Source organism: Taudactylus pleione, unplaced genomic scaffold (assembly GCF_031769625.1).
Source record: "Taudactylus pleione unplaced genomic scaffold, aTauple2 ptg000571l, whole genome shotgun sequence".
NCBI classification, from domain to species: domain Eukaryota; kingdom Metazoa; phylum Chordata; class Amphibia; order Anura; family Myobatrachidae; genus Taudactylus; species Taudactylus pleione.
The window spans coordinates 9,702,002-9,846,180 of record NW_028284973.1 but is presented as its reverse complement, the minus strand read 5'-3'; positions in this window follow the sequence as shown (position 1 = coordinate 9,846,180).

The following is a 144,179-nucleotide window of genomic DNA, read 5'->3' as shown; positions in this document are numbered from 1 at the left end:
ATCCAACTTATCCAGGTGCCATATCCAGATATAACAGAGGGAAAGATCGGCACTCACAGGATCAAATCATCCAAAAGACAAGGTTTATTGCATATACATGATGCGGTCTACGTCACGTTTCAGGGCCTTAGCCCCTTCGTCAGGACCCACTCGCAATAAGACAGACAAACACAGACTAAACTTACCCACCATAAATACCCACTTCCAGCCTGACTGCTCACGCTGCTCACTTCCGGCCGCGGGTGCGCCAGCGTCTTCAGTCGCCTTACTTCTGGGATCTACAAGCCGTGTGGCTGCCTAGCAACCACACGGCTTGTGTTCCAGATAGATCGGGCAACAAACAGACGCCCCCACACCACATCAGCACGGGCGGACAGAGAGCCCAGTCAGAACATATATATGGGACAAAACAATCCCCACACATATTACATATAAAATGTGTATATATCTCTATATATCTCTATATATATATATATATATATATATATATATATGTTAAATCCATCATAGATAGAATCTCATGCATAAACACCGCACATTACGCACCGTTGCAATGCTAACATGACGCACAGTAGCGAATGCACAATATCCTGCATGCGAACGCTGTTTATTAGCTGCATGCGTGCATATCTACCCCAAATCAGATAAATCTAACTAGCGTCTTTTCCCATATCCCTAATACTTACATAATGCACACTTACACAAAAGGTTCCATAGCTATAAAGTAAAAGATCCAAGTTTTATTCATTTATTACAAATGCTGTGAAATAAAGTCTATTTTGGTATCTAAGGTTTAATACATGATAAGTAAGCCATGTTTGATATTATACTGATCTGCACTTTCTCAACAGCTTCCCGGTATCATCGGTGTGAAGATCGCAACATGCATTCTCAACTTATGGACCGTAGAGATATAAAGCACCAAAATGTATTTTGTGAAACAAACAGTCTAGATTTGCATGCAGGGGAAATAGAGGAGGCAACAAGCTGTTAGAGGCTGTTCTGTGTCCATTTGAACCAACCTGTTAAATGCCCTTTAACAAATGCACCCGCTTTGGGAACCAATGGGATCAGCAACAAACTCCTCTATTGTGTTGTCTATTTCTGGGGGGTATAAATATGTGTGGTCTTACCCTGGGTTTCTAGTCTATTCTGCTGATTGCTGATTGACAGAGGTCTCTTGCTGATGCCGGAATCTGGTCCCAGAGCGCTTGCGTATATATGACTGTATCTTGGGTCTGTATAATTTCTTTGCGCTAAATTGTACTTAGATCACAGTGTGTATTATCTGTACTTTGGTTGAATAATACTTTGTGCTTTGGAAACACATGTTCAAGGTCTAAGGTCTTTATTTTACTGTATATATATATATATATTAACAATGGTGTAACTGCAGTGAAGCAAATACTTTGGCCCAAAGCCTGGCAAACCATAAAGTTTTAAAGTTGAATGTAATAGTTATCCATTGGAGTATGCACAAATAGGCATCTGCACATATTTCAAAGATATTTTGTAATCTGGCCTAACTCCATTCCACACTGTCCTCAACGCAAGTCATCTTAATCTCCAAACGTACTGCTGCTGCCTCCCCTCTTCACCAGACCATGCACTCGCCTCCCCTTTCAATTCAATTCAAACTCCTCACACTTGCCTACAAAAACTTCAACTAATCCTCTCTGATGTCATTACCATCCACACTCCTGCCCGCCCACTTCTCACAACCAATGACTGCCGCCTTTCCTCCCTACTGATTACCTCCTTCCAGTCCCCCCTACTCCTTGCCATATTGATATTCTCATTTCAATTTTATGCATGCCGACATGATAACTGTTAACAAACATACCAGACCCTTTTGCACCATGGATAGTCTACAATTTCATGTGTATTGAATAAAATTGTGTCTATTTTCACAAACATACTGTATGTGCACATAACATTTGCCATACTAGAGGCGCTATATTAGTTTTGCATCTTAGTTTAGATATTCCCAAATGGTGTTGTGTACGAGCTGTGTCACCAAGGACTCTAAGGGCCTCATTCTGTGTCGAGCACAGAAGCGCAGCAACGTCTATTGGCTATCGCCCACCTGTGACTTTATGCAAACGAGGCTAAAAAGTCCTTCCCTTATATACATGTGGCCTAATGATGCCCACTTTCAGTGTCTATACATGTAGTAATACCGATTGGTGCATCCTTAGATGCCATCATTGGTCATAACATTTAAACTTGTGTCAGCCAGCTGCGTATCTATAATGGGGTGCACATCCTGCACCCATATTTTTAATACTTACCTCTATAGAGTACGCAGTTGGTGGTTGCAGCTCCGCACAAATCGGCTGGAAAATGGCCACCGCTGCCATTTTCCTGGTGTTTTTTGCACATCCACTGTAGGGAAATCACCGGAAACATGGCTGCCGCGCCATTATCCCGGTGATTTGCGTATGCGCAGTAGACTCTGGGCACAGGCTAGTGTCCAGAATCTACTGCTGCGCTCAGTGTGCTGCCGGCCGCCGGGAAGAGAGGAGGGGGCCCCGGATGGAGACAGCACACAGGGTCATAAAATGCCCCTGGTACCAGCCCTAAGGCAGGTGTGGCTCTGGTTGTGTGAATGCAGCCGGGTTCATTGACATACCCATAACATGCAAAGAGGTATAGATTTGGCAGAGGAGTATCCAGCCTCCAAACTTAAATCTAAATTGCTGTGTAAAAATAAAGCTGGACAGTATTTGTGGGTTACATGCAAAAGCAGCAAGTATTTACCCTGCATGCAATAAATAAATAAATTAATGTATTTGCACCCCTTGTATTGCACAGTTACTTGCTTTTTTTCGCTCTACGCCCAACATAGAATCTGGCCCTAACTCACCGCATGAGAGTCTAAATTGACCTTACCACTTATATTTTCCTTTAATACTGTATTGCATAATCTAGGAAGGAAATTATTGGATAGCCCATATGAAGCATCTGTTCCCTGAGTAATGTACTGATTTATCCTGTACATATTGACCCTGTGTGGCGAAACTCCAAGTAAAGGTTATTAGCTTGTGTTGTGTCCAGTAGTTTCTAATTCCTGCGACCACAAGTGCGGTTAGAGGTTACGCTGCCCTAAATGTAGAGATAGTGAGATCATGCACAGTTTGGAAGGGAGTATCCTGAGATGACAGTTCTAGGTATTGTGCAAGAAGGGAACTTGCAAAGTGTAATAGATTTCTAAAGCCAGGAACAGTTTAAATGACCAAATCCATAGGGCAACACCCTTAATGGGAATCCAACGTCAGATGTGACGGGATCGGAATATAAATAAACGTCAACCTATAATTGGATTAGTGGGGATTTGGTGGGATCATTGATGTTCATCACTGATAATATACATACGCCTATGGATCTACAGTACAAGCGGCCAGTGCCCAGATCTCAGTTTCTGGCCCCTAACATGTACAATGTACAATGTGTTTAGCAGATCTGTACAATACTACAGATAATGGACCTCATTCAGAGTCGGTCGTAAGCAGCCGCTCGGTCGTACGCCTAACGACCGAGAAACTGAAATATGAAGCAATTGCACGGCAGGTCGGTCGCAACCAAAGTGACGCCCATACGTGAAAAATGCACCTCCTCTAGCTAGCGAGTGAAAGTAGCTAGTGATCGAGTCAATTGTCAGTCATTGTCAGTCATTGTCAGTCATTGTCAGTCATTGACAGTCGCTGTATGTTAATTTTCTTCTGATGGTTGCGGCTGCTTGTGTTGTATTGTTCAAATGTCATTTAGTTGATGCTGATGTTTCACAGGTAGTGCGGATTTTGGAATAATAATGTTGTATTGTTGTTAAATGCATGTTAAAATCAACAAAAAAACGCATAGAATAAGCCATCCCCATGAAATATATTTATTCTCATTATTCGCTAATGCAAACGCAGCAGAATCAATTACAAGCCAATTAGCAGTGTTATTAGCTTCAACAAACGATTATTAGCTGCTTGCATTGTGTGGCTCAACATAGAAACATCAATCCTAACATCAATAACATTCGATAGTATCGATTATACTCTGGGGCTTGAGAGAGCACATACCCAACCTCAAGCTGTACGATCAGCCAGGCCTCTAACCTGCTTGCAGAGTGACGTTTTACTACTTCCGGCCTTCTATGTCGGTCGTAGCAGATAATTTATGTACGCCCCTAAAACGCCCTCAAAACGCTGAGGCACGCCTGCATTTTCAGACCACCACCCCCGTCAACACCCACAAACGGCCTTTCATGTCAATCAACTCTCGGAAGCCACTCCTGCTCGTAAGCTGTACGATCTACAGCATTTTGGATCGCAAAGCCTCGTACGCACATGCGCACAACCGTGCACATGTGTGGTTTGGAAACATCGGATGTGTACGACCGAGTGGCCGCTTACGACCAACTCTGAATGAGGTCCAAAGTCCCCAAGCCACGAAGGTAGAAAACGTTCTGCTTCCCTTAATTTAGCATTCCAAGAGCATTTGCTACTAATGTAAAAAAAAATGCACCAAGATAAGTGATATATCCTGCACACAATCATAGGAAGCAACAATCTTATATTTCAAAGAAAACAAAGCACAAATACAGTTTAAAGAGAAATAGGGCCTGATTCCCTACGGATCAGTATTATTATTATTATTATTATTACCAGTTATTTATATAGCGCACACATATTCCGCAGCGCTTTACAGAGAGAATATTTGCCCATTCACATCAGTCCCTGCCCCAGTGGAGCTTACAATCTATGGGCCTGATTCAGAGCCGTTCGCTATTTGTGGTCGTTCGTTCAAAAACAAGGGGTGGCTATTCAAATGATCCGTTCGCAAATTGCAGTCTGTTCCCACCTCTAAGTCTGAACGAGCGAGCAAAACATACGCTCGTTTATTTGATAAAAACGCCCTCTGGCCGCACGCACCATACGTCATGTCCGCTATTTATTAGATTAATCGAGTACATCGTACAGCGTATGAACTGCTCGCTATTCTTGTGGTTGGTGTTTTCAACCGCTATTTTGCGAGCAGTTCTGAGTTAAAAAAAACCAAGTGACGTGGTCAATGACGCTGCTGTATTAATTATGCACTCCCTTAAAACGCCCGTTTTGACCTTTAAGCACGCCTGCGTTCGGATCTCCACTCCCCGTTTTCAAGCACCTTCCCCTGTTACCACCCACATACGCCTCATTCTGTCACTCAAAATAGCAGGCCCTCGCTATATTGCGTACCAACGATTTTCGGCCGCACTGACTGGTTCGCGCATGCGTACTAAAAACCGTACGCATGCGCAGATGTGCGAACATCGCTCGGAACGAGCGTACTGCCGCTAGCGAGTGGCTCTGAATGAGGGCCTATGGGCCTGATTCAGAGCCGTTCGCTATTTGTGGTCGTTCGTTCAAAAACAAGGGGTGGCTATTCAAATGATCCGTTCGCAAATTGCAGTCTGTTCCCACCTCTAAGTCTGAACGAGCGAGCAAAACATACACTCGTTTTTTTGATAAAAACGCCCCCTGGCCGCACGCACCATACGTCATATCCGCTATTTATTAGATTAATCGAGTACATCGTACAGCGTATGAACTGCTCGCTATTCTTGTGGTTGGTGTTTTCAACCGCTATTTTGCGAGCAGTTCTGAGTTAAAAAAAACCAAGTGACGTGGTCAATGACGCTGCTGTATTAATTATGCACTCCCTTAAAACGCCCGTTTTGACCTTTAAGCACGCCTGCGTTCGGATCTCCACTCCCCGTTTTCAAGCACCTTCCCCTGTTACCACCCACATACGCCTCATTCTGTCACTCAAAATAGCAGGCCCTCGCTATATTGCGTACCAACGATTTTCAGCCGCACTGACTGGTTCGCGCATGCGTACTAAAAACCATATGCATGCGCAGATGTGCGAACATCGCTCGGAACGAGCGTACTGCCGCTAGCGAGTGGCTCTGAATGAAGGCCTATATTCCCTATCACATACACATACGTATTCTGCTTATACGCACACAACGCAGTTGCTAATATCAGCGGGGATATGCTAATGTTTGCATTTGCATTGCGATCACAGCCTAACATAAAGACGCCCACTTCCCTTTACTCACGTCAGTATACTTGGCGAACATAGCAAAATAATCGGTAACATCGAGTAACATCGGACCCATACGCACAGTTACGGCAGGTCAGACCTCACTCAGGAATTGCTAACATCAGCGCACGCTATGAGGCTTCAGGCTGCATATGGTACTGCAGTGGCTAATTTATGCACGCCCCTGCAACGCCGTCCCAATGCACTGGCACGCCTGCGTTCGTCCGACCACCCCTCCTGTCACCACCCAGAAACGGCACTTCCTGTCAATCACTCTGCCATGGGTCTGCGTATCCTCTGCGATCAAAGCCCCGGTCGCAGTGGCTCATTTGCGCACGCGCACTGCGATGCATAATCATGCGCAGAACGCAATGATTGCGCGCATATAAGCAACTATATTATGCAGTAGAGATGTTTTCTTCTCTCATGCCTGCTCTAACCACAACAGTGCACTTTGCCACATTCGCCCTTATTCAGAATCACACACTGAGAGGCACCATGGCAAGTATTTGCCTTGCCACGGTGGGGATACTTACCACCGGAGCAATTCATCATTCATCATTGCTCTGGTGTGGGGACAGCTACTCCGAAAAGAAACTGTCCCCGCGATTAGTAGCACTGCTACAGAAGTAGCGGATTTACTTACCTCCCCCTACGGTCGACTTCTGAGGTCACGCATGTGCAAAACCACCTGGGAGTCAGTGAGGAGGCAGGAAGGATCTGCTTTGATCCCTCTTCGCAACCCCGGAAATCCTTCCCATAGGAAGGAGAGGGACTCAGAGAACAAATGCCATCTGAAGATGGCGCTTTTTTCTCGCAAGCAAAACTCTGAAAACAGTCTTTTCTCACCGATGGCTACATGAGCGTTACTGGGGGGCACGTGAGAGAAATGTACACACAGCGCACGCCAGTTTCAGTCTCACCTTCTGCACCTAGCAAGGGATAGGTGTAAAGGGCTGTTGGCAGAGATGTTGGCTGCTATCGTATCCGGAGGGCTGGGGCGGTATGATCGCAAAGACTACGGATATATAGGCTGCTAACACTTTTGTCTATTATAATATATTGCCAGGAGTTACAAACATATTGTATGACCAAAAAAGATCTAATAGATGATGAAGAAGCCATCTCTATTAAAAACAAAGCCACCAATGCAGAAAAAAGTGCCTTTAAACTAGGGATGTGCAGGCTCGGATAGGTTCGAGTTTGCACGTGGAGTTCGGATTTTTCCCTCCAAAAAAACGGAACTCAGAACGAGGCAAAACGTCATCTTACATGGACGAACATCATCATTCCTGGTCTTTTGTCCAGGAATGATGATGTTCGTCCATGTAAGATGACGTTTTGCCTCGTTCTGAGTTCCGTTTTTTTGGAGGGAAAAATCCGAACTCCACGTGCAAACTCGAACCTATCCGAGCCTGCACATCCCTACTTTAAACTAGGGGTGTGCACCGGCCACTTTTCGTGTTTTGTGTTTTGGTTTTGGATCTGGATCTTTCTTCATGTTTTGGATCTGGATTGGTTTTGCCAAAACCACCCTTCCGTGTTTTGGGTTCTGGGTTTTGTGTTTTGGATCTGTATTTTTTTTTAAAAAAGTATAAAAACAGATAAAATCACAGAATGTGTTGGTTTTTCTGCTCCTATGCTATTATTAACCTCAATAACCTTAATTTCCACTCATTTCCAGTCTATTCTGAACACCTCACACCTCACAATAGGGTTTTTATGTCCAAAAGGTTGCACCGAGGTAGCTGGATGACTATGCTAAGCGACACGAGTTGGCGGCACAAACACATGGCCCATATAGGAGTGACACTGCAGTGGCAGACAGGATGGCAGTTTGAAAAACTAGGCCCCAAACAGTACATAATGCAAAGAAAAAAAAGAGGTGCAAGATGGAATTGTCCTTGGGCCCTCCCACCCACCCTTATGTTGTATAAACAGGACATGCACACTTTAACAAAGCAATCATTTCAGCGCCAGGGTCTGCCACATGACTGTGGCTGAAATGATTGGTTCGTTTGGGCCCCCACAAAACAAGCTGGCAATTAATCTGTCCCTGCACAAACTGGCTCTACGGAGGCAAGATATCGTCCTCATCCTCCTCATCCACCGATTCCTCACCCTCTTCAGTGTTGTGTACATCCTCATCCTCACAGAGTATTAACTCGTCCCCACTGGAATCCACCACCACAGGTCCCTCTGTACGTTCTGGAGGCTGGTCTCCCAGGAAGAGTTGATAATTCATTTTTATGAACATCATCTTCACCACATTTTGTGGAAGCAACCTCCTACGCCTTTCGCTGACAAGGTTCCCGGCTGCACTAAAAACTCTTTCGGAGTACACACTGGAGGGGAGGCAACTCAGGTAAAATAGAGCCAGTTTGTACAGGGGCCTCCAAATTGCCTCTTTCTCCTGCCAGTACGGGTATGGACTGTCTGACATGCCTACTTGGATGCTGTCACCGATGTAATCCTCCACCATTCTGTCAATGGTGACAGTATCATATGTAGTGACAGTAGACATGTCAGAAATTATTGCCAGGTCCTTCAGTCCGGACCAGATGTCCAAACTTGGTCCTGCCTGCCCTACATCACCGCCAGCGGGTTGCTTAGGATACCTAAGTTTTTTCCTGGCAGCCCCAGAAAATGAAGAAGGAGCTGTTGACGTGTCACGTTCCGCTTCAGCTGACAGTGTGTTCACCAGCAGGTCTTTGCACCTCTGCAGGCTTGTGTCGGCCGGAAAGAGAGACACCACATAGGCTTTAAACCTAGGATCGAGCACGGTGGCCAAAATGTAGTGATCTGATTTCAACAGATTGACCACCCTGGAATCCTGGCAAAGTGAATGAAGGGCTTCATCCACAAGTCCCACATGCCAAGCGGAATCGCTCCATCTTAGCTCCTCCTTCACTTTCTCCAGCTGCTTCTGCAAAAGCCTGATGAGGGGAATGACCTGACTCAAGCTGGCAGTGTCTGAACTGACTTCACGTGTGGCAAGTTCGAAGGGCTGGAGAACCTTGCACAACACGGAAATCATTCTCCACTGTGCTTGAGTCAGGTGCATACCCCCTCCTTTGCCTATGTCATGGGTGGATGTATAGGCTTGTATGGCCTTTTGCTGCTCCTCCATCCTCTGAAGCATATAGAGGGTTGAGTTCCACCGCGTCACAACCTCTTGCTTCAGGTGATGGCGGGGCAGGTTCAAGAGTGTTTGCTGGCGCTCCAGTCTTCGGCACGCAGTCGCTGAATGGCGAAAGTGGGCAGAAATTTTTCGGGCCACCCAAAGCGTCTCCTGCACCCCCCGGTCGCTTTTCAGAAAATTCTGCACCACCAAGTTTATTGTGTGAGCAAAACATGGGACGTGCTGGAATTTGCCCTGATGTAATGCCTGCACAGTATTGGTGGCGTTGTCAGATATCACAAATCCCCAGGAGAGTCTAAGTGGGGTAAGCCACTGGGCGATGATTTCCCTCAGTTTCTCTAGAGGTTGTCGGCGGTGTGTCTCTTACTGAAACCAGTTATACACAGCGTAGCCTGCCTTGGAACGAGCTGGCGTTTCTGAGATGCTGCTACTGGTGACGCTGCTGCTGTTGCTGCGTAAGGTGATACATCTACCCAGTGGGCTGTCACAGTCATATAGTCCTTAGTCTGCCCTGTTCCACTTGTCCACATGTCCGTGATTAAGTGGACATTGGGTACAACGGCATTTTTCAGGACACTGAGGACACTTTTTCTGACGTTTCTGTACAGTCTCGGTATCGCCTGCCTAGTGAAGTGGAATCTAGATGGGATTTGGAACCGGGGACACACTACCTCCATCAATTGTCTAAATCCCACTGCACTAATGGCGGATACCGGACGCACGTCTAACACCAACATAGCAGTCAAGGCCTCAGTTATATGTATTGCTTCAGGATGACTGCTGTCGTACTTCATCCTCCTCGCTAAGGACTGTTGGAGGGTCAATTGTTTAGTAAAAGTAGTGGTGTTCCTACTTCCTCTCTGGGATGATGAACGACTCCCAGCAGCAGCAACAGCAGCAGCGGCAGCAGTAGGCGCAGCAATGCAGGATCCTCCGGAGGAATCCCGGATAGGAGAGTCAGTCTTGGCAGTGACATGGCCTGCAGGACTACTTCCGATCCTGACTAAGGAGGAAATTGACGAGGAGGGAGTTGACGATGTGGTTTGCAGGCGCTTGGATACAACAGGACAACGGGATTTAGGTGTCCCTGGACTGCTTACGGTCTTAGCCAAAGTTTCTGAACTTGACAGTAACTTTTTATGAACGCGCTGCAGGTGCCGTATAAGGGAGGATGTTCCTAGGTGGTTGACGTCCCTACCCCTACTTATTTCACCTTTACATATGGTACATATGGCAAGACAGTTGTTGTCCAGATTTGGATAGAAATATTGCCAGACCAAAGAGGTGGAATGTTTGGTCTTCTGCCCAGGCATGACCGTGATGGGCTTTTTCATCCCACGGACAACAACTGTCTCCCCCAGAGCCTGATTTAAACAAACCACATCACCATCAGAATCCTCCTCGCCAACTTCCTCCTCAGCACCAGCTACACCAGTATCCTCATCCTGTTGTACTTCAACAGTGACATCTTCAATTTGCATATCAGCAAGTGCACTGTGGGTGCTCCTTTCAGCACTTGCAGGGGGCGTGCAAATGGTGGAAAGAGCCACCTCTTCCCGTCCAGTGCTGGGAAGGTCAGGCATCGCAACCACCACCACACTTGGACTCTCCTTGGGGATTTGTGATATCTTCTTAGAACGCACAGTTCTTTGCTGTGCTTTTGCCAGCTTAACTCGTTTGATTTTTTTAGTGGGAGGAGGGCTTCCATCGTCATGTGAAGCTGAACCACTAGTCATGAACATAGGGAAAGACCTTAGCCGTTCCTTGCCACTCCGTGTCGTAAATGGCATATTGGCAAGTTTACATTTCCCTTCAGATGATTTAAATGTTTTTTTCAAGGTAATTTTCCTGAACTTTGCCATTTGGGATTGTATGTGACCTCTACTATGACATTGGGCATCGGCCTTGGCAGACGACGTTGATGGCATGTTATCGTCTATGTCATGACTAGTGGCAGCAGCTTCAGCACTAGGAGGAAGTGGTTCTTGATCTTTCTCTATTTTATTTTTATCGGAGAAAGTTTGGTCCTCCATTTATGTTATATCGATTTGATATATACGTGCGGCTAAGGCGCACACAAACACAGAAAGTATTTTTTTATTTTTGCTGGAGAGTAGTTCACTTTGTGGGTTACACCACCCTTTAAGAAATGAGCCAGCCGGCTCTTTACTTATGGGACACAGGCGCACGCTTGGCGCTGCTCCTTTGTTGATGCACGTGTGGCTGCTGCGCACACAATTCACAAACACAGAAAAAAATGTTTTATTTGGTTTGGAGTGTACTTTGGGGGTTACAGCACCCTTTAACGGTCAAGCCAGCCGGCCCTTTACTTATGACACAGGCGCACGCTTGTCGCTGCTCCTTTGTTGATGCACGTGCGGCTACTGCGCACACAATTCTCAAACACAGAAAAAATATTTTGTTATTTGGTTTGGAGTGTACTTTGTGGGTTACAGCACCCTTTAACGGTCAAGCCAGCCGGCCCTTTACTTATGACACAGGCGCACGCTTGGCACTACTTTGTTGATGCACGTGCGGCAACTGCGCACACAATTCACAAACACAGAAAATATTTTTTTATTTGGTTTGGACTGGAGTGTACTTTGGGGGTTACAGCACCCTTTAACGGTCAAGCCTGCCGGCCCTTTACTTATGACACAGGCGCATGCTTGGCACTACTTTGTTGATGCACGTGCAGCTACTGCGCACACAATTCACAAACACAGAAAAAATATTATTTTTTTAGCACTTGGGGGGAGCACCCCTGATGGACAGAGCACCCCCTGGACAACACTACAGCACCCCTTTAGGACTGGGACACTGCACAGGACTTTGGAGTGGACACAGCCCCTATGTAGAACTGACTGCAGGTCAGCCAGCCCCTATGGACTTTGAAGTAGTGGACACAGCCCCTATTAACAACAGCAGCACAGCACAACACAGCCAGCCCCTATGGACTTTGAAGTAGTGGACACAGCCCCTATGGACAACAGCAGCACAGCACAGCACAGCACAACACTACTCTGCACTACACTACACTACACTACACAGCTCAGCCAGCCCTAACTACCACCCTCCCTCTTCACTGTCCACAGCCAAGTGAGAAAATGGCGCCGACGCGGGTAACTTATATAGGATCCAAAACCCGCGAGACCCGGAAGGCGGGATGATGACGTTTTGCCTCGATTTCAGATCCGAGTCAGGCGGACTCGGATCGGCCTCGGATCGGGGGTGGCTCGGGGGGGATCGGATTTCAGAAATCCGAACCCGCTCACCCCTACTTTAAACACTAAAAAAATATTACCATTTAATATTTAAACCGCGGATAAGGGAGGTGGTTTGGTGATTCAGAATAGTGATGACTATATGAAAGAAAAAATTAGACTCCTTAATGATGTCAGATCGTACAAACCACAACCTAATAATGACCCAACTGAAGATTGTGTTTTTAAGCTGAGGTTCATTCTAGTTCAAGGATTACATCATAACATCCTTATGAAGGAAGAATATCAGCGTCTTTTAAAAACTAAGACCATTATCCCTATATTTTACCATCTACCAAAGATTCATAAATGATTAGAAGCACCACCTGGTAGACCCATAAAAGCTGGAATTGATTCCCTGACAGCACATGCCTAAGAACATGTAGATGTAGGTATTGCTACATATGTGAAGGATCTTCCTTCCTATCTAAAGATACTGCAAGTATATCGAACCACATGGAAGACATCAAATCTAAAGATAACTTAATATGTGCTACAATGGACGTACAATCCTTATATGAGTCTACAGGACATGATAAAGTAATTCAGGCCTGCAGAGAAGCGCTTGAAAGAGATAGCAATCTACCAAACACTCCTAAAGAATGTATCTGTACCCTCATACACTTCATCCTAACCCACAATTATTTTACATTTTTGGACAAAGTTTACCTTCAATTTGTGGCACGGAAATGGGCACGGTTTTGGTGCCCAGCCATCTGAATATATTGATGGGCATAATCATTATGTAGATCATATCCATTTCTATAAACAGTACATAGATTATATTATTATTCTATGGGATGATGATGCCGACAGCGGGTGGAATTTTTAGACTTGGTTTTATCGAGTGAGTAAAAAAAGTTACCAAAAAAATAAATCAAATATGTTGACACCAATAGTTACTTACACTATAAAACTGGACATGACACCTATAGTTACTTACACTAGAAAACTGGACATGTCACAATTTTATAGAATTAAAAGCAATTGCATTAACCACACTCCATGTCAAGAACAGAAAGTTTATGCTCGATTCAGGGAAAGGAAATTTCCAAGAGGAAGTCATTTCCAACACATTCATCAAGAGCCACAGTCTGGCAAGGGAACACTTACACAAATACAATAATAAAAAGAGAAAAAGGATCTCCTTCATTTTATAACGCAATATAATTGTGGTGATAAAAGAATTAAATGTATCATTTCAAAACATTGGAGCATCTTCAAAATGGATCAAATTCTAAAATAAAAAATACACAAATATTTTCTGCTAATCCAGATATTATTTACAAAAACAAATAATCAAGAAATCTAAAGGAAATTTTAGCTCCAAGCCACCTGAAAGAAGTGTAGGCTCATACAAATGCAGACAATGCAATCTCTGCAAAAATGTTCGTCCGAATAGAAAGTTTTTTTCTAATCATAATGACTCAAAAGAATTCAAAATTAAACATTATAATGAATTGCAATGCAACCTCAGCGATATATTTGATTGAATGCAGCTGTGGCGAAACTAAAAGAAATTGCTGAAACTAAGAACACAAGAGCACACTCGTAATAATATCAAAAATATAATAGACATCCATTCTCTTTCCAGACATTTTCTCACCCACCTCTCACCCACCACATAATTTCCTTTAAAGCCATAGAACATGTCAAACTAGGCCCACAGGGGGGAGATTTAATGAAACTGTTCTTCCATCTAGAAATGTTGGATATATGTTGTATATACTATTAAATTGGACTCAGCAAATGGGTTGACAGTGATTCCTTATTTTTTCCAACCCCCATCTCAACCCATACAATTACCCCAGCGGAACCTTCCCTTTAGATTGTAAGCTCTCACAAGCAGGGCCCTCTTTCCTCATGTGCTTCTTATTTTCTTTTATTTACACTATCTTATAGTCCCTACAATGCCACCTAACCTCAGGTTGCTACTGCCTTGCAGCTTATTTGAGTGTTATGATTGTGGATGCAACAATTTTTATAAACCTTGTCCTTGTCCTGTATTGTTTTAAACTGTAAGTCATTGTTTTCTTGTTTTGCTAATTTATAAGGCACTGCGGAACCCTTATGGCAGCTTAAAATAAAGGATAATAATAAATATATATATTGTGACGACCTGGGGTAATTAGCTCAGTAAAGGGTTCGGTGGTGCACTGTCTAGGTGCACAATAAGGGTCCGTACAGTTTTCAGGTTCAATAAATAAAATAGAGCTTTAGTGTCAGCATTCAGGAACAAAAATAAGAAAAACCTAGCCCTCATTCAGGGCACTGACTCACTACTTGACCCCTAACTAACAGAGCAAGAAGTCTGCAAACGTAACACAGTCTCTTATAGTCCTGTCTTTCACAAGAATAGTCATGGCCTCCTGGCCTTTACATCTTCAAAGCCCACTGGCCTGGCTTGTATTCCACAACTTCACATAAACACTGTCAGAAATTTGTGGTCCTCCCTGCCTGACTGCAGGTCTGTACACTGGCCTCCAGGCACACTGGGCTCTATAGCTGCCACAGTCCCACTTAGACTGTCTCCTCTGGCAGCCTGATGGATCTGACTAAGTCCTCCTTGGACTGACTCTACTTGGCAGCCCTTTGGTGTAGTTATCCCTCTTTTTTCTGCCCTGTTTGGGGCAGAAATCCGTGGCTCACTATCTCCACCTAGCTTGATATTGCCAATATATATATATATATATATATATATATATATATATATGCACTTCAGTCCTGTTGAGGATCAAAAAGAAAACAGCACACCACCAATTTTATAAAGATGCAAGGAACTGTATCAGAAACTGGTACGAGGTAATAGCCAAAAAAAGGACATAGTAAGATCACATAATAGGAGCCATTGAAAATGGATAACTTATCATATGCCTGGTGACCGAACATCACATTTGAGCATGGCTATTACCTCGTACCAGTGTTATCGCTGCCGACACTTGAGACTCCTGGAAGGAGTTAGGCCTACTGGGCACTATAAACTGAGGTGGTTATTAGGAATTACCTTTTCATGGAATCTCAGTAACATGGAATAAAAGTAAATAGAATTTATTCACAGGCAAAATATATAAAGTCTCAACAACACAGAAGTTCAGATATGCAGTCGTCAATATAGGAGTAAACCCCTATATGTAAATAAAGTCTCTGATACTCATGTGGTAGGGAACCCCGAGTCCAATATGAGGCTAAGACCTCAGGATGGTATAATGGACCTTACTAGGGTTGAGCCATGTTGTGTGATGAAAATCTGGAACAGGGTTGAGCCCTGCAATGTAGTGAAGATCTGGAACAGGGTTGAGCCCTCAGACATGGTGAAAATCCAGGACAGGGTTGAGCCCTGTGATGTACTAAAGGTCGAAGCAGGGTTGAGCCCTGTGATGCAATGAAGATCCGTGACAGGGTTGAGCCCTGCAATGCAGTGAAGATCCGGAGCAGGGTTGAGCCCTGTGATGTAGTGAAGATCTGGAGCAGGGAGCCATGTGATGTAGTGAAGATCTGGGACAGGATTGAGTCCTGCGATGCGGTGAAGGTCCGGAGCAGGGTTGAGCCCTGCAGCGTGACGAGGATCCAGAGCGGGGTTGAGCCCCGCGATATAGTGAGGGTCCGGAGCAGGGTTGAGCCCCGCTATGTAGTGAGGGTCCGGAGCAGGGTTGAGCCCTGCGGCGTGACGGGGATCCGGAGCGGGGTTGAGCCCCATGATGCACGAAGGGCCCGGCGACGATAACTGTAACGGTGCAGTTGACAACTGTAGTAAAGGTAAGTTCAATGTCCACGGAAGTAGAAGACAACAGGCAAAGTAAATAATCCAGCAGGGGATGCAACCACAACAATGGAGCAGAATAACGATATTTAGGCAATGGCAATGCTGAACTCTGTAGTGCGGCTGGTAACCAGTATCAGAAGTTTAACTGGAACACAGGTAGGAATATAGCAAAGTCCACAGCAAACCACAGGCACACCAGGGATCTGGCAGGAGTCCAATAAAGATCTGAAAGTAACGTTGCACAGACACTAAGACACAGTTAGTAACAGGCTTTATACTATGTGTCTGTGATCCATAGGAAGTTCAGAACATGTGACCCAAATGGAATCAGGTTTGAAATAATGAGCAATCAGAAATCCCACAACCTGACAACACCTTGGAAACAGATGATCACTTTAACTCTCTATCCCCTGTATGTGGAGAACGCCAGCAACCAGGATAGCTCCTCCAACAACCACAATGGAACTTTGGCAAATGTAGTTTATCTGTACGTACTGAAATAGTCACAGTCCTGACAACCAGTTTCTAATACAGTTTTTTGCATCTCTATAAAATTGGTGGTGTGCTGGTTTCTTTTTGATCCTCAACAGGATTGAAGTGCCTTTATACAATATTTATGTGACTACAGCACCTACAAACCTCACCATTAAGTGTGTGCGATTTTCCCTCTGTCCAGCCCTATATATATGTATGTATATATATATATATATATATATATGTATTTGTATATATATATATATATATATATACATATATATATATACTGTACTGATATACTGTATATACAGTCAGGTGCATAAATATTGGGACATTGACAGAATTTTCATATTTTGGCCTCTATTCACCACCACAATGGCTTTGAAATGAAACAAACAAGATGTGCTTTAACTGAAGACTTTCAGATTTAATTTGAGGGTAATTCCATCCAAATCAGGTGAATGGTGTAGGAATTACAACTGTTTCTATATGGTGAATAGAGGCCAAAATATGAAAATTCTGTCAATGTCCCAATATTTATGCACCTGACTGTACGTTAAGTCATTGGTTTTACTTTTACTTGTTGGATAAATGTTAGTAAAACGCCACATCTAAATAATGCTCTGCTGACTCAACAATATGTTTAATCAGAAAGCAAATGAGAAATTATTTATATTGCAGAAATAATTGATTATAAAAAAATTCAGAATTATCACAATGCTGGGGTAACTGAAAATAAATAGGACTCTATGCCTGCATACATGCAAGGACTAAAACTTAAAATAAAGATAAGACAATAATATTAGATTTCCCATATACTATGAAAATACAATCTGCAAGTACAAATACAATTAACCTGGAAATCTAGAGATAACAGTATTCAGTGACTTTGGTAAACATAACTGTAATTAAGAGACTAAAGTTCACAGACATTGTATATATTATACCAGAGGTTCCCAAACTTTTTTGAACCGCGGCACCCTAGAGTATCAGCATTGTTTTCACAGCACCTCTAAGCCAAAAGTTTATTATTGAGAAATTCAGAAATAAATGTAATAAAGTGCAGTAAATTGTGCTGACCTGTCATCCTTAGGCTCAGTTATCTGGTGGTGGATCGGTTTGTGCTTCTCTTTGTCTGTGTATTTACTTTACATTGACAATAAATAATTTGATGTGGTGCTGGACCACCAACCTGAGGCACCCCTGCAAGTGTCCCGGGGTGCCACGGCGCACAGTTTGGGAACCACTGTATGGTATGCAGTTGGGAAGCCGATGGACCTAATCCCGACAGCCGGCTTCCCGACTGTCATATCACGGCAAGGGTCTAAAGACAGGTGGTGATATGCCGACGCCTGCCATTAGACATACTGGCTTGGAGCCCGACACCCGGCATCCCGATAGAAGGGACGCCGGGCGCCGCGGGGGGGGAGGGTTAGGTTTAGGGTTCCCAAGGGGGTCCTTAGGGTAAGGTTTAGGCGACGGGGATGGGGGGCTTAGGTTTAGGCACTTAGGTGGGGATTAGGGTTAGGCACTGGGGGGGGAAGGTTAGGGTTAGGCACCCCTAAGGGAGAGTTAGGGGGTAGAAATAGGTTGGTATATACTTACCTTGGACGATCTGGATTCCCTCCTCTGCCGGGATGCCACTGTTGGGATTCCAACCGCCGGGCATGGGTCCGGCGGTAAATCATACCGATTCCCACCGTACTATACAAATGTTTTTAAGATAAGAACCTCATATTACTTAAAACTCTCTAAAAATAATGTCCAGCAAACATGAGGACTTTTAGCACAGGACCTCAAATACAATTTTACTGTCCATCACCTTAATTTTAATATGCAGGTTTAGGCCCCTATATATCACAAATTAAATTTTTTATGCAGATTTGATCAATTATTTTTCACCTTAATTTGCAATGTGAATATGATAAAAGCCTGTCCTGGTGCAGAGCTTCCAGGTTCAGCATTGGCACGCAAACTGATCATGCGCATTCAGAGTGGCAGCAGGTGGTGGCACACCCTTCTCAACCACCCACCAATTTTACCCACAGGTGCGGCCCCAGCAACCTGACGTCAGGAAAGGCTCTCCAGAAATGACCTCCGCATTGTCTTTTGGTCTGAACTACTGACCTTTTCTCCGTCATGGAATTCTATGATGTGGCCCAGACATATGGCGCACATGATGTCATGACGTTCCGATGCAGTCGAGTACAATTTTTTGTTGGCCAAGTCCTTTACTTTGCCAGGGGCGCCTAGAATTCTAGGTATGCTACTGCCTTGCAATACCAAAGATTGATAGAAAATTAAACTTATAAAGCTGGCTTTCTTTTTTTCCATTAAATAACTCCCAATTAGAAATTTGCGCTGACCCACGTATTTCAATTCTGGATCTGGGTTTTTTTTTTTTTTAATGATAAAAAGTTTTTAAAAACAGCTAAAATCGTAATTTTTGCAATCCAAAACCCGACATTCAATTTAAAATCCGAAAAACCGAACAGCGGGAAGATCAGAACCGTAACTCGGATCTGACCGGATCTTCTCAGGAGATCAGAACCCCATATTTACACTCCCAATATAGGGACTATGTATACAAAAATGGCAACGTTTGCTCAGCATTATAGTGTAACAGAAAGTGAATTCTGAGAAACCAGATGGATTACTAAACATCACAGCGTTCGAGGCTTGGGAATTGTACATTGTACTTATTGCGTGCACGGTGCTCAAGGCTTATTAGGTCAGTGAATTCAGTGGAAAGGATTTATTGAGGTACAGCAGAAGATTCATCTCCTCTGACGTCACCCAGAAGATGTGTTGCAGATCTTTCTCAACACTTTATGTTATCAGATATCATGTGGTCAGATTTATTCTTACATCATGCATGTTGCTGGAAACACTTCTATGTAGTGCCCATGAAATGCGTAGATGGGAAGAAAGCTAATTGGGGTCAATGCTGCGTTCTTATCTAATGTTGAGCTGATCGGGCTCTTCACATCCGGAAAGGATAACAGTGCTGCTGTACTGTACAGATTACATAATCATCACCGTAGAAGCTGGGGGCGGGAGTGGGGGGAATGGTGGTCTGAATTTAATGGACTTGAAGACATCTTTCAGCTAGTAGCTACTAAACATCAATGTTTTCAGAAAAGCAGACTGATGTCCCGTGACCTCGGAATAGTGAGCAAAGAAATATTTGAGTCTTTACAGCGTGACAGCTCTATTCCTACTATTACGCTGGTCAAACGCGGCAGAGCAGAGAGAGACATCAACATGACTTTTGTTATCAAGTCCAAAAATCTTTACGGCCTTAAATAGACTTCTGATGAAACCTATTCCCGGAATGCTCCTATATTAATTTTTTAGTTTATTGGTAGAGTGTTTAAAAAGAAAATATAACTCGATTTTTCCTCAACGTGTGAGGTCCTCTGCTGTAATCACTTGGCATGTTATACTTGGGAACAAGCATGGATATGAGTAAAAATCAGGTCGACGTTGTGCAGTAGATACAAATAAAGAATTAGTTCCTGAGCAACCTGGGGAAATGTATGGAAACTGTAGGATAGCTGTATTTTCCATATACCCAATGGGAAAATCGGGGCAGGCGATAGTGTATACATACAAATGTGTCCTCACATGCTAAACATCTTTACGACATACGACGCAAGACGCTACAGACACTCCAAGATGAGAAGCGCACAGTATTTTTCAATTTTGTGTCATACGCTTTGCAGATGCTGCCAAAAGCTACTCACAGTCCAGAGACGCCGCGGTACGACTTTAAGCACACAGGAACTGGTTCTACAGATGTAAAAAGTCGGAGATGGAGTACAACTGAACAACTGGCATTGGAGCCCATTTTACATGGATTCAGACTCAGTCGCACACAGATGTACAAGTTATGCACATTCCAATAGTCATGGGCCTGATTCAGAGTTGGACGCAAACCCGATGGTTTACGTACAACTCCGATGTTTTGTGATTTGTGCAAGCGCCATATCTGTACTGCGCATGTGCAGATCAGAGCCGTAACTAGACTTTTTGGTGCCCTGTGCCAGAAAGGACATTGGTGCCCTCCCATTTATAAAACAGGGATAAAAAATAGTACACCCAAAAAAGGGCTATGGCCTCATGGGGAAGGGCCAGGGAAGAGATAGGGGCAGCCAGGAGATGCTGGGGATAAAAGAAGAAGCTACAAGTGAGAATGATAATAAACAGGAAAATTGACAGGCCCAAACAGCGCCCCCTGCCCTGCGGTGCCCTGTGCCATGGCACTGGTCTCACTACCCTAGTTACGGCCCTGGTGCAGATCGATGTCTATGACAATGGCCGCAGTGACTGTCATAATAGCTTACTGTCATTATTATTATTGTTTATTTATATGGCATCACAAGTGTTCTGCAACGCCTTACATAGTACATAAATAATTAAGTCAACAAGAAACCAGTGACATACAGTACAATACAATGCTGGACAAGGACATGGTTTATATACATTGCTGCATTAGCGATCATAACACTCAAATAAGCAGCAAAGCGTAAGCAACCAGGTGTTAGGTGCCCAAGTGGGGAGTAAAGAATAGATGAAAGTATAAGTAAGGAGAAGCACATGAGGGTTGAGGGCCCTGCTCGTGAGAGCTTACGTTCTAAAGGGGAAAGGTAGACAACCAGGCGTGACACACATGGGTTAGACAGGGGGAAAGGAGCATGTATTCCCGCAATGACGTTACCAGACAGTATTGTGTGCTGGCAAACATGGGCATTCAACAAACTACAGCCAATATAGCATGAAGCTTCATTTATAGTTGCAACATTATGGGGGTTATTAACGAATGTGGGGCAAAGAAGTAATGATAAATCCTAGCAACCATTCAGTTGTTACCACTGTATTGTAGCAAGAAGAAAAGTAAAGGCTGTGTGTGTATCCTCTGCGATCAGTGAGGGATGATGATTTGATGGATTTTTCCATTCTTTCATTGCAGGTAATCATATATTTGCACCAGGCATCTATTATAGAAAAACCAATGCTGTCAGCAATTCTCTGATTTGCTGGGTATACTGTCTTTAATTAATATCTGTAAACTCCAGAGTAACTTTAAATGTAATTATATAGTCAGATCTTATCTCCTAGCTTCATGGGATGCTGTTTTGGCTCTGCTTGTTTGTATTAGAATTTTATGACTTGTATCTGGTGTGGGTGAGGGTATTGAGGGTGGGTGTAATCAGTGACTACACATGTTATACTTAACTATATAATCAGTAGGTTACAAGGCTTTAGGCTTGTACAAGGCTGCTAGGTTTTATTTAAAAGTGGGTTTTTTTCTAAGTGGGACTACATGTACAGCATAACTTAAAGAGTTAGTCAGGAGTTAAACAGGAGGAAGACAGGAGGACGACATTTTAAAAAAGCTCTCTAAAACTTGGGGAAAAAACAAAGGATCTTCTGAGCTTCTGGAAACCCTGCTACTCAGCCACCAGCTTCCATTATAACCGGGACACTCTTTTTGCCAACACCCTGCTTCAGCATTGCAAGCAACTACCTGCTTACTGTACATTTAATACTTGTATGTTTGTGTTTCTTCTCTACAATGTTTAAATCATTCCAATACCACTGTCAATTTACCTTTATACCACTGTAGTATCTGCCATTGTTTCACACCTATACCTTTTATTTTATTTTTTTAATATATTCATACTTTATACTAATTCTCAAGTCTTGCAACTTGAACACCTCTAGACTCCTTTTTTGGTTATAATATACTATTGTAGTTGTGCCTTTACATCTTCCAGCACTGTTCTTCCTTTTATCTGATTTTGACCTTTGACCTGTACTGCTTTCTCATCTCACACTCATTACTACTACTGACTTCCCCCCCCCCAACTGCCTCATCTACACAATGTCTCTTTTCTTCTACTCCTCCCTCACTCAGCTGCTACATTATTTTCTCTTCTACCACCAGTTTTCACCTCATTTCTCCAACCATAGTCCCCTCTACGTTCTCCCCCTCCTTCCACTCCCCTGTCTCTCTTCATCACATATAAGTCTCTCCACTGCATCTCCCACAACTCCAGTATTATTAACTTCTCTTCCACCATGGTCCTGCTGCACCACCAGTAAACTCTGCACCCTCTCTTTTCTCCAAGTTACCTATCCTTCCCCCTCCCCACACCACACTAAACCTCCACCTTACCCACCACCTGCTGTCACCCTTCCTCATTCAGAAGCCAGCCACATAACCCCACACTCCTTATCCTCCTTCTCTAGATCAATATCACCTCCACACTACATCAACCCTAATAATCTCATTCTCTTCTCGCCTCTTAACTTTGTCCCTCTCTCCTATTCCCTCTGGAAAGCCAGTTTTGTCTATAATAAACTGGTCTCCGTGCATGAGCACTTCATCTGCAATGCCTTGATTCTCCTTGCCATCACCAAACCCTGGCTATACCCCTCTGACACCACTGCTCCTGCAAAATTCCTCTATCACTTGGCTTCCTGACTCTTAATCTTCAAATGGGCCCTCAAGACCCATTTCTTCCTCAATGCTCTCCAGCGCTCATCCTAACCCACTACTCTATGCTCCTTCCTCACTATCTAGCCCATCTGTGTAACCCCTGTTTGTCTGACCCTCCCCTCAGAATGTAAGCTCTCACGAGCAGGGCCCTCTTTCCTCACGTGCTTCTTCTTGCCTTTTACTTTCATTTACAATGGCACCTAAAACTGCTTACTGACACCCTGCTGCTTATTTAGGTGTTATACAGCATTGTTTATAAATCATGTACTTGTCCTGCATTGTCTATACTGTTAATAATTGTTGTCTTGTGTGCTCATTTGTTTTTGTACTTTGTAAGTCGCTGCGGAACCCTTGTGGCGCCATATAAATAAAGGATAATAATAATAATAATAATAACAGCCCATAATTGCCACTTGTATCACAATATTAGGTAACACCTGAGCGATGGCCATTGATGGCTCTACCATTTTAAACCATCAGTAGAAAAACACAGATGGTTTAGCCATAGGTGGCTTAGTGCCATGCATGCGCAGACTGCGACCATCGGATTGGCACTGCCAGTGTTTTCTCAATGTCTAGCGCCACCATCTATGGTCGACATAAGTATCCATGTCATTGTTGGGTGGTATCGGTGCCACACCATTGATGGCAAAAAACACATGCAACTGGCCATAGACCATCAATGGTTGCAAAACTTGCACTCTTTGGGGCAGTGTGATGTGCAGGGATGTGGTATCTAAGACCGACAATGTAAAGGTCGACAGTCAATAGGTGAACACCAGATGGTTGGCATGCAAAAGGTCGACAGGTACAAAGGGTCGATAGTGTAGAAGGTGGACTGGGTTAAAAGATCGACAGGTTCAAATGGTCTACAGACAAATGGCTGACACAAATATGGTCAACACATATTTTTTTATAATTCAACCCTAATCCTAACCCTAACCCTCCCTTAGTGCCTAACCCCAGGGCCATCTCTTCCATTGGGCTTGTTGGGCAGTTGTCGAAGTGTCCGAAGCTTGCAGGGGCCTGCCAACCCTCTCCCCTGCAGCTGCGGCCAGTTGGTAAATTTGTGATATTTTTATAAGCCGGCCACCGGTGCTCTATATTCTGATCTAACCTCCCCCCGGTGACGAGTACTCACCTCCCAGTTTAACTTCATCCGCCGGCTTCAGATCAGTCAAACAGAGTCTCTCTGCATGTGTGGGTGGTCTGATGGGCATGCAGGAGGGTTTAGTTTATTGACCATTTAAATTTTTTTCCTGTGAATGGGTGGGTAGGGACCCCAGTGTATTGCTTTGCCCAGGGCCCACATTGCTGTTAAGGTGACACTGCCTATCCCTAACACTCCCCCAGGTGCATAACCCTAACCCTCTCCTTAGTGCCTAACCCTCCTCAAGTGCCTAAACCTAACCCTAACCTAACACCCCCCAAGTGCCTAAACCTAACCCTAACCTAACCTACCCCAAGTGCCTAAACCTAACCCAACCTTCCCCAAGTGCCTAAACCTAACCCTAATCCAACCTTCCCCAAGTGCCTAACCCTAACCTAACCCTCCCTAAGTGCCTAAACCTAACCCTAAACCCTAACCTTAAAAAACTTTTAAAAAAACATTCAAAAAGCGTTCACCATTTATGTGTCGTCAATTTCTGTGTTGACCATTTGAACCTTTCAACCTTTTTTTTTAACCCTGTCGATCTTTTGTCTGTTGATATTTGTACCTGTTTACCTATTGCATGTCTACCATCTGTTGTCAACCTATTGACTGTCAACCTTTACGTTGTCGATCTTTTATCCGTATACCAATTTGCAGAGCAGTACAGAACTGGAAATAAGTATTAATAATTAAGAACATGAAAATGACCGTACTGTATATATAAAATAATAATGTTTTATCAAATTTCACCATTAAAGGACAATAGCACAGATACATATATGAAAAATCGCAGAACAATTTAGCTTCAGTCATGACTCTGGGGTCATACAAGGTTGACAGACATGATACATAGGGTAGAGAAAGCTTACATTCTACTGAGGGATTCAATACTATTTTATCTTATGACATACTGTATATATTATCCATGCTAAGGTGTTATAATAATTATCCATGTTAAATGACTCACGTGAAATAATAGACTTTCCTCTGTAAATAAAGGGGTATATAATTAGTTATTGCGTCTTAGACCGGATAATTATAATTTGTTATTACCGCTTATCATGGCAATAAGAAATTAAAGACCCCCGGAATGTACCTTTAAGCAAATCCAGGGATCAGAGATCACTTTAATTTCTGTTGTGGGTGCCGGTTGCGCTACTGCGCTTGCGCTGTCATCAGGTCGCGCATGCACGAGTGGCAATTATCTGTCAGGGAGGATTACCACACATCCCGCTCTCTGTAACTTTTATAGTAAGTAGCCTATAAGCTAAAATGACTATCACCAGCTAAATAATGCGTTAGCTACCGAGAAGAAGATCTGGAATGCTTCGCATTCCAGGGCGTGTAAAAACCTGTGGGGGCTCCTATTGTGGATATTTGCTGCCCCCCACCAAGTACATCAAAAGGATACTAAAATATTGGGGATATCCCCCAATGGAATGGGATTGAAATACCGGCGGCTGTTCAGCTGCCGGTTCAAATCCCGACATCGGATGCCCGACAGGATGAAGATTCTGACTGGGGCAGGCAAGTACCCTAACCCTCCTCTGTCCTTTCCCTAACCCTCCCTTAGTTGTGCATAACTCTAACCCCCCTCCCCTAGTGCCTAACCTCAACCCAAGGGTGCCTAACCCTAACTGCCTCTTACCGCTCCTTAAACTTAACCCTCCGGGGAGGGTGCTTAACCCTAACCCTCCCCCCTAGGGGTGCCTAGACGTAATCTCCCCCTCAAAACCTAACCCTGCTAGACTCCCTAATCCTAACCTGCCCCCACCCGCGGCTAACGCTAAGGGCGCCCCGGACTTACCTTTGGTCAGGCTGGCATCCTTGGCATTCTGGCGTCGAGATGAAGATGGGCGTCTGCATTTCCTTGTCGTGATTCCGATGTCGGGATTGAGACCGGCGGCCGCTAACTACATCCCCCAATACAGGTTTGTTTGTTTATTTGGGTGATTTCTCGCATATTTACTTTGGTAAATAGGCCCCAAAGTCTCTTGTTTGCGCAGGACAGTAAGAGGTTGAAATATAATCTTGTTTGAGCTTCTCCTTACTAGGATCCATTATTATCTTCTGGTGACCCCCAGTCCTTGTTCTGGGTGACAGGCCAAATGTCTCTTTATTAAAGTGGCCCAACACAATTCAGTGTTATTACACTTTTTGTTCCCATGTAAATGCTATTTCTGAATTTGCTCACCGATCGTACTTCCATAGATTCGCTTTTATCAAAATGTGCAAATCACCATAAGACTTTATCCGTGTTTTGAGAAAGGCATCAAATATATTTTGCTTAATGTGCCTGCGCTTGTTATGTACTGTACTCAGAAATAGGGCTCACACACAACGCGTCTCGTGAATAGTTTACAAAGTTTCGTATAACATCTTGCATCAGACAGCTACACATGAGAATCAACCAATGATATTTATACAGGTATGCTGTAGGTTTTTTTTGTGACCCATGGCATGTGAGTAATCTTTAAACCAGAAATTCCATTAAATAAAATAAATAATAATTTAACGTTGGCTTGTGTATGTATTGCCCGAAGATGGCTGGCTCCTGACACCCCTTCTTTTCCCTCGTGGGTGGCTTAAGCACAGCAGATACCACTACTCCACATGACAGTTTTATGTAGCAGAAGCGGAAATGTCAGCTGAAATTTGATAGGATTCCTGTTATGCTTTTGCTGTCCCTTCTCGTGATTAGTTTAATACAATTAGTTTATTTACTTATTATTGTGTTTTTTATTACTCCGCCAGTTCGCATTATATTTTATCCTGTATTAATATTACATTAATATTGTTTGATGGTATATTGTGTGACTTTACTTAATTTTAAATTATACTCTCCAATTTGGTTACTGTGTATATTTTTATTCAGATATACTTTAGGGAATCGGTATGGAATCTCGGCTTCCGCATGGCCAGCAGTTCGATTCCCGGCAGCGGCAGCCCGACAGATCAGCAGAGGCCAGCAGCGGAAGCCCGACAGCGCTGGAAATCCTGATCATCCCTAAGGTAAGTATAACCTAACCCCCTAACACTAACCCTCCTTAGGGGTGCCTAACCTCCCCCCCAAGTGCCTAACCCTAATCCCCCCTTCCTGCTGCCTAAACCTAAGTCCCCTGGGGGGGTGCCTAACCCTAACAACCCCCTGGGGGTGCCTAACCCTAACCCCCCTTCCCCTAGCCTAACCCTAACCCTCCCGGGGGGGTGCCTAACCCTAAGTCCCCCCTGGGTGCCCTAAACCTAACCCTCCCCCCCCACGGCTGTCCGCTCGCTGCGCCCGGAATCCCTTCGATCGGGATGCCGGTCGCGGGTCTCCCGGCGTTGGGTAAACGACAGGCATCTAGATATAGATGCCGGTCATTTATCCCATTTGGGATAAAGCAGCCGGGAACCCAGCTGTCGGTATTAAGGCAGCCGGTTTCCCAACTGCATACCGTTAGATATATATTTCTCAAATTAAAATGTTTTCATATTGTTATAATTTTCAATGTGATTTCCATTGATATTTGATATTAAAAATCTAAATAAAAATACTTGATATAAAGAAAAGAAATTCCATTCAATAATTTAACCAGACTGCTATTTTGACTTTTGCGTACATCGATGGCGACTATACCGCAAAAAGGGGGAACATTCAAAGCACGCTGGATTTTATGGACATGTACAGATGGGTTGAGATATTTCCTCTGGCCAAAGAGACTGACTGACAGTCATGATCTGTTTATCCTCAGTTGTGTTCTTCCTTAACATCTGTTCAGCATAGACAAGTGTTTACTGCAACTGTCACTGATATATAGTTCAAAAGAATGGTTCCCTTTTTTATTGTTTGGTGAACAGACTGTAACCTAGGTGATCCGTGCATACGTAGCGCTATGTTTAAAATTTTTGTTTTCTTTTTATTTAGTCTCCTTTTATAGATATTCAATAAAATAAAGTGGAGATTGCTTGAAAATACAGCAAAGCATCAAATCATACCAACCGAAATGCTAATATACATCCAGAAAAATGAAGCTAACTTCGAGTAGTTTTTGAATATACGGATCGTGGAAGTGCCCTGGACCCTTCCTGTAAGTTAGCAATCTCATCCAAACTGGCTTCCCCCCAACTGTGCTTAGCATTTAACGTAGGCTCATTTCATATTACTATCCTTTCTTTATGCTGACCGAATGTATCATGGATCGCTGTACATGTAGGGTTCGCGATACAAATAAATAACATACAATGGCAAGAAACAGAAGTCAGAGATGGCCCTGCCCAAATGATCTAATATCAATTTAATTAATTGAGTAACAATGTATCCATCCACAGTACTGATGATGATGATGATGATGAAACATGGTCCATCAGGTTTATGTGTGCATAGACGTGGGATTTCTCTGTAAGGGGATGAAGCCTATTTATACTATAAAGCAGTCATCAGCCCAATATGGTGGTTTTCAGAACAATTGTGTTAACTTAGAATGGTATGTGTTGTAATCTAGCTGATTTGTAGTATATGTGACAGTGTGCATGTTTGTTTGAAACACATTAATTTGCTCATTTGCCGATTTCCTGATTGGTTGTGATCCTTTTGCAAATTTCCATAATATTTTGATGTGTGTTGTAGGTTTGTGAGGGTCAGTGCATTCGTCAAATTAAATGGCCTAACGGTTAAGAAAGTTTTATTGGTTATTTGTTTAAAACTCTTTGCAGTAATCTAATTGGTTGGACTGACTTCTTTAGCAGACATGATCACTATAACTTTTGGGGTTCAGGGGCGAGGCACACCTCTGATGGAGTCTGGAGAATGAAACGCATAGGGTGACCTCGGGTAAGCCTTTCAAGTTTTTATGATGTGTACCTTATATTTGCTCAGCTTTTTATTAATAAAGTTCCAAATGTATTATACTATAGAAGTCTTCTGAGCTCTGACTCTCTTGCAGATGTGCTGGTGATAACATGGTGCACTTGGAGGACATTTACTATGAGCTGAAGTTGCAAAGAATATTTGAAGGGCGGAATTATTATATTTAATAAAAGTACAGGCATTATTTTTTTGGTCTAAAGTTAATTGAAATTTATTACACCATGTGGTAGATTATTTTTTATAAGGCGCAGTTCATCTGCGGTTGTGACCGATAATTTTAAAATGGCCATAAGAATAAATGTTAAACTAGACTTGATGATTTAAAACTATCAAATACACATAATACACACATGATCATGTATATAATCCACAATAATATTATTATATAGTATGACTATTGTGAATTATATTTATGATTTATGTATGTATTATGTGTATATGTATGCACTGATTTATTTTCACATGTGTATATATTAATGGATTAGTTTATTGTGAGAATTGTAATATATAGATTGTACAGGGGACATAGAATGCTGCGCACAGGTACTAAGAACATTGATAGACAAAAAAATCCTGATAAACTCTACAATTAACATGGAGTATAAGTGAGGGTCTTAGTACATGTTTGGCCACAAATGTTTGCCCATCCACCGCGTCAAGGTGAACCCCATAAGAATGGTCCCTAACATCTCTAATACTAACACATTTTATTAAATGTATCCAGGACTTACCTGTAATAGTGCCCATTCTAATATGTAGACAGAAATGCAGGAACCTGGGCTGGTGATTAAAAACACCTGAGGGCAGATGGGTGGGGTGCAAATTTCAAATAGAAGGCGGCTCAACCTCCAAGTGTACAAAATATACACAAATGTAATAGTAAGGGGGGTGGGGGGGGCTTGGACTGCACACCCTAATTTTAAACATAATAGGAGGTGCTGCCATGCTGAGACTTGTAGTACAATACAGGGGACATAGAATACAGGTGCACACTCTAGGTACTAAGAACAATAATAGACAAAAAAATCCTGATAAACTCTACAATTGACATTGAGTACAAGTGAGGTTCTTACTTCTTAGTACATGTTTGGGCAAAAATGTTTGCCCATCCACTGTGTCAAGGTGAACCCCATAAGATGGGTCCCTAACATCCCTAATACTAATACATTACATTAAATTTAGTATTAGGGATGTTAGCGACCCATCTTATGGGGTTCACCTTGACGCGGTGGATGGGCAAACATTTTTGGCCAAACATGTACTTAGAACCTCACTTATACTCCATGTCAATTGTAGAGTTTATCAGGATTTTTTTGTCTATCATTGTTCTTAGTACCTAGAGTGTGCGCTTGCATCCTATGTCCTCTGTAATATATATATTGTATCAGATCAGCTGATTTCCAGTTAGCAAAGTTCTGTGGGTATACAAAGGCATCATGAGAAGTCAGCAGCACCCACTGATGAAGTTTATGGTGGCAAATGCATTGGGTATGACCAGGAATGGACACATGTGCAGCTGGTCATGATGAGAGTAAAGCTTGGAGCCAGGACAGAGTCTGTAAGCATGCGAGTCCGCACTGTGACTAGTATGGCTGAGACATCCCTGACAGCGGCAAGTTTGCAAAGCTTTTATATACTGTATGTTTTAATGAATGTAATGAATGTACGAGTTTTAGATTAAAGTTATTGTGAGGGTATACGTTTAGGATGTTGGCGGTCGAAGGCCGCAATACCAACCGCCGGCTTCCCGACTCCTCAATCCCGGCTAGGGTTAAATGACAGGCGTCTAAAATCTAGACGCCTGTCATTACTCCTACGCCGGGAGACCGGCACCCGGCATCCCGATCGAAGGGATGCCGGGCGCCACGGGGGGGAGGGTTAGGTTTAGGGTTCCCGGGGGGACTTAGGGTTAGGCACCCCCAGGAAGGGTTAGGCTAGGGGAAGGGGGGGTTAGGGTTAGGCACCCCCCGGGGACTTAGGTTTAGGCAGCAGGAAGGAGGGGCTGGGTTTAGGCACTTAGAGGGGGGATTAGGGTTAGGCACTTGGGGGGAGATTAGGGTTAGGCACCCCTAAGGGAGGATTAGGGGGGTAGGTTAGGTTAGTTAGTGGGGACGATCAGGATTTCCAGTGCTGTCGGGCTGCCGATGCCGGGATCTCTTCCTCTGTCAGCCATGCGGCTGGCGGTATTACATACCGATTCCATTGTGAGAAAACATACTGTACTATTTTGTGCCCCTCATTATTCATATATATATTAGGGATGTGCAGGCTCGGATAGGTTCGAGTTTGCACGTGGAGTTCGGATTTTTCCCTCCAAAAAAACGGAACTCAGAACGAGGCAAAACGTCATCTTACATGGACGAACATCATCATTCCTGGACAAAAGACCAGGAATGATGATGTTCGTCCATGTAAGATGACGTTTTGCCTCGTTCTGAGTTCCGTTTTTTTGGAGGGAAAAATCCGAACTCCACGTGCAAACTCGAACCTATCCGAGCCTGCACATCCCTAATATATATATATATATATATATATATATGTATATATATATATATATAAAGGTGCACTCACCAGTTTTGTCGTTAATTCAGCAATCATGCTGATTTAACGACTAGACAAGACTGGTGAGTGCACCTTTATTCGGATATGTACTAAAGCTTATTAGCTTGCATAGGCTGCTACCCCAGCATTGAAAATTGGAAGACATGAGTGTGGACTCATGTGGATGTATATATAGAAATGCAACTAAAAATTTAAAAAAATGGGGATAAGAAATGAAGGGCTTATCTGGATCAAGGATAGGTAAGTTCATGTGAGGCTGGAACCAGCCCTTCATTTCTTATCCCCATTTTTTAAAATTTTTATTTGCATTTCTTTTTTTTTTTAAACTAAGTTTATTTTTTGTACTACCCTATGTGTTAGGGTCAGCTGTTACTTGTAATAAATACACTTTTAATTTTTACCTATAATTGTCATTTTTTTATTTTGACATATGCACTTTATAATACTTTGAATTTATATTTATATATTTATTTTATTTGCGTTCATTGCACATATTATCACAGTCTTGCATATTTGCACATTTATTAATTTATTTAAATGGTTCATTCAGCACTGCATCATAGTATGTATTAGCACATTGGTCGCTTTTTATCAGCTTCACTTTCCCCATTCCAATTTTTAACAAATCACCATTGTTATCATATTGCTGTAGAGCTGACACCTATATTATATGGGAGTGCTTTTATTTGTAGTGCATTGTTATTTATCTCCCTGTGATTTTATATGAATTTTCAATATTGATTTTATATATATACTTTTAGAAAGTAAAGTGCTCTTTTATTTTACTTGGCGCTGTAGTCTCTCATATATACTATATATATATATATATATATATATATATATATATAGGGCAAAAGAAAAGGGAGCGCACCATCGTGAACAAAGTAACAAAAAAATATTTATACCAATCTCATTGAGAACACTCACTTTGTATCCAAATATACAAGCATAACGGGTAGGGCTCAGGTAGAGATCGCACAGCTGGAGATCCTATGCTCCGCCTGACCGCTATAGATAGTTGTGGGAACCGGACTTTTTTCCTTCGTGCTGGCTGGAACAATAGATAGCGTCACCTCAGTTCCCATGGGTGTTCTCAATATTTTTTGTTACTTGGTTCACGATGGTGCGCTCCCTTTTCTTTTGCCCTATATCAGATACGGCTCAGGAGGTGAGCTAAGGAGGAGAACTGCAATCAGCACTAAAGAACCCATCTATAAAAGAGCTGGTTGGAAATAAGACTTTCTATTTTACAGAGGAACTTTTGCGCATTGGACATCTTGCTACTTCTATATATATACAGTATATATATATATATATATATATATATATATATATTAGAGATGAGCGGGTTCAGATTTCAGAGATCCGAACCCACCCGAACTTAGGAGATACGAGGCAGATCCGAGTTGGCTTGGATTTTCCTGTGCCGATATAGAGGCTGGCTGGCTGTTGTCCTGTCCACTCCATAGGGGCTGGCTTTTATCCATATAGGGGCTGTCCCTAGGGGCTGGCTATTGTCTCTAGGGGCTGGCTGGCTGTGCTGCTGTGTTGTCCAGGGGGTCCTCTGTCCATCAGGCTCTTCACCCCCAGTGTGAATAAAATATATATTTTTTCTGTGTGTGTACACCCATTAGCCACACTTAGCAGCAACGTAGGTACACAGGGGTGCTGCCTGTGTCATTTGTCAAGGGTCTGCTGCCTCTTTCAGGGGTGCTCTTGACTCCAGTGTGAAAAAATAAAAACAGTTTTTCTGTGTGTGTGTTTATGTTAGCCACACTTATCAGCAACATAGGTGTGCACGGTTGCTGCCTGTGTCATTTATCAAGGGGCCGCTGCCTTGTTCAGGGGTGCCTCCCCCCAGTGTGAAAAAAATAAAGTATTTTATTTCTGTGTGTGTGTGCGCATTAGCCACACTTATTAGCAATGTAGGTGCACAGGGGTGATGCCTATGTCATTTATCAAGGGGCTGCTGCCTCTTTCAGGGGTGCTCTTCACCCCCAGTGTGAAAAAAAACCAACTATTTTTTGTGTGTGTGCGCGTTAGCCACACTTACAGCAACAAAGGTGTGCAGGGATGCTGCCTGTGTAATTTATCAAGGGACTGCTGCCTCTTTCAGGGGTGCTCTTCACCCCCAGTGTGAAAAAAAAACAACAATTTTTTGTGTGTGTGCACATTAGCCACATTTATCAGCAACGTAGGTGCACAGGGGTTCTGTCTGTGTCATTTATCAAGGAACTGCTGCCTTGTTCAGGGGTGCTCTTCCATCCCTAGTGTGAAAATAAATATATATTTTTTTTCTGTGTGTGGTTGTGCGCGTTAGCAGCAACTTAGCTGCACTTTAATTGCTTGGTGACACTGCTGTAAAACCGCAGTGAGTATGGAGGACAGTCAGATAACAGGAGAGCAGGATCCACATACCAGTCTTGCAGCTGCCGGCAGCAGTCATGATGATGATGATGCAAGGCCGTCAACGTCATCTATGAAGGCTGATGCACCACGGCTTAAGTCAAGCCATGTAAAAAAATCAAATTTTACCCTGTTAAAGAAAAAAAAATCTAAAGCTAATTCAGGTTTAGAGAAATAAAAAATTGGCAATATGCCATTCACTACACGAAGTGGCAAGGAAAGGATAAGGCATTGGCCTTTATTTATGACTGGTGGTTCTAGTTGTGATGATTTAAGCCCTTCTGCTTGTAGAAGAGGTACAAAAAAAATTTAAATTGTCTCTGAAAAGTCACAGATCCCCGAGGAGAGTCCAAGTGTGTCCGCGGTTGCCATGTGTTAACCTGACCTTTCTAATACTGTACTTGAAGAGGATCCTACTTCCACCATTTGTGTGCCCTCTGCAAATGTGAGGATGAGCAGCACAAGTCAACATGCTGACGTAGAAATCGATGATGCTTCTGTGGAATTGCACCAGGAGGATGAGGAGGATATTTACGTAGTTGACGATAACAACAAGGATGATGATGTTGATGATGGTGAGGATGTTGATGCCGAGAATGTTTGTGGAAAAAAAACTGTAAATCAGGCAACAGTTGTTGCCCATGGTGGGAAAAATCCCATTGTTGCCATGCCTGGGCAAAGGACCAAAAATCCACTTCTCATATGTGGAATTATTTCCACCCAAATCCAGACAACCTTTGCCAAGCCATTTGTAACCATTGCCATGTAACAGTGAGCAGAGGTAAGGACCATAACCATCTAGGAACCCCCTCCCTGTTACGTCACTTGCAGCGCAGTCATCATATTGGAAAGAGTATTTCAAATTCTGAAACTTTGGGGACAAAAAAACGAACAACGATCAGTCCAGTGTCACCTAGCTGCTCCCTTCTATCTGGATCCAAGCGCCTGCAATCTTCATCACCAACACCTGCATCATCATCAGCATCCTCGGTCGTGATCGGAAGTAGTCCTGCATCCAATTCCATAAGAATAACTGACTCCTCTCCTATCCGTGGTTCCTCAGAAGGATCCTTGAGTGCTACGCCAGTTGCTGCTGCTGGGGGTGGATCTTCATCCCAGAAAGGGACCAAGAAGACTACTACTAGTAGTAATTTAAAAAAACAATTGACTATTAAACAGTACTTTGATAGAGGAAGTATAACAGCTGTCACCCAGTTTCACAGCGTATAACTGACGCCATGACGGCTGTGCTAGTATTAGATGGTGAAATAATAGAAAATGGGGATGATAGAGTGTGGGAAGTGCAAAAGGAGGATGAGGGGGAAATTTGTGTCCTATCTGATGCTAATGAGGATGTTGATGATGAGGATGTTATTTGTGTAAATCAGCCACCAGTGGCAGCAGTTCTTGCTCATGATAAAACGAAAGCCAGAATAGCCACGTCTTGGATGTGAAATTATTTTAATCTAAATTCTGACAACAGTTGTGAAGGCATCTGTTCTATTTGTAAAGCCAAAGTTAGCAGATGAAGAGACGTTAACTATCTAGGCACCTCCTCCCTGTTACATCATTTGCAGCGAGTTCATGCGATTTGTGTAACAAAATTATAATAACTTGTAAATTAATAACAAGCAGTCTAGTATCAGCTACCAGCAGTTTAGACAAGCACATGCAATCTCCACCACTAATTGAAGGTAGTCCTTCCAAAAAATGTTTTGTGGTGCCCATACAAACCAAGGAGTTCAGCCATAAAAGTGTCCGTCTTAGTTGCTAAAGTGCTTGGTTTGCTAAACTGTGCATGTCCTTTTTAATATCCCACATAAGAGTGGGTGGGAGGGACAATTCCATCTTCCACCTCTTTCCATTACATTTTGCACAATTCGGGGCATTGCCAACTGCCATCCTGTCTGCCACTGCTGTGTGGCAATGTTTCATAGATGTCCTATATTTCTATAAACTGCCGTGCGTTTGTGCCGCTGCTCTGTCGCTTACTTTAGCCAGCCAGCTCGCTGCAGACTTTGGCCTATATTGGTGAAAAATAGTGAAATCAATTATTGTGAGCTTGAGGTGGTTAAAAATGCCTAGAAATGCCTGAAAATGATTGTTAAGGTTAATAATACAAAAACAGGCCCAAATTATGTGGTTTTAGCTGTTTATATAATTTTTGGGTAAAAATACAGATCCAAAACCAAAACCTAAAAACAAAACACGGAGGAAAAAAAATCCAAAACCAGATTCAGATCCAAAACCAAAACACGGGTGTCGGCGCACATCTCTAATATATATATATATACACTCATATGCAGTAACAGAATTAGATTATTAACAGCTGCTAGAAACATTTTGGTTTTAATCCAAGAGAGACCAGGGGATCTTAGCATCATAACAGCGCTCACTGGCTGTAACTTATTTATTTCTTTGCCTCAATAATCAGAACGTTGGATGGACAATTTTTTTCTTTCTAATGCTGAGCACATCTAATAGAATTTCATATATGGCGTAATAAATTAGTGTATCTATAGGAACTAATGGCAAACAGAGCAGTTTTAGTTTTGTTTAGCATTACGTTTTATGTCTTCGGGGATGCAGCAACCTGCATGGAAGTAGTACAAAGCGTAGCTGGTTATGCAGTGGATTTAATCTATTTACATTCATTTTAATCATAATTGCATTTCCTAAATTTCTCTACGGTTATTCAATTCAAGCAGGGCAGATATTAAATATTGCCTGGAATATTTGAAAATGACGCCAATCATGTTCCTTGTAGGAGAGACTAGCGCACTGTGATTTACATGAGGAAAGCTGGGATTATACACACCGGAATATGCCTGTAAGGCTGACTTATTACATCACAGTCACTCTGGCAGGCTGCAGCTTGCTGGATAGAACCTCGCGAATAGTAATATGATACATATCTCACTCCTGCATCAGCGCTCCCTCTGCTTTGTGTCTCTGATGGGTTATGTTGTGCGTCAACATATGTGGCCCGGAGCCAAGACATACAGAATATACGGTGAGATGTACTTATGGGATACAGACTTTTAAAAAAAATATATAAAGAATAATGCATAAAAATTAAAAAGGACTATTAGGGATGTGCGCCGACCCCCCGTGTTTTGGTATTGCATCTGTATCTCCTTCGTGTTTTGGATCTGGATTTGGTTTTGCCAAAACCACCCTTACCTGTTTTGGTTTTGGGTGCCTTTTTTTCCTTCCAAAAAATCATAAAAACAGCTGAAATCGCATAATTTGGGCCTGTTTTTGTTCCTACAGAATTATTAACCTCAATAACATTTATTGTCAGCAATTTCCAGTCAATTTTGACCACCTCACAGCTCACAATACTGATTTCATCCTGTTTAGGCCAAAAGGTTGTACTGAGCTAGCTGGAAATGACACTGCGGTGCCACACCATTTATGTGAACGCAGTGGGATACAGCCTGCAGCGTCACAGTGCTTATATGGATACACTGGGGTACGGAAGCATATACTGGGGAAGGGGCGTTTTTAGAGAGGAGGGGGCCCATGTGCATCCCTGTCACGGGCCCCCTCCTCTTACTCTGGCGCCCGTCAGCCGACTGATGCGGTTGGCTGGCTACCGCAGAATTAATCAACTCTGGGCACTAGAGTGTGCCCGGAGTCTATTGTGCATGTGCAGATCACTGGGGAAATGGCACGGCGCCATTTTCCCGGTTATTTCCTCACAGTGCATGCACAAAATGCTGGTAAACTGGCTGCGGCGGCCATTTTCCGGCATTTGAGCAGCACTGGGAGACCCGATGCGAGACCTTGGAGAGGTAAGTTTTACACAATATGGGTGCAGGGTGTGCAGTGCGGGCCCCCCTGTACCCGGGGGCCCATGTGCCCTGCACACCCTGCACCCATTATAGATACGCCGCTGTACTGGGGCACGACCTGCAATGTCACAGTGCTTATATGGATAAACTGGGGTACGGCCTGCAGCATCACAGTTCTTATATGACTACACTGGGGTACGGCCTGCAGCATCACAGTGCTTATATGGATAAACTGGGGTACGGCCTGCAGCATCACAGTGCTTATATGAATACACTGGGGTACGGCCTGCAGCATCACAGTGCTTATATGAATACACTGCGGTATGGCCTGTCGCATCACAGTGCTTATATGGATACACTGGGGTACAGCCTACAGCATCACAGTGCTTATATATATACACTGGGGTACAGCCTGCAGCATCACAGTGCTTATATGGATAAACTGGGGTACAGCCTACAGCATCACAGTGCTTATATATATACACTGGGGTACAGCCTGCAGCATCACAGTGCTTATATGGATAAACTGGGGTACGGCCTGCAGCATCACAGTGCTTATATGGATACACTGGTGTATGGCCTGCAGCATCACAGTGCGTATATGTATACACTGGGGTACGGCCTGCAGCAACACAGTGCTTATATGGATACCCTGGGGTACGGCCTGCAGCATCACAGTGCTTATATGAATACACTGGGGTATGGCCTGCAGCATCACAGTGCTTATATGGATACACTGGTGTATGGCCTGCAGCATCACAGTGCTTTTATGAATACACTGGGGTACGGCCTGCAGCATCACAGTGCTTATATGGATACACTGCAGCATCACAGTGCTTAATATATACACTGGGATACAGCCTGCAGCATCACAGTGCTTATATGGATAAACTGGGGTACAGCCTGAGCATCACAGTGCTTATATGAATACACTGGGGTACGGCCGGCAGCATCACAGTGCTTATATGGATACACTGGTGTACGGCCTGCAGCATCACAGTGCTTATATGGATACACTGGTGTACGGCCTGCAGCATCACAGTGCTTATATGGATACACTGGTGTACGGCCTGCAGCATCACAGTGCTTATATGGATACACTGGTGTTTGGCCTGCAGCATCACAGTGCTTATATGAATACACTGGGGTACGGCCTGCAGCATCACAGTGCTTATATGGATACACTGGTGTTTGGCCTGCAGCATCACAGTGCTTATATGAATACACTGGGGTACGGCCTGCAGCATCACAGTGCTTATATGGATACACTGGGGTACAGCACACAAAAATTAAATTAACTTTTTAACTTTTTTTTTACTTATTTTTAAACTTTTCTTGACATTTTTTTTACAGCCCCTGGACGTACAGCACACTGGATAGACAGCACACTCCTGGATGAACTGCACACTCCTGGATGGAGAGCACACTGGATAGACAGCACACCCCTGGATGGACAGCACACTTGATGGACAGCGCACCCCTGAATGAACAGCAGACCTCTGGATGAACAGCACACAACACCCCTGGATGGACAGTACACTCCTGGATTGACAGCACACTGGAAGGTCAGCACACCCCTGGATGGACAGCACGCCCCTAGATGGACAGCACACCCCTGAATGGACAGCACACCCCTGGATGGACAACACACTGGATGGACAGCACACTCCTGGATGGACAGCATACCCCTGGATGGACAGCACACTCCTGGATGGACAGCACACTGGAAGGTCAGCACACCCCTGGATGGACAGCACGCCCCTGGATGGACAGCACACCCCTGAATGGACAGCACACCCCTGGATGGACAACACACTGGATGGACAGCACACTCCTGGATGGACAGCATACCCCTGGATGGACAGTACACTCCTGGATGGACAGCACACTGGAAGGTCAGCACACCCCTGGATGGACAGCACGCCCCTGGATGGACAACACACCCCTGAATGGACAGCACACCCCTGGATGGACAGCACACTGGATGGACTGCACACTCCTGGATGAACAGCACACCCTTGGATGGACAGTACACTCCTGGATGGACAGCACACTGGATGAACAGCACACTCCTGGATGAACAGCACACCCCTGGATGGACAGCACACTCCTGGATGGACAGCACATCCCTGGATGGACAGTACACTCCTGGATAGACAGCACACTGGATGGACAGCACACTCCTGGATGGACAGCACACTGGATGGACAGCACACCCGCATACCCCTGGATGGACAACACACCCCTGGGCACACCCCTGGATGGTCAGCACAGCACAAATAGCCCAGACAGCACAGCCCTCACTGCACGGAGACTCAGCAGCAAATGGCACTGATCACCACGGGGAGGGATTTATATGCAATCCAAAACCTGTGAGTATCCTACACGGGATTGATGACGTATTGCTTCATTTTGGATTCTGAGTCAGGCGGGAAAACCCGAGCCTGACTCGGATCCTGCTCGGAATCCCTATGTACGGGCGGGTCCATTGAACTGGACCCGCTCATCTCTACTATTAGTGGTAGCATAAATAATACTTATTTATAAAATGTAAAAGATAGGCTAACGTGCATAAATTTGTGTAAATATACAAGTTTTGAATTAAGAGACTATTTGGGGAGGGCAAGGCCAGTTCTATAGGAGGATTTGAAGTTTGCATGAGAGTATGGTGACTCGAGAACACTTTGTAGCTATCTGGTGCGGGTTGATGGCAAGTTAGGAAAAGTCATGATGCTCAAATACAACAAGAGCGAACGATATCTACATAGAATCAGATTGTTATTTCCCATATAAAGTAGCCATAATTCATAACTACGTACCATTGGTCAATAGGTTAGAAAGACAACAACTTGGCAATTTGATAGCATATTTTCATTTTTTATCTGTGCCGGATATGAGCTTTGTACAGAGATCAATCAAGCCAATCAATAAAGCCACATAAGGTATTAAATGTTCTGAATGTAGCAATAGACCCTAAGGATATGGTAACTCATCACTGAAGCCAATAAGCAGTAATGTAGACTATCACCAGTTCATTTCAGCTGTAACTGGTAGGAAAAACCTTATTGTAATGTGCAGTGTGATTTGTGGATGTAAGCTATAGACACAGTGGCTGGGTGGGTAAGTGCTTTTCAATTAGTGTAACATATGGTAGATTGATGATAAATTAGGTCAAATGGACTGCCTCACCACTTTTAACCTATATTTAATCGTCATTTGTTTTGAATAAATAATATAAATAGTTCAGAATGCATATCATGTCCACCTGCTATAGTCAATGCTAACACTACATTTTTGCCACCTCTGTTATCCCAGTATAATGAACAGGCCCCCCAATCTCTCATTCTCCCATTAACTAAGTAGAAGACAGAAGAAAACCTTTTCTCCCTTCATGATCTGACCAATTGTCTTGGCATGATGAACACTTTATGGTCAATCACAGCTAAATGATTAAGGCTGGGAGATTCTGTGGACTAGCCTTGGCTGGTTGGAATGATAACCTGCTGGTGTGTGACAATGATAATCGGCTGTCCGCAAATGATAATCGGCTGTCTGCTCCAACACACTGGAAAACAGGTGAAAACAGTTGATCCAACTAGCTGGAGAAACCTGATGTGTTTGAGTTCTCCCACGTTGTACACTTTCCCCTCAACTTAACGATTTTAACAGTAGTAGGTTTACTTCCGCCTCCAGTGCTGACCTCCCCAACTCGTGCATGCGCGGGGGTGACACGTTTCCTCCTCCCCAAAATGTGGATATTACCTGCATCTCAGCTTCGGGACAGAGGCTCTTTGAATTAGAGATAAGCGGTTTGATTTTACTGAAAACCGAACACACCCGAACTTTGGCGTTAAGTCGAATCGAGTCCCAGCTCGGAACACTTTGGGGTTCCGAGTAGAACCGACTCCTGACTCGGGTCTTCTAGCCAAGTTTGGTACTTGGATCTAAAAACCGGAAACTTGGATCAAAAAAACGGATCTTGCGTGTTTTAGATTGCATTTGAGTGCTGTGAAATAGAACGGGGTTAAAAATTAGGTCTGGTGCTATTGGTGCAAGGTAAAGTTATGCCCCGGGGCGCCACATGCTTTTTTGCAGGCTCAACTTCCTGTGGAAAACAGCCCTGGTAACAACTGGCCTGGGGCTGGTTGGAGTCATGGTAGTGGACCACCACTCTGCGAGGTCCCCCGCTATGGCTCCATCAGCCCCGACTGGCAAAGCCCAGTGCTAGTTACCCCGAAATCATTGGGGACCCATGTTAGGTCCCCCCTGATATGAGGTTAACCAGAAACCTGGCTGTAGGCAGCAGTGCTTTTTCAAAAGTGGGGGGACCCCAACACATTGTCTTTGTGGCACACTACATGTCCCAGCTGGCCCAGATGCCAGGGCAAGCTTGTACTTGTTATGGTTCTCCAGGTGCCAGTTAGCCTTGGTATTCACCGTAAAAGATAAAAACATTTTATGAAAAAATTACATAACTACACATATAATTTTTTTTTTTCGTGTAAATGTTTTTTTTATTTTTTAGAAGTTGACTTCTCTGATGAAAGTGTTAACTGGTCTGATGAAAAAGTTGGTTAGGTGTATGGAGTACCATTTTAATTGGACAAACAAGTTGGCAGTGGCATAACTAGGGTCTTTGTAGCCCAGGGCAAGATGAAAAATGGAGCCCTCTTTCAACGGGATGTAGTCCGGAAGCCGACGGTTTAAATGCCGACCGCCGGCTTCCAGACACTGTAATCCCGACTAGGGACGATTGACAGGCGTCTAAATCTAGACGCCTGTCATTTGACCGATGTCGGGAGACCGGCGCCCGGGTTTGCCCCTTATGCAGTGTCCCCTGTAGCAGTGCCACTTATGCAATGACCCTTATGCAGTGCCCCCTGTAGCAGTGCCTTCAGTAGTAGTTACCCTTATGCAGTGTTTCAATTAGTGCCCCTTACACAGTGCCCCAGTAGTGCCACTTATGCAATGCCTCCATTAGAGCCCCTTATACAGTGCCCCCAGTAGTGCCCATTATACAGTGCCTCCATTAGTGCCCCCAGTAGTGCCCATTATACAGTGCCCCCATTAGTATCCCCACTGGTGCCCATTATACAGTGCCTCAGTAGTGCCTTTTATACAGTGCCCCCAGTAGTTGTACCCCGTGCACCTAAAACAACACAGACACACATAATTTACTTACCCAAATCCCCGCTCCTGCATCCACTGCCGTCCTCTCCTCATGGCCATCATGACGTCTCTCCCTTCATCCACTGCGGGAGCCGTAAGGCTGAGCTAATGGGTGAGCTCCAGCTTTGGGTGCAGCAGCCAATAAGATTCTGTCTGACTCTTATTGGCTGCAGTGCTAAAACAAACACTGCTGACGGTGGTGTGTTTACTCTAGTGTCTAGTGCTGCGGACCACACTGCCCTGGACTGTGGCCGGTGGTGCCCCTTGTGATACCAGGTCCGACGGCGTCCAGGGCATGTGCCCCGCTAAACCCCCCAAGTTACGGCACTGCAAGTTGGACAGTTGGTTAGTTGGTGAAAGTTGGTCTAGTATATGGCCAGCATAAGAAGAGACTGCTTGTGGAACAATAGGTCCCAGCTTACAAGTCATGAACAAGCCCCGTTGAAACGTATGTCGAGTCCCCTGGGTGTACCTATGTGCGGCAAAGGATCCCCCTGTGCCACAAACCCTTATCACCTAGGAAATTTATAACATGTATCCAGAGGTGTAGGAAGGGCGGATCCGGTGGAGCATGAGCTCCGGTGCACCGGAAATGTCAGAGGGAACCGCGCCACTTCTCAGCTGTTGGCGGAGGTGCTGGAAGTTGCAGTGTCCCTTTGACAGGAGGAGCTCTGTTACTTCGGTCCTGTCACACAGCACTGCCACCTCACTTCCCAGCCACCGGTCACCTCAGGGACACAGGTCACCTCCGCTGCCTCATACATCCGGACCATTGGGGGAGAGCAGCTTTCTCTCCGCATGCTGGCAGCTTTTCTCGCTGGGATCATGCACTGCGATTGTCCCCTGGGAAGCCCTGGTGTCAGCTAGCTCACAGAGGGATCCCTCATGCTGGCCACTTAAGTGGGACTTTGACTACTAAGATAGCTCTGAAGTGAGAGCTCTGAGTTTTCCTTATGCGGTTCAGAGCCCCAATACAGTGACTAACAAGCTATGAATATTTACATCATATATTTACACACATATAATTTTTCTTTTACAGTATATGGACTCCTCCTCAGGGGTAGGTATCCAGGATCTGGGGTACCACAATTATTCTCAAACCAATTACACGACACCTCCCTGGAACACTTGGGGGGGGGGCACCATAGCACACACGTGCTCCGGGAGCACGCTACACCACTGCATGTCTTTACTGTCTTACGCTCTATTGTTTCAGTGGCAGTCTCATCAAAAGACCGTACACCCCTAATTCTATGGTGTTTATGGTGTTAGTGAGCCTTGACAGTTAGTGAGCCCTGAAAGCTGATACCACTCTACTCTCATATTCACTGTGCCTGTGTTGGTGACTCTCATTTCCTATTTCATTGCTCAGGCACAACAGTGTAGAATTTTACGAATTCTACGCCAATTGCCCTGTAATAACTATAGGTGATACTAAACTAATGTGAAAAGGGTGTGAAAACACCCTTTTTCACATTATTTTAGTAAAAATAATGTTGATAAATAGAGCCCTAACAGTGAGAAGTTTTAGCAAAATCATTTTCCTTCTATAATAACTACAGTATGATACATTCGAATATGACTGACTATAGTATAACAATAATTTAAAAAATTAAATAATCTACACTCGAAGGAATACAAAGTGTGTTTTTATTTATGGTTAGGATCTGAGATCTATTTATCACTTACTGCAACACACAGATACATAAGAGATTGCAGAATTAGCTTTTTTACAAATGCAGCCATTTACCATATTAATAACAGATAACACATATTGGGCTCTATTTATTAACATTATTTTTACTAAAATAAAGTGAAAAAGGGTGTTAAAGTGGTCCTGGAGAGGTGGTGGAACTCCTCTATCCTGCCGCCTACTCCCCACCCCCTGCCAAGCTAGTCTGACAAACCAAAACAAGTGTGAAAACTGTTCTTTGCACACACACACACACACACTGTTGTGTATAGGAAACGGTAAAGGCTTTGGGGGCTATGACCGTGTGAAATACATTTTTTTATGCTTTTTTTAGCACTCCTGCCATCAGCTGAAACTACAATGTTAGATCACTTTAAAAGAAAAAAAATATTCTATATCATCAGTGTTATTTTTGTGCAATGCCTATGAGTTTTTTTATGTGGTCCCCACAAACTAATTTATGGGGTCTATTTACTAAGCAGTGTTAGGAGACAGAGTGAAAAGTGATAAGGTACCAGCCAATCAGCTCCCAATTGTCATCTCACAGGCTGTGTTTGAAAAATGACAGTTGTAGCTGATTGGCTGGCACCTTATCACTTTTCACTCTGTCTCCTAACACTGCTTAGTAACTAGACCCCTTGGATTCCCAATGTGTTTTTGTAAACCCTATGTATTGCCTTTGCTTGATTCATTCCTTACCTATATGCTGGTTTCTCTGAAGAAATTGAGCCTCCCTAGGTAGACAGTGAGTGGCTCTCTGTCTGTGGGACATCTATGCAGGGACTTGTTGGAGGTGGATCTAGTTCCACCAACCATTAGAGGTGACAGAACTCAGTTCCACCCCGTTCCTGCCCACTTTAAACCCTGCCTATAGTTATTACAGGGCAATTGGAGTAGAATTCGTAAAATTCTACTCCTACCCCTAAATATCACTTATTTTTAGTAATCAGATAGCATTTCCCATAATTGTAATGGGAAATGTGATCCGACCAAAGTTACTAAAAATAAATTGTAAAAAAATACTGAGGAAAGCCCTGTGATAATAACGCCCCCTGGAGGTGGCGTTATCCAGGGTCTCCCCAGGTTACCGCACTCCTGCTCTGCTCTAACAGGGAGAGCAGAGCCCGGAGCCGGTCCCAGTGATCAGCTGTGTGGTCTAAACAGACCGCAAGCTGATCTCTGCTAAAAAAAAAAATTCACTTACATGACTCCAGGGACCGGTGATCGGGGCTCCGGTGATGTTCTCCCATGGTGCACTGCGGCCCGGTCATCAGGTGATTAGGTCCCAATGCAGTATGGGATATCAGCTGACCGGAGGCATAGAAGACATCACCGGAGCACCGATGACTGCATGTAAGTGCTATTAAGGGAGGGGGGGTCGCGGGGGGGCTGTGATCGCGGGGCCGGGACTTAATGATGTGGCGCGTCTTAGCGCCGGTGGGTAGCAATGGCGGCCGGTTGGCGCATGCACGGGCACTTTGTCACGTATTTTTTGCGAAAATGACTAGTGACTAGTGTGCGGAGGGGATTCGCAGGGACAGAGCTTTATTGCAAGCTCTGGTCCTGCAAGGGATTTGTAGTAAATCCCTTGTGATATTGCCTGAATTCGCAATGAGAATTCAGTCGATAATATCACACTACAATCTGCATTACAAATGCGGATTGTAGTAAATAGAGCCCATTCATGTAGATTAAAGTATATATGGACAATACTATCAAACACATCAGGCATGTTTTTAATTACTGTATTTCTTATATATAGAAACTGTCTGTGTTTTTTCTACTTATCTATCTTTTAATATTTAACTTATAATTTTATTAAAATGCATCTACAAAGCTATACAAGCTGTAAATAAAAATCAATCTAAAATATGTTAGGTCTTTATAAGTAAGAACTTTCTTTTTTTTCTATGCTATATGAAATAATAAATTAAATTAATGTTAATTGTTAAGGTTAACTGGATGTCTGTATTCATTCACTGGAGATTCAGGAAAGGGAAGAATTATTACTATTATTATTATTATTATCGTTTATTTATATGGCCCCACAAGTGTTCCGCAGCGCCTTACAAGGTACATAACCAAAAAGTGATTTACAGTAAAATACAATGAAGGACAAGGACATGGATAATATACATTGATACATAGGTGGCCATAACACCCACATAAGCAACAAAGCATAGGCACCAAGTGTTAGGTGTCCTAGTGGTGAGTAAGAAGTAGATGAACATAAAGTAAGGAGAAGCACAAGAGGGTAAGAATGTGATGTTTTATTTCAGCAAAAATTCACAATGGTGAGGAATAGTGGATCTCTCAGTCTTCAGGTGAAGCACAGCAAAAGCCAATATAGAGTTTGGTCCACAATACATTTAGGGGTAAAATGACTAAAGTGAGAGTATTTAGAAGTGAGTTTTAGAAGAGAAATACAAATAAATGAAAAAATACCAGCACTGATGTATATAATAAAAAATATATCAATGGACAGTTGATATCCTTGTAAAAAGCAATTTAATACACAATGATCATAAAAAAACATCATCTATATGTAGAAAAACATGTGCATGATTGATGTAGCCACAAAATATTAAAAATAAAAAATGAAAAAGTATTAGAACCAATAAGTTAGTCCTTAATGGGTACTCCCTCCAGATTATGACAAATCAAATGCTGGATATGATATGTTGAAATTATTTGTATCCCTTAGGCGATGTAATTACCGGTTAAGTTCACAAGTTGTCACAGTCCTTGGCAGCATGCAGCAGCCATAATGATAATTTTGCAGGGCTGTGGTAGTCCACCGGAAAATGTTGATAGTGCCAAAGTAAACAGGGATGAAGATTCCACAGCATACGTGGTACCAGCAAAGAATAGGGGTGTCTGTAAACTCAACGCGTTTCGCTGGCTCAAAATACCTCCAGCTTCCTCAGGAGCATATCCAAAAGTGACCCAGAGTGGTGTATTTATATGGTTCTTCATTAAAAGTTCAGTGGCACATGTGTAAATCAATTAAACACCATAACATCATTAGCATTGATCAAATTGATTAAAATCAACGTCCAATGTTTAATAAATATAAATATTATAAATCCTACATGTCACAAATCCCAATATTCAAATATATATATATATATATATATGTCAGTTTAATACTGATTTACCTCCAATACTCCGCATCTCGGAAGATACCCGTATCACGTGACAAGTCACGCGACCCGGAAGTGCGTCGGAACGCGGAAGTATACAAACAAAAGTAATAATAATAATAACATGGCTTGGTATGCAAACTCTTTAGTCAGATCTTTTGATGAGGATGAGGAATCCCGAATAATATAGAAAATTACATTGCCGCTGCTGTCTATTCTGTAACTAGGCAAAAAAACTACATATCCCATCATCCTCATGCATCCTATCATGTGACCGGAAGTCCTTAGATAAAGCAGCCAAAAAACACATTGCATACATAGAACTACATGTCCCAGAAGTCCCGGTAATGATTAACTCTATATGGCCTAAAAACCACAATTATCTATAATTTATCATATAACTGGCACTTCTAAATATATCGGACACGTATATTCAACACAATTAGTCTACATGGGACTACATATCCCCAAAGTACCAAACACTTTTCCTAAATGATCATAAGACTCTATATGGTCACATGATCAAGGTTTAACATTGCATACTAAACAGAAAACTCCAAATCCCATCACCCTCGTAAATTCTATCATGAGACCTGAATTCGTTGATGAAACAGCCACACTCTCAGAGATACATTATACATGGGACTACATGTCCCAGGCACCCCGATAATGATCGACTCCATGTGACCTGAAATACACAATTACCTACAACCTATCATGTACCGGCACTTCTAAATAGATCGAGCACATATATTCAGCATGATTAATCCACATGGGACTAAGGGCCTGATTCAGACCCGGACGCAAGTGGCCATTCGCACGTACGGCGTACGAGCGGGAAAATGTAAATTAAAACACTCGCTCGTATTTTCGTTCGCAGCTAATCTTCCGCCCTATAGTCTCCCAACCCCTCCTCTAGCTAGCAAACGTTCGAAATAGCGACCGTCCGTCTCCTCTTTGGTTGCAGCGAATGCTCGCACAAGTCAATTCCGTAAGTGGCATTGTCAGTTTTCGATTGCCTGCTATTTCATTCTGCCCACATACTTGAATCGATTAATAGCAATCAATATATTCATTAGCTTAATTGGTATTCACATCTTTGCAATCCGTTTTTTTTAACAATGTCAATAAACTTTATTATTGTTCGTGTGTGTCATTCCTTCCGCAGAATACGCACGTTTGTACCAAGGGGATGGTTTTTCAAATTTTAAAGTCTGTTTGAATGCTACTATTGCTGTGCGTTAGTTTATTTATATGCAGATTTTTCATCTTTATTAATATTATTTAAAATAGCTTACGCATGTCACTGCATCAAGCCTATCATAATTCACATTATATTTGTGAGGGTGTAGGTCACATGACTCATACAATAACCAATACAATGCGTTCTGTTATTTTTCAAAGTACATTAGCCAATCAAATTTTTTCTGGGACCTTTATTAAAACTGTTTTTTGGTGAAAAAATCATTGCCATCATGAGAGCCACAGCATTTACATGCAGAGAACTCCTGGTTCTCACAGATGTGATGGACCGGAGAATCACTGATCATCCGGCCCCCATCACAAACCTCCGCAAGCGGCTCGCCTATGCGGAGGTGCGGCGCTGGCTGCGTAATTTGGGCTTCCGCCGCAATATCGGCCAGCTTGAAAGGCGGTGGTCGGATCTCCACCGCAGGTCACCACGCCTTTTGGCCAATTTGCGTCTGCAAATAAGTGAAAGTAAGTGGGTTTTTTTTTACATTTTAAATGTTAGCATACCTGCGTGTGCATGTTTTCCATCTAGCCCTGTTTGTTTATTTAGGACATACCTGCGTGTGCATGTTTTCCATCTAGCCCTGTTTGTTTATTTAGGACATACCTGCGTGTGCATGTTTTCCATTTTTTGGGGGTTTTTTTTTTTTATTTTTTGGTGGTGTAAATTTTTAACAAAACCAAAAATAAAAAAATAAGCTTAAAATTTAATATCCATCATTTAGGGGCTGAGTGCAGACTCCAACGTCTAATATGACCACGACGTTGGCCTCGTCCCCTATCCCCCACTCCCACCCAAACCTCCGCTCCCCAACCTTCCCCAAATTCCCCCTCCACCCCAGACCGGCCAGTCCGTGAGGCCCCTCCCTCTCCTAATATTCCCATCCCTCAAAATTCACCCTCCCCTCCACCCCCCCTCTCTTTTCATCACCATCCCCTGCACCCACCACTCTCTTTTCCTCCCCTCCACACCTAGTCAAATATCCCCTCCTTCATCGGACCAGCACTGGCCCACCTCAGAGGAGGACGATGTCGGGGCTCCAGGTTCAGGCATCAATATGACCGGTATGTTTCCCTTTTAAACTATGGTGCTTTGGCATTTTTTTGTTTTTAGGTGATGTTGTTCTTTTGCCTGTGCATTTCCAATTTGTTAAGTATTTCTAATGTTTTGGATATATATCTTTGCAAAACAATGTCTAGGATGTTTTCCCCTTACACATATCACACATGTCCAAACACTCATACTTGTGTCTTTCTAGTTTACGGTACCAACAAATGTAGTGTTTTTGTGTACTTCGCCCTTTTTTTGGTTGTCTTTTTATGTGTAATTTTTATAGTTTGTATTTCTACAATCTTTGCGTTTGCCATTACTTTGTTTTTTTTTATCATTTTATATCTTTTTTTAAAGTATAGTCTGAATTTTAAGTTGTTTGGTAACATATAAATTAAGGTGTCAGTTTAGTAATCCACACTTTTTTTTTAACCCACAGAGGACCAGAGGCGGATGCAAGCAATGCAGGAAGGCTTGCACATGTTGAGGGGCCATGTCGTAGGGATGCTTGTGGTCCTGGATCACATGTTGGCGGTCCTGCGGCACTAATTTGTTTGTTTTTCCCCCCTAAAAATGTTGTTAAAAATAAAAGATATTTTGATTTATTAAAGTCTCATTCCTTGTCTGTAAATATTAGATTGTTTAACCTTACATAAGTCGACTATTGGAGCATGTTTTTTTAAGTAATGTAAATTTGATTGTAGAAATCTCAAGTAAGTATGTAAGCTGGCACATTAAACACCTAACAATACCAATAGGTTTGTAGAATTACCAGCATTTTTTTTTTTTTGGTGGGTAATGTAAATATTAAATCAAACCTGCTTAGGCCTAGATTAGAAAACATACTGATTCACCATAATACCTTTGGTGTTTGTTTTTAGCCACAAAGCATGGTAAAATACTTTACAATTTAACACATTACAGGATTAGCCATTAAGAAAGTTTGCCTTTTTTGGACCAGGTTACACTTGCTTGTAATTTACCAAGGAAAAGTCTTTTTAACGTAAACCAAAAATTTAATCCACACAAATAATAAACACAAAGTGAAATTGTGACAATCAATTCACACAGTGAAAACACACTCCAAAAAACAACCAACACCAAAAATAACAAAACAACAACAATCAAGAACTGTTTGAAGAAGTAGCAGGCCAACAAATGAGGTGAAGAAATAATTGTTCCAGAAGTTATATAAAAAATGTGGCCACATGAAGACAATTTTTTGGATCAGGTAGTAGGCATCGTTTTTTCGGGTAATTTTATGGAATAAAAGACAAAAAAAAACCCACAAATTAAAATTGGCCATTAAAATCTTACATGTCTACATTGTGTCAATTAAATACATTTTTTACAATAATTACCTAAAATATCTGGCCTCCACATCATCGTGTATGGCCCCCCCACATACCGACCTCCAGGCAACCTCGGGGGGGCCATCGTCAGGCAAGGCATCCTCTGGCTGCATTGGGACACCACTCCTTACGGTGATGTTGTGAAATATCCCACACAGGACCACAATTTTCGAAAACATATCTGGCAAATACATGAGCTCGCCACCAGAGCGGTGGAGGCATCTGAATTGGTCTTTTAAAAGGCCGATACAGCGCTCCACCACCTGCCTGGTGGCTGTAAGTGTGGAATTATACTCACTTTGTGGCCCTGGTGTGGGAGCCAAATAAGGAGTGAGCAGCCAGGGCGTGCAAGGGTAACCACTGTCTCCTGTGAAAAAACAAAAACAAACATCAGGACCATTGTGTAACAAGCTTTGCAGTGGTTGTAACAGAAGGTGTAAACTTACCCAGAAGCCATGCATCACAAGCTTGTAGGTTGTCTAATTTGTGCCAAATCCCTGATTGCCGGATGACGAAGGAATCATGTGCACTCCCGGGGAATTTGGCATTCAGGGACAGGATCTGGAGGGAGGCATCACATACCACCATTACATTCAGTGAATGAAAGTGATTGCGGTTCCTAAAAAAAGTGGTATGTGAGTGCCATCCACAACCCCTATGATGTGTGGGAAGCCAGCTATTTGGTAAAAATTGGCCTTCGCCACACTAAGGGAACCCATATCCACTGGCATTTTAATAAAATGATTTAGGTGTTTAAAAATGGCCTCCATCACTGCCCTCAGGATCCTTGAAAAGGAGGATTGGGAGATTCCGGCAACTATTCCCACAGTGGTTTGAAAGGATCCTGAGGCACAGAAATGTAACACCGACTTTAATTGCGTAAGTGGTGGTATTGCTGTAGGACTGTCAATTTGCCGTTCAAGATCACTCTCTATTAATGAGAGAGTGTCTAGGATGATTTGTGGATGAAGATGGTATTGTCTTAATACCTCATCATCTGGCATTCCAAAAAGGGTGACACATGTTCTATATATCTGGGGCCTTGCACGCCTACGAGGCCTATGCCTGGGACGAAGTTGAGGTTGGTCGGGTTCTTGAACCATGACCAATATAATACGACCAACATCAACCTGAAATGGTAAGCCAGGTAGTTATTGTTTTAGACAAATGTGTAAAGAAAAATATACTTATCTTTTTTAAGAAATCCAAAGATGCTTACAGGCCGGGGTCTTGTCATGAGTAGAACAACCTACATTTCAAAAGTAGAAAATATTTTTAGTTTTTTTGGGAAAACTTGGATTGTAAACACAAAAAGAAGGGCGCACACATTAGTTCGGAAAATCGCACGCTACATTTAGTGGTAAAACATGATTTTACACTGAAAAAATAAAAACACATTAGTGCGCGAAATAGTATGCTACTTTTACAGTTAAAACAAGACACATTAGTTCGCTAAATAGTACGCTACTTTTACAGTTAAAACAAGACACATTAGTTCGCTAAATAGTACGCTACTTTTACAGTTAAAACAAGACACATTAGTTCGCTAAATAGTACGCTACTTTTAGTGGTAAGACATGATTGTTACCAGAAAAAAAACAACATTACTTTGCAAAACATATGCTAAGAATAACACATCTAATTTGTAAAATCATGAAAACAAAAACACTTACCAAAAACAGACAAATATCCCAAAGTTCAAAAACTTCACTGGGGCAATGCCAAAATAACTAAAGCAAAATTAAAAAATATTACAAACATTTGTAAACTATTTACTTTTTTTTTAACGGGGTTTATTAAAATACTTACTCAAAAAATCACCAAAAAATAGCCAAAGAAAAAAAAAAAAACAACGGAAAATAAAGAAGCTAGAAATAAACCAAAAAAAAACAAAACAAAAATTTTCCTCCTTCTACTCAGTCAACCACAAAACCTCAAAAATACTCCTACACCAAACCTCCAACAAACAACATGCCACATCGACTCCAGTCACACCAAGCCATAAATAGTCTTTATTTTCCCGCTCAAATTAAGGACGGACAATAGGAGCGCACAGTCAATGATGCGGACGAATAATGCTGATGCATGTATAAAAACGTCACTGAAAAGCCAAATCGGTCTGCTGTAGTGAGACCTGAAAGTCCAAAATGACAACAGAGCAGCAAAGCACTGGCCAAGAGGTCCCAGGTAAGTATTTCTCTTTTTTGGGCTAAAGGATACTGTTTAACAATAATTTTGGCAAAATTTTACATTTAAAATTTTAATCCCATTTTTAAAAAAAGGTGTTGAGGATGCCATGGAAGAGGCTGTTGGGCCTAGTAGGCCAAATAAATAAAAAAAAAGGTAGCCACAATTCACAAGAAAGGAGATGGAGGTTTTGGTGCAAGTGTGCAATGACACAGGCACCAAAGAATATGGGTGCAAGCCAGAAATGGAAAATGTGGGATAACATAGCCAGTGGTGTCAATAGGGTGGGTAATTGTGAACGTTCAACCCGGGAGGTCAAATGCCGGTACGTAAAAACGACATTTTAGAAAAAACTATTTACAGGTCCAAATACTGCAGGAATAATGCCAACTTTTTAACCCACAGATGGACCGACTTCATATATCGTTTTAAGCAAAAACTGGCTGATAGGGCTAGGCATGCAGGGGGGACAGGTGGGGGTCCCACCCCTGTGTCACTGGAGCTCACAGATTTGGAGGAGCTAGCTCAGGGGTGTGTGCAGGATGAGGAGGTGTTTGGCGTGTCGAACATGGATACCGACATGCCAGACTTTGCGGCTCCTCATGTTGCCCCAGGTAAATGTTGTAATGTTAACAACTCAGAAATGTGTTTGGGACAATATCTAGATTATAATGTTACTCTCTTCTCTTTTTTCTCACAGAGACACAGGCGGATGAGTCTGCTCCAGAGGGGAGCTTTGGCCGCAGAATTTCTGCTGGCTCTGCAGGGGAGGAAGCAGTAGATCCGGCTGTGGACCCTGTGGCAGACAGTTCAGGGCATTCCCCCTCGCAGGCAGTGGGCCTCCTCACTGATCGCAATATTAAAACGGATCAGCAGACCGAGATTCTGCTGAGGATGGACACCAATCTGCTACGGGTGGCGGATGCCCTGGAGCAAAGTGCTGCGGCCAACGTGACCATTGCTAAGGCCCTGGCGGAAAATACTGGGGCCAATGTGCGAATAGCAAATGCCCTGGAGCAGCTCGTTCACCAGCACATGTTGGAGCCGGCCTCCCTTCCTGCCGGAACATCAGGACCCTCCACCCCTGCACAACAACAGCCATCCCTCCAAATGTGCCTAGCCCTATGCCTAGTCCAGAGGCCACAACATCTGCCTCTGGCCAGGCCAGCAAAAGGACATCCCGGACCCGTTCAGGCTCCCTCCCTACCCCGGCCAAACGGGCCAAAAGGCGATGACAGCACTGGCTAATTTTCCCACAATCCTACTCAGTGTTTGCCCCATATTCCTTAATGCCCAAAACCTCCCTCTCCTTTCTTGTGAATTTATTAATTGTGTTTGTTTGTGGATTTCAAATGCCACTTATTTTGTTTGTGTGTTTTTAAAATCATTTATTATTTGTTTTTACATTCTCAAGTTTTTATTATTTCCCCAAAATTGGTTGAGAAATAAACCAAAAAAAAAAAAAAATACTGTTGAAAATCTGCACAATTCTATTGTTAATTTATTCAAAAAATGGGTAAAAGGTAATCCCGCAAACAACATTACAAACAATACCACGGAAATCTAAACATTTTTTAGGGAAAAATAAACCAAGGGTTAAAAACAATTTATGAGTTTTAATTAACACTTAGCAAAAAACAAAAGGACGATTGTTTTCTTGGGCCCTAAAAAATGAAGAAAAATAACAAACCTGCGTACAATATTGTTGCCCGGAAAAAAAACAAAAACAAATTTAGCAAAAACACGCAAATGTAAAATAAGTTTGTAAGCTAATTGATTGTCTAACCCAGAAATTATCAGCTGAGTAGTTCACCTGCGTACGTTTTTTTTGCTACTAAAAAAAGGCTATTTGCTAAACACCTTACAAGCATTTTTGCAATTCTAAACTGATTGTTTTTGAGGCCTCAATTGATAAATCGGGAAACCATCGATGTGTCACAGGAAGAACGAAGAGACCATCGTCATTGCGGGAGAGAATACCAGACCACAAGCTGAGCGAGCAGTTCGAATGGAAAGTGGATCAGACAGTGACGTAACACTTGTTCCGTTCATATTGGCCGTTCGCATCAGATAATTTAAGTACGCCCCAAATATGCCTCGACACGCCTGCGTTTTCCCATCTCCACCCCGTCACCGCCCCAAAACGGACAGTTCTGTCAATCACATTTGACATGTCACTTCCTGTTCGCTATTCGATGAACGACTGAAAAAATGAACGCAATCAGCCGTACGCAGATGCGCACTGTTACACCGACGCATGTGTGGTTTAACAACATCGGATGACTACGAGCGTACGACCGCTTACGAGCATCTCTGAATGAGGGCCTAAAATCCCCAAAATACCAAAATAAAGGATATTTTATAGATGATCATAAGACTTTATGTAATCACATAATCAACGTTTAGCATTGACACGAAAATGTGTTTAAGCATCTACGGATCTCAGAGTGTTAATACATAATTAATCATTAAAATATAGTCTAGAGATCCAGATATTATGTTACCACATTTAATTCAATTGCCTCATTAAGGCCATCAGGAAAAAGTGAATTATATTTCAGCATCCAAAAAATTTCTCTGCAACAGAGCTTATTATATCTATTACCTCCCCGTTCTAAATAAGGGATATGTTCCAATCCTATAATCAATAATTGTGTGGGATTACTAGAGTGTTTATCTATAAAATGACGTGAGACACTGTGTATTGGATTCTTATTAACAAAATTTCTACGGTGCTCCATAAACCGGATTTTCAAAGATCTGGTTGTTCTGCCGATATAGTTTAACTTACATGGGCAAAACAACATGTAGATAATATAATTAGAATCACAATTTATAAATGAAGTAATTTTATATATCTCATCACTATTAGGTAAGGACACTTCTTTTGTATGTCTAGGGATGTGGGTACACATTGTACTGCGTGTTCTACCACATCTGAAGAAACCTAAAGGTTTAGTAATAAGCCACTCTGATCCCTTCAAATTCACATTTTTCTGTAACCTAAGGCGGCTAGATGCTAAAATAGTTTTCAAGGTTTTAGTTTTTCTAAAAACTATGGCCCTGATTCAGAGCCGGACGCAAGTGGCTGCTCGTTCGCTCCGAGCGATGTTTGCCCAACTGCGCATGCGTACGGATCGTTATACGCATGCGCGAACCACTCAGTGCGGCCGAAATTCATGTGCTCGCAAAATAGCGAATGCCTGATAATTTGAGTGACAGAAAGAGGCGTATGTGGGTGGTAACAGGGGTAGGTGCTTGAAAACGGGGAGTGGAGATCCGATCGCAGGCGTGCTTAAAGGTCAAAACGGGCGTTTTATGGGTGTGCATATTTAAAACAGCAGCGTCATTGACCACGTCACTGGGTTCTTTTATAGCCAGAACTGCTCGCAAAATTGTGGTAGCAAAAACCAACCACAAGAATAGCGAGCAGTTCATACCCTGGTCGATGTACTCGATTAATCTAATAAATAGCGGACATGACGTGGATGCGAGCGGCCAGGGGGCGTATTTTTCCAAAAAACGACCGCAAGTTTTGTTCGCTCGTTCAGACCTAGAGGCGTGAACAGACCGCAAACAGCGAACGGTTCATTTGAATAGCCACCCCTTGTTTTAGAACGAACGACCGCAAATAGCGAGTGGCTCTGAATGAGGGCCTATATCTGGTTTCGTCGGAAGGATATCCTTCAACACATTGTCTTGCCTTCACAGGCGATAATTCCGTGAGATAATCGTTTTAATTTCTCTAAAGCTATTATTGTACTTACAAATAAAAGCTGTTTCTTTATTTTCAATAGTATCCTGTCTTCTTTGTTTATTAGATTTCTTATTTAAAAGAACATCCCTATCCATATCTAACACCTCTTTATAGGCATTCAATAATAGTTAATCCGGATATCCACGTTTTTTAAAAGCATCAATCATTTCCAATGCTTGTTTAGAATAAACATCCACACTATTACAATTACGGCGTAGGCGCATCATTTGTCCCTTGGGAATGTTTGTCTTCCAAGGAGCAAAATGAGCACTCTGGAAATGCAAATATGAATTGAGTTTTAGAAGAGATGTTGCCCATAGCAACCAATCAGATTCCACTTAACATTTAACTAGCACCTTCTAGAAGATAATGGCTAGAATCTGATTGGTTGCTATGGGCAACATCTCTTCTAAAGCTCACTTCTAAAAACTCTCATTTTAGTAAATTTACCCCTAAAGGTGGGTATCCACTTACTCATTAATCGTGCATAAATCGGGCATGAAAATGTTGGAAACGACCAGCGAAGTGCGCTCCCGATAGTTGTTTCCAAAATCAAACATCACCTGAACATGCTGGTCAATCTGCCGATAATGACAGATAGACCATGTTCAGGGATGATGGAGGGTACCTACACTGAATGACATATCGTTCAGTGTAGGCACTGCAGGGGATGGGGAACGACTGTACGATTACAATGTTTTAATCATACTGTCGTTCCACTATCTGCTAGTGGATACGCACCTTTAAAGATGGGTACATACTACACACCTAAAGATTATCTGTCCAACTATCCAACTAGTTGATTGGTTGGAATGAAAATCTGGTAAGGGATGAAAGCAAATGACAATCAGCAATTTGCTCCCAAACGCTGGAAAATGGACAAAAACTGTTGTTTGAACAAATTGTTTAGATCAAACATTTAACAAACTTGTCTGAATAACCATTTTCATCTGTTTTCTGGCATTTAGGAGCAAATTGCTGATCATCATTTACTCCCATACATTACCAGATTTTCATTCCAACCTATCAACTAGTTGGATGGTTGGACAGAAAATCAGTGTGTTCCCAGCTTAAGAGTGCAGGAAACAACACTACACTAGAGCAGGGCAGAAAATATAGGAGCCCCTTAGCACAATCCAAATACGACATGATTTACATGGATACAGTTTCTGCACAAAACAGCAGACTAATTACAGGAGCTGAGGGCTTACAATTAGGGATGTGCTTTTGGTTTTGGATTTTTATCTCCTTCGAGGTTTTGGAACTGGATTTGGCTTTGCAAAATTGCCCTTGCTTGTTTTGGCTTTGGATCTGGATTTTCTTCAAAAATGTATAAAAAAAAGCTAAAATCACATAATTTGGGCCTTTTTTTGTTCTTATAGTATTATTTTCCTCTAACATTAATTTCCAGTCATTTCCAGTCAATGTTGACCACTTCACAGCTCACAATATTGTTCACCAACATAGGCCAAAGGCTGGCCGGCTAAACTAAGCAACCGACAGAGCAGCGGCACAAACACACGGCAGCAATTTCTGTTTACAAATGTCTTGCAAGTTACTGTAATAATGTATTAACAATAACCAATCAAACTAACTCGCAAGAGCGTTCACTAGAAAACAATACAACACAGAAATTTACTAAAAATCGTGCGTGGAATATCCTTGCTCAAAAGTCGTAGTTAACAAGCAGCAAACTAAAAAACCCCTAAACCATGTGTAAATAGCAACAGCAGCATGAATGCCCCTCACACAAGTACACATGCCCCCAGCACATGCCTATTCTCACGGCCCAATCTGTATTTCCCTCCTGGGGGTGATGGGCCCATGTAAAGCCCCATTCAATCAGCCTTTTTGTTGAGCAGTTCACCAAAATCTCCCCAACTATAAAAACAGCATTCTATACAGAAATAGTGCTGGTAAGATACAGTGCAGGGTACAGTGCGGGTCGGATACACTGCAGGTCAGATACAGTGCGAGTTGGATACAGTGCGGGTCGGATACAGTGCGAGTTGGAAACAGTGCGGGTCGGATACAGTGCGGGTCGGATACAGTGCGGGTCGGATACAGTGCGGGTCAGATACAGTGCGGGTCAGATACAGTGCGGGTCAGATACAGTGCGAGTTGGATACAGTACGGGTCGTATGCAGTGCAGGTCAGAAACAGTGCGGGTCAGAAACAGTACAGGTTGGATGCAGTGCAGGTCGGATGCAGTACAGGTCGGATACAGTGCGGGTTGGATACAGTGCGGGTCGAATACAGTGCGGGTCGAATACAGCGTGGGTCGAATACAGTGCGGATTGGATACAATACAGGATATAGTGCGGGTCAGATATAGTGTATGATACAGTGTGGCTTGGATACAGTGCAGGCCGGATATAGTGCAGTATACAATGTGGGTTGGATACAGTGCAGGTCGGATACAGTGTGGGTTACAGTGCAGGTCTGATATATGCTGGCTGCGCCGGCAGTGCGTGGGTGCCAGAGGTGTCCTCAGTGCAAGGGTGCCAGCAGTGTCCTCAGTGTGGGAGTGCTGGCAGTGTGGGGGTGCTGACGGTGTCCTCAGTACAAGGGCTGGCAGTGTCAGCAGTGCAGGGTGCCAGTGGTGACAGCAAAGCGGGGGTGCCAGTAGTGCCCTCAGTGCCGGCAGTGTCGACAGTGCGGGGATGCCGGCAGTGTCCTCAGTGCAGGGGGGCTGGCATTGTAGGCAGTGCAGGGGTGCCGGCAGTGTCCTTACTGCAGGGGGGCCGGCAATGTAGGCAGTGCGGGGTTGCCGGCAGTGCAGATCTTAAGGTCTTGACTCGAATAGGGATCCGGGGAGGGTGGGGGGATCCGAGCTGTGTCTCGGATCCCCTCTGATCCAGGAAGTTTGGGTGGGTTTGGTTCCTTGAGAACCGGGTCCGCTCATCTCTACTTACAATCATGGTTTTCACTGACACTGATGGATGCTGGAATTAGACGCGGGATGATGCAGACAAAATGTGTGTTTAATTAATGGTGGAATCAGCTAGGATCTGGACGAACAGGAACAGCACACTTGCCTACTTTTGAAAAAGCATTTCAGGGAGATTGTGAAAGCAGCACCTATGAGCGCAGGAGTAAAGTGGGTGTGGACGGCTAATCTGAGGGGTGTGTCATAAAATTGATTTACATCCACATGTAAATGAGCCCCAAAGCTGTTAGTAAGATCTACTTGTTGATGAAGACAAACTGATACTTCTCAGAAAATGCATGTAGCCATAGGGATCATTGTACCTTATAACCAATGCAAGGAAATTATACTAATGATCCCATTTGAATGTATATATATCTCTTTTTGTTCTTTTATATCACAGTGTCATAATGGGGGGAAGGTGAAATGAGGGAGATTGGTAGACTCTTCAGGGAGACAGGGAGATTGCTGCTATTTCACGGAGTCTCCCTGACAATGAGGGAGAGTTGGTAAGTATGAGGAACAGGATTTATTGGTGTGAAGAAAATCCAAAAGACAAATCAAAGAATCTGAATAAATCCAAAAATGAAGGCCCCCATACATCAGCAATCTGAAAACCACAATTGAACAATTTGAAGATTTATTGCCCGATCTTAAGATTTCCCAACCGAGCAATCTGCGCCCATACACTACAGATCTTTTTCAGTGATTTGCAGATCGATTGCAGCAAACACAGATCTGGCAATCTTAAAAGGCCCATCATTTTGCTAGAAACGGTCTGCAAATCTGCTGATCATGTCCATACACTAGCAATCTACAGCCCCAATCGATCTGTGAAATCCAACATGTTGGACAATCTGATTAAACAACTCCAATCACTTTTTGGTTGCTATCTGTGATCTGTGAAGCCCATACATACGCCTCCGTTTGACCAGCCACCCCCCCCTCCCCGCCTACAAAATGGGGCGAGCTGTCGATCAACATCGACAGCCGCCCCCCGTTTGTAGTGAGCCCTGAAACAAGTGAATTTCTCACTCGCTCCGAGGCTCACGCAAGCGCATTGCGCGCGCCATGCATGCGCAATGCCCCACCATCGACCCGCTTGCGATCTGTGAAGGCCATACATTGCAGATTTTTATACACAATCGATTGCAAATTGCACGATTGCTGCAATCCATCTCTGATGTATGGGGGCCTTGAGACCATAGACTAAAGGCTCCCATACATCAGCAATCGATTGTGGCAATTCTGCAATTTGCAATCGATTGTCTAAGAAAATCTGAAATGTATGGGCTTCACAGATCGCAGATTGCAACCAAAAAGTGATTGGAATTGTTTAGTTAAGGCCCTCATACATCAGAGATGGATTGCAGCAATCGTGCAATTTGCAATTGATTGTGTATAAAAATCTGCAATGTATGGGCTTCACAGATCGCAGATTGCAACCAAAAAGTGATTGGAATTGTTTAATTAAGGCCCTCATACATCAGAGATGAATTGCAGCAATCGTGCAATTTGCAATTGATTGTGTATAAAAATCTGCAATGTATGGGCTTCACAGATCGCAGATTGCAACCAAAAAGTAATTGGAATTGTTTAATCAGATTGTCCAACATGTTGAGGCCCCCATACATCAGCAATCTGAAAACCACAATTGAACAATTTGAAGATTTATTGCCCGATCTTAGGATTTCCCAATTGAGCAATCTGCACCCATACACTACAGATCTTTTTCAGTTATTTGCAGATCGATTGCAGCAAAAACAGATCTGGCAATCTTAAAAGGCCCATCATTTTACTGGCAACGGTCTGCAGATCTGCTGATCATGTCCATACACTAGCAATCTATAGCCCCAATCAATCTGTGAAATCCAACATGTTGGACAATCTGATTAAACAATTCCAATCACTTTTTGGTTGCAATCTGTGATCTGTGAAGCCCATACATACGCCTCCGTTTGACCAGCCACCCCCCCCTCCCCGCCTACAAAATGGGGCGAGCTGTCGATCAACATCGACAGCCGCCCCCCGTTTGTAGTGAGCCCTGAAACAAGTGAATTTCTCACTCGCTCCGAGGCTCACGCAAGCGCATTGCGCGCGCCATGCATGCGCAATGCCCCACCATCGACCCGCTTGCGAGCGGGTCTGAATCAGGCCCATTGTCCCTCCATCTAAAGATGGCGAGAGAGTTGCTGTGACAGATAGCGGTGATCTTAGATTACCGCAGTTTGTTAAATACAGAAAAGATTACATAACCCCTTTAGCAAGTGCTACAGGGGTTATGCATCGTTGATAAATGGAGCCCTGAATCTTGGGATTTGGATTGCATGTAAACGGGTCCAAATTACATGATTTTAGCTGTTTTTTTTTTTTTTATCAAGTTTAAAGAAATCCAAAACCAAAACAGAAAAGAACCAAAACACTTGAGGGTGGTTTTACCAAAACAAAAACAAAGGGGTCCGCGCACATCTCCAATATTTAGAGAATACTCTCATAAGTTGCTCTAGTGCGGGTTAGAATCTGTTTTTTTCTATATTTATAATACCATATTGCATATTTCCCTCTATACTGTACACAGGCTTATTACACAGTCAACTTTACATCCTAGACAAGGTTACTTGTGTAAGAATCCAACTCTGTGACTGAAACTGGGATTTCCAGCATGTCTTTATGTATCTCTCAGCAGCATTAACCTCTGAGCTACTCATTCTCTCAGCTCCAGAAGTACAGATACATAATAAACATGGCTGTCTGAGGGGTCTAACGCCCGATAATTAGCTTGTCTGCTATGTGCTGTGAGAGTCCTGTTGCTATGTGAGTCTGACTCCTGAGTAGGAGAGAGAATTACACAAGGCACAAATCTGTCTCACTGCTGTTGCTATAATAAAATTAGAGTATCTGGTAAATGGTGCTAATGTGACGTCTGAGGCTAACCAGGACTGGTCCTGCCCAAATGCCCTCTAAGGCCACTTATTACCAGCCACCCCCAACCCATCCACCCAAAGCCTATAGGGCAGATTGAGTTTTTATTAAAAAGAAATATTCTCCCTGTCGTGCCCTTTATAGTGCTTTGTAAGACTGTGCTTTGTAATTACCCAACGATCAGCAAAATCATGTTCTGCTTACCATTAAACAATAGCAGAAGGGGGATCAATTACTGACATTTGAACTCAATTTATTTTGCACACACAACTGATTTTCCTCTACCCCTACCTTCTGCTTTTTTAACATCTTGTTTACACGGACATTAGAATGTAAACTTTTAACCGTCCCCTTACTGTCATCAGTTATATGAGGAGGTGAAAAAAAGATGCACAGGAACAAAAAAAAGAAAAAAAGACAAAAAGAGGAAAAAAAATATCAAATGATTTAGGGAGGGTGCACCATCTGCAACTGATCCCCTAGAACAAGCAGTTGTATCAAAACTGCAAGACAGTAATCATATAATATCCCATTGGTTCCCAAACTGTGCACTGCGGCTCCCTTGGGTGCCGTGGCGCTGTCCAGCTGGAGGTGCACGTGCACCGGGTGAGCCGCTGTACCTGGTGCCAGTGACCTCCAGCCCGGCGCTGCAGAGAGGCTCCAAGCCGGACGTCCGCTGGTAATATTTATTACCAGCGGGCGCCCGGCTCCTTCTCTGCAGCGACGCGGTGTAGCCGGAGCCGGAGGCTGGAGTTCTCTCCCGAACTCCAGCTTCCGGCTCTCCCCACGGGCACTATGGGGGAGACGTCATGACATCTCCCCCATAGTTCCAAGGAGCAGCCGGCGGACCGGACGCGACGCTGGATGCAGGAGCGGGGTTCAAGGTAAGTATTTTTTTTTTTTAATAAGCTGCACTACAGGGGCATTATTATGGGGGCAGGGGCATTACCACAGGGGCATTACTATGGGGGCATAGGCAATAAGGGGCATTAATAATGGGGCATGAGCACTACAGGGGCATTACTATTGGGGCATGGGCACTACAGGGGCATTACCACAGGGGCATTACTGTGGGGGCATGAGCACTACAGGGGCATTACTGTAAGGGCACTACAGGGATATTACTATGGGGGCATGGGCAATACAGGGGCATTACTATGAGAGCATGGGCACTACAGGGGCATTACTATGAAAGCATGGGCACTACAGGGGCATTAATATGGGAGCATGGGCACTACAGGGGCATTACTGTATGGTGGGCACTACAGGGGCATTACTACATTACTATGGGGGTATTAACATATGGGCATTACTATGGGGGCTTTACTATACGGGCACTACTGCAGGGGGAATTACATGGGGGGCGCCAAATTACAGTCTTGCCCCTGGTGACAAAAATCCTAGTTTCGGCCCTGACCAGGGAGACGCGGCAGCCGGTGGCCACAACAAGGACGCCCAGTGTATTTTTTTTCCCATTTACATTATATTTTTGTGCACGGGGGGAGAAGGGTTGGTGCAATGAGAAGAACAGACCCCAGGCGATGAGCGGCAGGAGCGGTCCTGTCAATGGAAAGCAATAGGCAGTGAAACGCGAGGCTGCCTGTTGCTTAATGAGGTCCCGCAACGCCGTGCACCTCTGATCACAGTCACTCACTTCCTGTGTGATCTGTGGAACAATGCTGCAGAACAGCACTGGCGATCAGGGGTGGGGACAAAGGGAGAGACATGGAGGGGGGCAAAGGGAAAGATGGAGGGGGCTGCAAAGAGAAACATAGGAGCTCATTCAGACCCGCTCACAAGTTGCGCTCGCTGGCAAAACGGAAATTTAAATGAAGTGCTCGCACTGCGTCGCGTAAGGACGCCCACTATGTTTTAGTGAACTGCGGCAAAGTGCGCTCGCAAGTGTCTAAAGAGGCCCCCTTGCCACTCGCAACACATGTCATCTCTGGGAAATGTAGGATTAATCGGGACCATCGTGAGCCATCGGAGCTGCTCGCAGTCCTTGGGGTTGCCTTAACCCGCTGCAAGCACAGCAATCAGTGCTGGCTGAAATACATGCAGGTGACGTGTACAATGACGTTACTTTGCTAATTCTGCACACCCTTTAAACGGCATTTTGGCGGCCTGACACGCCTGCGTTCGCACATCCACTCCCCCGTTCACAAGCACCTTCCCCTGTTACCACCCACAAACAGCGCTATCTGTCACTCAAAGTAGCGACCTGATAGTGGCTTACGAGCACCCAAAATCAGATCGCAATGACTGGCTTGCGCACACGCACTGCGAATTATAAGCATGCGCAGATGGGCAAAAATCGCTCAGAGCGAGCGATCGCTACTTAGCGACCGGGTCTGAATCAGGTCCCTAGTGAGGAAAAAAGTAGAGACATGGAGAGGGGCAAATGGAGAGATATGGATATAAAATATTATTTTCCCTTGGATTTACAGTATGTGTATTGTCGGTATAGGGTTCATTTTCCAGGCAGAAAACATATTCTTGCTCCCACCAGCCCAAGTAAAGATTTGTGTATGTGGGTGCACAAGCTGCGCCCATCACAGTCCCGCATGTCTGGAGAAAGAATCGGGCAAATGATAGACAGCAGATCTCTATTTCTAGTTTATGTGTGTGCTTTTCATGACTGACTATATACTATTCTATCAGAACCAGTGATACATGCAAGGCCTCTTATCTCCTTGTATCGACGTTAATCAATCTATTCTCAAAAGATCCCCTATAAATCATTGCATGTTCTTTCACTTACCTGTTTACAGAAGTTCTATTTACAGAGGTTAACCTATGATTCCAATATATGTGGACTGCCTCCGTGCAGCATACATAATATACCTGTCAATTTAAGTGCTGCATACAATGTATAACAGAACACATGCAGCCAGTAAACAGCATTTACCATATCAATAACCACCACGTATGACAAGGAATAGTTATTATTGTTGGATATTATATATTTTGCTGGTGGTGTGGGGTTATATGATTCAGACAGTACTGAAATGTGCTTAATTGTTTAATACTTATTTTAAATGTGTGGCGCTAGGACTTTTTGTCCAATAAATGTTATTCACTGCTTATGATAAACTCCTTTTACAAAGATATGTATTAAAAGTTGTGTTTTAAACTGGAAATACCAGCATAAGAGTGCCCCCAAACAAAGAGTCTTATGTACCTCTTTTTTCTGTTCAAAGTTTGGGAACCACTGTAATATGCCATAATTTAAAGTGACCATACTGCCAACTTTTCAAAACATCGGTGTCTATTTATCAAGTGAAGAAAAGTTCGTTTTCTTGTTTGTTTGTTTTTTAAATGTCAAAATTTAATAAGAGGCATTAACAAGTCTGATTCCCCTGCACCCCCGTCACCTCGGCGCCTCTTTTTTCCATACAAAAACCACCTCTATGGCGGTGTGGACTCACAATTTGTCAGGCAATAAGAATCAGTGCTTTGCGTCGCTTGCAGTAGTAAAGTTGTACAAGCCGGTACAGTGAACCATTGAGAAACGAAAAGCTGGTACACCGTACATTCTACCACCAAACTTTTATGTCAGCAATGCAATATGCTGTTTACTATATTTAAAATGGCAACACCTGTTATTGTCAGGGGCTGTACGATTCACCAGGTGTATATGAGGAGTGTGTATGTGGAAAGGGGAGATGGTTCGATACAGTACCACTAAGAATTAGTCTATTTGCACCACTGGTCAGTTGTCTGAGCAACATAACATCAGCTCTGGCTGGCGTTGTGCAGTCTTACCTGCTGCCAGGAGAGGGAGAATCACCAGGGAAGGGGGAATCATCTTCACCGTCCATCTCCTGGTGGCTGCTGGTCTCACTGCTCCCCTCCCGACTTTGTCTTCCCAACTTTTGTATGTGCAATATAATCACAGACACAGACGTGGAAATGGCAACAGCACATACTTACTTACTCTCCTTGAATGGGCAAGAGGCTCCCAAAAATAGGTTGGCTGTCCGGAAAAGTGGGCAAGTCTCTCGACCACCACCCACCCGCATACCCCCGGGGCAATAATATGATAGCGGGGGGCGTGATTGTGCAATTGCGTAATTGTGGCCCCGCCCCCTGCTTCACAATGCAAGTAATCTTGCCATTGTGTAGTGGGGACGGTGCCATGATAACACGATTGCACAATCACGCCCCCTGCCCTGCCCCCAATAAAGCATCATGTCTCCACCATGCCCCCCCTTATGCTTCAGCAACCCCCCTCCCCTATATGCCAATCTGGCTGCACCCAGAATGTCGGCAAGTATGCAACAGAATAAAGCCGAAGTGGAACATGGATGAACAAATGGCCGGGGGAAGGACTTTCTGCAACACTTCTCCGGCAAATGAAATGTTGCTAAATATTGGACATGTCATTCTGCTAAAAAATGGAGAGCAATGATAAATAGACCCTTAGATACCATCCATAAGGCACAGCAGCACCAGGCACCTGTCTCTGTCCTTTCTTTTTTTTTACAGCTAATTTCAGGTAATGATAATTTCTCACCCATGTATAGGCCTAGAAAATAAAATCCCCAAGTATCACAGAAACCATCTTTGCAGATGAACAACAAAAAGCAACACAAAGGCATGCTTCCAGTGGTGGACTGGGCCGGGGGACAGGGTGCCATCTGCCCCCCGGGCCGGTACAATGTTAAGGTGCCCATCCAATTAGGCCGATTTCGACGAACCGTGACGATGAATCGGGTAAAAAAAAGTACAAATCGTGGGTTTATAGTTATACTCACGATCACGATGCCGATGCGCGTCCCCACTCGTCGTACCTCGTATCCTCTGATCTGCCGTGCTGTAGGGCAGATTGGCCAACCATGAACACGATGGAAGCCGATCGTGAGGGTTTTTTTCCCTCACGACGAATCGTACGACTCATCCCACAATGCGGAATTTGATTGACAGGAGCCTGGACACGCCCCATCGCCATCTTGTGCAGCATCGTGTATGGAGCAAGACAGTCGCACATTGTGGAGCCTGCACACTGGATTCTTGTTTTGGACAATTTTTGGTGAGTATTGGTACAGTTTAATACAACCACACTGACCACCAATATGTGCTCCCCACTACCCACCAATGTGTGCCCCAGGTAATAAATGCATGACCCAGCCACCGTCCTCTGTAATGAGGCGGGCGGTGACTGGGTCATGCATTAAGCTCCCACTGCCCACCAGTGTGTGTTCCCTTACCTAACCACGTCATGGGGCCACCTAATAATTAATTAGAGAACCAATCAATTTTTTTTTAAATTAATAGACAAAAATATTTAATCAAAATAAACAAATACATTCCAGGAAGATTATTCATATTGAAATAACATATTATATTAATAATAAACATGTTTAAAAATCAATTCAATACAGATAAAATAAAAATACATTTTAAGTAATATAACAAAAAATAAATAAATAAACACGTATTTTACAAAATAATCACCATACATTACATTTAAAAACACACATTATTTAAAGCTGGGGGTCTCCAGCTGTTGTGGAACTACAGATCCCAGGATGACCTGCCACCCACCCTTGGGAAATAACAGCATGTTAAAACTGTTTTTAGGGCATCCTGGGATCTGTAGTTCTACAACAGCAACAGGCCCAAAGGTGGAAGACCCATGTTGTCAAACAAAGAAAAACATTATATTAGCAAGCAATGAACACATGACATTCCTGTAGAAGAAAACACGATTACAATACCATAACAAACCTTTAAAAACCTGTAAAAAAGAAATTAAAACTTTAAAAATGTTAACTATAACATAAATTTTTTTAAAAACTGTAAAAAAGGAAATATTAAAACATTAAAATGTTAACTATAACAACATTAAATTTAACAAAACTATATACACAAATATTTAAATGTCCTTTTTTTCCCTCTTCATACTGTAGATAATGTCCATGGATTCTGAACGTGAATTCATTACAGGATTCATAGAAATCCTGCACTCGAAAGAGTGTCTGTGGAAGATCAGTTCTCGGAAGTACCACAACAAGTCGCACAAGTTGGCCGCACTAGAGGTACTTTTGGAGTATACGAAAAAGTACATCACTGATGCAGACCTGAAAACTGTACGGCAAAAGATTCAAAATCTCAGGACAGTGTACATCAAAGAAAAAAAGAAGGTGGATGACTCCAAAAATTCAGGAGCGGGCACAGATGAAATATATAGTCCTGCGCTGTGGTACTACCATATGATGTCATTCATCAGTGATCAAGAGCCTCAAAGGGAATCTATCGTCTTGATGGCTGAGCGTCTTGAGGGAGAAGAGGAGGTTGCAGAAGTCTTGGTAAGTAGTGACACAGTTTAAACTAAAATCCTTAATGTTTTTGTTGTTAAATCCCAAATGTCCAATTTAGTCAGTAGTTCACAGACAGTCCTCCTGCCATTGTACAGTATTAAAATAGGTCATGTACTCCTCCCTCACTTCTTTGGCACGTGCGGTGGATGGAGTTGTAATTGGTGGTCCAGACACAGATGTCAAATGTTCAATGTCCTCCAGGGGTCCTACATCTTCTGGTCTAGCTGGGACTGGTCCTCGTTGAGTAGATTTTCTTTGCAGAAACTTGTGCAGCACACAGCACGCCATCATGACCCAGTCTATCTTTTCCACACGTAGATTGATGGTGGTGTGGAAAATGCGGAAGCGGTTGCTCATTATTCCAAACGCATTTTCCACAATGCACCGTGCCCAGGATAGACGGTAGTTGTAGATCCTCTTCTCTCTGATCAGGCCCCTCTGTGCAAATGGCTTCATCACATGTTCATGTAATGCAAAAGCCTCGTCTGCGACAAAAACGTAATTTAGGCCGTGCTTTGTCTGTTCCAGTGAGGGCAAGTTGAGGGTTTTTATGGCAAGTCTCTGGTAGAAAGTTGTCTTTTTGAAGGACCCACATCCGAAGCACGGCCATTCTTGCCGACATCCACAAACACAAATTCATAGTTGGCATTCACCACTGCCATGAGAACGATGCTGAAGAATCCTTTGTAGTTGTAGTAATATGATCCGGTGTTGGCAGGTGGGTTGATGCGGGTGTGTTTCCCATCGATGGCTCCTCCGCAGTTAGGGAAATTCCAACATTGTTCAAAATCTTCCGCGATACTGTTCCACTCCTCCACGGTGTTAGGAAACTGTAAAAATAGTAAAAAAAAGGGGTTAAAACATGACTATAATATTTTTTTAGATCTTTTTTCCCTATATAGACTCCCACCCAAGACCCTGATTTAGCATCCACACCGGACCTCAGTCTGCTCGGTGGTGACAGTGAGCCGGAGAATACCACACAAGTGGAAACTCCACTTCCACCTGGACCCTCATCTTCTCAACAACACCAAAAAAAGAAAAAAAACAAGGGAGAAAGGAGAATCCTACTGAACGTGAGGACAATTTTTTCCAAAACGCAGAACGGCTGCTGTAGAAACCCCCAGATGCAATAGATGATTTCACAGCTCATGTGAACAGCACATTGAGAAATATGGATACGGATATCCAAAGAAATATTCTCAGGTTAAACTACGACCTGTTGAGTCACTGTATGAGCAAAAATATCTCCAATTCTACATATAGTACATAGCAGACCCAATGCTATTTTCCCCTGCCCCAAATAGGTATGTCCGTCCCCCCCCTGCCCAGTTAGATATTACTCCCCCACCAAGCACCCCAAGCACCAGCACGACCTTGTATAACGCTCTGCTGGATGCAGTGGATGAGTCGCCCCAATATACAGAGATGTAAATTTTGTCTTGCTTTTAATATCACCAAATTTTATGAATTCTAATAGGTGCTTGCTGCATGGGATAGGGTGGTGATGACGCCATTTTGACAAGGTCACTACGCACATGGCACAAGTACACATTGCTGGAAGCCGGGGCCACAATGTGTACTTGTGCCATGTGTGTATTGGCCCAAACTGGCGTCTGACCCACCCTATCACATACAGCCAGCTACCTATTGGGATTCATAAAATTTGGTGATAATGTTCTTTTGTAAAATTGTTATAAAAAAAGAATATTGCACACAATTTAGTGCACACTTTCAGTTGTCTGCAGGTCAGTGCACAATGGCCCTGATTCAGAGCCGGACGCTCTGACCAGAGCGCTCGCTCTGAAACAGGGCCCACCTCCATTAATATGGAGCGTCCTCATGGACGCTCGTATAGCTGTGGGTCACCACCCACAGCATATACGAGCGTGCAGGATGATGTTCGCGATGGTCTTGACCATCGCGACCATCGAAACAGCGAGCAAAAGCCTGCGGTTGGGTTTTTCAACCGCAAGGCTCTATCAGAGCCAAAATCACTCCCACTGACATCACTAGTGATGTCAGTGGGGCCGGCTTCAGACGGTAGGCGTTCCCTTGGGAACGCCTACGTCTGGCAGGCACGCCCACGGCACACTCCGAGCGAAGGAAAGTCCTTTTGCTTGTCGGGTCTCGCGCATGCGCACGACGGAGCTCCCTCCGTCGTGCGCATGCGCAGTGGGGACCATCGACCCACTTGCGAGCGAACAGCCGCTCGCGAGTGGGTCTGAATGAGGGCCATTGTACTAAAAGAAGGTTATTTTTGCTTTATGTTGAGTAAAAAAAAAAAAAATTCTTTACACAAGAAACCAATGTGTGGTGTGTTTTTTTTACTTACCTTGCAATACTGGTACTGTAGTACTTTAACGATGGCTTTGCAGGTCTCTGGAATGATGATGCCCAAGGACTGAGGTGAGATGAGTGCCCCAAACTTCAGGTCTTCAAATGACCTTCCTGTAGCCAGGTACCTCAGGGTAGCCCTCAGTCTCTCTTCAGCAGGGATTGCCCTCCGCCACCTTGTGTCCGGATGTGGGGTGTCACCAGATGCAGCAATTCTTGGAAGGTGGCGTCATCCATGCGCAGGTAATTCCAATAGTCATCCGGGTTGTTCTCCTTGATCTCCATCAGCAGGGACATGTGAGAGCGGGTATCCCTTTGTAGAAGCCACTCCTTGGTCCAGCATGCTCTCGTCCTTCTTCGCTGGGCCCTCTTCCTAATCTCCCAGACCCCGGCTTCAGCGACCAACACTCTATACCGATAGGGACGCATCAGTACAGAATTCAGGAACAGGATAGAATGCAGGTAGGTAGCACACACTTGCAGGTAGAATAAACTTTGTAAAAGGCAAGCCAAATACAAAGAGGACAGTTGCAATGTACAGGATTCAGCAGGAATACACCTAGCCTCATCTAGTAGCAGAGCAGAATGTACACAGAATTTAAAGGGTGCCTGCTGTTTATACTCCCTAGATAGCCCCTCCCATTGTTATGGCTATTTCAATTTGCCACCAATAGTCAAGAGCATGTTTGTTTGTTTTTTAACTCACAATTTGTTATGACCAATCTCACAATGCGTACGATCCGATAGATCGTGAGATCGTAAAACAGATTGGGTGTCTTTTTCCAAAATCGTGATCACGACGGCAAGGGAGCTCCCGTGAAAGTTCATGAGGAAATTGGACAAGAAATCGGATTCTGAGCACATCGGTATGTGTGTGGGCAACTTTAGTAATCCATGGCCGCCTGGCTGTGGGAGTATGTCATGGTAGTCAGGGTTCTCTCCATGAAGGGAATTTAGATATTACCGTATTGTCATGTCAGGCAGTCGATGCTTCCGATCCAGCTGGGGCTGCCCAGCTACGCTGCTGGTGCAGAGGCTAATGAAAAATGTCTGCCCCCATACCAAACTATAAGGAAATGGCCGCTGTCGACCAATGGGGAGCCAGGTTCCCTTTCCCAGGAACCCTAGAGGCTGGAAGGTTGAAAAAAGTGGGCGGGGCTTATCGGGGAGTCTGTCAGGGAAGAGCTTGGGGACTGGGAGCAGAAAAAGAAGCTTTATGGCACCCAGGGAGGAGAGAGACAGTAAGGGCAGGAATGTGGAGTGCTCCAGAGTGCAGGAGAGCCTGCTTACTGTCTTCACTACACTTTTAGAAAACAGGTAAGTGGAAGGTGGGGCTTATATACAGTGTGTGTGTGATGTCTGTCTCTCTCTCTCTCTATCTGTATATCTATTTTTCTATCTATCTATCTCATTATCTATCTATCTATCTATCTATCATATGTTGTATGCAAATTATATGTGTCAGTGTGGCATATACTTTGCAAGGAGGGGTGTTGTTTTGTTCTTTATAATGTCCATAGGCGGAATTGAATTCAGCACAATGCTGAATAGCCCTGGGTGGGACCTCCTGGAGCTATTCAATTCAGCGCGCTGTTAAGTCAGAAAATGCTGGTTCTTTAGACATAACCTGGGTGTTTAGTCGCGAGAACCGGCATTCTCCGACTAAAGTGCCGGCCGCGCAGCTATTAGCGCTTCACTAAGCCGGCAAACAGCTGCGCGGTTGGCACTATTGTCGGATTTCTCCTTGCATCCCCAGGGAGCTGCGAGACGAAATCCTATAGTTCGACCAAACATCGCGTTGAATTGAATAGCTTCAGGAGCTACCTGCCGGGGCTATTCAACATTGCTTTGAATTGAATTCCCCTGCATGTGTGTGGACTTAATGTGTCTGTATGTATGTATATGTTAGTGTTCCCACTAGGTACTTTTAGCAAGGCACTACGCCCTGCCCGTTTTTTTAACTATGAAATTAAATGCACCCTGCCCGTTTTGTGATTGATGAATTGCTCCCCACTTTGTCCAGGTCAGACACACACACTGTGGGACAGAGCTTTAGGGGAAGGCGTAACAAAGGGCAGGGCACAGCTGCTCAACCCAGCCCCCAGGAGACGCACACAATAGATGGTATTTATTAATGTAATAACAATTTTACCCTCATATACTTAATTTGCTATTTAAACCACATGCACATTACGGAAACCATGCCACCAGCATTGTTGTCACGTCCATTTTTACATTGCATTCGCTAGTAGAAAAACTGGGCCACTTGCTTGTGTCTGCCCCCCAGGCTGAAGGTTGCCAGCCAGCCCCTGCATGCTTCTGTAAACAGTATAAACCCAGGGATATATAGTGACAATATGGAATAACTATATTATATTGTATAGGAGGCAGTGGAAAAAAATCAGAGCATAGGTTCCAGGTACATGGCAAAAAACATTTTCTGATCCCTATAAACATCTCTTATGGGACTGAGTAAAAGTGAGTACAGCACAGCAAAGGAAAGTGACTGTTAGGTGGAAATACAATGAGACATCGGTGTCATGTGCGGGGATGATACATAAATCTGGATATGCTGCACTGTCAGGAGCATTACTCTTATGTATCGTTTGTTTCACTTCCCATAAAGTGCCTTGTTCAGTTCATGTGAAAAGACTTTCTTGTTTGCAAACACAAGTTGCGCGGTCGCTATGGGTGAGACACTTGCATGAGGTACTGTCAGCGTTCTAATTAAAAATCACTAAGAGTCAACTGTTTTTAATGAGGTGTCACTGTTAACCAGTTAACTGATTTTTTTTTTTTTTTAACAAATGTTCTTTGAAAATTGTCAATTGTTTTAATATAAGTTAAATACATCATCCACCCACGGTGCGAGCAAAGCCCCTTCGAGGGTATTATTCCCCATCCCCATAGGGCATTAACCCTCCTCCACATGCCGAGCGCAAATGCCAATATGCATGTGATCATTGGCGGGATGCAGCACACTCAAAATCTGATCATTGATACATCCCCCCTGGCGAGCAGACTTATGCTGGAAGAGCCTCCCGGGACAACACCAAAGCAATGAATCGGAGCCGCCTGGAGCCAATAAGCCCACTACCGGACTCGCACCATGAAACATAATTGGCCTGTGGCACAAAGTAATAGTTGTTTGCAGACCAGTGTTGCTGGGGACATTAGCATTGCTTATCTGCCCTGGTGCCATTTTTTGCTAAATTGGCCAGAAAATAGTTTTTCTATCACCACAATGATAAATAGATCTCTTTGTACTGGCCTGGCCAGTGTTATACGTTATCTTATGTGTCATGAAAGGCTGCATGTAGTGGCATTACTAGGGCGGTGTGAGAAGGACACATGCCCTGGGCGCTGTGGCAGGCCTTGCCGGCCAGGGTAGTGTATCCGAAGCTTGCCTCGGCAATGCAGCTTCCTGGTCTGTGAGTCCTGGCATCTCCTCTCTGCGCCTTCAATCGTATTCACATTTCAACAATACAGCCATAGTTGGGACTTGAACTTGTCACTTCACGCTTTGCAGTCAGACAGCTTAACAATGGAGCCATTACAAGGAAGACTGTGAATTGTATATAAAGCTACTTCACATTCTTATTAATCTAAAATACAGTCATACCTAAGATTCGAACTTAGCACCTCATGCTTTGCAGTTAGTCACCTTACCAATGGAGCCATCTGCTACTACAGCGAAAGCCAGCGAATTGTAACTATATCAAGCTACTTCACATTCTCCTTAATTTAAAGTACAGCTATATCTTGGATTCAAACTTAGCACCTTATACTTTGCAGTCAGTCACCTTACCAATGGAACCATTTGCTACTACAGTGAAAGCCTGTGAATTCTAACTATGTCAAGCTACTTCACGATGATACACCCTCGTTTTTCAGTGGCCATGCACCTAGTGATATCTGGTCACACAACGCATACAGTTGGGGGGGGCATTGTTCATCTGGCCCTGGGCGCCAAAGATCCTAGTTATGCCTCTGGCTGCATGCAACTTTTCCTCTCTACCCATTGGTCATAGTGATACCATTGTCAAATGTGTTTTCTCTCATGCAGTCATACTGTATCTTACTAAGACTAGTGCAGCTGCCTCTTCAACTGTCCCCTTTAGTTCAAATACATTTGTCTTTAAAACGTCAAATAATTTTCATGGATTAAGTTCTGCACAGGAGGCTTCATAGTTTCTTCTCATAAAGTAAAACAGTGGCTTGGAAGCATATTGCCGTCTCCTTTACACCAGTTTATGTTCTTCAGAGCTGTTAGAATAGGATGCAGTCAGGATCCAGATCGATCAGAATGCTGACAGTCACAATACCAGCGGCATCCTGATGGTCACAATTTTGATGGATTCTGATGGTAAGTATTATGGTTAGGTTTAGGGTTAAGCACTAGGGGGAGGGTTAGGCATTAGGGGGAGGGTAAGGGTCAGGGCCGGTGCTTCCATTAGGCAGCTTTAGGCAGCTGCCTAAGGGCGCTGGGACCTGAGGGGTGGCCTGCTGAGGCTGCCTTGGAGAGGGGGCAGGGTCTTCCCTCTCCTGGAAGCCACTCTTTCAGGCCGAGAGACCCAGTGACACCTACCTACCCCAGCGGCAGGCACCCATCCACACCCACTTGCACCCCTCGGAGAAGGCATAAAAAAACACAGATAAACTGCAGCATCTGGGCCCAGCGCCGTGACGTCACTGTGTCACCAGCCGACCCAGTATGCCACTCCGCCTCCAGTCTACTGGAGGGTCAGGCCCGAAGACAGAGGGGCACAAAGGGTACCCCTGTCACGGGCCCTGAGCTTTAGAGGGTATCAAAAAGCTGGGTTACAGTACCACTGCCGCCAGCCCGGGTAACCCTCCTGGACATTACCACCAGGTCCGGTCCGTAGGCTGCAGCAAATTTGTAAAGTGTATTAATACCAATCAAGGGCATATAAGGATTGTTGTGTCCAGGGCTATTTTTGTGGGAAAATAGGTTCTGGAACTGTGGGTGGAGCTACTGGAGGTGGAGCTATAGAACAACAATTATATATACATATATTTAGTTATTAGGGAAGAAGGCACTCAAAAGGGCCTTTATAAACCTCCCAGTGGCTGAGGATCACCCCCCCCCGCATGTATCACTGCTAATAAGCAAACACATATTAACTAAAATAACGACACGGAGACATGAATTTGGCAGAAACTGTTAGCTATTTATTTAAATGTGCTGAAATTTAAGAATTATGAGCAGAATAAAATAAATATAAAATATGGTGGCAAAGATAGAACAGCTCCAATCCTCATCCCCAACAGACTAGGCCTTACTAACAAAAACAAATCTAAATGAACTAAAACCCACAAAAGTATCCATTCGACCCTTCTAACTTGACTACCCACCCAGAATGTGGTCCAGCAGATATAAACAGTCAACGAGGGCGAACGCACCTAAAAACCTATAACCAATCTAACTCTAACTGAGAAAAATGCCCCAAAACAGGTAACCTGCCATTCTTTCCCACCACAAGTGGTGGGGTCGGGGCATGGCGGCCATTATCAGGATGCGTGAGGGGGGATGGAGGGGGCGCAACAGCCCGATGGAGCATCTGAAACTGCTCACCCAAAGGAGCATCTGAAACTGCCCGCTGCACACTAGAAACAGTCTGTTGAGAATCCAGTCCCACTCGCAGGTGTTCCTTAACCTCCCGAGGTGACCGAGTAACGTCAAGCCAAACCTCAACGTCCTTGCATCCGAAATCAATAACCCTCAGGCAGTCCAGTTTGTGCCTAAACTCTTCATCATACACTCCCTTTCGATTTACGCTACATGTTGTGAATCATGTGTATATATCTAATCATGTTCAGATACTCCTCCGGCCGATAACAAGCCGCAAAGACGCAGTACCCAGCCAACCAGTTGTTGTATGATCTAAACACCTCCATGCCTTAAATTCTTTCTTAGCCTGGTCAGTCACAACAAACATATCTACATAGTATAGATGTACGCCGACCCCTGTGTTTTGGATCTGTATCTCCTTGTGTTTTGGATTTGGATTTGGTTTTGCCAAAACTGCCCCTTGCGTGTTTTGTTTTTGTTTGATAAAATCTGCTCAAATCACATAATGTGTTTTTTTTTGTTCCTACGGTATTATTAACCTCAATGACATAAATTTCCACCTATTTCCAGTCAATTTTGACCACCTCACAGCTCACAGTATTGTTTAATCTGATTTAGGGTCAAAATTTGCACCAAGCTAGCTAGCTGACTAAGCTAAGCGGCAGCAGTGGATGGCACAAACACATGGCAGTTCAACTTCCAACATGGCACATCTGAAAACAAATGTTTTTAGTAGTCAAGAGGCTTGAGGGAGTTGGAGTATGTATGTAGTTGAAGGCAGAGACAGGAATGGTTGATTGGCAGTAAATTTACTAAAAAATGTTTGATTCCAAAGCAAATTTATGAGGGAGGAGGGCAGTCATTTATAAAAAATATTTTACTCATTCACATCAGTCCTTGCCCCAGGAGAATCCTTGAGTGCTATGCCTGCTGCTGCTGGGAGTGGATTTTCATCCCAGGACGGGACCAGGAAGACTACTAGTAGTGTTTTCAAAAACAATTGACTGTTACACAATCCTTTGCAAAGATTCCACTTCACTAGAAAAGCATTTTCCAACCTGTACAGGGACATTAAAAAAACTTTATTAAAGGCCTCAAAAATGCCACTGTCCACTTAATCACAGATATGTGGACAAGCCGAACAGAGCAAATGCAAGATTTAAGAGTTTAGGTTTAAGCCTTACGTTATGTCTTTCTTGAGAATCCTTGAGTGCTATGCCTGCTGCTGCTGTTGGGTGTGGATTTTCATCCCAGAAGGGATGAAGACATTGTGTCTGTCTTCCCAATGGACACATATTTGAAGAAATGCAAAAGAGATGCAAAGAGCTGTTGGTAAGCAAATCGTCAGCTCCAGTGGCACATGATGCAGTGGTGGCTTCTCCTTCAGTTTCACCAGCAAGTGCATCTGCAGAGAAAAAATTAATCTTTCCCCCAAAAAATGACTGGTGATGCAGATGAGTCACCACAACCAAGTTTTTTGTCTTGTGCCTAGGCATGACAATGGGCTTTTCCTTATCATGGGCAACAACTTCTTTATCATCAACATCCTCATTAGCGTCACAGAAGCATCCTCGATTTCTATGTCAGCATGTTCACTTGTGCTTACATCATCATAAGAGGCAGAACCACCAGCCATAAATAAAGGCCAAGGCCTTAGCCTTTCCTTGCCACTTCATGTGGTGAAACTGGCATATTGCCAATTTTATGTCTTTCTGCAGCTAACTTTCCCTTTGATGTTTTCTTCTTTACCACTGTAAAAGATTGTTTTTTTATTTTTAGATGCCCAGACTTAAGCCCTGTATGCCCTTGGGCATCGGCTTTAATAGATGATGTAGATGGACTAGTATCGTCATGACTGGTGGCACTGGCAGCAGCTCCGGCACTAGTATGTGGTTCCTGCTCTCCTCTCAAGTATCAACTGATCGTTCTCCATATCAACAAACACGAATGAAGTGGGGTACAGCACAAACGTCAATTTGTACCAATTTTAAATATTAGACTGTGGATCAATGACCTATAGTGTCTCAAGATTTTTTATGAATAAGAAAAGAATAACACACTGTGCTGCCACTTACAGTGTCACAAGATTATTTATGAGTAAGAATAATACCCTGCGCTACCACTTAGTGTCACACAATTTATTATTTATGAATAAAAATAACACACTGCGCTAACATTTAGGGGTAAATTTACTAAAGTGAGAGATTTTAGAAGTGAGTTTTAAAAGTGATGTTGCCCATAGCAACCAATCAAATTCTACTTAACATTTAACATTCACCTTCTAGAAGATAGCTAGAATCTGATTGGTTGCTATGGGTAACATCACTTTTGAAACTCACTTCTAAAAACTCTCACTTTAGTAAATTTACCCCTTAGTGTCACAAGATTAATTATTTATGAATAAGAATAACAAACTGCACTACCACTTAGTGTGATGTCATTATGTTTTATATACAACACATGTTATTTAGCACTTTGTTGTGGTCTTGTAGTCGGCGTGTAGAGTAATCATTTATTCAAAATTGAGGAAAGAAGTGAAAAGTTGAATATTAGACTGCGCTACGACATACAGTGTCACAAAATTAATTATTTATGAATAAGAATAACACACTGCGCTACGACTTATAGTGTCACAATACGTGGACGATAAACTGCGGTCTGGCCTGCAGTGTCACCAAACAATAATAGGGCAGTTAAGATGCTAATGCACACACACAAAAAAAAATCTGTTTTTTTTTGTGGATTGATATTGATATTAATTTAAATTCCCTTTTATTTTTTTCACACTGGGGAAGAGCACCCCTGAATGAGGCAGCAGCCCCTTGATGAACAACACAGACAGCACCCCTTTTTGATGGACAACAAAGCACCACTGCCGAGTGCGGACAGACCACCTGTCACAAATACGTGGATGATAAACTGCGGCAGTGTCACGGTATAATAATAGTGCAGCTAAGTTGCTAACGCACACACACACAAAAAAAGCACTTCTTTTTTAATTGGGGAAGAGCACCCCTAATTGACAAAGCACTCCCCCATGGACAACACAGCACCCCTTTACAGACTGCAGCACTAGCCTGATGGAAAGGACAAAAACACAGCAGCAGCCACAGTTAATTGACAGGACAAGTGACACAGCAGCTGCAGCACCCACTGAAGGAAGCCCCCCTTTATATACTGCAGCCTAAGCCCCTTTATGGACACACAGCAGCAGCCTTCAGGCTAAGACCCCGACTGGACACACACAGTGAGTGACTGATAGTGGCTGACTACGTCTGCTAGCTTCTCTCTCTACATCCGGAGTGAAAATGGCGTCGATGGCGGGGACCTTTATATAATCCGAAACCCATGAGAACCCTACAGCGGGAGGATGTTGTTTTGCCTCGTTTTGCAATCCAAGTCAAGCAGGAAATCCCTAGCCTAGCTCGGTTCTCGCCTCGGATCTGGATGTTTGGGTGGGTCCAGTTCTCAGAGAACCGGACCCGCTCATCTCTACTACATAGTTGCCTTCCCGTATCTTTTTCCGGAAACTATCCCGTAGTCCCCGCAGCATAGTGAACAACCCCAGGCAAGTCGCGATGCTTCTGCAGCCTTCAAGAACCCTCAGCAACCCTCTTGCGCTTAGCCGACTATTTCGCCTAACCGCCTCCCACTTAGCAGCGTGTTTCCGAGCCTTGGCTGAGCTACTAGCAGAAGATGCCAGCAAAGAAAATTATGGAGAAGAGGTAGACCTGTCAGATCCCCTTAAATAAGAGGAGCAGTAGCCAGAGCTAGTTTCATCAAACCCTACATGCATCTCACCTGAAGTCCCGGGTTGACCGGCCTCCAACATCTCAAATGATGAACCTCTTCCTCGCCCTCCTCATCTGCATCCGCTCCTCACCCAAAAGTTCTAAAACAGAAGGAAGAACCACCCCTCAAGCCAGCACCCCGGGGGTGAACCCGGAAGCAGGAACCATCACAGACACGCCACTGCGATCGATTGCTGCAGGCGCACTTACACCTAATTGAGCCCCTGTATTCCCCATAACTCAGCACGCCTGCAAAAACTGTTGAAGAGCAGGCCCAGATGGACTGGGATTAGGCGACCTGCCCTGCACCATGGATGAGGGACTAGCCCACACAGGGGCCATAGCTGTCACCAGGGGAGCAAGTATCGATGCCATGGATGACATAGCTGATGCAAACGCAGAGGCATTAAAATCAGCTACAGATGTCCCTGCTCCAGCAACCCCTGACTGAACATCACTCACATTAATATCAGCCTGCCCTTGTCCCCTACCATCCTGCCTTCTGGACCTACTGCTCCCTGCCGCAGCCTGACCACACCCTATCTATAACCAAATGGCAGCCCCCCCACCTACATGCAGCCTGCCCCCCCTTAATACAAATGTGAGCCTGGGAGCTTCCCTTGCGGGACCGCCACGTGCTCCCAGACTGCTGCCCAATATGGCGCCGCTCTGAGTGCGCGGGCACGCACCCCCATGATAAGGCAACCAGCGGGGAAAGGGCATGATCAGGCCACCTCCCGACCACCCTATCATCCCGCCGGCCACCGGACCTTGAGCTCACCTGCCATGCCATACCGGAGACAGCCTCCTGCTCAGCCTCTGATGGCGGTGGGGAGAGAGGGACATCAGCCCACGGCACTGCACGCCTGTGCGACCCTCGGGCACCCGCGGGTGGAGAGGCAGCAGGATGGGCCAGACTCCTGGGAGCACCATCCAATTCTGGAGAGACCCCTCCGCCGCTACCCTCAGAGTGGTAGCAAGCAGGGTTCCTAGGTGAGCAGTGGGGTCAGGGCATGGAGGCCATTATCAGGATGCATGCGGGGGAAAGGGAGGGGGCACAAAAGCCAAAATGTGAAAGAAAAACAAAAAAATAGAACAAAGCACATAAAATGGGGCACAGCCCAAACATCTAGGGAGCTACACTCTGCAGCAAATAAGGAGCTGGGCCACTAAAATTTGCACTAATACAGAGCACTAAGATTAGACCACTTACCTTGTGAAGACAAAATCAAAAGAGACTTATCCAACCCCCACACAGTCACCTTAACAGCAATCAAACCATGACCTTCATTCCCATAGGACAATCCCTATCATCCCCCACGGGACCACCCCCACCCAGCCTCTGAGGTTTAACTCTCTCCTCTCCTATACAGTCAATCCGATCTACAAATAATTCTTATCTTATGGAAAATACATTTTTGCCCAGGACATTACGTTCCTACTTTTTTCTGTTGAAAATGGCACTAGTTGTGTCTGCAAAGATCAAGCTAATTGCCATTCGCATAGAAGTTTTGCAACTGACTTTATTTCATAAGACTCACGGGGGTAAATTTTCTAAGAATCGAGTTTGGGTGAGATTGCAATCTCACATGAGTTTAGGCATGTTTTTAAACTCGCAAATTTACTAAAGACAAACTGGAGTGAGTTTGGAAGAATGTTCTTCTCTCTTTTCACTGTTAAAACTGGTGTGAGATAGCAAACTCAAAAAAACTCACCATCGGCCAAACTAGGAAGTACTTTTCATGAAACAGATGTAACTCAGGAATTTACTAAGATTCGAGTTTACAATCTCGAGTGAGATTGTAGCAAACTCACTGATAAATTGAAGTTTCAAATAGACAGCCTCCTGAGCTGCATGTTTACCAGAAACATACACAGATCAGTGTGATTTGTGTATGTTTCTGCCTGTATACCTAATGTAAAGGTTTTTTTATTTATTTAAATAACGTAGGTGTAATGCCACAGCAAGGAGACCCTATTACGGGGTCTCCTGGGCCAAAGCAATCTCACCCCAAGCCGGGATTCTTAGAGGAGGTGTGGACCCACAAGAAGGGGTCCCCCCTCTCCCGAAACCCCAGGCTTGGTCTGGAGCCCGGGTCTCTTCCCCGCACCCCTGGGCTGTGGGTACGGGGGTAATAAAGTGTAAAATCAAAGTAAACTATTGTATTTTACAGTGGAACTGCAGGTGCCAGCATGCCTGCCTTTTGGCAATTGTGGAACTACAAGTGCCAGCAGGCTCCCGGCACCCGTACCTTCACTGTAAAATAAATAGTTAAATAAAAAATAGTTAAACAAAGACAGTACACACACACCATCTGCTGGCACTTGAAGTTCCACAAGTGCCAAAGGGCAAGCATGCTGGCTTCTGAAGCCCAGGGATGCGGAGAAGAGCCCTGGGCTTCAGACCAAGCATGGGGTTTCAGGAGAGGGGGGGGCCCTTTTTTCTGGGGTCCTCATCTCCCTTGAGATCCATGGCTTGGCCTGACCGGCTTGAGGTGAGAATGCTTTGGCCCTGGAGACCCGGTAATAGGGCCTCCTGGCTGTGGCATTATACCCCAGTTGGTTTGGGTCCGGTGCTGGTTTTAAGTATAGGGGGACCCCTATGCAATTCTTTTCACCCTGTAAAAAAACGGGTTCAAATATAATAAAAAAAAATTACGTAGGATACCCCCCCAAAAGCATAACCACCCCCAGACATGGCAGCCTGATGCTGGTTCCTAAAATTAAGGTGGAACCCTACTCGTTTTGTTCCCCATAATTTTAGGAACCAGGACCGGCTGACAAGTCTGGGGATGGTTATGCTTTTGGGGGGGTACCCTACATCATTTTTTTAATTATATTTTAACCCTTTGTTTTTACAGGTACAACACAAGCAGCCTTCACATATCTCACTGATATGTGCAGGCTGCTTGCTCGGGTGAGTTTGGCAGAGAGAAAACCCTGCAATCTCGGGTGAGTAATCTCATCTAAACTCGCAACTAGGGGAAGAAATCTCTATCTACTTCACTATTGGAAAACTCACTTTCAGCTAAACTCACTTCTTAGTAAATTTGCGAGTTGAACAACGGAAAACTCACCCGAGTTTCGGTGAAGTAAAAAGTGTTTAAAAAAAACTCGACCAAACTCGATTCTTAGTAAATTTACCCCCAATAAGTCCTTATTATCCTCCTCCTACACCTGTAACTATAGATTTAATATGTTGCCCACACAATGCTTTTTACCTTTACTGTATTTGTCTTAGGATATCAGCGGGCCTCTTAATGTCAATATTACTAAGCACGGAAGGACATGAGAGATAGGAGTCCACAAACATCTGGCTCATATTGGAGTTAAATGCCCTGAAGCAATATGTCTGCTAATGACCACAGTGTTCTACCTCCTGCTTATATAACACTTATATACTGATATCTGCAATTCCCAGACACTGAGAAAGTACTTATTCACCCTACTTACATCACAGTTCCTAGATTAACATATGGCATACTTGCCAACTCTCCCTGATTGTCAGGGAGACTCCCTGAAATAGTAGTAATCTCCCTGACTCCCTGAAGAGTCCAGCAATCTCCCTGATTGCACCTTACCCCCATTATGAAGCAGTTATATAAAAGAAAAAAAACAGAGATATGTGCATTGAAATGGGTTCGTTAGTATAATTTCCCTGCATTGGTTATAAGGCACAATGATCCCTATGACTACATGCTACTTCTGAAAAGTATCAGTGTGTTTTCATCAACAAGTAGATCTTACTAACTGCTTTGGGCTCGATTACATTTGGATGTAAGTCAATTTTGTGGCACGCCTCTCAGATGTAATAGTACACGTCCACTTTACCGTGCGCTCAATCTGTAGGTGGTATTTTCACAATCTCCTAGAAATGCTGTTTCAAAAATTAGGTAAGTATGACATATGCGGCAATAGGATATTTTTCCAGATGACTACATATTTTGGTAGATCATTTAGTGCAGTGGTTCTAAAACTCGGGACACAGTTAACATTTTTCAGGTCACCCAGCAGGTGCACAGGTGTATTCATTACTCACTGACACATTTTGAAAAATCCACAGATGGAGCTAATTATTTCACTTGTGAATCTGTAAGGAGACCTGGAATACATGCACTGTTTGGGGTCCAGAGGACCAAGTTTGAGAACCTGTGATTTAGTGCAATACAATTATATTAATATTTGTGTAAACTGATATGCAGGGGTATTTAAAAAAAAAAAATATCAATTAAAATAAATTAAACAAAAAAATATATATATATACAAAAATTGGAACTGTGCTAGAACATCCAATTATTTATATAGCGCACATATATTCTGCAGCACTTTACAGAGAGTATTTGTAAAGTGCTGCCCCAGTGGAACTTACAATCTATGTTCCCTATCACATGCATACACATACACACTAGGGTTAATTTGTGTTGGGAGCCAATTAACCCACCAGTATATTTTTTGGAGTGTAGGAAAAATGCAGAGTACACAGAGGAAACCCACGCAAGCACAGGGAGAATATACAAACTCCGCACAAGTAGGGCCGTGGCGGGAATCGAACCCATGACCTCAGTGATGTGAGGCAGTAATGCTAACCATTACACCGTCTGTACTGTCCGATGTGCTTGTACGTATATCTTAACTTTGTGAAACATAAATAAACTAAAAAATGTTGTGTAAAATGCAGTCCGTGCAAATGTGCAACGATAAAAACACTGTATCAAAAAATTAGTTGGTAACTCATGTGTTTTGAAAAATAATATTAAGTACGTAACATAAAGTGCAGAGAATGTACATAGGGATGTCCCTTTCGACCGTGCAATTTGTGTATATTTAGACAAATAATTTCATGAGATAAACTGCATAATGCAAAACACAGGCTGTGTAGTAAAATCACATCCCCAAACACCAATGTCAGTTAACGATTATAAAAGTAAATAAATATATTATAAGGCCACAGTCGTGCCCTTATATTAAAGCTGCATGTAAAAAAACGGATTTCTCCATAGAGAATTCAGAAGGGGGGGGCAGGGTGTTTAAGGGGCTACACCTCAAAAGCTATAGGAGGTACGGATCTGAAATTTGGCATGGCTGGGTAGAACTGTCACTGGGTGCTGCATGCCAAATTTCAGGGCAAAAACATAAAAAATGAGGATTTGGGAGTAATCTAAATCTCCAACTGTCACATTTTTCTGACACTCTCAATTAGGAACCCTCTTCTGCTATAGTCTATGGGGGATTTTTGGGAAGGCAAAACTCAGGGTAGGGGTAGGCTTTAGACTTGGGGTTTGTTTTATTAGGGCAATGGTAGCAGCGGCAGGGACACAGATGCGGCGGTAGGGACTTTAGCGGCGGTGGGGACATCAGTGTCGGTTCGCGAGTGTCGGCGGTGGGTGGGGCGCGGGTGTCGTCAGTGGCGGCGGAGGGTCCGGCGGCGGTGAGGGCGTTGGCGGCGGGCCTGGATTCGAGAGGATCCAGTCCCTGCCAGCCATTCTGCCGAAAACGGCAGCGGCGCCCATTTCAAATATGGTGCCTCAGCGCCATTTTTGAAATTCAAAGATGGCCACCGTGAGCCAATTCCCGTTTTTGGTGCCGTTTTTGAAATGGGTGCCGCTGCCGTACTCGGCAGAATGGCTGGCAGGGACTCTCAGATCCAGGCCCTCCGCTGCCATCTGAACAGATGCCGGTCCCGCAGCTGTTGGGTGCCACCAACAATGACGTCGCGAGCTGTGATTGACTCATGGCGGTCATCTTTGATTTTCAAAGATGGCCGCCACGATCCAATCACTACTTGTGATGTCATTGGAGGAGTCGGCACCTGAAGAGGACCACAGAAGCCCTGGGGAGGTGGCAGCCGCCCCCCAGGTGAAGACGCCAGAAGCCCTGGAGGATTGGCGCCCGCCAGGCGAAGACGCCATAAGTCCTAGTGGGGAGCAGCCATGAAAAAGAGCTGACACAGACTGTCACCCACTAGGTGAAGATGTCAAAGCCCTGGCGGTCAGCACCTGCCAGGTGAAGACGCTGAAGCCCTGGTGGGTTGGCACCCACCAGGCGAAGACACCAGAAGTCCTAGTGGGAGACAGCCACAAAAAAGAGCTAACACAGGCTGCCGCCCTCTAGGCAAAGACTCCGAAGCCCTGGTGGGTTGGCACATGCCAGGTGAAGACGCCGGAAGTACTAGTGGGCGGCAGCCACAAAAAAGAGCTGACACAGGCTGCCACCCACTAGGTGAAGATGTCGAAGCTCTGGTGGGTTGGCGTCCACCAGTCAAAGACACCAAAACCCTAGCGGGTTGGTGCCCACCAGGCGAAGACGCTGAAGCCCTGGCGGGTTGGCACCCGCTAGGCGCAGATGCAGAAATCCTAGTCGGCGGCAGCCAAGTAAAAGAGCTGACACAGGCTGCCGCCCACTAGGTGAAGACGCCAAAGCCCTGGTGGGTTGGTGCCCACTAGGTGAATACGCCAAAGCCCTTGCTGGTTGGCATCTGCCAGGTGAAAACGCCAGAAGTCCTAGTGGGAGGCAGCCATGAAAAAGAGCTGACACAGGCTGCTGCCCACTTGGTGAAGACATCGAAGCCCTGGCATGTTGGCACCCACTGGGCAAAGATGCTGAAGCCCTAGCGGGTTGGTGCCCACCAGATGAAGATGCCAAAGCTCTGGTGGGTTGGCGCCTGCCAGGCAAAGACGCCATAAGTTCTAGTGGGCAGCAGCCTTGAAAAAGAGCTGACACAGGCTGTCACCCACTAGGTGAAGATGTCAAAGCCCTGGCGGGTTGGTGCCCACCAGGTGAAGACACCAATGCCCTGGCCGGTTGGCGCCCGCCAGGCAAAGACACCAGAAGTCCTAGTGGGAGGCAGCCACGAAAAAGAACTAACACAGGCTGCCGGCCACTAGGCAAAGACACAGAAGCCCTGGTGGGTTGGCGTTCCCCAGGCGAAGACGCCAGAAGTCCTAGTGGGAGGCAGCCACGAAAAAGAGCTGACACAGGCTGCCGCCCACTAGCTGAAGATGTAGAAGCTTTGGTGGGTTGGCGCCCACCAGGTGAAGATGCCAAGCCCTGGCAGGTTGGCTCCTGCCAGGTGAGGACACCAGAAGTCCTAGTGGGAGGCAGCCACGAAAAAGAGCTGACACAGACTGTCACCCACTAGGTGAAGATGTCAAAGCCCTGGCGGTCAGCACCTGCCAGGTGAAGACGCTGAAGCCCTGGTGGGTTGGCACCCACCAGGCGAAGACACCAGAAGTCCTAGTGGGAGACAGCCACAAAAAAGAGCTAACACAGGCTGCCGCCCTCTAGGCAAAGACTCCGAAGCCCTGGTGGGTTGGCACATGCCAGGTGAAGACGCCGGAAGTACTAGTGGGCGGCAGCCACAAAAAAGAGCTGACACAGGCTGCCACCCACTAGGTGAAGATGTCGAAGCTCTGGTGGGTTGGCGTCCACCAGTCAAAGACACCAAAACCCTAGCAGGTTGGTGCCCACCAGGCGAAGACGCTGAAGCCCTGGCGGGTTGGCACCCGCTAGGCGCAGATGCAGAAATCCTAGTCGGCGGCAGCCAAGTAAAAGAGCTGACACAGGCTGCCGCCCACTAGGTGAAGACGCCAAAGCCCTGGTGGGTTGGTGCCCACTAGGTGAATACGCCAAAGCCCTTGCTGGTTGGCATCTGCCAGGTGAAAACGCCGGAAGTCCTAGTGGGAGGCAGCCATGAAAAAGAGCTGACACAGGCTGCTGCCCACTTGGTGAAGACATCGAAGCCCTGGCATGTTGGCACCCACTGGGCAAAGATGCTGAAGCCCTAGCGGGTTGGTGCCCACCAGATGAAGATGCCAAAGCTCTGGTGGGTTGGCGCCTGCCAGGCGAAGACGCCATAAGTTCTAGTGGGCAGCAGCCATGAAAAAGAGCTGACACAGGCTGTCACCCACTAGGTGAAGATGTCAAAGCCCTGGCGGGTTGGTGCCCACCAGGTGAAGACACCAATGCCCTGGCCGGTTGGCGCCCGCCAGGCGAAGACACCAGAAGTCCTAGTGGGAGGCAGCCACGAAAAAGAACTAACACAGGCTGCCGGCCACTAGGCAAAGACACAGAAGCCCTGGTGGGTTGGCGTTCCCCAGGCGAAGACGCCAGAAGTCCTAGTGGGAGGCAGCCACAAAAAAGAGCTGACACAGGCTGCCGCCCACTAGCTGAAGATGTAGAAGCTTTGGTGGGTTGGCGCCCACCAGGTGAAGATGCCAAGCCCTGGCAGGTTGGCTCCTGCCAGGTGAGGACACCAGAAGTCCTAGTGGGAGGCAGCCACGAAAAAGAGCTAACACAGGCATCAGCACCCCATTAGAAACAGTCCGGTGCTGGTCCTGGAGAATACAGGGGGACCCTACTCATTTTTTCCCCTGTATTTCCAGAACCAGGACCGGATCAGAGCCCAGCGCTGGTTGCACAACTTACGGGGGACCCTACATCATTTGTCCCCTGTATTTTGGCAACCAGGGCTGGTTCTGACTAGCCCAGTGCTGGTTGTGCTTAAATATGGGGGACCCCAATGTCATTTGTCCCCTGAATTTAAGCACAACCAGAACTGACTGCCTGCGTTTTAAAAACAAAACAAAAATGGCATGGCCCTACCCCCCAAAAAACAACCAGCATCGGGCTTTGAAGCCCCAGGACTGGTTGTGCTAAATACAGGGGACAAATGATGTAGGGGTCCCCCATATTAAGCACAACCAGCACCAGGCTTTTCAGAACCTGTCCTGGTTGCCAAAATATGGGGGACAAATGACGTAGGGGTCCCTTGTATTTAGCGCAACCAGCACATGGCTCTGAGCTTGTCCTGGTTCTGGAAATACAGAGGGAAAAATGCTTAAGGCCCCTGTATTTCCCGGAACCAGCACCGAACTCCTTCTAGCGGGGGGGTGATGCCACAGCCAGGGGAGCCCTTTAACCGGGCCCCCCAGCCGCAGCATCACCCCTGACTGCTAGTTGGCCCAGCCCGGGGATCCCTGGGGTGTTGGGGACCCTCCCAATAAAGGGGTCCCCTCATCAGGGCACCCCAGGCCCAGGCTGATAGCCCGGGGCTATCCCCAGAGCCCCTGGGTGCTCGGTTGATTATGTAAAGTGTGGTGCATTTGAAAATATAAATATTAAAGAGTACAGTTCCCAGCATGCCTCCCCTGCATGCTGGTACTTGGAGAACCACAACTACCAGCATGCAGGGCATTACAGGCATGCTGGTAGCTGTCGTTCCACAACAAAAGCAATATTAGAAAAAAACACACACCGTAGAAAAGTATAATTTTATTAAAACATGTACCCACACATACACACACTATCTCACATACTCACCTAGAATCCCTGAAGCCAATCTGTCCGCTTCTCCAGTAGGTAATCCAAAGGTGTACCTATAATAAACATTCCATACTCACCTCCTCCTATGCGTAGATCTGTCCTCTTCGTTCCAAAGTAGGCAAATCCTGGGTTTTGGCAAAAAAAAAAAAATTACCCAAGCCCACAGACATTAGTAGTGTCCTCTAAGGACACTACTACCCGAATGATAGCTCCGCTGCGGAATTTCAGTCCAGAAATCCCGGTGTGGAGCTCTCATTGGCTGAGAGAGGCGAGCCTTCCGCCTCTCAGCCAATGAGCGGTTCTCACCAGTGCATTCAATGGTGAGAACTGAGTGTGCCCTTTTCCAAAATGGCACCTCAGCGTCATTTTTGAAATTCAAAGATGGCCGCCGTGAGCCAATCACAGCACGCAACGTCATCACCCCACCCCCTCGGCTGGCTTAAATACTGCCAGCACGAGTTACCGTGCACTCAGTCGGTGGAGGGGAGGCAGCAGAGAAGAGCTGCCGAAGATAGAAGACGCCACGGAAGCCCTGGCTTAAAGGCCGTCACCCTCCAGGTGAAGATGCCATAGAAGTCCTGGGGGAGCGGCAGCCATGAAAAGGAGCTTAAGGCTGCCGCCCCCCCAGGTGAAGGTCCCGCTAAATAAAATATAAAAAAAACGGTTCCCACATGTGCACATAATCATTATTCGCAATAGCATTATGTGGGTCAGAGGACCACTCAAGCCACCATGCTGCCCCTTGCTTCTCATTGCCTTCATCTCCATACCTTATATCCCATTCAATCCTGCTATAGAGCGCTTGTCCCTCTATCAATATCACGTGATCCAGGGTCCCTTCCATCGACATTCAGCACTAGCTAACACCCGTCTGTATCATTCCATTCATTTTTTTTTCAGATTTTGTCAACCATATAACTGTATGTATGGGTCTTTTAAATATTAGGGAGAATAGAATGGATAGGGCCAAGAAATAATTTTCTTTTCTAAAACACACACTCCCACCTCTGCCATCTGACGACTTACAAAACACATACCTATCTTTAGAAAAATTGCTTAAAAAAGAAACACGCATCTGGTGGGATAATAACACATTACAGTGGTACATATCCCAGAATCTCATACCTAAAGGTCTCATCATCAAAAAACATCTGGCCCATCATACAAAAGACACAACATTCATGAGAGAATGGAATAATATATTGACAGAATGTTCAATAAAACTCATGAAGCTTATCTCCAAAACACATTTATCTGAATTAGACAAGCTATCTGAAGACATTAAACAATTAAAAAACTTGCTGGACACACGTAGTGACAGTAGCGCCTATGCAGAGTTAGAACAATACATTGCTACAAGACTATCAACACATGAGAATAAAGTCATCCAAAAGAAAGTGAAAAAAATATTAGGGATAGAACAAGAAACAACAACAATAACCCCTCATGCAAATTCAACAAATGCAAACAAAATATCACCAAGATTAATCAACATAAAGATGAAAACAAAATCAATAAATATAAAAAGAAAGAACATGAGAAAGCTGCCTTCACTTACCAAGAATATATGACACAATTACACTAAGAGGTAGGACTTAAACAAACATTAAGGATAAAACCACAAGAAGCAGTTGTCAGTAATACTACCTCAGAGACAACTGTCAAAGCCGGATGATTGGCTGAGATCAGATCTCAAGTTAATATCGTGCGATGCCATTTTATGTTGCCCCCGACGACGCCAACTTGCGTCGACAGCATGAAACCATTGTGTGCGATGCTAATATGCTATTATTAGCATTGTGCGACTACATTGCTACCGCATATTGTTGAAAGTCCTACCATACCCCATATGCACATTAAATCATACATATAACATACAAGACGCACAGCGCACAGTTGCGCTATTTATCAAAGCATCCTGCACATAAAATGCACCACGCATATTAGCAACTATACGCAATATCCCCACACTGACACATTGCATACTTACACAAAAAGGTTCCCTAGAATTAAGGTTAATATTAAAGGTTTTATACTTCATCAAGTCTATTGTGAAATGCATATATTTGGTATATAAGGTTTAGTACATGATAAGCAGACCATGTTTGGTGCCATTCTAAACCACTGTTTATTTGCAGATTTCCGGTTCCATTGGCAAGAAAATCGCAACATGCGTCTGCGAATTATGGATCATAGAGAGATAGGCATTGAAATTCTGTAATCATTTATTAGCCAGTTTAGACTTGTTCTTCGGCGGGCTGAACTATTACAATACAAACTGACCTATGAACTGTATCGTAACAGAAGAACCAGGAGGAAGAACCAAAGGGATTATGCCAACTCGTTCTATTGTATTGCCTATCTCTGCAAGGGTACATATGCAAGCACTCTATATCTGGTAGTTAGTCATCTTTCTTTCTGTTGGTGGAGGTTTCATAGTTGATGCCGGGAAATCTGGATCCAGACCGTATGCGTATGTTTCGACTGTACCTTGTATTTTGTATAACCTTTGCGCTAATAGTGTTATAGATCAAGGCATGTAACTATATGCTTTTATGTAAATAATATATTTTTTGTGCTTTGGAACCACAATCAAAGTCTGGAAAGCAATTATTTCTTATGCATACGCAATGCTAAATAGCGACCTTAAGGTATAGGAATTCATAGTTGGGGCACGTAGAGTGAGTTCACGCTGCCAATTTACATGGTAACACATGGTTATCGGTCTCTCATCAAAGGGTGGAGGCGCCATATGCAGGAAAGAACGCATTGCCTTCGAAAACCTGCTATCACTTGATGCTGAGAGACCGCTATCCATTATTGTGTAAGTTTAAGGATCGATGTTTAGAATCCAGGAAGGAAGGAAAAAGTTTGTTTTCCTTTGTTGATAAAGTTTTGTGTTAAAAGGGGAAGTCGCACAATAGCGTATGCATATTTCCTGTATTGCTGCCACGCGTTCAGACTATCACTGTATGCATAGCGTGATTGCTTGTTAAACCTCTGTATTATACTGCTATATTAAGGGAAAAGGTTCTATTTTCTGCGCAGAAAAGGTGTATGTAAATTGAAACGTGTGATTGTGAAGGCTACTGTCTGTTAAGCCTAAATAGTGGAGGTTACAGTCTGTTAAACCTCAGTGAAAACTCGGTAGGTGCCTGACGGGGCCGTACAAACTACTGGGCCAGTGTACAAAGCAGGTACATTATGGTTATCGAGAAACGAAGGGGTTTCTTGGTCCGGCACACATTAATTCAAAGTCCATTGATCAGTTAGGGTCTTTGGGCAATGCGATCGAACCGCATGGTTATATAAACCGTGATTGTGAAGTGGGTTGTCGTGGGAGTGAAACTGCTGGCAAGGTTAGGAGTTATTGGAACTTCTAGATGCTACCAGTGGCAGTAAACTCAAAGTAGGAAGCAAGCGGCGGAAGCTTTGGTTAATATCGTCGCAGGTAGAATAATTTTCAATAGGTGGTTATTCTGCTCCTCATTATACAAGTCGACTGTAATGCCAGGCGGGTCTGTTGTGTATAATGGGAGTATGTGCATGAACGTAGCTCACTGAAAATCGTTCACCAATCGAATGTCTCTAGAAATTGCTAAGCGTTTTCTCAGATGGGTGCGATGCAATCTCTAGTAATGGTCGATGATGTGCTGCTGGTGTAAGGGCTGCTTGTATCGGCCAGATATGTTATGTTTAAAAAGTATGGTGCATACGCTACCACGTACTGCGACATATGGGTCAAAATGACCAAGAAATGTAGAACACCTTTTCCTAAGATTGGTAACTTTGATTCAGAGGTTCTGAACAATGTCAGAGACAGTATATGTTTAGTGAAGTCTCTGAAGAAAAGGGTAAAGTTTAATGATTGGTTGAAGTTGTGGCAGCACGAGGGGAACATGTGGCTTAGTGGTGTGCACACAACGCAAACTAGCGATGCATATACGATGCAAGGGAGTGTGCACGCAAATAGTGTTGCATGTGTGCCACAAAGTAGCGCACATGCACAGCAAGGTAGCATTGAAGAAGGTAATGTTAGTAGCACACACGCACCACCACCGCCCTATGCGGATGGGGGTGAAGGTACAGTCAATCTAAAAAATCATAAAAATGTAGCAAGTAACTTTTACCCTCTCCTAAGTAACTATAAGGAACATGTTTATGATGCAGAAGATGAACCTGTTGTGATGTCCACTCTTTCCCATGTTGCACAAGTGTTAAATGTACCACCACAACAAGCACAGGTAGCTGCCCCGCTAGTTCCAGAAATGGAGGTAGCCCCACCAGTGCAGGAAGTATTAACACCCACTGTAACAATAGTGGAGATTGCTAATACCATACGTAGTAGCAATAGGCTGAACCCTCAAACAGGTAGTAAGGTCAAAGGTAGCAGTGTGGCAGGCATCCATCCCGTCTTGTCAATAACTGTTCCCAATGGGAATCCGGATGCACATGGTGTAGTGGCCACAAGGAATGTAGCGATGCATTGTTAATGGACAAGATCAGATCTACGTTCCATAATGACAGATTTCCCCGACCCTAGGAAAGAACTAGCAAAGTATTACGGGCATGTCTTCCACACAATACCGATGTGAAAAAGTTTATCACAGCCTGTGTATTGGATGGAGATAGTCCCATAACTGATGAAGGTAATCAGGACAATATAACCCACATTGTCACCCAATTGGCTGTATTTTTCCCATTAATTGTTACCTGGAGTAAAATCTTCATGATTAAGCAGAAAGAGAGTGAGTCTGCAGCAATTTATTTTACCAGAGCGCTGCAGACTATTACCCAATACACAGGCATAGAAGATATAAAAGACAACACCCATCACAGGGAAATGACAATCACAGTGCTTATGGATGGTCTTAAAGACACTCTAAAGGCCATGGTTCAGACCTCACTTCCTGGGTGGAGGGGAGTTACAGTGGACACACTCAGGGAATCTGCAATTGAACATGATAAAAACATCCTTAGGAAGAGAGAAATGCAGAGCGAGAAACTAATGGCTGTTAGTATCCAAGCTCTGGAAGTAATGCAAATAACACCGCAGCACTCTTATCACACTCAGCCACAATACACTCATCCGATACAACCTCCAAACCCTTATACCCATACACAACCACAATCTTTCCTCATTCCCCAACCCACACAACATAAACCTTTCACAACACGTCAACCACGAAGATGTAACAAGGAGGACCACATAAGTACGTTCTGTAAGGCCAGAAAGTGGGAAACTTCAAATCAGGGAACACCGAGATAAGCACAGAAGGGGCACCCACAGCAGTCAGGACAATTCCAGCCATCATTTATTTAACTGATATCTTGATGTAATATCTAAGGGGAAGCTCCACATTAAATAAGTATATTAGGGGAATCTGTAAATAGAGATATCTTGTGAACTATAAACCATTTTGGGTTTAATTTTAGGAATTGACAGCAATTCCCTTATTGGAATTGGTCTGCCGAGGATTAACAATATATGTTTCAATACTAATAGGTAATACTGTATCTCTTTCACTAATACTGACACAATGGGCTCTATTTACTACAATCCGCATATTGAATGCGGATTGTAGTGTGATATTACCGAGTGAATTCGCATTGCGAATTCAGGCAATATCACAGGGATTTACTACAAATCCCTTACAGGGACAGAGCTTACGATAAAGCTCTGTCCCTGCAAATCCCCTTCGGAGCCTTATCACGGTATTTTCGCAAAAAATACCGTGAGTAAGTGCCTCCATTTGTGTAGCCAACCCCCGGCTGAGCTGTCAATCAACATCGACAGCTGGCCCTTTTGTAGAGAGCTCCGGAGCGAGAAAGTTTCTCTCTCACTCCGGGGCTTGCGCACATGCAGTGTGGCGACTGCACGTGCGCAGGACCAAAACATCGACCTGGTTGTGAGTGCGCAGCGCTTGCGACCGGGTCTGACTGAGGTCCTGTGGGCCTGATTCAGAGCTGCTCGTAAGCGGCCGCTCGTTCGTTCCGAGCGATGTATGCACAACTGCGCATGTGTACGGATCGTAATACGCATGCGCGAACCAGTCAGTGCGGCCAAAAATCGTTTGCTCGCTAAATAGCGAATGTCTGCTATTTTGAGTGACAGGAGGAGGCGTATGTGGGTGGTAACAGGGGAAGGTGTTTGAAAACGGGGAGTGGAATTCAGAATGCAGGCGTGCTTAAAGGTCAAAAAGGGCGTTTTATGGGTGTGCATAATTAATACAGCAGTGTCATTGACCACGTCACTGGGTTATTTTATAGTCAGAACTGCTCGCATGATTGCGGTAGGAAAAACCAACCATAAGAATAGCGAGGAGTTCATACGCTGGTCGATGTACTCGATTAATCTAATAAATAGCGGACATGACGTAGGATGCGAGCGGCCAGGGGGCGTAGTTTTCCAAAAAACAACCGCATGTTTGGTTCGCTCGTTCAGACCTAGAGGCATGAACAGACCGCAAAGAGCGAATGGTTCATTTGAATAGCCACCCCTTTTTTCTGAACGAGCGAGCACAAATAGCGTCCGGCTCTGAATCAGGCCCTTAGTCTCTTCCTCAATGCCCGATTGTATCATACACACAGAGGAAATAGAGCAGGCTTTCCTTAATCTTAAGGATAGTCTGACAAGAGCACCTGCATTGGGAATACCTGATTATGAAAAACTTTTTGATTTGTATTGTACGGAAGCTGACGGTTGCGCAGCAGGTGTCCTCACACAAAAACATGGTAATGCCAGGAGGCCCGTAGCATACTACAGTGCACAATTGGACACTGTGGCAAGATCACTCCCAATGTGTTTAAGAAGTGTAGCAGCAACTGCTCTATTGGTCAGTAAGAGTGAGGATATAGTATTAGGTCATGATATGATTGTTTATACAAACCATGCTGTATCTGCTTTGCTGAATTCTGCCCAAACCAGACATGTATCCTCAGCTAGGTTCACAAAATGGGAACTAGCGCTAATAGCACCTGCAAACATCACCATTAAATGGTGCAGTACGTTAAACCCAGCAACGTATTTACCATATGTGCCTCAGGATGCACAAAGGGTGCGAAAGGTGAGTCGCTGGTGAAAGGTGAGTTCTGAAGGTATATTGATGCACATTATTGTTTGGAATATTTGAATCAGACCTTTACTGCAAGACCTCACATACGTGATACACCTTTAGAAAATGTAGATGTAAACATTTTACATGGATGGGAGTTGTCATAGACAAACTGACACTGGAGAGTTATGTACAGGTTATGCTGTTGTAAATGACGACACATCATAGAAGCTGAACCCCTTGGTCCACCTCACTCAGCCCAAGTGGCGGAGCTGGTGGCACTAAGGAGAGCATGTGAATTAGCAAAAGGCAAATCTGCTAATATCTACACTGACTCTAGGTATGCCTTCGGGGTAGTACACGATTTGGTGCTCTATGGCATCTAAGAAATTTTGTGACAGTAGCAGGCACACCAGTCGCATACTCAAAACATATAAAAGGACTATTGACAGCTATCCAAATGCCTAAGGCAGTAGCTATCATTAAAGTGTAAAGCCCATACATGTGAAGATGATCCGGTGTCACTGGGCAATAACAGGGCAGACGAAGCTGCCAAATGGGCAGCAGGTTTAAGAGTAAACATGCCAATTAATCAAATGATGATGGTTTTCCAAACGATTGATATGCAGAAATTAATTGAGATGCAAAATTTGTGTTCCATTCAGGAAAAGGCAGTCTGCAGATCCAAGGGATGTGGGCAAGAGTCCTCTGGACTCTGGAGAGATAGACAAGGTAAGCCGGTGGCACCCAAGGCATATTACCCAAGCTTGGCTGAGGCAGCGCACGGTCTGACTCACCTAGTAAAGCAAGGTATGTGCAAGGTGGTCAGGGCGTATTGGTGTGCACCAGGTTTCTCTTCCCAAGCCAAATAGAGGGCAATGTCCTGTTTGACATGCTTGAGGAAGAACGTTGGAAAAACAATAAAAACCGAGCCATCCCACGTTCCTCCGACAGACGGACCTTTTTAGGTAATTCAAATTGATTTCATCCAATTACCACCGTGCAGGAATCTCATGTATGTATTAGTTTGTACAGATGTGTTTTCTAATTGGGTTGAGGCATATCCAGCTGCCATTAATACTGCTGTGTTTACTGCTAAAAAGATTGTTCAGGAGTTTGTATGCAGATACGGTATCCCTAGAATTATTGAAAGTGATAGGGGTACTCATTTCACAGGTGATGTCTTCCAGAACATGTGTGTTGATGGGTATTAATGGTAGACTTCACACCCCTTACCGACTGCAAGCCAGTGCCAAGGTGGAGAGGATGAATGATACTATTAAAAATAAATTAAGTAAGATCATGGCAGAAACTGGACTAGGGTGGCCAGAAGCATTACCACTAGTCCTTCATGGCATCAGGACAACTCCCAAACCCCCTCTTAATTTGTCCCCCCTTTGAAGTACTGTTCGGTAGACAACCTCATTTGATTATAAGTCCACAGGAAGATTTGAAAAGTAACAACGAGGTAACTGTAAGGTTTTTTATAACAATGAGTAAACAGTTTAAGCAGCAACAGCAGAAACAGAAATTGTTGTCACATGATATGCCAGACACAAACTGTCATGATGTTGAACCTGGAGAATTTGTTATGATCAGAAATTTCTTGCGTTCAGGTCGTTTGACAGATCGGTGGGAAGGTCTGTATCAAGTGTTGCTGATGAGTACAACTTCCTTGAAAGTAGCAGAGAGAGATACCTGGGACCATTCCACTCACTGTAAGAAGGTCAACCAACCAGTGGAGTGACAAGGTGGAGTCGAGGCAGATAACATAGACCTGTCAATTGCGAGTCTGTTCCAGGAGGGTTAAAAGTAGCAGTGAGACACCTGAGCTAAAGAAATTTGTAGATCACTGATCCAGCAATGGAGTGGTATGCTGGGGTTATGTTTGTGTCTTCTTCCAGAGTTTTCATCATCCTAGTTTGTTTCGGGATTTCCAGTTTCTGTGACGGAGGACAGATGATGGAGAGGGGAGCTGATGGTGATATTTATGGACTGGAGTTGGGAGAAGGAGTGCTAAACCAATCGGGGGAGTATCTGACCAAACCCAGTACAGTAATTGTTAAGAGATCTGTTATTTTGGAAACTCGGATACAGTGTGAAGGTCTATCGTCTGAGGATTATTGTATGTGTGAGTTTTGTGGTTCCCTAGTCTATGAGAGATGCATCCAACGGTGCCAGCCTAAGTATAACCCGTATTGGGGTGGGTATCCTTTAGAGGATTATCATACCATGGTTGGCAAAGTTTTAAACCAAAACTCTCATGTGCCTCAAGGACAACATAATGTAGGGTTAGTGCCATTCCCATTGAATGTTTCTGAGGTTTTAGAATTGTGAAGAGGGGATGCATTGGATGAAAAATTTCTTACGTCCAAACCACCTCATTTTAAACTCCACCAGTACCAAGTAGATAGATCACTTTTATGTTTGAACATCACCAACCCCAACAAACCAGGAATTTGGGAGGTGACTGGGAATAACCAGACGATGACCTTCTCACTAAGAGCTGATAATGAACTTATAAATTTTGAACTTTTATGCACAATTAGAACAGGTGGAAGACACTTCCGGTATAAATATACACTAAGTTCCACCAAGGAAATGGTTGGTAGGGTACCAGAAGGGTACTGTGCCAAGGTAATACAACCAGAAACTTGTATAAGTCAAATGGGAGAACCCAAAATCTGATCACTGGCTAGGGAAATGTATTTGATGAAAATAATGTTTACTATCCCTTATGTACTCCCTGATGATGTGTATTTTATATGGGGAAGGAAAGCGTACAAGTGGCTCTCTCCGAGTTCAGAAGGTTTATGCTATCTAGGAAGAGTAGTTCCAGAAGTGATGACCCTTACACATGGTGAAATGCTTGGTATTCATAAAAACACACCATCCCCATATCTTCATATGCATTATGAGCACCGTGACAAGAGAAACATGATACCTGGTTATGTACATAAAGTCACACAATTGATTAGTGAAACAACTGGCTTTCAAGTTTTAGTAGCATTGGATCCCACCAGGATCGCTCGGGGTACTCTAAATTTCAGATATATTCAACATCTTGCTAAATTAATAGATAATATTACCGAGATGTATGATGACACGTTTAGGTATACAGGTAGGGAGTTACAAGCTTATAAGAAAGAACTTGTGCAACATAGGCTAGTGTTAAATTATTTAACAGCTGTCACTGGAGGGTATTGTGTAACTTTGGCCACCCAATTTGGTGTCAAGTGCTGCACGTATATTACAAATAATACTAGTGACCCCAAGGAGGTGATAGACCAGAAGATGGACGAAATTCTGCAGTTGAAATGGGAATTTTGGAAGAACCATAATGCTTCAGTGGCTGAAGTAGAGGAGATGGTAGAGGAATGGGTTTCTTGGTTGAACCCCGTGAAATGGTTCTCCGGTCTAGGAGAGTGGGTCCAGGAAATGGTTGCTAGTATAGGTAAACTCCTGATCCTTATATTGGTTGTCATCTTAGTAATTGGCTTATGTGTCAGGTGTGTTCCTGCTGTGTTGAAATGTGGAAAAAGTAATGCTAAAGTAAACCGTGAGAATGAAATCATGATGGTGGTAAGCAATGAAAGTATGAATACCAAGGTAAATGGAGAACTGCATTACAACCCTGAACTAGAATGTACCATCAGATGATGTATAGAGTTAGCCATGCATGAAATGTATTATGAAATGTTATTTTAAACATCTTAAATAATGTAAGTCTCTAGTCTCCCTCAAGACTTCCTTTATAGGTTAGGTGCATCCCCACATCTTTCCCATGATCTCCCAAGATCTGCGGTGTGCGTATAAGGGTAGTTTTATGTCCCTCCCAGAGACACATTATTGATGGTTTAATGACCACTGTGTGCCATCCCATAATATAACATTAAATAATATGTCATAGTGTAAGACTAAAAATAAATTTAAGACTAGAGTGTGATAGTGTATTGTAAAGGGTGGACTGTCGAAGCCGGATGATTGGCTGAGACCAGATCTCAAGTTAATATCAGGTGACACCATTTTATGTTGCCCCTGACGAAGCCACCTTGCGTCGTCAGCATGAAACCATTGTGTGCTATGCTAATATGCTATTATTAGCATCGTGTGACTACATTGCTACCGCATATTGTTGAAGTCCTACCATACCCCATATGCACATTAAATCATACATATAATATACAAGATGCACAGCGCACAGTTGCACTGTTTATCAAAGCACTCTGCACATAAAACGCACCACGCATATTAGCGACTATACGCAATATCCCCACATTGACACATTGCATACTTACACAAAAAGGTTCCCTAGCATTAAGGTTCATATTAAAGGTTTTATACGTCATCAAGTCTATTGTGAAATGCATATATTTGGTATATAAGGTTTAGTACATGATAAGCAGACCATGTTTGGTGCCATTCTAAACCACTGTTTATTTGCAGATTTCCATTTCCATTGGCAAGGAAATCGCAACATGCGTCTGCGAATTATGGATCATAGAGAGATAGGCATTGAAATGTACTCTGTAATGTAATGTTTATTAGCCAGTTTAGACTTGTTCTTCTGCGGGAAAACACAAAGAGCTGTTGGAGGACTGAACTATTACAATACAAACTGACCTATGAACTGTATCATAACAGAAGAACCAGGAGGAAGAACCAATGGGATTATGCCAACTCGTTCTATTGTATTGCCTATCTCTGCAAGGGTACATATGCAAGCACTCTAGATCTGGTAGTTAGTCATCTTTCTTTCTGTTAGCAGAGATTTCATAGTTGATGCCGGGAAATCTGGATCCAGAGCGCATGCGTATGTATCGACTGTACCTTGTATTTTGTATAACCTTTGCGCTAATAGTGTTATAGATCAAGGCATGTAACTATATGCTTTTATGTAAATAATATCTTTTTTGTGCTTTGGAACCCAATCAAAGTTTGGAAAGCAATTATTTCTTATGCGTACACAACGCTAAATAGCGACCTTGGGGTATAGAGGTTAATAGGAATTCATACAACATTCTCTACTTATAATACTGAATGTGACAATTCTTTACAGGACCTAAGTAATCTATCCTTTGAGCATAACATTCCAGACTCAATTAATACAGAGAGTTTAACAACAGTTGCTGTTGGTACTCTGAAATCTAACACTATCCCACAGAAGAGCGCCAAACACGCACTTATTTCTGAGATGCAGGACACCATTAAAACTGATCAAGCAGTATGGGGGGATTCTTTTTAGACTTGGAGGCACGCCGAAAGACCTGCCTCACTCCATCCCTCGCAGTGAAAAGAAAGAATTTAGATACAGAAGAGGATGTAGGGGAGGTCAGAAACACAACACCAAAAAAACAGAAACAACAACACAAGAACCACAAACAGATGATACAACAAAAAATTGCATTTACAACCTCAGTAATACCACATTAACATCCAACCAGAAGAGTGTACTCTCAAAGAGTCTTAAATTTGCACCGACCAACCGACCCAACAAATTCAATATATATTGCGATTTACAGGCCTTCATAAGAAAACTCACCCTGAAAAAAATTCTTTGCTACCAACTCCATCATAAAGAACAACATCAACACACTGCAGCAGGATAAATTCAAACACACTGAACTAAAACCCGAGTCAAACTTTTATCCCAGTCAATCAAAAAATCACCTTATACAAACATTTGAATCCATGGTGACACATAACATTGATAAAATAGATTTGAAGTGTAAGAGACCACATTACAACATGCACAAATCAGGGTCAGGTAATAACATAACTAAAGGGGAGCAGAAGGCACAACTGCAACAGAATTATGATATAATCATCAAGCCAGCCGATAAAGGTGAGGCAATAGTGATAATGGAGACAGGTGACTACATCAAAGAGGCAAAGAGACTTTTAGTAGACACTAAAACATACAAAGTCCTTAGGGGTGACCCCACAAAACAATTCCAACATTGCTTAAACAAACTATTAGTAGATGGCCTTGAGAGAGGCATTCTGACCAAAAAGGAGTATAACTTCTTACACAACAGAAATCCCAGAATACCAGTTTTTTACTTTCTACCTAAACTACACAAGAACTCCTTAACACCACCAGGAAGACCCATTATATTGGGCATATAATCATTAACTGCTAACCTGGCACAATATGTGGATTCCTACCTTCAGGACATATTTATAAACCAACCGGCGTACATAAGGGACACTACGGACATCATTAGACAGTTACAATCAATAACATGGCAACCAGATTTTTGGCTTATAACATGCAACGTGATCTCTCTGTACACCGTAATAGAAAACGAACAGGGGTTATCCAGTACAGAATATTTTTTACTGAAAGATACCAACTTACCAGCAGAACAGATCAATTTTCTAGTATCATCTATAAGATTAATTTTGCACCATAGCTACTTTGGTTTGGGACACATTCTTTCTACAGACTACAGGAACCGCCATGGGATCGAGAGTGGCGCCGAATTATGCCAACCTATTCATGTGCAAATGGGAGGAGGAGTGCATATGAAGTGGGCATGACTCGGGTCTTAACTTGATCCTATGGCTGAGATACATAGATGACATACTATGTATATGGAAGGGTATGTCAGAATCAGAACAAGATTTTTGAGATACATTTCAATAAACGATAAAAACCTAGGTTTTAGTTCCAATATAAGTCTACAAAAGGTGTACTTCCTAGATTTAGAAATTTACATTGAGAATGAATCCATCCAGACCAAAACATACAGGAAAGATGTAGACGTGAACAGCTAAATTTTGGCTACAAGTGCACATCACAAAACCTGGCTAGCTAACATTCCGAAATGACAATTCAAACGAATCAAAATAAATTTTTCAAAACAGGAAGAATATATAGAACAAGGAGAATCAAGAAACAACAATTTTCCGATAAACTTTATAACAAAAAACTCATTCAATCAGCATTTAAGGAAACTGAAAATCTGGACAGAACCACTTTACTAAGAGAGCAGAAAGACCAAACAAAAATAGGGTCTCAAGAAACATACTTCATTACACAATTCAATAACTACTCTTCAGACATCAAAAAAGTCATATCCAGACATTGGAACATCCTACTTCAAGATAATGGCTTACGAACCATACTTCCAAAAAAACCAAGTGTGATTTTCAGGAAGGCTCCCGACATCAAACAAAAATTACTCCACAACCACATTGAGCCATCCACTCAGTCCCAGACCCTACTACCCTTCAAAACACATCACACAAGTCTCTATTATTGTGGTAGATGTATGGGTTGCAGGACTACACACAGACCATCTAGAAAACTCCCCTCCTTCACATCAACCACAACTAATGAAACATATAGGCTTAAACAAGACCAGACTTGTGATTCTAAAAGAGTCATTTATTTACTGAGATGCAGGTGTAAAAAGGAATATGTAGGGAGAACAACGAGGGCTCTTAAAACAAGGATTTACAAGCATATCCGTAATATAAAAATAGGATATATGAATCACAGTGTTTCAAACCACTTTAAGGAATATCACAACTCTGACCCGACCACCCTGGAATTCATGACACTCGAACAACCAATACTTAACTGGAGAGGGGGGGATCATATTTGTACCATAAATAGAGCAGAAATTAAATGGATTTTTTTACTTAAAACCATGACACCCTCTGGACTGAATATAGACTTCAATCTAGGTCTTCTGACGTAGCTCCAGATAACACAAACTCAAAATATCTGGCAATCAGAAACTCTATCTGATAGTCTTACAACTATTTCTTATTCAGGTTATAAATATATAACATGGTGCAGTTATCCTGCTTGTATAACCTGCATTTTCACTACAATACACCACTTAGTAGAACAAGACCTCTACAGTGTGACCAATCACATTCCATATGGGGACACACCCACTCACCCACCCTACTGATTGGTTATGCTGCTCTACTTAATACTGTCATCTACAATACCATTTATCATTGACAAAGGCCTCTGAGTAGGCAGAAACGCGTTGGTAATTTCCAGACCACAAGTATCCGCAGATTGGCACACCTTTCTCTCCAATCGAATTCTCCTGCAGTCTCCTCGGGTCCGACCGAGTGTAGCCACTGCTTAGGATGCTGAGCCTGGAGACCACGAGATCTCACTAAATCGCGGGACCCGGAAGTCTCGAGTCCCAGCAGCGTGGAGGGATTTTGCCTAGCAGCACACGGACGGTGCTGTGCATCAGTGGGGAACACAGGACATCGGCATCCAAGGTCAGTTCCAGGCATCCGGACTCCACCAGGAGGTGGACACAAAGGACGTTGAGGGTGAGTTCAGTTCACCTGGGGGTCACGGGACGCCACCCCACCAGACACTACCCACATACCTCACGTATGTCAGACTGAAAAAACTGTGTTGCATTAATTTCACCACGTCACTTTTGTTCCCCAATAAGTGACTTACCCCATACTTGTGCAGAAGTCCAATGACTAACATAGGTATATCAGCAGCTCATTTGACATCGTCCAAGTGCTCAGATGCACAAGAGTTCAGAGCATTGTGACTCCATTCCTAAGGTACATAATAAAAGATTGCTAATCCACTAACATCAGTCCATTTTTTGCTTTTGAAAGTTTATTTGACTGAGTATTCATTTATGCTCATTCAATTAATACACTAAGCTAGGTTGCATACTCTTTTCCCCACTTCCAGACATGTATAGGAGGGTGGGTGCGCCGGTGGTCTGTACACTTGTGTCCACCATATTTGGTTCCCACATGTGCACATAATCATTATCCGTAATAAAAAAAACGGTGTCTGTCTGTTTTATTTTAATATTTCTTTTGCAGGGGTACTATAGGTACCAGCAGGCCCTTAGTGCCCCGCCTGCTGGTACTTGAGGTTCTCCAAGTGCCAGTATGTGGGGGATGCCTGATGGGACCTGTAGTACTACTGCAAAAAACAATATATATTCATATGCACCAAACAACACAAATCAACCCAGCACCCACCACCCAGGGGTGCTGGGGATAGCCTGGGCCTTGGGTGCCCTGAGGAGGGGGACCCTTTATTGGGGGGGTTCCCCAACTCCCCAGGGATCCCCGGCCTGGGCTGACTAGCGGTCAGGGTGATGCTGCAGCTGGGGAGCCAGGTGAAAGGGCACCACTGGCTGTGGCATCAACCTCCCACTAGAAGTCCAGTGCTGGTTCTGAGAAATACAGGGTGGCCCTATGCATTCGTGCATCTGTGACTCATTATTTTGATTTTCTCATGTGCATACGCACTACCAATGAGCCCTCTGTCGCCCACAGATGCCCCCTTTGCACTGCACCGCTCCCACTGCTCTGCACCAGCGCTGCTGCCGCTACCCCACTCACCTACAGCCATCTCGCACTCTGCACCTCCCAAACCAACCTCCTGTGTGCTGTCCCCTGTTCCACTTGCATTAGTGTACCATTTTGTTGCCCTTCTCCCGCACAGGTCGCCCGGTTTGCTCATCCAAACCCTGATAGTTAATACATTTTAAAAAAAGCTATGAAATTCCATAGACAAAGCACCTTAAGGTTTCATATGTCCCATTAAGGCTGCTTAGATATGATCTGATAAATTCACAAAACCTATTGATTTTCTGCCACTCACACTTCAAAAATCGTTTAAATTATGATCATTAAGGCTGACACCTTAGTGGGTGTGTTCCTTGCGCAATACAGATATGGTATGCTATCACACCCTGTGGTTAACTGCAGATCCAGCACTCTCACAGAATGAGATTGCTGTCACTCACAAAATGGTGGAGCTGCTAATTCACAGAATTGTGTGCTCATTGGAATACACACATGCAGTCTATGCAACTGAGGTCAAAGCAGTTATGTGGCTCTCACATCCCACTCAGTGCCCACAATCTTCCAATTTGATCACCAAAACAATCTCACTGGCTTCCAACATCCTTCGCACTGCATATAATTATCTAATTTAGAATACACGTTCCGCTCCCTTAGTTTTAAAGATATCATACTCTATAGAAAGGAAAGGGATAGCTTCGCGGGTCGACGCTCGAGTGGTTCAGGGGAAATCATGTGTAATTATTTCCAGAAAAATCCCATTTTTTTCGCCGATCACAAGTTTTGCCTGTTCCCGATTTTGCCTCCTTTCAAATTGAATATGGGGATATAGCGGGCACGTGCACAAAAAGTTTTCACCACCAAACTGGCGATGTATGCAAAAACAGGATTTCGCCGGCAGAGGTTAAAATGCTGCTTCAAATTGAATACGGGCCATAGTGTCACAATACTTGGATGATGAACTGCGGTCGGGCTGGTAGTGTCACCGAACAATAATAGCGTAGCTATTATACACACAAAAAGAAATGGAAAAAAAAATCTTTTTATTTTTTGTGGAAATAAAATTTTATTTAACTTTCATTTTTTTTACACTGGGGAAGAGCACCCCTGGATGAGGCAGCAGCAGCCCCTTGATGAACAACACAGCACCGCTTTAAGGACAACAAAGCACCCCTGTGGAGGGCGGATGGACCATCTGCAGAGCCACAAATACATGGATGATAAACTGCGGTTTGGCCGGCAGTGTCACCGAACAATAATAGTGTCACTAGCACACGCAAAAAAACAAAGATCTTCTTTTTTATTATTTTTTTGTGGGATATTTTTTCATTTTAACTATTTTTTTTACACTGGGGAAGAGCACCCCTGGATTGACAGAGCACACCCCCTTTATGTACTGCAGCCCTAGCCCCTTGATGGACAGGACTACACAGCAGCCCCCCTTTATGTACTGCAGCCCCCCTTTATGCACTGCAGCCCCAGTCTCTTTATGGACAACACAGCAGCACCCTTTTATGTACTGCAGCCCCAGCCCCTTGTTGGTACTGCAACCCCAGACCCTTGATGGACAGGACAACACAGCAGCACCCCTTTATCTACTGCAGCCCCCCTTTCTGTACTGCAGCCGCAGCACCTTTATGCACAACACAGCAGCACCCTTTATCTACTGCAGCCCCCCTTTCTGTACTGCAGCCGCTGCACCTTTATGCACAACACAGCAGCAGTCCTTTATCTACTGCAGTACCCCTTTCTGTACTGCAGCCGCAACACCTTTATGCACAACACAGCAGCACCCCTTTATCTACTGCAGCCCCCTTTCTGTACTGCAACCACAGCACCTTTATGCACAACACAGCAGCAGCCCTTTATGTACTGCAGCCCCCCTTTCTGTATTGCAGCCCCAACCTCTTAATGGCACTGCAGCCCCAACCCCTTGATTGACAGGACAACAGTGACAGCAGCCCCAGCCCGACAACACTGCCTCCTTGAGAAGTTGAGAACACGTGCACAGACAGAGCAGCACAGAGCACTTCTGTTCTGTACACTTTCCACAGCCGGAGTGAAAATGGCGCCGATCACCTTTATAGGATCCAAAACCCGCGAGAATCCAACAGCAGAATGATGACGTTTTGCCTCGTTTTGGATTCCGGGTTAGGCGGGAGAACCCGAGCCGGACTCGGATCCTACTCGGATCCCCTATGTGTGAGTGGGTCCGGTTCTCGGAGAACCGGACCCGCTCATCTCTAAAAGTGATAGGTAGAAGCTAATTGGTTGCCAATTTGTAATGATTCCATGTCTAGCCCTGGAGTTCCCCAGTAATTACGCCCCGGCCTATGCATAGGTGCCACGATCGGCCTTCACGTGCACGCACAGTATGGATTCCAGGTAAACAGTATGCACAATCTTATAGAGTTCCACATGCCCAGACTGTATGCAAATGTTCTTTCAGCTTGGCGGACTCACCTGTTCGCACATGCGCGGTAATCTATTCATTAACTGAATACAAAGGCTATGTTTGAAATCTCAGAGTGTCACGACCAGGGTTTCTCGGCAGGGTGGTCGATGGGTATTACCTGTGAGGTCACTGTGGTGGTGGTGTCTGGCGGTGGTGCTGGTGTGTGTGGCGAGGGGCATTGGCTGTGTGTGGTTCTGCGTGGGCATGCTGTCACGTTGGGCTGGTGAGGCCTGGCAGTGCTTCTGTTCCGTTTGGCATGGGCGCCACCATCTTGCCTCCGGCCATGTGATTTGCTTGCCCAATCCTGGTTTGTCACATGCTCTCTCTGGCCAGTCACAGCACAGCACTTGGTATTTAGGGAGGTTCAGAGCCTCACTTTATTGCCAGTGCAACGTGTGTCTCAGCATAGCTGAGAGAGAGTTTCCTGTGCTCACCACCTGTTACCTGTGATACGCTACCTGCCTGCTTGTCTGCTCCAACTCCGCTGGACTACCCTACATCCTCCATTACCTTCCCCTTGCCTGAGTACCTGAGTCCTGCTGCTCACCCTGCACCTTGCCTCCACTGACACTCTGCTGGATATTTCTTCCTCAAGCTGACCACACATCTAAAGATTATCTGACCAACCAGCCAACTAGTTGGTTGGTTGGAATGAAAATCTGGTAAGGGATGAAAACAAATGACAATCAGCAATTTGCTCCCAAACGCCTGAAAATGGACCAAAACTGTTGTTTGAACAAATAGTTTAGATCAAACATTTAACAAACTTGTCTGAACGACCATTTTCATCTGTTTTCTGGCATTTAGGAGCAAATTGCTGATCATCATTTACTCCCATACGTTACCAGATTTTCATTCCAACCAATCAACTAGTTGGCTGGTTGGACAGATAATCTTTAGATGTGTGGTCAGCTTAAGTCTGCAATCTTCATTAATCAGTCACCACCTGGACAGTTCCCGTTGTCTGCCACTACCTGGACATTTTCTATTAACCAGTCACTACCTGGACATTTTCCAGTGCCTGTCACTGACTGGACTTTTTCCTATTTGCCTCACTACAGCTCCCAAGTGCACTTTAGTGCTATACCCGGACTTTCTGTTTTACCACATTCATGTCTGTTAAGCCACTCATTAAAAACTCCACATTTACTTCTAAACCTGCTTCAGTGTCTGCTCCTATTATCACCCCGGGTCCACAACAAAACCAGAACCTCACACAGAGGGGACATAGGGCCTGATTCAGAGCCGGACGCTATTTGCGCTCGCTCGTTATTTAAATTAACCGTTCGCTCTTTGCGGTCTGTTCACGCCTCTATGTCTGAACGAGCGAACAAAACATGGGAACGTAATTTTGAAAAACACGCCCCCTGGCCGCTCGCATCATACGTCATGTCCGCTATTTATTAGATTAATCGAGTACATCGAAAGGCGTCTGAACTGCTCGCTATTCTTGTGGTTGGTTTTTCCTACCACAATCATGAGAGCAGTTCTGATTATAAAACAACCAAGTGACGTGGTCAATGACGCTGCTTTGTTAATTATGCACACCCTTAAAACGCCCGTTTTGACCTTTAAGCACGCCTGCGTTCGGATCTCCACTCCCCGTTTTAAAGCACCTTCCCCTGTTACCACCCACAAACGCCTCATTCTGTCACTCAAAATAGCAGGCATTCGCTATTTAGCGAGCACACGATTTTTGGCCGCACTGACTGGTTCGCGCATGCGTATTAAAATCCGTACGCATGCGCAGTTGTGCGAACATCGGTAGGAACGAATGAGCGGCCGCTTACGAGCGGCTCTGAGTCAGGCCCATAGACTGTCTTTTGCCACAGTTGCGTCAGCGACTTTATGCTACCACTGGGTTGGGTATGAAATCCCAGCTGTGCAAGAAATAGGACGCCCACAACCACCGGACGCACCATGAAAACTTGCACCGTCCACTGTGACTTTTTTAGTTATTTTCTTTAGACGCATGCTCAGTTGAAATACATTGATCATTTGCGTGAATATCTGCTGTGCGAGCGACTCACAATCAGGCCTCACGTAACATTGTAAACCTAGAAGTGTGTTCACATAATATTTTGTCCTCGTATGACAGTGTGGGTTAGCTGCAGTAGGTTACACCTCTAGGAAAGTAATCATTAAGATATTTGGCTCTGTCCTGACTTAAGCTTTATGCGTAGACTATTACTATAGTCCCATCACTGCCAAGAAGTCTATTCCCAGAATATATTTCTTATCCTTTAATTTTGTCAGTGAAAACTAAAGGAAGTGGAGGATCCGCAAATCACATGACTCACTGAGTCCCACTGCAGCACAGGAGCAGAAGAATAGTGTATTTGGAGTGACTAGAATCCAGGTCAATAAAATGACATTTATTTTGTTTTTATAATGCTCAATTTCCTGAGATTGGTTTGCTGGACATTAGAATCTGCTTTTCTCAGGTTTTGTGTGAGATTTAATACACAATGGACCTGGGAGCTCATTCAGACCGAAACGCTCGTTGCTGCCGATAGTATGCAGTGTCCCCATGTGTATGCATCACAGTGTGCGTCTGCATACCTTAGCGCAAGTTCACAATGCGTTCGCTAGCTGCGCATAGACAGCCCAGCATAGTGAGTGACAGGAGAAGCCGTTTGTAGGTGGTAACAGGGGCTGGCCATTAAAAACGGGGGAGTGGAGGTGCAAACGCAGGCGTGCCTGAGCATCTAAACGGCATTTTAGAGGTGTATGTAATTATAAGACAGCGTCATAGTACACGTCACCTGGCTTGCTTTTACACTGAAGTGCTCGCAGTGCTTGCGGCAGGGTATGGTCAACCTCAAGCGCTGCTATCGTATCCGATGTTACCCGATGTAGTGGGCGTCTTAAGACAGGCTGGTGGGTGTCTGCATACACTATGTGATCGCTGTCTAAGAAACACTGGGCGTGCTAATGCATTGCCATGCGATAGCACTGCCTACGCAATTTCCCTACACATCATGCGAGCGATCGCATCTAGCGAGCGGCTCTGAATCAGCTCCCTGATTCAAAGATGTACACTATTCCGATGTTTACGAAGTTGAGTGATAATCATCAATCTGCGCATAGATCTGAGCATGAGTCAAGGGAGCTCATTCTGACCCGCTCGCAAGATGCGATCGCTCGCTGGCAGAAAGGGCCGGATATTTAAATTAAGCGCTCGCACTGCGTCGCGTAAGGACACCCACTATGTTTTAGCGAGCTACGACAAAGTGCGCTCGCAAATGTCTGTAGACGCCCCCTTGCCACTCGCAACACACGTCATCTCCGGGAAATGAAGGATTAATCGAGACCATCGTGAGCCATCGGAGCTGCTCGCAGCCCTCGGGGTTGCCTTAGCCCACCGCAAGCACAGCGATCAGCGCTGGCTGAAATACATGCAGGTGACATGTACAATGACTACTTTGCTAATCATGCACGCCCTTTAAACGCCGTTTTGGCGGCCAGACACGCCTGCGTTCGCACATCCACTCCCACGTTTACAAGCACCTTCCCCTGTTACCACCCACAAACGGCGTTATCTGTCACTCAAAGTAGCGACCTGATAGCGGCTTATGAGCTACCAAAATCAGATCGCAACGAATGGCTTGTGCAGGCGCACTGCGAATTATACGCATGCGCAGATGGGAGAAAATCGCTCAGAGCGAGCGATCGTGCCTTAGCAAGCGGGTCTGAATCAGGTCCAAGGTACGTTAACGTAGTCGCTCACAGCGACTATTTATAGCCACAGTGTGATTGACAGTCAGGGAGGTAATAGGGAGTCGTGGATAGGAACGCTGGCGTGCCGTGAATGTTTTCGGAGCGTGTCACAGCCTGCTTCTGAGATCCCATATGCAATGAAAGTGGCTCTGGCAGTCGCTTGGATTGGTGAAGCCGCAGGTAATCATCTCAATACATGTCACGGCGGCTCTGACATTTTCACAGCAGCTGAATACATAGGCGCAGCAGCTACGGCATTAGCGTACATTTCTAAATCAGCCCCGAAATTAGTGAGAAGATAGTATCTAATGGTTGCTATAGAGTATGGTATGTTAAAAATATCTATTTTCTTTTTTTAATTAAATATTTTAAAATTTTTTGGACGCAGGCAGTGACGCAACCCCAAAACGGTGGTGAATACCCTGTGTTTCAGTCTCCACCTCTCCCTCCCTTGTTACTGCCCACAAACAGTCCCATCACTTTGCAAATAAATCCTCTCTGTCACCGCCGTCACAGAGCCGACGCATGCGGTATTGGGTACAGCTCCGAGTCAGGTGTAATAACTTTTCTTCAGTCTCAGAAAAAATTTTTGAAGTTGCAGATCTGGAATGGAGTGGTGTTTTATATAGTAGCTTTTTTATTTTTGTCTTTCGTTATGTGTTGTGTAATGAATAGATAACCATAGAGAATAATTTCTCCACATGCTATCCTAGACACAATGGCCACCATCATACGCGTATAAAATCATGCAATAGGCACGTTCAATGAAAAAAAAAAGCACCTATCAGCTTCTGAGGTGAATCTGTAATCAACCAATCAAAATCACCCCCAATATGAATATGTACAGTAGGAACTGAGGCAAATATCTACATGGAGGCTACCTGGAACCCCTAGTAGTATGTATTGGTAATACATCCCAAACAAGACCTAAAGTTACCCTAAAACAAACCCCCTGCACCACCAGGGAGGATAGAAAGAGCCCTTAAATATTTCTGTACGATCAGAAGATCAGGACCACAAGGAAATCGTTCAGGCTATTAGGGGGGCGTGGCCCAATGCAAATCTTGGGGGCCCCCGTACACGCTGCTAAAAGGATGTGGACACTCCCTTTTGGTGGGGGGGTGTGTGCATGTCACCTGGCAGGCACCGGGCCTCCAGACAGGCCCCTACCCTCTTGGCTCTACTGACCATTAGGGACATACTGCCGGCCTCTCTGAAATAGTCCTAGACAGCATTCCAGGCTAGTTTTCATCCGGGGAAATTGTACGTTGAGTTGGGGGTGCAGCGTCACAAGCTGCACTTTCTAGTATTAGCAAAGATATTAGTTGCACTGTACATGCTAATTTGGCAGCGGCATTGTTCATTGTTTTCAGACCGTGTGTTTTTTTTGTTTATTTTAAGACCAGCCGGTGTCTCAGTCTATTAGATTGAGCAGTATCTCGCCGATCTATACAGTACACAGTCTACGTTCTCACGGTGTTCTCAGACAGCTAAATCCATGAAATCAGCAGACACGGGTGGAGCATCTTATAGTTGGAGGATTTAATGCATTAGAAATTAATCAAAAGGTCAGCTCTATTCCAGGAGCTGCTAAATCAACTTTACATAAGTGAGTTAAACTTTACTGTGTCTCAAATTCTTCTCATTTTTTTTCTGCTGCATTTTAAAGCCAAAACGGTGACTCAGAAATTCATTTGTCCCTTTAGTTATATGACTGGATCTATAAACAGTGAGGGGTGTTAAAATTGGACTGGATCCAACAAATCTTAAAGGCAAGAGGCTCAATAAGCAGCTTGGCTACTGCAAAATGAACACAGCTGGGAGTTCCCTTTGTAAGTAGCCAATCACAGGGGTCTATTTACTAAGCAGTGTTAGGAGACAGAGTGAAAAGTGATAAGGTGCCAGCCAATCAGCTAACAACTGTCATTTTTCAAACACAGCCTGTGAAATGACATAGGAGCTGATTGGCTGGCACCTTTAACACTTTTCACTCTGTCTTCTATCACTGCTTAGTAAATAGACCCATAGTCATCTTCCCTAACTGGTCATTTTTGATTGGCTGGTGGTGAAGGGACTCCCAGCACTCGCTGCTTAGCTCATTTGGACTATGATAGACTATACATCTCACATGTACTTACAGTGGGCCTGATTTATTTATGATCGCTATTGCAATCGCAGCTCCGTAATTGCACGCAGGTCTGCTGCGAAAATATGCCAATGATTGCTATCGCAATGCTGTCGCACTGCCAGCATAGATCCACTATCCCACTACCGCTATCTCACATCCGTAATACCTTGCAAACCTCCATAAACATCGGTAACATCGAGTACCATCGGCCCCTCATGCAGAATTACAGCAGCCCTGACCTTACTTAGCACTTGCTAACCTTGTTGCACGCAGTGAGTACTAAAGCTGCGTATGCCATCGCAATGGCTAATTTGTGCACGCCCATGCAACGGCGTTCAAACAGTCAGGCACCCCGTCGTTTCTCCGACCACTCCCCCGTTACCAACCCCAAACGCTCACTGCTGTCAATCACTCTGCGATGACTCTGTTTGGTCTCCTTGCATATGCATGCGCAGTACGCAACAATCGGCAATCTGCGTACGCTTTAGCGATAGCGATCCCTAATGAATCAGGCCCTGTATGTGATACCCCACAGCCATGAGGTGTCAATTTCTTACATCAGGAGACGGCAGCCCTCACAATCCCCTGGGGTGCAAAGAACTGTGTGGGAAGGGGTGGGGGGAACATGGGACGGCACAGGGTGACGAGACACCTACCGCCGGACCTGACTCAGAACCTGATTCAGACCCAGTCGCAAGTGCTGAGCGCTTGCAACCGGGTCAATGTTTGCCCACTGGGCATGCGCACGACGGAGCCATCTCCATTGTGCGCATGCGCGAGACCCGGCTAGCGATGGGTGCTCTGTCGCTCCGGGTCTCGCACCAAATGGGGCGAGCTGTCGATGGTGATTTACAGCTCGCCCCGTTTGGTAGGCGTGGCTTAACAAACGGAGGCGTTCCCAAGCAAATGCCTGCCGTTTGTGGGCGGCCCCACTGACATCATCAGTGATGTCAGTGGGAGAGCTTCCAGCTCTATTAGAGCCAGAAGCTCTCATGGTCATGCGGCGAAGAAACCCTACCACAAGGGTCTCGTCGCAAGCCCGATGGTCGCAATGGTCTTGACCATCGCGACCATCAACCTGGCCGCTCGCTATAGCTGTGGGTGGTCACCCACAGCTATGCGAGTGGCCAGGAGGCCGCTCCAAAAAAAAAATGCCCTGATTCAGAGCGAGCGCTCTTTCAGAGTGTCCGTCTATATATCAGGCCCTCAGTTCACACAAAGGGCCTGATTTAGAGTTGGGAATAGAGGGCCTGATTCAGAGCCGGACGCAAGTGGCCGTTCGTTCGGCGTACGAGCGAAAAAATGTAAATTCAAGCGCTCGCTCGTTTGTTCGCTCGCAGCTAATCTTCCGCCCCATAGTCTCCCAACCCCTCCTCTAGCTAGCGAACGTTCAAAATAGCGACCGTCCGTCTCCTCTTTGGTTGCAGGGAATGCTCGCACAAGTCAATTCCGGAATTGGGCCTGTCAGTTTTCGATTGCCTGCTTTCATTCAGCAAACATAGTTGAATCGAATAATAGCAATCAGTATATTCATTAGCTTAATTGTTATTCTCATGTTTGCAATCCGTTTTTTTATACAATGTCAATAAACTTTATTATTGTTCGTGTGTGTCATTCCTTCCGCAGAATACGTACGTTTGTACAAAGGGGATGGTTTTTCAAATGTAAAAGTTTGTTTGAATGCTACTATTGCTGTGCGTTTTTTTTAATGGCCGATTTTTCCTCTTTTATTAATATTTAAATTAGCTAACGCATGTCACTGTATCAAGCCTATCATAACTCACATTATATTTGTGAGTGTGTAGGTCACATGACTCATACATTAACCAATAGAATGGTTTCTGTTAATTTACAAAGTACATTATCCAATCAAAATTTTTCTAGGACCTTTATTAAAACTGTTTTTTGTTAAAAAAATCATTGCCATCATGAGAGCCGCCGCTTTTTGTCGCCGTGAACTCCTGGTCCTCACAGATGTGATGGACCGGAGAATAACGGACCATCCGGCCCCCATCACTAACCTCCGCAAGCGGCTTGCCTATGCGGAGGTGCGGCGCCGCCTGCGTACGATTGGCTACCGCAGGAATATCGGCCAACTCGAGAGAAGGTGGTCCGATCTGCGGCGCCGATCCCCACGCTTGTTATCCAATTTGCGTCAGCAAATCCAAGAAAGAAAGGGTTTTTTTGTATTTTATTTCAAATGTAAGCATACCTGCGTGTGCATGTTTCCCGTATAGCCCTGTTTCTTTCTTTTGGACATACCTGCGTGTGCATGTTTCCCGTATAGCCCTGTTTCTTTCTTTTGGACATACCTGCGTGTGCATGTTACCCGTATAGCTCTGTTTCTTTCTTTTTGACTTACCTGCGTGTGCATGTTTCCCGTATAGCCCTGTTTCTTCCTTTTTGACATACCTGCGTGTGCATGTTTACCGTATAGCCCTGTTTGTTTGTTTTTTTTGGGTGTTTAAATTTTGTAAACAAAGTATTAAATATGTACTAATATAAATTTATCAACATCATTTAGGGGCTGAGCGCAGACTACAGCGTCTACACCGTCTCCGACGGCGTGCTCGTCCCCTATCCCCCACTCCCACCCAATCATCCTCTCCCCACTCTTCCCCGAATTCCCCCTCCACCACAGACCTGGCAGACCGTGAGGCCCCTCCCTCTCCTCACATTCCCATCCCACCAACTTCACCCTCCCCTCCACCCCCCCTCTCTTTTCCTCACCCTCCCCTCCACCCCCCCTCTCTTTTCCTCACCCTCTACTTCCTCACAAATAACCCCTCCTCCATCTGTGCAGCACTGGCCCACCTCTGAGGAGGACGATTTCGGGCCTCCAGGCCCGGTCATCATTATGCCCAGTATGTTTCCCTTTTAAACTATGGTTGCTTTTGCATTATTTTGTTTTTTGTTGATGTTGTCCTTTTGCCTGTGCAGTTCAAATTTGTAAAGTATTTCTAATGTTTTGGATATATATCTTTGTGAAACAATGTCTAGGATGTTTTCCCCTTACACATATGACACATGTCCAAACACTCATACTTGTGTCTTTCTTGTTTATGGTACCAACAAATGTAGTATTTTGGCGTAGTTGTCCCTATTTTTTGTTGACATTTGATTTCAATTTTTGTTATTTTTTTTTCTTCAATCTTAGCGTTTGGCATTACTTTTCTTTTGTCTATGTTTTTTTTCTTGTTTTTTTGGATAGTCTGATTTTTAAGTTGTTTGTTAACATATAAATTAAGGTGTCATTTTAGTAATCTCCACATTTTTTAAACCCACAGAGGACCAGAGGCGGAACGCACAAATGTATGCAGGCTTGCATAGCTTGAGGGGCCATGTAGTAGGCATGCTCGTGGTCTTGGACCATCTGTTGGCGCTCATGCGCCACTAATTTTTTTTTTCACCCCAAAAATTGTTTTAAAAAATAAAATATATTTTGATTTATTTAAGTCTCATTCCTTGTCTGTAAATCTTAGATTGTTGATCGTTACATAAGTCGACTATTTTAGCCTGAGTTATTAAGTAATGTAAATTAGATTGTAGAAAGCTCAAGTAAGTATGTAAGCTGGCACATTCAACACCTAACAATACCAATAGGTTTGTAGAATTATCTGCAAAAATATTTTTGTGTTTTGTGTGGGTAATGTAAAAATTAAAACAAACCTGCTTAGGCCTAGATTGGAAAACAAACTGAATCACCATAATACCTTTGGTGTTTGTTTTTAGACACAGAGCAGGGTAAAATACTTTACAATTTAACACATTACAGGATTAGCCATTAAGCAAGTTTGCCTTTTTTGGACCAGGTTACACTTGCTTGTAATTTACCAAGGAAATGTTTGTTTAACGTTAAAACAAAATTTAATGCACACAAATAACAAACACAAAGTGAATTGTCACAATCAATTCACACAGTGAAAACACACACAAAAATCCAAACAACACCAAAAAGCCCAAAATAACAACAACAACCAAGAACTGTTTGAAGAAGTAGCATGCCAACATGAATCCACAAATGAGGCGAAAAAATCATTGTTCCAGAAGTTATATCCAATGTGGCCACATGATTTTTTGGGATCAGGTAGTATGCATCGTTTTTGAAGGTAATTTTATGGAATAAAAGAAAAAACAAACAAAAAAAAATTAAAATTGTACATTAAAATATTACATGTCTACATTGTGTCAATTAAATTAATTTTCGGAAATAATTACCTAAAAAATCTGGCCACAATGTCATCGCATATGGCCCCCCCACATACTGACCTCTGACCATCCTCGGGGGGGCCGTCCTCAGGCAAGTCATCCTCTGGCTGCATTGGGACACCACTCCTTATGGCGATGTTGTGAAATATCCCACACAGGACCACAATTTTCGAAACCATATCCGGCAAATACATGAGGTCGCCACCAGAGTGGTGGAGGCATTTGAATCGGCCTTTTAAAAGGCCGATACAGCGCTTCACCACCTGCCTGGTGGCTGTAAGTGCGGAATTATACTGACTTTGTGGCCCTGGTGTGGGAACCAAATAAGGAGTGAGCAGCCAGGGCATGCAAGGGTATCCACTGTCTCCTGTGAAAATATAAAATATTACATCAGGACCAATGGGTACCAAGCTTTGCATTGTTTTCAACAGAAGGTGTCAACTTACCCAGAAGCCACGCATCACCAGCTTGTAGGTTGTTAAATTTGTGCCAAAGCCCTGATTGCCGGATGACAAAGGAATCATGTGCACTGCCTGGGAATTTGGCATTCAGGGACAGGATCTGGAGGGAGGCATCACATACCACCATTACATTCAGTGAATGAAAGTGCTTTCGGTTCCGACATATTGCCTCCAGACTTGCTGGAGACTGAAGTGGTATGTGAGTACCATCCACAACCCCTGTGATGTGTGGGAAGGCAGCAATTTGATAAAAATTAGCCTTCATCTCACTAAGGGAACCCATATCCAATGGCATTTTAATAAAATGATGGAGGTGTTTAAAAAGTGCATCCATCACTGTCCTCAGGATCCTTGAAAAGGAGGATTGGGAAATTCCTGCCACTATTCCCACGGTGGTTTGAAAGGATCCTGAGGCACAAAAATGTAACACCGACATTAATTGCGTAATTGGTGGTATTGCTGTAGGACTGTCAATTTGCCGTTCAAGATCACTCTCTATTAATGAGAGAGTGTCGATGATGATTTGTGGCGGAAGACGGTATCGCCTTAACACCTCATCATTTGGCATTCCAAAAAGGGTGACACGTGTTCTATTTATCTGGGGCCTTGCACGCCTACGAGGCCTACGCCTAGGACGAAGTTGAGATTGGTCGGGTTCTGGAACCATGGCCAATATAATGCGACCAACATCAACCTGAAATGGTAAGCCAGGTAGTTATTGTTTTAGACAAATGTGTAAAGAAAAATATACTTATCTTTTCAAAGAAATCCAAAGGTGCTCACAGGCCTGGGACGTGTCATGTGCTGAACAACCTACATTTCAAAAGTAGAAAATATATTTTAGATTATTTATTAAACTATGATTGTAAACAAATTTCTTGGGGGAAAAATAGAGAATGGAGGACACATTAGTTCTGAAAATATTACGCAACATTTAGTGGTAAGACATGAATTTACACTGAACAATTCAAAACACATTAGTTGGCTAAATAGTACGCTACTTTTACAGTTAAATAAAGACACATTAGTTCGCAAAATAGTACACTACTTTTACCATTAAATCAAGACACATTAGTTCGCAAAATAGTACGCTACTTTTACCGTTAAATCAAGACACATTAGTTGGCAAAATAGTACGCTACTTTTACAGTTAAATCAAGACACATTAGTTCGCAAAATAGTACGCTACTTTTACCGTTAAATCAAGACACATTAGTTCGCAAAATACTACGCTACTTTTACCGTTAAATAAGGACACATTAGTTCGCAAAATAGTACGCTACATTTACAGTTAAAACCACTCAAACATTAGTTCGCAAAATATTACGCGACATTTAGTGGGAAGACATGATTATTCCAAGAAAATAAACAACAGTACTTTGCGAAACATATGCTAAGACCAACACATCGAATTTGTTAATTCATGAAACCAAAAACACTTACCAAAAACAGACAAATATCCCAAAGTTCAAAAACGTCACTGGGGCAATGCCAAAATATCTGTAAAAAAAAAAAAATTATTAAAAAATTGGAAAACTATTTACTATTATTTTTTACGGTGGTTTTTTAAAATACTTACTCAAGAAATCCCCCCAAAAAAGCCAAACAATAAAAAAAAAGCAAATGGAAAAGAAAGAAGTAAGAAAAAAAACAAAAAGATGACACCAAAAAATTCCTCCTTCTAATCCACAATCAGCCAACAATCCACTCCAACGCAAAACCTCCAACAATCATAACATGCCACCTCGACTCGAGTCACACCAAGCCATAAATAGTTTTTATTTTCCCGCTCAAATTAAGGACGGAGAATAGGAGCGCACAATCAATGATGCAGCCGAATAATGCTGACGCAGGTATAAAAATGTCACAGAAATCCCAAATCGGTCTGCTGTAGTTGAGTCAAAAATGACTACAGAGCAGCAAGGTACTGGCCAAGAGGCGCCAGGTAAGTATTTTTTTTTGTGGTGGAAAATGATTGATTAACAATATTTTTGAATACATTTTACATTATAATTTTTTATTTCATTTTAAAAAAAGGTGTTGAGGATGACATGGAAGAGGCTGCTGGGCTTAGTAGGCCAAGTAAACAAACCAAAAAAAAAAGGCAGCCACAATTCACAAGGAAGGAGATGGAGGTTTTGGTCCAAATGTGCAATGACACCCTGCCCCAGGCAGCAAGGAATATGGGTGCAATCCACAAGTGGAAAATGTGGGACGACATAGCCAGTGCTGTCAATGGGGTGAGTGAGTTGGAATGTTCAACCCGGGAGGTCAAATGCCGGTACGTACAAACTACATTTGGCTAAAAAGTGTTTACAGGTCAAAATACTGGAGTAATAATGCCAACTTTTTATACAACAGATGGAGCGACTTCAAAAACTTGCAGATAGGGCTAGGCATGCAAGGGGGACAGGTGGGGGTCCCACCCCTGTGTCACTTGAGCTCACTGATTTGGAGGAGCTGGCACAGGGGTGTGTGCAGGATGAGGAGGTGTTTGGCGTGTCGAACATGGATACCGACATGCCAGACTTTGCGGCTCCTCTTGTTGACCCAGGTAAATGTTGTAATGTTAACAACTCTGAAATGTTTTTGGGAAAATATCTAGATTCTAATTTGACTCTTTTCTCTTTTTTATCACAGAGACACAGGCGGATGAGTCTGCTCCAGAGATGAGTGTTGGCCGCAGAATTTCTTCTGGATCTGCAGGGGAGGAAGCAGTAGATCCGGCTGGGGACCCTGTGGAAGACAGTCCAGGGCCTTCCCCCTCGCAGGCAGTGGCCCTCCTCAGTGATCTCAATATTAAAACGGATCAACTGATCGAGATTCTGCTGAGGCTACAGGTGGCGGACGCCCTGGAGGCAAATTCTGTGGCCAACGTGGGAATTGCTAATGCCCTGGAGCAGCTCGTTCGCCACCACATGTTGGAGCCGGCTTCCCTTCCAGCCAGAACATCAGGACCCTCCACCTCGGGCACAACAACAGCCATACCTCCAAATGTGCCTAGCCCTATGCCTAGTCCAGAGGCCCCAACATCTGCCTCTGGACAGGCCAGGCGAAGGACCTCCCGGACCCGTTCCGGCTCACTCCCAACCCCGCCCAAACGCCCTAAAAGGCGATGACAGCACTGGCTAATTTCCCCACAATCCATTTCTGTGTTTGCCCCATATTCCTTAATGGCCAAAACCTCCCTCTCCTTTCTTGTGAATTGTTTTTAAAATTTTAATTTGTTTGTGTCTGAAATGCCACTTATTTTATGTGTGTGGCCAAACAAGCAATTTATGTTTATTTACGTGTTTTTCATTTTTTGTCTGAAAAAAAAAAAATAGAATAAAAAACAGTTTAAAATCTGCTCAATTCTATTGTTTATTTCTTACAAAACTGGTTAAAAGGTAATCCATCCAACAAAATTACAAACAATACAACGGAAAGAGAAACATTTTTGAATTTGCAACAAATCAAGGGTTAAAAAAAAATAAATTAAAAAACACTGATAAAAAAAATAAAAAAAATGGTTTCTTTGGCCATAAAATATTCGCACAAAAATAAAACATGCATACAATATTGTTTAACTACAAAAAAACACTTACAAATATTCAAAATATCCCCCCCCAAAAAAAACATGTCTGCTAATTGATTGTATTAGGCCGAAATTAGCAGCTGAGTAGTTCACCTGCGTTCGGATTTTAGCTACTAAAAAAAGGCTATTAGCGAAACACCTTACAAGCAGATTAACAATTAAAAGATGATTGTTTCTGTGGCCTCAATTAATAAATCGACAATCCATCGATGAGTCCAGGGAAGGACGAAGAGACCATCGTAATTGCGGTAGACTAAATCAGACCACAAGCTGAGCGAGCAGTCTTACTGAAAATTGGATCAGACTGTGACGTATGACTTTTTCCGTTCACATTGGCCGCTCGCATCAGATAATTTATGTACGCCCAAAAAACGCCTCGACACGCCTGCGTTTTTCCATCTCCACCCCCGTCACCGCCCCAAAACGGTCAGTTCTGTCAATCACATTTGACATGTCACTTCCTGTTCGCTGTTTGACGACCGACTGAAAAAATGATCGCAATCAGCCGTACGCACATGCGCACTGTTACACCGATGCATGCGTGGTTGTACAACGTGGTTGACGTCATCTCTGGTATTTATTAGATTAATCGGGTACATCGAAAGGCATCTGAACTGCTCGCAGCGCTTGTGGTAGGTTTTTCCTACCGCAATCACTGCGAGCAGTTCAGGCTAAAAGACAACCAAGTGACGTGGTCGATGACGCTCCTTTACTAATTATGCACTCCCATTAAACGCCCTTTTTACCATTAGGCACGCCTGTGTTTGGATCTCCACTCCCCCGTTTTCAAGCACCTTACCCTGTTACCACCCACAGACGGTACATTCTGTCAATCAAATTAGCAGCCCCTCGCTGTTTTGCGAGCGCTCGATTTCTGACCGCAATGCCTGGTTTGTGCATGCGCATTATGACTCATACGCATGCGCAGTTGTGCGAACATCGCTCAGAGCAAACGAGCGGCTGGTTACGAGCGGCTCTGAATCAGGCCCACTATTCCCAGGTCTGAATCAGGCCCAAAGTCTCTTAGAGGTGAGGAGTTTTCTTGGCTATTTTGGATTTCTAATCACACCAGTCATTTCTTGACTTTTTCTCCAGGATAGCCTAAGGTTCACAGAATGTAACATTTGCAAACTCCTCATAATATCTCTTTGTGGTTTTCCACTGTTTGACCTTGCAGACGTAATTTTTTGTGGTTAGATGTCCACTAAGGTAGCTGCTGGCATATCCACTAACACATATTTGTTCTACATTGCTAATTCTACCTTTTCTCTAAGTGGTGCTGTCTCCCGGAATATCCCTTGATTTGACAAGCTTTCTGGGCTTTCTGAATTCCAGAATCTGTAACTTTACTTTCTGTGCAATATCCAAGCATGATGCACTTCATGGACTTTGGATCCATCTTACACCTTTTCTCTTTGGGTATGTGTACATAGGCAGTACACCCAAAACCTCTGAGATGTTTGATAAGTGGTTTCCTTCTAGGCCATGTCCTTCAAGGCAACTTTTGGGGAGCAACAACTCTTTAACTAGACTTCTGTGGACACTGCTTTCACCCAAAAACACTTGCTTAGACTGGCATCTTTCAACATACATTGGGCTCTCTCCACTAAATTAGTATTTGCACGCTCACTTACACCATTCTGTTCTGGCGTGCTATGGTCAATTGATATCCTATACCATGCTTCTTCAGGAATATTTTCACATTTTGTTGAGATATTATCCTCCATTATCAGACCTCAAAACTTTTAGTTTGTGACCGGTTTGTAGGCCTGATGCAGAAGCCCTCGCTTTTTTGCGAGCGCTCGCTCTGAATCAGGGAGGGTTTTTTTTTTTTTTTTCGGCCTCCCGGCCACTCACTAAGCTGTGGGTGACCACCCACAGCTTTTGTGGACGGCCTGGCGATGGTCACGATTATCGCAACCATCGGGCTTGCGAGGAGACCCTGTGGTAGGGTCTCAGCTCTCGCAAGCCCGAGTGGACTTCCTGCTCTAATAGAACAGGAAGTCCACTCTTGACATCATGAGTGATGTCAGTTGGGCCGCCCACAAATGCCAGGCATTCCTAAGGGAATGTTTGCATTTGTGCTGCCACCCCGCCCTCCCCGCCTACAAAACGGGGCGGGCTGTCAATCAACATCGACAGTCGCCCCGCCTTGTAGCGAGACCCGTTGCGACAGAGCTGCCATCGCAATATAGGTCTCACGCATGTGCACGCCAGAGGCTGGTCGCAGTCGGGGACCATCGACCCGCTTGTGAGCGCTATGATAATTTCTTATACTCTGAAATCTTGTTCATCAACTCACTCTTTTCTCTAATGAAGTAGATGTGTATCATTTTTGTAAGATCATCAATGAATGTGATGAAGTATCTGTATCCACTTATTGATTTAACTTCCATCAGATCACACACATCTGTATACACCAGTTCCAGGGGTATTTGCTGATTTTAGGAAAGAATAATGGCTTTGCTTGCCTACAATGCAGCTTTCACATATGGGCTTCTCTGTATCAGTTACTAATATTCCTGTTACCATTCCATCCAGGAGTTTCAGGACACTGTCATATTCAAGGTGACCTAACCTTCTGTGTATCATAAACTGTAGGTCAGATGTCATCATTGCATTACACTGTGTGTATGTGCCAAGGACAAATAATTGACGGCTCCGGTATACAATCGGGAAGCCGGCTGCCTTAATACCGGCAGCCGGCTTCCCAACTGTCATTTCCCGGCAAGGGTGAAATGCCGGGTGTCTAGATGTAGACGCCCGCATTTCCCCGACGCCGGGAGACCGGCGCCCGGCATCACGAGGGTTATGGGGAGGGTTAGGGGAGGGTTAGGTTTAGGTCTCCCGGGGGGGGGACTTAGGGTTAGGCACCCCCCCGGGAGGGTTAGGGTTAGGCTAGGGGGAGGGAGGGTTAGGGTTAGGCTCCCCTGGTTGGGACTTAGGGTTAGGCACCCCCCTGGGGGACTTAGGTTTAGGCAGCGGGGAAGGGGGGTTAGGGTTAGGCACTTAGAGGGGGGATTAGGGTTAGGCACTTGGTGGGGAGGTTAGGGTTAGGCACCCCTATGGAGGGTTAGGGTGTTAGTTTAGTAGCTACTTACCTTAGGACGAACAGGATTTCCAGCGCTGTTGGGCTTCCACTGCCGGGAACTCTGCATCTGTCGGCCAGGCGCTGCCGGGAATCGAACCATGCGGCCGGCGGTATTTCATGCCGATTCCACGTCTCCGGGTACCTGTAGCTATCACAGTCCCTCTTTTATTCCATACAATTCATTTTACATTTGTGAATTAGACTCTGTAACCTCTTTGTTCCAGAACACTTATGGCTATGATGTTTGTCCCCATATTTGCTACATAAAGCACATCTTGGATCTCTGTGACTTTGGTTCTAGTCCCTATCTTCATGTGGGTAGCGACTGTCCAAACTTTTGTAGCTGTAAGCACTTCATTTCCAATGTCTTTGACTGTTATCACACGTGTTCAATGTTGTGAACCACTCTTCATTGCAGTAGAAATGTCTAGTAGCACCTGAGTCAATATACCAGCAATCCTTTCTGCGACTGTGACACTCAAAGCAGACTCATCATTTCTGCTGCACTTCTTACTTTGTGTAGCATTTACATTTTTCAGTTTGCATTCAGTTGCTTTGAGACCTATTTTTTTGACCTACATAACACTTGTATTTGAATGTTCTGGGCTTCTCAGTTTTAGTGTGTAATGCAGTATTCTCAGTATTCAAATTAACTGGCACACTTTCTTGGAACTGTACCAGTGTAGTCCTGACAATTTCTGTAGTTAGCTTGGCTTTGTCAGCTTCTAACGCTACTACCAGTATGGGACTAGAGCTCAGGCCTCTACATAAGAATAGACCTATCATCATGAAAGCAGGATGGTGACCAGCCACCCAGCTGCCCATACAGTCGGCCATATGTCATAAGTATTAAAATTGTATTTCTGTTTTCCCCAGAAAATGATGCAATTTTTCTACTGTTATGTTTAGGGAGACAATGGGGCTAATAGTGTAGGTGTGTACATGCCCACATGGCTCTGACCACACCCACACAGCACTGGTCACACCTCTTCTGCTTCTTACTATAGGCCCTTGATCATTTTCAGCCCCAGGCCCATGCGACTCTTAAACCTGCCATGGTGACACACATAAGAAAGAGCTGATCATGTACCATAGTATGCAGCATAGTAGGCTCATACTAATTTGCAGTGCTTAATCCAATGAATAAAACACATTTTGAATTGCACGGGTAATCCAGAGATTTCTTATTATTTTAAGGGCAATGTTTTGCAGCTACTTAATATCTTGCAATTGAGGAAAAATAATGCTAATATATAACTAGCACTGCATTCGCCAGAGACAGCAACTACTTATACATTATTTAAATACAAGGCCGGCCCGACCATTATGCCGAGTACGTTAGGGCATAGACCTCCAGCCATCAGAGGGCGCCGTAAACAGCTGTCTGGCTGCACTGGTACCGGTAGTGACATGCAGACACGCTGCCTCCCCTTTCCCTCGGCGATAGCACACCAGGAGCCCACCAAGGAATACATAAGTGAGACCGGAGCGGGGGAATGGGTGGCATGCGATGTGCTGCTGCTTACCACCAGTAATGGGGTCGGCTCGCCCCTGTTTAAATAAGATGTATTTCTGTTTTTACTTTACAGAATAACAGGACATTTTGTTATGTTTATATACTGTAATGCTGGCTATAAGTTTCAGGGTTACTTGACTTGAACATTTCATTTGACTTATTAAAACAATGACAGAAAGTGTAATGATCTGGTCTTAATTGGAAATGATGATAAAAAAAAGAGAGATTCAATTTCTTACAGCGAGTAATATAAGCTGTCCATTAATTTATTGCAATTAACACTTGTAAATATTACCCGTTAAGCTAGCTTACAACTAATAAAAAACGACAAGACACCACTGCAATTGGTTTAAAATTAAACTGTATTTATTTAATCAATTTTAATTTAAATAATAAGGGTGGCAAAGAAGGACGCTACCACACACCAGCTCTAGCCAAATTCACTACCTTAAAAAATTGGGGGACGACTAAAACGCCCCCCCCCCCCTTTATAACGGCATAACCCGTGTTGTGCAGGACTCACCACCCCTTACTCTGGCACAGTGTGGACGCTCCGTAAGGAAAAGCCCGCTGTCCTCCCGCAGGGGTAGGGCATACCCGCCGTCTTTCAAAAGGGTAAGTGCCCCACAACGACCACTTATGCCACTTGTGGCCGCTGGCTAGTAGCGCCTTCCCGCCACGGCTAGGTTCTGAAAAAACCGCAGCCCCGCCACCCTCAACTACCTTACGACTAAAAATGCCCCTAGTCCTTATCGACGAAGAAATGAAAAAAAATCTTTTAGGAAAACTTCTACACCAATGTCAGAAAGATGCACCCCGTCCGACCTGAAGTATTGCGGACTCTGTAATGTCAATGACTGATGCCGAACAATTACTCGACCTGAAGCAGACACATACTTAAAAATAGCCGCATTAACCTTTTTTCTACATTTGTCTATGGCCACCAGATTCCTGGAACCTCTCCAAACAAATCTAGGTATCATTTCTGACCATACCACGTGAGCGTCTGGCCATCGTGCAGCCACCTCTGCCATGTCTGCCTTAACTTTCAAAATCAAATCAATACCTTTCACCTGCCCAACGTCATTGCCTCCAAGGTGCACTACTAGCCATCCTGGTCTCCCCCAAAGACGTTCTTTCTTGAAGATTAACTCCAAAAATGCTGCCCACCTTAAACCCTGCACCCCTAACCATCTAACCATACACCCTTCCAACATCAATGAAGCCTTCCTAGCAAATGGATGCCTTTCGGCCCAAAACATGTAGGAGTGACCTACAATCCACACTTGCTCCGTTGATGTATGGGACGCTGTAAAAGAAAAAATCCCTAAACGTCAGTATCCATGCCCAGAAAACCAAGTAACTGAAACGATTAATATGAAAAATGAGTTAGTACGAAATGATAAAAAAAACCCAAGTGAAGGAGAAAAAATAAAAACCTCCCGTGGACCTTGAAGTTCAGCCAATTGTAATTAGGCCCCCTCGGAGGAAAATAAAAATCTCTTCACACCCCCACTTTTTGAATGCTAGCCATTCAAAAACTGACGGGTAAGCAACGCTTTTTAGGTTAGCGCAAACGGTGCAACTTCAAACCTTATCAAAACGAACATATGACTTAAAAGCTGAAGACTTCCATCGGCCCATCTCTTGGACGGCCGATGCTGGCAAACCGCTGGCCGCTGCGCAAGTGGCCGCTTCAATGCGAAATGAGTGGGTGCCGTAGTCCTCACTTTTCAATCCCAATCTAACCAAGCAACGCTTAAAAACTGATGCAAATTGAAATTTAGTAAGGGGCAGAGAGTCCGCATGCAATAAAAACTGTCCCTTTACTGCCGGCCGCCGTTGCAAGTAATTCTTAGCTAATCTCAATGGGCAAATATCAGCTACAACATTACTTTTAATAGACAACCAACGGCCCTTTCCCATTTGATCCATCTTGGACCGAGGGATCTTACATAGAATCGCCTCATCCTTTACTACAACATTTTTAAATAATAAACCAGTATCGCTGGAACGCTTACTTGATGCCACTAGCTCACTAATTCTAAAGGCCCCAAAGAAAGCAAAAGAAAAAGCCACTTGAAACAGAGCTGCCTCAAAACTGGAATCCGTTACCGATCCAAGGATTTCTAACAAATCTGTTAACAAACCCAAATCAATGGGCCTGCGCGAGTCTGCTGGCGATGGCCTCTCTTTAGCCCATCCCTTAAGGGCCCTTGACAAAACAAATGATTTAGTGGGATCTGGAACCTGGTTAAGCTTAGCAAACAAGGAAATTCCTGCCAAAGCTGAAGCCATGGAAGATTTTGACCTCCCTTGACTATAGTGTCCCCAAACAAACTCCATTAAACGATCCTCCACCGACTTACCCTCCCGCTGGCGACTACCGCAAAAAGCCTCCCATTCGTGCCAAGCAAACGAATAAGTTTGCAGGGTAGATGGCGCCAAGGATTTCCATGCCAATTCCGCTATGCCTAATCGATAATCTGCCAGACATAAGGAGGACACGTTAATCCACGGGGTTCAGCTCTTGGCACCAAGTTTCTAAACTTATCGAAGTTGAAATGGGATAAAGCATCCGCTATCCCATTGTCAACCCCGGGGACATGCTTAGCCGTAAAATTAATATTGAACTGTAGACACTTCAAAACCAGGTGGCGTAAAAGCCGCAGTGCCTGTGGTGACAAAGAACGCTGGTTATTAACTGCACGAACCACTCCTAAATTGTCGCACCAAAAGACAATGCTCTGATTCGACAATCTTTTTGCCCACAATTCCACAGCCACAATTATTGGAAACAATTCCAACAAAAGCAAGTTGGCCGTGAAACCGCGTGCAAACCAAGATGGGGGCCAAGGGGCAGCACACCATTCCCCTTGGAAAAAGGCTCTGAAACCTGAAGAACTGGCCGCATCAGTGAACAACTGAATGACTGAATTTGATACCGGCCCGTAAGTCCAGATCAGTTCCAAATTGAAATCATTCAAAAACGATGACCATACCCGCAAGTCGTCCTTCATCTCCTTAGACAATCTTATGGTATGATGCGGCATGACAACTCCCGCAGTTGCCCTCTCCAACTTCCTACAAAAAACTTTTCCCATCGGAATGACTGCAGGCAAAATTGAAAGAGCCAAGGAGGGACTGAACCTGACGTAGTCCCACCCTGTCCTTGCTCAAGCATTCTTCTATCTGGGCCAACAGCTTCCGGACCTTGTCTGCCGGAATGCGACAACAACCTGCTTCTGTGTCTACTTCTATACCCAGATACGAAAGGCAACAAGTAGGTCCCTCGTCTTTTCATGTGCAATTGGAACCCCCGTGACCTTGAACAATGCACAAGCCGAAAACAAAAGATCCTGACAAACGTTACTGTCTCTTGGGCCTATAAAAAGAAAATCGTCCAAGTAGTGTGCTATGCCGGTATGACCAGTGCCCGCCTGGATGCACCAATGCAAAAACATGCTGAATTTCTCAAAATATGCACAAGAGACAGAACAACCCATGGGTAAACACTTATCTAAGTAAAAAAGGCCGTCCAATTTAAACCCCATAAACCGCAAGGAATTGGGGTGAAGCGGAAGAAGGCGAAAAGCGGACTCAATGTCCAATTTCGCCATCAATGCCCCGGGGCCAAATGACCTAATAAAATCAAGCGCCTCTTCAAATAACTGGTAGCGAACCCTACAATACTCCTCAGGAATTGCGTCATTAATAGAGGCCCCCCGAGGGTGAGACAAATGCTGAATCAAGCGGAATTTTCCCTGAACTTTCTTGGGCACCACCCCCAAAGGGGAAATGCACAAACCGGGTAACGGTTCAGCTAAGAAAGGGCCGCACATCCGACCCAATTTCATTTCCGCTTCCACCTTCTGCCTCACCACACGAGGTAACTCCCTTGCCGACCTTAAATTCCTGCGTGCTACTACGTGTACCAAGTCAACAATAGGCAAACTGAAACCTGAACTAAAACCTGCCTGCAAAAATTTAGCATCTTCGTACTTGGGGTATTTTGCCAACCATTTATTGAGTTCCAAAAGAACCACTGAGATGGCGCCTTACTTACTACCTCCACTGCCTGCAACGCGCTCGGATTGACCTTCCCTTGCTGACAACTTACATTCTCTTGCTGGGTGACCTGCTCCACTAATCCTACATGAGTGTCGAAAACGACAACTTGCGCCTCTGTGACATTTAGAGTTATTAAATGCAAAACATTTCCCCCTACCTACGTACCCAGGCCCTGCCTTAGTCGCGTGTGTGTGTTTTTTTTTCTTGGCCCTCAAACGTATTTTTGTTTTGCTGTGTAACTTCTAACCAAACCTCTACGTCTTTAAATCCTAAAGGCATGGTCGTGTTTCCATCCTGTTTTTTACAAAATTTTTCATCGTATTCCCTCCAAACATAACCCCTCGACTTTATGAACATTTCGTGGACCAAAAATAGATACTTCAAAATGTTGGGATGCTCGTTGGGCCTTGTTTCAAGATAAGATACGTAAAAAACTAAAAAAACCCTTAACCAGTGATGAAAACTCCGAAAAGCGTTTTCACCTATTCCTCCAGCTTTCTTAGCCTTTTCAAAATCCCTCTTCATCTCGTCCGTAAGCGTAAACACGTCTACATACTTCCCCTTTTTAATCTTCTCCTTCATTCTCTTTCGTAAACCCCTAGTTACAGCTGTATTTGCGCAATGCACCATCTCTGAAAAATTCACGGGCTCAGAAGAAGGTACCGCTACCGCCTTATCTTTCTGTTTTGCCGCTTTTTTAGCTAAGCGATGTCGAATTAACTTTGCTAACTTCCGTGGGCGCTTAGGCGAACCGGAGGTTTCGCTACTGGTTGAAGATGCAGATGAAGAACTAAACAGAGGACATATGAGAAACCGCATGCTCACCAGATCCAGATGGTCCAGGAATCTCCACCGCGTCCGCGTTGGCTGCTGTAACCGAACTGGATGACTCTCCGGTTAAGACCCTTTGTTCACTTGTTGCTTGTCTCTTCCTCCGTACAACTTCTACTGGTGCTACCTCCGTACCTGAATTGATAGCTACCTCAGAAACGGAAACAGTGTTTGTTAAAGTATCTGAAATTACCAATTCTGCAGCAGGAGTGGGGGAAGGGGAGGGGGTTCTGTGTCCGCAGGTACTGGGGGGCTGGGGGTAAAAGGGGCGCACTGCTGGTAGAGGTAGCATGATGTGAGGGGGGGCGCCGGTGGGTGAAAGGGTAGCAACAGGTGTGCCATTAGCCGGTGTGTAACCCGAAAACCACTGACCCGGCGGCACATGGCCTGCTTGCCAGGGGTACGTGAAATGGCCTGGGGGTTGTTGTATGGATGAGAAAGCTTGCTGTCAATATGGTGTTTGTCGAAACATCGCTGCCTGCGGGGGGTTTACTTGTAATGGTGCAGAAAATGGTATGAGATTGGGGCTGGGCATAAAATTCAGCTGGGGGGGACGCTGGGCAGGTCAAACAGCGGGGAAAAAATGATGGGGGTAGTACAATAACTATAGATAAGCTAATAAATAAAAAAAAAATTCAGTTAAAAATGAATGAATGAAAATAAAAAATTAGTGAAAAGTGGTATGAAGGGGGGGGGGAGGATTGAAATGAAACAATGAAAGAAATGAAAGATGATCAGGGATAGAGAGAGTGGGGATTATATGAAGTAAAGCCGGATATTAAGAAAGACAAGACAGATTATTTAATACAGAGGAAAAATTCCTGAGGTAACCTATATCTGACACATATGGTACTCAGCCTGACTTCCAAACTGCAAAGAGGCTGGACCCTATTCAAATCCTTCCTTAAATAGTTATTAAAAGGTCTACGCCCCAAAACCCATTCATAGGCTAAAATCCTATGTCCGTCACTACCAAACAAACCAACTAATCTACCTAGCAACAGGTTCACCAACCTTTATAACCAATTACAAAAAATTAGGACACTTATATGCTTCGTGCCTATACAGCCCTCAGCTAATTTTGTGCCATAGATATAGAGGCATATGGACGCGCAGAGTTTCACGCTTTCCTCTTGCAAAATGGCCACTGCGGCCACTTTCCTGTCATTTTGCGCATGCGCAGTACAGGAGAAATGGCATTTTCCCGGCGACCTGCATATGCGCTATAGACTCTGGGCACACTCTAGTGCCCAGAGTCTATTAGTGCCGAACTCTGGACTAAGGTGAGGGGGCCCGTGATGGAGACTGCACACAGGCCCCCTCCTCTCATAAAACTCCCCCAGGGTCGGACTGGCCCACAGGGGTACAGGGGAAACCCCCGGTGGGCCCCACTGCCTGAGGGCCCCACCTCCTCTTCTAATATCGGGTTTCAGACACTGCACTTGAATGATACATTGTTACTCTATTACAGTGTGAGTTACCTGGCAGAGCAGGACCATGGATGAACAGACCATGCACTGTAGTTTCCATGTTGTCTGCAGTCTATGCCCTCTATAATGGTAAGCCAAGCATCTGTGGTGGCTGGCCACACCCCTCTAGAGGCTGGCTACACCCTTTAAGCATGGGCCCCTACCACTGATTTTCCCCGGTGGGCCCTTCATGCCCCTGCCCGACACTGAACTCCCCTGACACCAACCCAACACAGAACAGAATGAGACATATTTTTTTTCAGCTTCATTTACAGACTTTAATGGATGGAATTTACGAAAAACGGTGCTGAATGGCCATTCTGCATAGAAAATTGTGGGCAGTATATTGTACTGCTGGTTAAAAAAAAGGGCGATTATACACTGCTCAGGGGCATCCTTAGGACTGGGGGGACCCCGTGTGCAGCTGGCTACCCCCGTACCTGTTTTTAGCAGTGCCACCAACTATGATACATAGTAAGAAAGATTTCACATACGCAGAAGAGAGCATGCAGAGAGATGGGGCGTGTGGTGAGTCCACGCCCCTGCGAAGGGTGAGGTCACACCCCTTTTTTGCGTGAGTGCGCTATCAAAGCCGAAGCTCAAATCTGATCAAGCCCTTCATTGACCTCATCTGTATGAAAGAGAATGACAAAGGACTGATCATAAAATATGAAAACTTTGCCAGACCTACCAAATCATAAAACTGTTCCTCAGTCTCTGACTTTATGGGGACGGTTATAGCGATAAGGAGAATCATGATGAGTTTAGTGCGAGTGGAAGAAAATAATTTCCAATGTAAAAAATATATTGGCAACAAAAATGCATTTCTAAAGTGATTCTGCTTTTTGTTATTACAGACTGAGGGAGACCCTTATGTCAGAATGTTCGCAAGATTAATGACATCACTGACTTTCAGGAAATCTCTCCATTAAGGGAGGGGAAGCCGTAGTGGAGCTGTCCCTGCCAGCAGACAGCTTTAGCTGAGAGTGCAAAAGAATTAACGAGCCCGCTGGTGAAATAGAAAACACGCTTCTAAGTGACAGTGAATTGGAGGTGGCCCTGCGCAGGGATGAAAGTCGTACTTTCTAGTGTGTGAAATACACAGTAGTCCCGGCATTATGGCTTAAGCACATGAATCAGATTCATATCAGCATCGCTGGTGATTCACCGTACAAATAACAGTAACTAGATTGTTAATGGCCCGGAAAGAGCATTTCAACTCTCTAGACGTTGAATCAGTCTATATCATGTCAAAAACGCAAATACAACATACGTCTGGATAGTTTCAAATTTGAATCTATTTTATGCATATACGCAATAGATTATGTGTTCCCAGAGGAAAAATAGCAGTTGCTGAATGCATACTTACACAGTAATTAACCCTTAAAGCCAGGGACGGACTCGCCCTGCACTTCCGTGTACAGTGGAGCGTGGTAAATGCAAGGGGGCGTGCCGTGAGTCACGGGGGCTGGCCTTGCGGCACACCCCTGTCTATTTTCGGCCCGGCACAGCCGCCGCCGGCCCATACACGCCTCCACCCCTTCCGGCTCCGCTAAATCTTAATGATTTCGGAGCCGTTGGGTGGAGGGCGGCAGTCTTTTCCTTCACACCTCCTCGAGCCAGTCCTTAGGCCATCGGCCCTTCTGGCATATGTCAGAAGTGCCCGATGGCCAGTCCGGCCCTGCTTAAAGCAGTGTCTGAACCTGTGGTGGCTCTAGAGGTGGGCTTGCAGAGCCGTCCAAAATTCAGGGAACCACACCAACTGCCATCCCAAATGCTGCCAAACATTGCTGGCTGGGCCCCACTGAAAGTTGGTGTGGTTCGCCTATTTGAATTTTGGACTGCGCTGCCACCCCACCTCTGGAGCCGCCACTGGTCAGAACCACGTCCATCACAGGAATTGGGCTCAGGGCAGAGAGGGGGCATGGCAGGCATGAGCTGCATTGACCGGGATGTAGTGAGGATCTCGACCATCAAAATGCTGATGGTCACAATACCGACAGCAGCATCCCAACGGTCACAATCCAGACATATATTACGATGGTAAGTTTTAGGGTTAGGTTTAGTGTTGGGCACTAGGGAGATGGTTAGGGTAGGCTGTGGGCTAGGGTAGGCTTTCCTCAGTCAATCTTAATAGACAGATATTACTTTATCACCATAATATAATTGCCTAGTAATTCCAAATTACATAAAGGTGATGACATAATTTATTTTATATTTTATACTAGCTGGGATACCCGGCATTACCCGGGTTGAACACTGGACAATGAAGTACAGCTGCAGACTTTGTTTGTTTACATTGTCCTCACCTATAACCCCATTCCATTGATCCTGAAAAGGACCCCACTGTTTGCTTCACTGCATGCAAACACTGGCATGACTACTGTGGGTGCAACGGGTGCGGCTGTTATGGTGCCGAGGTACCTCTGTGGCCCACCACTCCCCCTGCACCCAAGGTCATGCACACAAGGCTGGATGTTCCAGTCAGGACTGTCGAGGGTAGCCCAGGTGTCAGCGATGTTGATTTGGTGCCAGCCCGCTAGCTGATTACAGCTGGGGCACCAGCAGACAGTAATAGAGAGGGGTTGGGTATGAAATCCCGGCTGTCGGAATGCCGCTGTTCAGAATACTGACAGCTGCATCCCAACACCCATAGGAAGGCACATATACGAAGTATTTTCCCTACCCTAACCCTAACCCTCTGTCTGAGGTGAGTTGCTGGGGGGGCATAATGTGTAAGGGGCATTACTGTGTGTCATAATGTTATAAGGGGCACTACTATTGTGTGGAATAATGTGTTATATGGAGCACTATTACTATGTGGCATAATTTGTAAAGGGCATTACTGTGTGGTATAAAGTGTAAGGGGCATTATTGTGTAGTGTAAGGGGCATCACTGTGTGGCATAATGTATAAGAAGCACTACTACTGTGTGGCATTATGTGTATAAGGGGTACTACTGTGTGGCATAACCTGAATGGGCTCTGTGTGGGGGGAAAATTTTTTTTTTTTTTTACCTCTGGGGGAGCCCTTTTAAAATATTGATATGTGGCCCCCAAAGTTCTAGTTACGCCCTTGCATGCAAACTCAGAGGACTGACTAATATATATGGTCATTTTAAAAAAATGGATTTATATGACCTTGCATGAGTCATAAAGTTTGACAGCTGTGAGCTTAAAAGGATAATTTTGTAGCTTTCACACAGGTTTTTGGCAGACTGCCAATTTCCACTTGAGCGAGCCCAGGAACCTGTGTAATGTAAGAGTGTCCCAATTTTTAAGGATTATGTGACAGTGTGTAGCCCTGACTAAGTTCAAACCTAGGTAAAAACCTAATCCTGGTCAAACTATACCACCATGCCAAATTTGGTGGAGCTAGGTCCAAAACTCTGGCCGTGCATACAGGACAAACAGACAGACAGAGGGACACACTTTCTTGCTTATTATATAGGGCCTAATTCAGTAAGGATCGCTATTGCGATTGCAGTAGTGATTACGCACACAGTCTCATTGCGAATATATGCTAATGATTGCAATCACAATGTTGTCGCAGCCAAACATAAGAACGCCCCCTTTACCTTACACACATCCACTTCTGTAATACTTCGGTAACTTCGAGTACCATCGCAGCCATACACACACTTACACAAGGTCTGACCTTACTCAGGAATTGCTAACCTCATTGCACGCAGTGAAAGCCCAAGCTGCGTATAGCATGCAGTGGCTAATTTATGCACGTCCCTAAAATGGCATTCAAACGCGCTAGCACGCCTGCATTTTGCCGACCTCCCCCTTGTCACCACCCACAAATGGTACTCCATGTCAATCACTCTGCGATGGGTCTGTGTAGTCACTGTGATCACAGTCCCGATTGCAGTGGAGTCTTCACGCACACGCACTGCGATGCTTACGCATGTGCAGAACTCAACAATCACCCGATTATCCTTATCTTCCCTTATCTCAAAATACTTCCCAGCCTAAGATCTGGTTGATTGAAGTTATTGGGGTCACACCAGTTAGTAAACCCTAGAAGTTCATATACATATTTTAAGCTAAAGAAATGTAATGTTGGACTTTATGTTCAATAAATTAATTAAATCTGGGGGTGTCCTGTTGTTTGAGTATTCCCTTTCATGCTTTGTATCACCGGAAAGTGTAATCACATCTCCATGTATTGCTTATTCTCACCCATTTTTTATTCAAGATATGTGCACACCCCCATTTTTTGGCTCTAAACAATTGTTGTATTTTTTTCTTACCCCATGACCTTCTTTAAAAGTAGATGTTGAAGAAGTACTATGACTGCCATCACTAGTACTGAGATGCTCCTGTTCTTCTATAGACTGATTCATGATTGATTTATTTTACATTAGGACAGGAGTAAAGCTAATGTAGTTGCATGTAACAGCAACCACACCAAGTGATCCTGGTCTTCTATAGACTAATTCATGATTGATTTACATCAGGACAGGAGTAAAGCTAATGTAGTTGAATGTAACTGCCACCACACCAAGTGATCCTTTTCTTCTATAGACTGATTCATGATTGATTTATTTTACATTAGGACAGGAGTAAAGCTAATGTAGTTGAATGTAACTGCCACCATACCAAGTGAACATACGACAAGATAGGGAAATGAGGGACTGTTACCTTGTACATACAGTTTTATTAAAAGACTGGACATTTTTTTTAATACCAGAATTTTTTTTCATTTTTTGCATGTTTATTATTTTGGGGTGCAGCTGACAAAAACACAACCACAGACAGTAAGTACAGTAATAAATGCTATCTCTCAAAAACACACTCTACTGAAATATGATTTGATTTGAATTATAAAAGACAAGATTTTTTTTACTCCAGAAAAAAAGATTTTACACTTATTATTTTGGGGTGCAGCTGATAAGGACACACCCACACCCAGTGAGTACAGTAATATATGCTGCCTCTCACGAACTTCCCTTGAAATATGATTGAAATTGAATTATAAAAGATTTTAGATTTTTTTTAAACAGGAAAAGATGTCCTCTTTGAGGTGCAGTTCACTCAGACACAGCACAGTATTTTTTTGACAGCTAAGCTTCAAATCAAACTGTCTCTGCCTCATACACAAGTGACAATATATACTGCAGTGTTTATAGATATCATTGTTAAAAACAATCGTAGTGCAGTTCATGTTAATTTCTAATAAACATACACAAGAGCTTGTTTGCACTGGATTGCAGGTGTTAGCAAGTGTCTGACAAATAAACACACTCACAGTGACAGTAGCCGGTTTGCAGTTTGCACTGAATTGCAGTTGCATTCTAGTATCTTACAAACAAACATTCACATTGACAAATATGCCTGCAGCCTTTTACACCCTTCCCTCCACACCCTGTCCATCTATCTACACCTCTCTAATGGCATCTATTGAAGCACAACTACAGCTTACATTTTCTCCTGTGTGAAATGGTTCCTGATCATAAGGGACTCTTATTTGCAATGCAAAGCTTAAATGTATTGACTTAAATGTATTAAGGAGCGTTTGGAGCAGTTTTCGAAAAAAAAAAAACTACTCCAAGCCCTTTAATTCACTTACTTTTAGTAAGCAAATCACATTTCCCATACTTGTAATGGAAAATGTGATCTGCTCAGATTTACTAAAAATTAATTGTAAATAAATACCAGGGAAAGCGCTGTGATAATAATGCCATTGTCAGATGACTCCTGACTCCTGCTCTGCTCTAACAGGCAGGGCAGTGCCGGCCCCTGCGATCTAAATAGACCACAAGCTGATCACTTAAAAAATAATAGTTAAAAAAGCAAACACTTACCTGCATCCAGGGACCTGTGATCGGTGCTACAGTGAGGTTCACTGGAACTCCAGTCAGCTGATGTCTGGGCTCCTGTTCTGTGACCCCGATCAGCTTCTCCATGCTGGCTTCTCATTTTACAGCATAGAGCAGCTGACCGGGGTCACGATGCAGGAGGACCAGAGAACCTCACTGGTTAGTCAGCGGGCGCATTGTGGGTTACACTGATTGGGTATTTTTTGTGGAAAATATCCTGAAAAGTGTACAGAGAGGACAGAGCTTTCTTGCAAGCTCTGTACATGGATGCAATATTTCCTACATCCTTGTGGTGTATTCAAAGATCGCAATGTGAATTTGGGCAATATTGTCACAACCCATCTGCATCTTAGATGCGGATTGCGATAAATAGAGCCCTAAGTGTAGTCCGTTATTGAAAATAAATATTATTAAATTGGTAATATAGCCTTATATTGTTATTGTATGGAAAGTGAGTGAGGGTGCATATGAGGAGTGTAAAGTTAGGGGACAGATAGTTGGGAACCAGTATTATGTACATCAGGACCCACTTAGGGATGGGGAAAGGGGGCTGACAAAAAGTGTTGCCGAAACTATAACAAAGTGGTACAGCGGCCCTGATTCAGAGCCGGACACTCTGACAGAGCGCTCGCTCTGAATCAGGGCACTTTTTTTTTATGGAGCTAATGTGAGTGGCCAGAATGATGGTCGCGATGGTCAAGACCATCGCGACCATCTGGCTTGCGATGAGACCCTTGTGGTAGGGTCTTGTGGCCACAAGCCCCAGAGAGCTTTCGGCTCCGAAAGTTCTCATGGGAACGCCTCCATCTGGGCAGCCACCCCCCCGGCCTGCCCACCAAAGGGGGCATGCTGTCACTCAACATCGACAGCACATCCCCTTTGGTACGAGACCCGGAGCGATGGATTGCCCATCACTATCTGGGTCTTGCGCATGCGCACGACGGAGCCGTCTCCGTCATGCGCATGCGCACTGGCCCACCATCGACCCGGTTGTGAACGCCCTGTGCTTGCGACCGGGTCTGAATCAGGCCCAGAGATCTTTTACAAGCTTTTATTGATGTGTCCCTATTACATATGTGGGGTTTGGTTCTCCAGAGAGCCTAATCGACCCGAATTTCGTGACAGATCCTGAGGCGATCCGGATAAACCTGAGTATCGGTTCTGATCTCTCAGCGGTTCGGAATTCAGATTTTAATAGTTTGGATTGCAAAGATTACATGGTTTTAGCTGTTTTTAAAAACTTTTTATCATTTAATTTTTTTTTTTACAAAAATCCAGATCCAAAACCAAAACACTTGAGGGTTGATTTGCAAAACCAAAACACGAAGATGATTCCATATCCAAAACCAAAATAAAAAAACGGGGGTCAGCGCAAATCTCTATTCCCTATGAATGTATATCCAACCATCTGGGGGAGAATATGTTATTTGTTTATTTATACAGTAGTAGAATATTTGATTAAATGTTGACCCAAGCCAGCCTTTACTTACTTACATTCCTTTTAAAGCTTGGATGGAGATACTTTTGTTCATATATAGTCGTTACTGGTTATTACAGGAAGAGGAAATAGTATCCAGGGTCTTACCTAGTGCTGTGCGACCAGTGTACTGCCAATACGACAAGCCCCGCTCCCGTGACGGGCCCGCGATTCATGGGAATATGGGTGTGGGGCTTGCGGTATTGGCTCCGCCCCCAATGCAGGCAGTATAAGTGGGGGAATAAGTGTGTCGGGGGTCATGCCTAATGAATGGAGGAGGTGCCCGGGTCCTTTCTCAGTCTCTACCAGCAGCAACTGCTGCATCAATGGTAAGAATGTATGTACTGCTTTAGTGTGTGTGTATATATGAATGTGTATATGTGTATACTGTGTATGTATGTGTATATGTGGTAGTGTGGGTATGCTGTTTATGTGTATGTGTGAGTATTTGCCCCTGTCTTCAAGTGGCTAGGGGGGGGCCCTCCGTGTGGGGCTTTTGGTGGGGGGAGGCTGGGCTCTGTGTGGCTTGAAGGGGGCCCCCACAACTTAGTTGCCCTGGGGCCCCCACAAGCCTTAATCTGGCCCTGCATTCAGCGCTGCACTTCCCAATGCTGCTGGCCCCGTCCCTCTTTGCGGTACAATTATGTCATGTGCTCAACGTCATGACATCCTGCGCTCAGGGGGGATGGCTGAAATGCGCCCTGTTACAGCGCTGGTGGTATCAGATCTGGGTCAGGTGAACCCTGGTTACATATAAATATTATTCCCATTCTCACCAAAACAGAATTTCCTTTTCTTGCAAAATAAATATATAAAGGAAATACTATGTTATCTTCACAGTGACCACTGACATGAGCAAATGCAGCTTAATCATGGCCTGAGGCATATGTAGTCATCAGTGAAGTAACACATGAACTGAATGATTATAAGGTCATTCGCCCTTTAAAGGAAATTAAAATGACGTTAAAGAATCTGTCTGAAGTCTGCTCTGCTGCCTGCTCTTGTCTGGTTTTACAAACACGAAGATTCAGGAATTATAGATACACAAGTCACTGATTTCCACTGTAACCTGCATTGTTTGGATTAGTACTGTATTAAACGGGAACTTGCTAGAGGCAATTCAAAGAATCTATTATAAATAAAGGATGGTTTTATTAATAATAATAATAATAGTCTGGCAGACATGTTTGACTTGTTTGGCAGTCCCTAATATTTTCATAGTTCTTTAAATAAGGAAAATTCTGGGTAAAATTTATTATTTTATCATCACCCTCCTCCTTAGCTAATGTTGTGGGGGTCCCATAGGTAAGATCTTTGCTAATCAAAATACCTTTCATTCATTAGCAGACCAACATCTATTTCGCCCTCTTTGAAGGGGTTCCAGCCCGTTCTTACAGATTGAGAGGGGGGGTTTCCAAGTATCCCTGGCCTCTGTTTCACTCTGACGCTGTCTGGTCATGAAGGTGCACAAAAGTCCCAGCTGAAGATGGCGAATGCTCCAGCAGGCAATCTCCGTAAATATTGTATCTTCGGAGCTTGATGAATTCTGTCCCCATATTAGTGTATGGGGACAGCGGGCCATTCCAGGAGAGAAAAGTATGCAGGAGATATCTGTGATACTAGTGTATGGGGACAGCGGGCCATTCTGGGAGAGGAAAGTATGCAGGAGATATCTGTGATACTAGTGTATGTGGACAGCGGGCCATTCTGGGAGAGGAAGGTAAGTAGGAGATATCTGTGATACTAGTGTATGGGGACAGCGGGCCATTCTGGAGAGGAAAGTAAGCAGGAGATATCTGTGATACTAGTGTATGGGGACAGCGGGCTATTCTGGGACAGGAAGGTAAGCAGGAGATATCTGTGATACTAGTGTATGGGGACAGCGAGCTATTCTGGGAGAGGAAGGTAAGCAGGAGATATCTGTGATACTAGTGTATGGGGACAGCGGGCTATTCTGGGAAAGAAAGGTAAGTAGGAGATATCTGTGATACTAGTGAATGGGAACAGCGGGCCATTCTGGGAGAGAAAGGTAAACAGGAGATATCTGTGATACTAGTGTATGGGTACAGCGGGCCATTCCGCCAGAGAAAGGTAAGCAGGAGATATCTGTGATACTAGTGTATGGGGACAGCGGGCCATTCTGGGAGAGGAAAG